The 141,007-nt window shown below is 46.3% G+C and overlaps 4 protein-coding genes across 8 annotated transcripts in view; 3 read left to right on the forward strand and 1 right to left on the reverse strand.

Moving 5' to 3' along the window:
* Nucleotides 1–616: 616 nt before the first annotated feature.
* On the forward strand, nt 617–4,114 carry LOC122891025. Its single transcript, XM_044226415.1, has 6 exons — nt 617–715; nt 1,048–1,170; nt 2,073–2,232; nt 3,294–3,386; nt 3,826–3,993; nt 4,110–4,114. Exons 1-6 carry the CDS (start codon nt 617–619, stop codon nt 4,112–4,114), a joined length of 648 nt encoding a protein of 215 aa, XP_044082350.1.
* Nucleotides 4,115–13,099: 8,985 nt separating this feature from the next.
* On the forward strand, nt 13,100–48,546 carry LOC122891026 (maestro heat-like repeat-containing protein family member 1). The gene is made up of 20 exons (XM_044226416.1): nt 13,100–13,165; nt 13,717–13,795; nt 14,309–14,419; nt 15,376–15,449; nt 16,534–16,650; nt 16,858–16,902; nt 17,722–17,866; nt 19,772–19,815; nt 20,504–20,663; nt 21,178–21,230; nt 28,082–28,198; nt 30,541–30,663; nt 31,022–31,174; nt 31,734–31,856; nt 32,677–32,871; nt 33,988–34,077; nt 46,759–46,863; nt 47,556–47,691; nt 48,154–48,251; nt 48,377–48,546. The coding sequence occupies exons 1-20, from the start codon at nt 13,151–13,153 to the stop codon at nt 48,386–48,388; spliced, it is 1,995 nt and encodes a 664-aa protein (XP_044082351.1). The 5' UTR covers nt 13,100–13,150; the 3' UTR covers nt 48,389–48,546.
* A 43,876-nt stretch (nt 48,547–92,422) lies between these two features.
* Nucleotides 92,423–128,541, forward strand: DDX11 (DEAD/H-box helicase 11). Of its 3 annotated transcripts, none has more exons than XM_044228825.1 (29): nt 92,423–92,534; nt 92,906–92,985; nt 97,239–97,424; nt 97,668–97,815; nt 104,564–104,812; nt 105,270–105,356; nt 105,640–105,797; nt 112,470–112,515; nt 113,380–113,487; nt 113,716–113,803; nt 114,194–114,399; nt 115,889–116,041; nt 117,178–117,224; nt 117,560–117,639; nt 118,516–118,560; nt 118,680–118,747; nt 120,234–120,272; nt 120,531–120,642; nt 120,802–120,933; nt 121,408–121,520; nt 124,369–124,441; nt 124,799–124,902; nt 125,565–125,714; nt 125,991–126,059; nt 126,159–126,259; nt 126,665–126,749; nt 127,074–127,152; nt 127,286–127,440; nt 127,521–128,541. In XM_044228825.1, exons 2-29 carry the CDS (start codon nt 92,906–92,908, stop codon nt 127,548–127,550), a joined length of 2,991 nt encoding a protein of 996 aa, XP_044084760.1. In that variant the 5' UTR covers nt 92,423–92,534; the 3' UTR covers nt 127,551–128,541. The 3 variants fall into 3 exon arrangements, with proteins under 3 accessions (XP_044084760.1, XP_044084762.1, XP_044084761.1); XM_044228827.1 differs by having other exon boundaries at nt 127,079–127,152; XM_044228826.1 differs by having other exon boundaries at nt 115,889–116,026.
* The window catches only part of WASHC1 (WASH complex subunit 1), a 14,874-nt gene continuing 2,404 nt past the window's right edge, over nt 128,538–141,007 (reverse strand). The window contains exons 2-12 of one of the 3 annotated variants that reach the window (XM_044228831.1): nt 139,701–139,854; nt 134,439–134,555; nt 132,706–132,817; nt 132,372–132,518; nt 132,077–132,213; nt 131,740–131,875; nt 131,343–131,544; nt 131,092–131,259; nt 130,182–130,340; nt 129,125–129,193; nt 128,538–128,965 (exon numbers count right to left, since the gene is read on the reverse strand). In XM_044228831.1, coding sequence (XP_044084766.1) covers nt 128,826–128,965; nt 129,125–129,193; nt 130,182–130,340; nt 131,092–131,259; nt 131,343–131,544; nt 131,740–131,875; nt 132,077–132,213; nt 132,372–132,518; nt 132,706–132,817; nt 134,439–134,555; nt 139,701–139,849 — 1,536 coding nt within the window. In that variant the 5' untranslated portion in view covers nt 139,850–139,854 and the 3' untranslated portion in view covers nt 128,538–128,825. Of the gene's footprint in view, nt 128,966–129,124; nt 129,194–130,181; nt 130,341–131,091; nt 131,260–131,342; nt 131,545–131,739; nt 131,876–132,076; nt 132,214–132,371; nt 132,519–132,705; nt 132,818–134,438; nt 134,556–139,700; nt 139,855–141,007 lie in introns of those variants that run through there. The other 2 variants (XM_044228829.1, XM_044228828.1) reach the window with 2 other exon arrangements.

Raw genomic sequence — 141,007 nt, forward strand, 5'->3', positions numbered from 1 at the left:
CCATTCCACATATATTATTTCATATAATGTGCCTAACAACTCTATGAGTTGGATATTCGTACAACTGCTACTCCTGCTATCACTACCACAGCGATGACCATTTTACAAATGAGTGAAGTAAATAAAGCCTGTTAAATAATGTCTGTAGTAAAGACAAATCTAAACTTTTATAGTTTTTATAATGTTTATAATAAATTATATTATAATAAATATGTATTATTATATATTATGTAACATAATATATAATAATATATAATATAATATAATAAAACTTTAACTTTTATAGTTTTTAAAATGTTTTTAAAAATTTTTTTCTTTTTTAAGATTTTATTTATTCATTTGACAGAAACGACAAGTAGGCAGAGAGGCAGGCAGAGAGAGAGGGGGAAGCAGGCTCCCTGCTGAGCAGAGAGCCCAATGCGGGGCTCCATCCCAGGACCCTGAGATCATGACCTGAGCTGAAGGCAGAGGCTTAACCCACTGAGCCACCCCACTGCCCCTTGTATGTTTTTGTTTGTAGCATGGTATCCCCCTCTGATGAAATACCCACCTGTAGCAAGAGAGAAACAACTCCCCCAGTTCATGCTCTTTACTTCTTACAGAGATGTTTATAGCTATGATACATTCCTCAGAGAGCACTGAGAGTAACCAGGAATGGGATACTTCAGGAAAGAACATTGAGGACATTATGGAGGTACTCCAAGCTGCTGATCAGGTGAGAACATCTCAGACATTTTACTGGCTCCAACCAGCACAGGACCATCTCCATCCAGGAAGCTGGTTGGGTACATACCCGTTGTGCCAGGAGAGTAAGAGAAATCTCCAGTTAGCAGAGCACTACTTGGTCCAGGCCATCATAGCTCCAGGTCTGATTCCCGTGTCCCTAGTCTGACCCATATTCCCTCCATCCCCTCAGTCCCTGATCCAGCTTTAACCCTCTTCCTGGATTCACTCCTCCTCTTCCTTTCTCTACTAGGGGCCCTTTATTCTCTTTATTATCTTTACCCTTCAAACTTCCTTTCTTCCTGAGTCCCCTCTCTCCTGTAGTTGTCAACAGATAATGTCTTTAAAACTCTCAAGTCGCTGAAAGTTAAAATCCTAAACAACAAGATGGTACCTCCACTATGCCAGAAGGTGACCGATATCTTCGTTGACTACCTGAGGACCATGGTGAGGAGCCTGTGCCTCTGGGCTGGGGACTTTGGGGGAAGAAAACAGCAGGTCTGAGCCCAGGAGTTCTTTCTGGTGGATGATGACACTTGGAAACCAACTGGGATCTGGGATGTGAGTGTCTCATTTCTAAACAGTTTGCTGGAGTCCGTATCTAATACTCTGAGCATATCTCAAGGACCATGACCTAGACAGAATTGCAAGCTACAGCAGTGAAGCAAAGTGGTGAGGCAGGAGAAGGGAGATGGAAAGGGGGGAAGGATTTGGGCTGTTGGGCTCCAAGTCTGACCTGGTTTTCAGACTGTGTCCTGGTATACCTTAGTCAGCTTTGTTACTGCAATTCAACTTATCATCTCACTGTCTTTCAAATCCACTTACCCGTGTACCAGCCCACCTCTAGACTGAACGTTCATAATGTCTACCTGTCCATCTACCCACATACTTTACATGCACGTTCGTGACACTGGTTAATCTCGTTTCTTATTTTCTTGGTTACCTATGAATTATTTTTCTTCTGGTTTACCTGCCTTCCTTGGCATGCCTGTCTTCTGATCAAGATTCTTGACCTGCAAGAGATTTCCAAAGTTGCTTCCATAATCTACCCACCTTCCTGATGATTCCCTAGGTGATGTAGGGGAATTTCTCTGCTCTAAAATCTTCAATCCCCACAACCTTCCTGCCCCCAACACAGAGACTTTGCAGATTTTTTTGTCTACCTGTTCTTTGCATGCTCTAGGAAGGTCTTGCCCTCCATCACTGGGAAGGCATTTGTTGGATGGGGTGATAGTGGAGTTCTTGCCTTCTAGATGGAAGAGAATCACTTATTGACCAAAGCTGATTCTTAGAAGTTACAGGACTCATCTTGGGGATTAGCTTTTGAATAGTTAATCTTTCTTTTCCAGAAGCCGGAGGGAGAACTGGAGGAGTTGTGTACTACAGTCCTAATGGCTCTGGGGTTCCAGTCTCCAGGAATAGTCATCTTCAAGCTGTGGGACAGATGGCACAACACCTTGCCCCCAAACTGCCTCCTGACTGCAGTGGGGAGACTCATCCACCGCCAGGGTAAGCCTGAGTTAGTCTGAGAAGAGAACAGGGCAGCAGGGGGTGGAGACATTGTATATGCTCTAGATCAGCTTTATACTCCTGATTTCTCTCATTGGACATCTCCACTTATTTCAGTCATGGGTGTGTCTGTGTAGGTGGGAGAACAAACTAGGATCCCTACTGGGCTCCTGGGACTCAGGAGGGAGTGTCTGGAGACCAAGAATGGCATGATAGGATGTATTAGGGCATGGGAGACCCACAGAGCTGGAAAGAAGACTCCAGGTGAAGAGAGAAGGCAGAATAGAAAGCCCCCATTCAGCAGTGGTGGGTAGGAGCAAGGAGAAAGCAAGGAGGGCTTTACTTAAGGGAACCTGCAGTGTTGAATCTGGTTAGAAGCTTGGAAGTTAATAGAGGAGGCAGAGACTCACCATTCAGTCTCTGCCCTAGTGGTCCTGGTGATGGGGGTGGCTCGCTTACCCATTCTGCTCCCCTCTCTCTATCGCAAAGTGTGAAAAGGCAATCAAGTCACAGGACTAGTGACCTTTTCTCTACCACTTGGAACTGGGGGAAAGAGAGTCTGGGGGGAGTAAATTTGCCTTCTGAGCATTAGGCTCAAAATGACAAGGCATGACCCAGCGAGCACAGGGGACACAGCAACAGAAGCTGGAAACATGTTGCTTGATCTAATCAGGGCAAATGTCTTCACATCCATCTCAGACAGCATAGCTCTCTATTTCCTAAGGCTTTTTGTAAAGGAGTGTTCATGTGTAGCCTGTCCTAATAATCTGCATTTCTGTGCTATGCTAATATCCATTATCGAGCTTGATCCTCCCAGCATCCCTGTGTAGTGGTCACGTCAGGAACTGTACTCCTATTTAACAGTTAAAGAAGCCGAAACTCAGATAAATTAAGTAACTGGTTCAGGGTTGCCCAGACTCTGGAGGTAGAACTAGGATCAGAACCTGGGTATCCTGGCCTCCAGTCTATAAAGTTGGCCTTAGTGAAGGATGTTCCTGGCCTTAGTGAAGGATGTTCCCCTCCCTGGGATAGGGATGTCTTTCTTGTACTTTCCCTCTTAGATGCAGCTTCATATGTTGGGGTCACATGGGAATATATCCTGCGCCTTCTGAGGATGGCCCAAACAGAGGATGATATGTTGGCATTATGTCATGGTAAGGGTCAGGAGGGTCTGGGGAAGACTCTGTTTGAATCAGGGAGGGAGGAAAGAAGGGCAAATAAAGAGGCTGGTCCCTCTAAGTAGGGATCCAGGAAGGCTGGAGGGGGCCAGGAAATGACTGAGAGCAGACCAGGTGTGAACAGCTGCTCTTCTGCATCTGACTTCTTGGCCTGGATTGGGTCAAGGACCAAGCTTGATAAGGATGCTATGGGCGTTGATACCCTCAACCACTTTTCCTTCCCCTGCTTGGGTGTTTCAGGTGTGGTAACAAAGGAAAAATATTTGGGGTGGTGATGAATGGGTTGGTGTTTCCCAGTATAGGACCCTAGAAACACTTTTAGGGTTGGAGATGAGAAAACTGTGCCCACCTGTGTGTCTGTTTCCCAGGGGAAGGGAAGGTGATGGGCAGCTCATACTCCCTGCATTCCTCACAGTGCTCAAAGGACTGGTCATCAGTGCCCGGAAACATGTGGATTTGTCCACTACAGATGATGAAATAATGGACATCACAAAAGAGGCCGCGTCCTTCAAGGCTTATCTCACCCTCAGGCTTCTCTTCAATCGTTGGTCCCTAAAGACCAACAACAAGGTGGGATTTGGAGGTAGTGGGGTTGAGTGGATGGCTGCAGGAGTAAGTCTTGAGCCAAAGATGGGGCAGGGCCATGTCTGTCTATTTAATGGTGGAAGGATAACTTAAATGGCTCTTCCAAAAGAGCAGGGTGACTTTCCTTGGGCTCTGCTTCCCATTCTCCAGAAGAGTATGTCAGAAAATGCCACTGTCCAGCTCCGTATTTGTTAAATACACAATTAAGCAACTTAAATTTACTGATTACTGTTATTAGCCAGGTACTGTGCTAGGCCCTCGGGATAAAAAGATGAATAAGGAAAAGCCCCTAAGGGATTATCTTGTCTTCATCCCTGAGCTGAGGCAAGTTTGTTGTGTCTCCTTGGGCACAGGTGACAGAGCAAGCTATGGTGATAATTGGTCACCTCTTCTTCCTCATGCCATCCTCCAAACTCAAGAACGAAGTGAACCGGTTAACCCGATGGCTTATGACTTTGGTATCTGCAAAAGTGACACCTTTCTACATTTCCCAGGTGATTGGAATAGGGTGAGAAGAGAAGACAATTAGTTTTTGCTTTCCACATTTATTGAGTAATTAATGCTAGGCTTGGCAAAGCATGGCCCACAGGCCAAATCCAGCCTGAAGCTTGTTTTTGTAAAATAAGGTTTTGTTGGAATTCCACTCTGCACATTTGTTGAATTTGTTGAATAGCCCTTTGAATCTCTCTGACTTTCCCGTCTCTGACCTCTAGATTCAGACTTAAATGGCTCACGAGAGAGACCAAGCCCACATGGAAAATCTGTTTTAAGGTCAACTAATGTGGGACCTTAGTTACATCTGTGAAAATCCCTTCATATCAACATCTAGATTACTGCTTGATTCAATAACTGGGAAAGAGGGCCTGAAATTTGGGAGCCATCACAGAATTCTGCCTACCTAAGAATTGTTATATTAATGTTAAGTATTTTTAGGAGCAAAGGAGGCAGTACTGGAACCAAAAATTTCTGATTGTTGTTTTAGTCCTTCCATTTCAGTGGCATTCCTCCAACCAAGTTCCATCCAACTCTTAATGGGTATTTCACAAAAATAACCTGTGTTATTTGGCAAAATGGGTGGGAAATACTGAGTTAAAATTAGTATCTTAAATGTAGAATTTCCTTAGAGCCTTCAATACATAGGTTACTCTTGTCCTCCAAAAAGCAAACACCAACATGGTGTTAGAGTTGCAGGAGATTTATTGGAGGAACATCGGTGAGGGAAAATAGGGAGGGAGCCAGAGGAGGCTGGGAGCACTCAGATGGCGATGTATGTCTGAACCTTGGCAAGGAGAAGGGAAAGGAGGGAGGGAAGGGAAGGAGGGATAACGTGAGGAAGGCCTTAGATGACAGTGTGGTTCTAAAAAAGTTTCAGTAAGGCCAACAGGGAGTCCCTGAACCAAAGCCACCCATCAGAAAAGTCCCATATCTTGAAGCAGTAGGCCTGCCTTAGCAGACTTGCCATATTCAGTCACTGGCTGGAAGAAACCTGTGGGAATCTGGTTTCAGTTTTAACACAATGATGGATTTTAGAGCATGACAGCTGGAGATAATGGTTAAATATGCACCTCAGAAGAGGCATCTGAGAGGTCTCTTTTTCAGGGTTGCTAAATATGCTAATGTACATTTGTGAATTTCCAAGATGAGAATTTTTTTTTTTTTTTTTTTTTTTGTGCAACACTCATTAGCATCGAGTTTCCAGGGACTACGATTTCCAGTCTACCATTACACCACCACCTCAAATGCACTTCCCTTGTTATAGAAAGAGATGAACTTTCTCACATAGCTACTCTGAGTTTTGCTGATTAGTGGACCACCCACACAATCTCTTGTTTGATCTCCCTCCTGGCATGTGACTGCATGTTGCCTAGGGTAGGGTCTGTGAATTTGGAACAAAGGTTTGCTCTATGTAGTCAATTAGTCAGTTGGAGGACGAGATTTTTTCCCCAACTACTAGTCCACAGATTGTTCATGTGTCACACAGTGGAAATGTTTTCACTACTCCCTTTTCCCTTCTCCTCCTTCCTCCTCTCTCACTCCAGGGCATGGTGATTGAGAATCAAGATATTTATCAGCCTATAATATAATTTTGGTTGGACATCAACCAGCACTAACCAGCCCTAGTTAAGCAAACTGGCCCTAATGGGAATCCATCAGGTAGGGGAAGGAAAAGAGGAAATGTTGAATATCCAAAATCCAGTGGAGGGATTTCTGCTTCTGGTGAAGATGGAGTAACTGGGGCAGATTTACTCTCTTGCCTGAAACAACTAAAAGCTAGACAAAGTATATGAGGTAATGGTTTTTAAGACATTGGGTAGGAGGCAACAAAGAACAGTGATTCCTGATAGTCAGGAAAAAAATGAGGTGAGCCCTCTTATTGTCCCAGCTAATTTTCTTAAGAGAGTTTCCAGGTTGTGGCATAGGGAAAGAAAACCCAGGAAGAGTCTAGTGGACTTCCTGAGGTGACAAAATGGTGGTGAGAATCCAGGGAGACCAATGCAGCTAGAGTTTACAGAGCAGAATATTAAACAGTCTGTGAATATGAGGAAACTGTTTCAGGTGAGGAAAAGAACAAAGAATTGAGAGAACAGTAGCCAGAGTTCACATGGTGCCAGGAATAGTACCTGTTCACACCAACCAGCTTGAAAACTTCATAACTCACAGGCATTGGGTAGAGCACTGAGAAGGTGGGGCAAAATTAAGAGCAGGCTGAATGCTGTTTTGGTCTAACACATTTTAAAAGCAAGACCCTCCCCCCACAATCAAACCATTTCCAAGTAACTGCATCCCAGAAGAAATTCAAGAATATAAGAATACAAAAATACCCAGCACTTAATAAGGTTAATTTACAATGAGTGGCGTTAAATAAAAAATCACCAGACACACAAAGATGCAAGAAATTATGATGTATAATAGGGAGAAAAATCAATCAAAACTGACCCAGAACTCACACAGAAATGGTAGACAAGGACACTAAAACAGGTATTAAAACTGTATTCTGTAGGTTTGAAAGCTAGATTGGAAAAGATTGATTACCTTGAAGACATAGCAATAAAAACTATACAGGATGAAACACAAAGATAAAAAGAAGTAGGAGGAGGAGGAGGAGGAGGGAGAAAAGGAGGAGGAGGAGGAGAAAGAGGAAGCTTTGTGAGATATGGACAAATTCAAGCAGCCTCATTTATGTTCAGTTGGAGTTTCACCAAAAAGGGGAAAGACAGAAAAATATTTGAAGAAATTGTGGTTGAGAATTTTCTAAATCTGAAGAAATTGATAAATTCACAGTTCCAAGGCACTAAGTGAACCCCAAACACAAGAAACATAAAACTACACCAAACCATATTATATTCAAATTTCTCAAAACCAGTGGAAAAGAGAAAATCTTAAATGCAGAAAGTAAAAACAAAAAATGAAACAATAAAAACAACACGTTTCAAAGGGAGGAATAAAGATTCTAATTGGAAACAATGCAAGTGAAAACATAGTAGAATTCAAGGTACTGAAAGAGAAACACTATATCCTAGAATTCTGTGCTTAGTGGTAATATCTTTCAGACTAAGAGAAAAAAAACATTTTCACACATTAAAAAAAGCTGAAAGAATTCATCACCAGTAGACCCATATTATAAGAAACGTTAAAGTCCTTCAGGCAGAAGGAAAATGATACCAGATGGAAATATGGATTTATACAAAAGAATGAAGAAAACCATTAGAAATGGTAATTATGTGAGCGAATTTTTTTTATTTAAAAAATCTCTTTATAAGGTAACTATTTTAACAAACATAACAATGTAGTGTGGAATTTGTTGTATGTAGAAGTAAAATTTATGACAATAGCACAAAGTGTAGTATTAGTATACCTATACTTAGTGTACGTAAAGTAGTATAATATCACTTGAAGATTGACTGGGATAAATTAAAAATGTGTGCTATAGGGACACCTGGGTGGCTCAGTCCTTTGAGTGCCAGCCTTTAGCTCAGGTCATGATCCCAGAGTCCTGGGATTGAGTTGTGCATAGGCTCCTTGCTCAGTGGGGAGACTGCTTTTCTCTCTTCCTGCTGCTCCCTTTGCTTGTACACACTGTCTCTTTCTCTGATGAATAAATAAATAAAATATTTTTTTAAAATGTGTGCTACAAACCCTGTATAGCAACCACTAAAATAATAAAGAGTTATGGCTAATAGGCCAACAAAGGATATCAAATGGAATTATAAAAAATATTCAATTAATTTGAAGGCAGAGATAGAGGGACAGGAGAACAAAGAATTAGGACTAGTAGGAAACAAATAGCAAGATGATAGATTTTAGCCTAACCATAATTAATAAATAAGTAAATAAATAAATAGATAATCATATTATATATAAGTGGTCTAAATACCCCAATTAAAGGCAGAGATTGTCAGATGGATTAAAAAAACAATACCCACCTATATCCTATATTTCCTATAGGAAATGCACTTCAAAGATAAAGATACAAATAGATTAAGAATAAAAGGATAAATAAAAATATTTAGGCATATCTTGGAGATATTACAGGTTTGGTTCTAGACTACTGCAATAAAATGAATATTGCAGTAAAGCAAGTAAAATGAATTTTTTGGTTTCCCAGTGCATATAAAACCTATATTTACACTACACTGTAGTATAGTGTACAATAACATTTATCTAAAATACAATATAAGTGCTTTAAAAATACTTTATTGCTAAAAGATAGCATCATTGGAGACCTTAGTGAGTATAATCAGTGATTACATATCACCATTGCAAAAATAATAAGAGTGAAAAAGTTTCAAATATTATAAGAACTACCAAAATGTGACACAGAAACATAAAGTCAACAAATGCTGTTGGGAAAATGGTGCAGACAGACTTGCTTGATATAGGGTCGCTACAAACCTTGAATTTATAAAACAAAAACAAAAACAAAAACACCTTCCAAAGCATAATAAAGTGAAGCAATAAAACAAGGTATGGCTGTACCATGTTAACATTTATGGAAAAAAGCTGTTTCTGCAGTATTAATATCAGATAAAGTAGATTTCAGAGCAAAGAATATCATAAAGTATTAAAAAATGTCATTTCATAATGATGAAAGGGTCAATTATCAACAGCACCTAACAATTCTAAATGTTTATGTACCTGCTATTATGTGTCTGTTATTATAACAGAGCTTTATAAAGCAAAAACTAATAGAACTGCAAGGAGAAACAGAAAAACCCATAATTACAATCAGATTTCAACATCCTTTCAACAATTGATAGAACAAGTAGATGATCAGAAAGTGTACAGAAGATCTGAGGACTATCAGACAACTTTACCCTATTAGCACACAGATTGGAAAGGAAGTACATTTGTCTTTATTCATAGGCAACATGATTATTTGTATAAAAATATGAAATACTCATGAAAAAATCTGAAAAAAAGGTAATACTTGTACACTGGAAACTACTAATCATTGCTAGAGGAAATTAAAGAAGACTTGAGTAAACAGAAACATGTGCAGTATTCAGGGGCCTGAAGATTCAATATTAATAAGTTATCAGTTCTTCCCAAGTTGATCTAGATTCATTGCAATCCTCTTTTTTAAAAATCTCATTTTTAAAAACATTTTCTCCTGTTTTCATCTAGAACTTTGATCATTTTAGGGTTTACATTTAAGTATGAGCCATTTTTTAAAAGATATTATTAATTTATTTGACAGAGATCACAAGCAGGCAGAGAGGCAGGCAGAGAGAGAGGAGGAAGCAGGCTCCCTACTGAGCAGAGAGTCCGATGCGGGGCTCAATCCCAGAACCCTGAGATCATGAGCTGATCTCAGGTCTCTATTTTTTTTCTAGGACCCTGAGATCAGGTCACCATCTCAGGGTCCTAGGGTCGAACCACACGTCAGACTCTCTGCTCAGCAGGGAGCCGGCTTACCCCTCTCTTTCTCTGCCTGCCTCTCTGCCTACTTGTGATCTCTCTCTCTCTGTCAAATAAAATAAAAATAAATTCTTAAAAAAAAAATTCTCTACACCCAACATAATGCTTGCTTGTACTTACAACCCTGGGATCAAGAGTCTCACCTGTTCCACTGATTGATCCAGGTGGGTGCCCCAGATTCATTGCAAGCCTAACCAAAATCCTAGCAGTCTTGTGGTGCCTGGGTTGGTCAGTCAGTTCAGAGTCCCCGTATCAATCTCCACACTAGGTGTGGAGCCTACTTTTTAAAAAAAAAAAAAAGAAGAAAAAAAGAACCTAGCAGTCTTGCTTGTTTTCTTTCTGGTTTTATTTATTTATTTATTTATTTATTTATTTGAGAGAGAAAGAATGAGAAAGGGAGAGTCAGAGGGAGAAGCAGACTCCCCACTGAGCAGGGAGCCCGATGTGGGACTTGATCCTGTGACTCCCGGATCATGACCTGAGCCGAAGGCAGTCACCCAACCAAGTGAGCTACCCAGGCCCCCCCCCCACAGGCTTTATTTAATAGGAATTGACAACCTGATTCTAAAACTCACACGGAAATGAAAAAGACCCAATAAAGCCAAAACAGTTTAGAGAAAGAATGACAACTTCTAAAACTACAGCAATGGAGACTGTAGTATTGGTATTAAGACAGATGAATGGATAAATGGAACTGAATAGAGATTCTGGAAATAGGCCTACATATTTACTGCCAAGTGATTTTTTTGGCAAAGGTGAAAAGGCAGTTCTTTGGAGAAAAGATAGTCTCTTCAACAAATGGCGCTAGAACATTTGTATATCTATACACAAAAAGATAAACTTCAATCCATACCTCATATCATGTATAAAAATTAACTCAAAATGGCTCATACTTGGGGCACCTGGGTTGCTCAGTGGGTTAAACCTTTGCCTTTGGCTCAGGTCATGATCTCAGGGTTCTGGGATCGAGTCCCACATTGGGCTCTCTGCTCAGCAGGGAGCCTGCTTCCTCCTCTCTCTCTGCCTGCCTCTCTGCCTGCTTGTGATCTCTGTCTGTCAAATAAATAAATAAAGTCTTTTTTTTTTAAATGGCTCATACTTAGAGCGCCTGGGTGGCTCAGTGGGTTAAGCCGCTGCCTCCGGCTCAGGTCATGATCTCAGGGTCCTGGGATCGAGTCCCGCATCGGGCTCTCTGCTCAGCAGGGAGCCAGCTTCCTCCTCTCTCTCTCTTTCTGCCTGCCTCTCTGTCTACTTGTGATCTCTGTCTGTCAAATAAACAAATAAAATCTTTTTTTAAAAAATGGCTCATACTTAAATGTAAACCCTAAAATTATCAAAGTTCTAGATGAGAACAGGAGAAATTCGTGTGCAGTTGGGGTAGGCAAAGATGTCTTAGCTACAAACCAGAAACATGATCCATTAAAGAACACAAAACGAATAAAGTGGACTTCATCAAAGTGAGTAACTTCTGTTCTGTTAGAATGAAAAGACGGGCGTCAGATTGGAAGAAAATATTTGCAAATCACACACATACCCAGAATATATGAAAAACACAAAACCCATTAAAAAATTTAAAAAGCAGACCAAAAAATTGAACAGCTGCTTTACCAAAGAAAATATGAGGATGACAAGACAGCCACCACGGGAATAGTTGCTCAACATTGCATAGACGTGAGGGACTTTAAAATCACCACGAGATGCCACTACACATCTGTCAGAATGTAAACTAGCAAACCACCTTGGAAAACGGTTTGGCGGTTTCTTAAAAAGGAAGTGAAGGTCTGTAATGACAGAAAGCAGATCAATGTTTGCCTGGGGAAAGGAAAGATGCTGGAAGGGGAGGGAAGGAGAAATTACAAAGACCTAAGAGGAAACTTCAGGTGTAGTGGGTATGTTCCTTACGTTAATAGTGGTGGTTTCCTGAGTGTATACATTTATCAAAACTTAATAAATTGAACACTTTATTTTAAAAAAATATTTTATTTATTTATTTGACAGAGAGAGAGAGAGAGAGAGATCACAAGTAGGCAGAGAGGCAGGCAGAGGGGGAGGGGGAAGTAGGCTCCCTGTTGAGCCGGCAGGCTGATGAGGGGGCTCTATCCCAGGACCCTGAGACCATGACCTGAGCTGAAGGCAGAGGCTTAACCCACTGAGCCACCCAGACACCCCAGGACACCTTAGATATATATCATTTTTGGTATCAGATGTTAATAAACCTATTTTAAGGGCGCCTGGGTGGCTCACTGGGTTAAGCCGCTGCCTTCGGCTCGGGTCATGATCTCAGGGTCCTGGGATCGAGTTCCGCATCGGGCTCTCTGCTCAGCAGGGAGCCTGCTTCCCTCTCTCTCTCTGCCTGCCTCTCCATCTACTTGTGATTTCTCTCTGTCCAATAAATAAATAAAATCTTTAAAAAAAATAAATAAATAAACCTGTTTTAAGAAAATCAAATGGCATGTTTACACATGTGAAAACTAAGGTTATCTGTAGAACTCTTGTATACCAGTGATAAGAAGAACCCACAAAATAATAAGAAACCACCAGATAGGGGCACCTGGGTAGCTCAGTGGGTTAAGCCTCTGCCTTCAGCTTAGGTCATGATCTCAGGATCCTAGGATCAAACCCCACATCGGACGCTCTGCCCAGCGGGGAGCCTGCTTCCCTCTCCCTCTCTCTGCCTGCCTCTCTGCCTACTTGTGATCTCTCTCTCTCTGTCAAATAAAATAAAAATAAAATCTTAAAAAAAGAAACCACCAGGCAGAGAGTAGAAATGTAGTCTTTTAGACTCAGTTTTCAGAATTTTGAAAGTCATAGAACCATGGAATCAGTTCTTGCTTTGGCTCTGATTAATTTACCCTGCTCCCTTGAAGTCAGCCAATACTCGAAATGTTGACCTTCCCTGAAGTTTTCTGTGGAGTAATGAGATTATTTGGAAGTAAGTGTAGTTTACTGGGTCAGGGGGAAGGGCAGGTCATGGCTGTATTTGGCTATGAAAGAATTAGACCCTGAGCCTTTTTTGGAAGGATCCAAGAGGGCAGTGTGAAACCATGATGACTTGGCCCATCCTTGAAGAGAATATGTGAGGATAGAGGATTTCTGCAGAGGCTGTGGCAAGTCTGGGCTACCTTATGCTTACTCTGTCTTTATGCACACAGTGTATTTACCAACTTGTGGATGCTCTGGCTCTTAGTGGCTGTGGAGGTATAAACTTGGAATCCCAGCTGGAAAATATTACAGACATGCTGTTCAATCAGGTGAGTGCTGTGGGGCTAGAAGCATCCTGGGCTTGCTTTTTCTCTCTTCTTTGGAGGCGATGGCTCCCACAGCCCAGGTCACAACCTCCGTAAAGGCAGGTGTCTTTCACATGGTAACCTTAACCATACACATCTCAGGTTTCCCTGGAATAGATAAATGTCTGGATTCTGGGCATAGACTCGAATATTCTCCATGAGATAAATTGGGTACGTTCTGTGTGTTCCTTGAACGTCACAGAACTTTGTTGCTCCCCCTGATCTCTAGCTAAATGGCAAGAGGGTCAAAGCACCCCATCATGTCTGTGAGAAATGTCAGGGCCTCTCTGTTGCAGCCTAGAGTAAGAAGGTAATTGAACATTTTGCAAATAGGTGTTACCTTTTGCTTGCCACTGTCTTCTCTTTGGGGCTGGGAATGTGGATTCCTGGGTCTGTTTTCCTATTCCCCTTTATGGCTAAGCTCCACAATTTCCATGGTGCCTTGGTTCCTCCATCCACACCCATGGCCCCTAATTTCAGTCCTCCTGGGTCTGATGGCCTTGGTCTCCCCACAGCTGAGTGAAACAGTCCAGGAGTCAGAGCCTCACTCTGCACGGAACCATGTCTTTGCCCTGAAGGCTTTCTACACCCTATGTAAGTTAACACAGTTCCCTAACCCTAGGTATTTGTGTGGGTGGGCACTTAGAGTAACCTTCGTGTCTCCCTGGACCAGAGCAGGGACCTAGGTTCCCATAAGGGGCTTCCATCCTTCTAGAAAAGATGCAAAATAATCTGTGTGAGCTTTGCTTGAAATTCAAGGAATCTTAAGGGGCAAAGATGTAGCTCCACTCCCTTCACCTGAAGTTGGCTTCCCTTTCTCCTTCAATGAATACCAGCTTAGAAGGGTGATCTCGTCATTACAACACTAATGATCATGTGAGGCATGCTGACCTATGGGAGGGCACATGGTGGGGCAGGGGAGGGACAGAGCCCAGCTCAAGGAAAGCATCTAGCTAGATGCCAATCCTCTTCCTTTTCTCCAGCCTAAAAGACCCTAATTTATCTGGTTCATGACATCATGGTTTGCTGTAAGCATGATTTACTTCTACTTACCACTCGCTAGTTAAACATACTCTTGATTCCCTTGTATTTGCCCCCTTCTGATAGCCAAGTTATACAATGATCAGGTGGTATTCTTAATACAAAAGACCATGAAAACCAGTGATCCAGCCAAGATAGTATCAGCCCTTCAAGTTTTCATGGATGTGTTCCCGGAAGGTGAGTGACCATTGGCCTAATCTTGGGGATCTTCTTTCCTATGAGAGTTCTTTTATCAGGGAAACAGTCCCACGTATAGTTCAAGTCACAGTTTTAAACTTAATGTAAACTCAAAGTAAATTCAGTAGGTTTAAATCTTGGCTTCACTTCTTATTAGCATTGTAAACAGGGGCAGATTTCTTTTAGTCTGTGCCTCTATTTCCTCACCTGAAAATGAAGGTAATGCTTCCTTTAGGGTTTTTTAGTGAAGGTTAGATGAGAAAATGGATGTGAGGTACTTAGACTATTCCCCAATATGCAGTGAGTTTTGTAGTGGTTTAGTCTGTGATTATGATCTTGGGGAACAAGCATCAACTCCAATCCAGTGTTTGCTAGACCTTTGCTCTGTGTCTAGCAGAATGCAAGGCACTGAAAACAGACACTCAAATAAGAGATAGTCCCTGCTCTCAAAGTGTTCACTATTGCGTTCGGAGTGTGAAACAATGCAAGGTAATACGTGAAAAGTTGTTAAAATGTGACCGTGGTTATTTGCAATAGGAATATGGAGAAGGGGTCAGTCAGGAGATGGGATGGGCTCTGGAGCAGGGAAGGAGATTGTAACGGTGAGTTAGGAGAGGGAATTTACATAAAGAAGAACAGTTGTCATAGTTTTAAAGGTTGTGGTGTATGGGGCAGTGGGGGTTGCGGGAACAGCTTGACTGGGGTCGTGGGCATTTGTAGGAGACTGGAAAGAGCTGGGGCTCCAAAGCCAGCTTGATGAAAATCCCGTTTTTTGTGACTCTTCAGTCTGGTTTGAAGCAGAAGGATGGTGGAGATAATCTTTGGGCGCTCTATCTGGTCCTCGAAGACCAGGACAGTACCTGGAATTCCTCTCACCTGTCTGTCTTGTGCATCCCAGTACGACAGAGGAGGCGGAAGGAGACTGATCCCCAGCTGCGTGTGTGTCTTTTCTCTAGTGCCCCAGACAGAGCAACTGAAGAACGAAGTGATGCATTCCGTCATCATCGTGATTCAGGACGATCTCAAACCAGTGAGCAGAAAGGTGGAATATTTGGGCCGGGAGGGCAGTTGCTTTCTTGAGACCTTGAAGTTGTATAAAATGGAGAGGGGAGGCTGTTCATGGATGAGAGAGGTAAGGCATCCCCTTACCAAGCCCGCCCTGGCCTCAGACTCTGCCCATGGGTTACATGTGAGCTCTTCGGATCCTGAGAAGGATTTGAGAAGTGGACAGGTGGTTCCTACCTATTTTCTGAGCCTTGTCAGTGGGGACACAGAGCTCTAAAGAATACTAATTCTTTTTTTTTTTAAGATTTTATTTATTTATTTGACAGAGATCACAAGTAGGCAGAGAGGTGGGCAGAGTGGGAGAGAGGAGGAAGCAGGTTCCCCACGGAGCAGAGTCTGATGCGGGGCTCAATCCCAGGACCCTGGGATCATGACCCGAGCTGAAGGCAGAGGCTTTAACCCACGGAGCCACCCAGGCACCCCACATACTAATTCTTCCCCCTAAATATTCCGTTTTCTTGGGGAAAGAAGACCTCAAACATCATATCTAGCATGGGGTCCGTGGCACCATATTTTTAGCAACCTCTGCCCAGATTGGAGGCAGCAAATACTGCTCCCAGCTCTGAATTGGGACCAGGTGGACAGTTATGGCACCATCCCTAAAAACCAAGTCCTAAATCTTCAGAAGGTTGATGGAGAGACTTGGATCTTGAGGGCTGGGCCCTCGGACTTGTGGGATTCATTTCTGGCTTTCCCTATGAAGGCCAGAACATGGGACTTCTCCTGGACTCTGATTTCTCCCTATCCAACTCTTCTGTCCATTACTTATGTAAGGCGTGGGCAAGCTCAGTGCTTACAGTTCTTCAGGAGAATGGTAAGAACTGAAATAGGCTAGAACTTCAGGGTCGAGTAGGTTTGTCTGTCCTCACCTAGAGACCAGTGAAGAGTCACATTGGGCTTGAAGTTGGGAGATCTGAGTCCCTTGAAGACTCCTGTCACAGGCTCTTGTCCTCTGTGTTCTCATCTGGAACATGAAGGGTCCTACTGATGTGCCTTCCTATCTTGTCACATGATAGGTGACGCTCCCCCCTCAAAACTACCCCCCGCAGGTACGGAAGGCCCTCCTGCACTTCATCGAGATGCTGGGCCGGCATGACTACTTGGCCATGCCCCAGGGGAATATCATCATCGACTATGTCATCAAGCTCAGCGAGTCTGCCTGCTCTGTGAGCAGGGGCCAGGCAGGGAGGGGACAGAGGGTGGCAGCAAGAGAAGGGCAGGTTCGGGAGCAGGAGGGAAAGAAGAAGAGGGCATCGTTGGCACAGTGGGAAGGGGCTTTGGTGTCTAAAACTCTGAGCAGTGAGCCAGGGGAGGCCTTGAATCAGAAGACTCAGCTAGCATTGGTTTCAGATTTAAATCTTTTCCTATTCCAGAATGAAGAGGACATCCAACGAATGTGTTCCGAAATCCTACAGATGGTACAAGTAGCTAGGGTCAAAGAGGCTCCTTCATCTCCTCCTCTCCTGGCTGCCCAGATACCCTGACCCCCAGATTGCATTCTCTCTGTCTCCCCCCTTCCCCCCACTCCACCTAACCCCCTGTACTGTCCCTTCTACCCTCCCCACCTCTGTCTGTTCCCACTCGAGTGTCTGGGGCTCCTCTGAGGAGTGGCTCAGTGGAGCAGAGGGTCACTGGGTGGTAAACCTGGAGGCCTGAGCCTGGGTCTTGCTCAGCCGGTTTCTGGCTATAAAATCTCGAGTAAATTGCTCTCCAGGCTATAGTTTCTCCCATAAAAAAAGACGGGCAATTATCCACCCTGCCCGCTCTTAGCAGCCTCTAAGGATTCTTGGAGACTCTACGAATTGTTGTGTGGGTCAGAGCTGAGTCAGGGGCCATGAGAAGCAAAGGACAGCTGTGATTTACACTCCTTCCCAGACACCCCCCTCTCCCTCCCAGCAAGCTGTCTCCCGACGGCTAGCATGTCTTTTGCCCCCGGAATGCCCCCCTGTGAAGGCGATGACAAGTCACACAAGTCCACATTTCAAGAAGCCCCTCTATTTAATCAAGTCCATCCTGTTGTAATTTTCATCAGGACCTTGGTTGTGTTTTACCAACATGTAGGGGGAAGGAGGAGAAGGGGAGAGGGAAGGGGAATTATCAGTGAGATGGAGGGGGCTGTGTATACAGGTCTCAAATGCCCCTCCAAGAAAGGAGGACAAAGCCATAGGGTTAGAGAACTTATGATTGGGACTGATTTGGAGCTTGACATCGAATCCCCTTGCCACCTCTTCTGCCAGGTGTCCTTGCCCAAACTGATCACCTTGGCATGCCAGCCCAGCCACACCTTGGCCTTCATGCTGCTGAGTAAGATAGCCACAAACATGGCTCTGAAGGCCCGGTCCCTGGGCCAGGTTCCCTATCTAAGCAGCTTCCACCTCAGCCGTAAGTACACAGGTCGAGGAGACCGTGGAGAGGGGGCAGTTGTGAAACAGGATGCCACAGGCAGGAGGGGAGGGTGGGAGAGGGACTGGGACTCTGGAGGGGTCCTGGGTGTGGGGAGAGGGCGCAGATCTGCTGGGAGGGCCACGAGAGCACAGCTGTGAGCCTGGGCCTGGACGGAGGAGGAAGGCAAAGGGTTAGGGCAGCAGCTTGATTCCATTTGGCTCTTCACATGGATGAAAAGGGGATTCTTCTGGAAGAGAGGCAAGAGCCCCCCCCCCGCCCCCACCCCAACAGATCCTTTTTCCTCTATTCCTCGTCTTGAAACACTGGAGTAGAGATGCACAAACTTTGTTGTTAATTACAAAGTAATGCATACACAGACATTCCTGACCCTTAGTTCTTTGCCCCGACTCTGAGCCTCACTCTTTGCTCACCCAATCCCTGACCGCTACTTCCAGGGAGAGTCAGAGTCGGGGTGAGGCTATCTGTTTGGCACATTACTTGGGGTGTGTGGGAGTTTGTGTGTTTGGAAAATAAGCATTCTCTGTTAGGGTTTAAAAGGTGGAGAGGTAGCAAATGACTTTCCCAGTGTTGAGAGTCCTGATTATAATCAGTGTAAACAATAGATATTTAGAAGGTCGACCTAGGATTTTCAAATATGAAAGGCATGAAAATGTGTGCCTGGATAAGAACTTCTCAGGATAGTGGGAGATCCTTTCAAGGTATAAACTAATAGGACACACTCATGAGTGGTGACTGTTTACCATGCTTCCGCTGGACAATGCCTTTCTTCCCTAGTCTGTCTCTCTATTTAAATCATTTTATTGTGGTATAAGTGACATACAGTGTTCTGTATGGGGGCTCCTGGGTGGCTCAGTCAGTTAAGTGTCTGCCTTTGTCACAGGTCATGATCTCAGGGTCCGGGAATCAAGCCCCGTGTCAGGTTCTTGGCTCAACAAGGAGGTTGCCTCTCCCTTTTCTTCTCTCTCTCTACTCTCCCCCACTCAAATAAATAAATAAATAATAAAATCTTTTTAAAAAATCTTTAAAAATATTAGTGATCTGACAATCTATACATTACTGTATGCTCACCATGATAAGTGTTGTCACCCTCTGTCACCACAAGTGTCATCACAAGATTATTCATTACATTCCCTATTCTGTACTTCTCATCCCCATGACATTTATTGTATAATTGGGAGTTTGTATCTCTTACTCCCCTCTACCTGTCTTGCCCATCCCTCCCCTCTGACCACCATCTGTCTGTTCTCCATATTTATGGTTCTCTTTCTGTTTCTATTTTTGTTTGTTCATGTGTTTAGTTTTGTAGATTCTGCACAAAAGTGAAATCATACGATATTTATCTTTCTTTGTCAAACTTCTACCTAGCATAACATTTTAGAGTTCCATCCAAGTTGTCATAAATGGCAAGATATTCTTTTTATAGCCAAGTAATATTCCTTGTATGTGTTTGTCTGTGTGTACAGACCACCTCTTCTGGATCCATTCATCTATTGACGGACACTTGGGCTGCTTCCATGTCTTGGCTCTTGCAGTAAATAGACAACAGTAAACAGAAGGGAACCTGTACCTTTCCAAATCAGTGTTTTTGCCAATACTTTTTATTTTTGTCTTTGATGATAGCCATTCTGACAGGTAGAAGGGGTGTGTGTGTGTGTGTGTGTGTGTGTGTGTATGTTTAATACTGAAAATGGTCTGTTTTTAGGGTAAGTCAGAATGTCACAATCCCCAGAGCAATGGCACCAATAATCACTCTCCACTTTGCTTTTTCTCCTGCCCTGAAGAATGGGTGGTGGGCTGTTGGGTGGGAGAAGGGGCTGAAGGTTGGGCATCCTGGAGCTGATACTGACTCTGTCCTCTTCTTTTATTCTCTCTTTAATTTAGCTACCCAGTTCATCTCCCCACAGAAACTTCTGACCCATCTTGTGGTAAGTGATAAATGTAGAGGATGAATACTGTCCATCCATCCATCCATCTCTTCATTCCACAAATAGTTGAGTACTAGGTTATTCCAGGCATTGAGCTGGGCATATAATAAGGGGTAGGGTCAAAGGCTTGGGGGGGAGATGATCAAACAGCTTGGAGCAGGGAATTGGGACCATAGTGCTGAGACCTGAAGTGAGGATATGGTGAGGCTGGGGAAGGCCTGACCTGTGTCCTACGTGGCCTTATAGTGAGCTGTTCTCTGCTGATCTTGGGCAAGTCTGCATGCCTTTCCGGATCTCATTTTCGCAGCAAGAATGCTGTGAGAATGTTCTAGACATTATGAACACTTGGAAAGACAAGGTATAGAACTTCCCTTGAAGTGTTCACAGAGTTAGTGGGAAAGACAAGCCCGGGAATAACCACCCAGAATGCAGTGTGATAGATGCTAGTAGAGGAACATGTAAGTTACGACGGGATCTTAGTAGAGCAAGGGGCAGACTTGGTCTCCAGGATTCAGAGAGGAGGCAACGTTTTGAGAGCACCATGCAGAACATGTAGGAGTTCACAGGTGGAAAAGAATAGGAAGGGTCTAAGCCTCAGCTCTACCATTCTATGGGTTTGTTCTGATTTTCTTCCTTCTATTCCCTTCAATCCTTTCTCTGCCTCCTGCTTGCTTCTCTCACTTCCCAGGTGTTTGCCCTGAAGTCCTATAGTGAAAGGGAGCTTGGGATAAGCTCTCTAAGGCTACTACATGCCCTGCATCCTATCACCTCCTTGCACCCTGTTATCAACTCAAATGTGGGCCAGCTGTGGATGAAGGAGATCCCCCAGATGTTGCAGATTCTGGATGGTGAGGGGTTGGCTGCGAGGTGGGAAGAATGAAGCTGGGCTTTGGGGCAGAATCCGGAAGAGATGAAGTCCTAAGGTGCAGGATGGATCTTCCCTGGGGTGAGGAGCACCAGGACCAGTCTCTCTGTCTTTCTGAGATGCCGTTTGGGTAGGTCTGTTTGTTTGGACCATGTTCTGCACTGAACAGATATGCAGCCCAGAGTTCTGTGCCTCCAGATTTCCCAGAACGCTCTTTCTTGTGCTCAGAGGATCGGGAAAGAGTGTGGGCTTTGGAACCAGAGACCCAGGTTCCTATCCTTGTTCTAACGTTTGCCAGCGGGGTATGTTTGACCTTTGAAAAGTCATACATTTCCTGGAACCTCTGTAAAGAAGGGGAAACATATCTTATAGGATCGCGATCCAAATTAAATGAGATGATGGGCAAAAACCCCTTGGAATGGTGTTCCAATGTTGGTTCTTTTTCCCTGGCTGGGGCCTTCTGGTCGGCAGGTCCCTATAACTCTCTTCTTTCCTAGATCACACTAAGAAGAATCTGGATCAGGAGGAGTGGGAGGACAGGCTGCTCCAGGTACGCACTCTAAGAGACATACCATTCTCCACACTTGCCTTCCTTCCCCTCTTTAGGATCCTTATGGAGAAGAGGCCCCAGACCCCCTGAGCTAGAGACATGACCAAGGGACCTCCCTACTCAAGAGAACCTCTTTCTGAGGTTCTGAGAGGACTCCCGGCCTCTACATTGGAATCTTTGACTATATCCTAGACCTTATCTTACATTCCACACCCTCAAAATTGTACTGTCAAGAGAGAGTATGGGAATGGGGCCCTAGCTTTGTGTCCTTGGGCAAGTAATTTAGCCTTTGCCGGCCTCAGCTCCTTCATCTGCAAAATGGAAATAACTTCCATCTCCCAGAATTAAATAGGATAATACAGGAAAAGGAGAGCCTTGCAAACTGTAAAGGGTTTCACACACAGAGTTGGTTATTACCATCATTGTCCCTATATTGTTATTCTCCAGCCCTGACTAACCCCCCTATGTATTTCAGCTCTTCCCCATTTCTTGAGCTCTTTTTTCATATTCACAGACCATGCCCCCTTGTCTCTTGCTTCTTTCTGACCCACTTCCATGAGGCAGAAAAGCCCAGCCACTGCTATGTGTGGTCCTCTTCTCCCTTCCTCTTAGTTTTCAAGTCAGTCGTTAGTGGCCATCAATGATGACAGCTGGCTGGAGCAACTCATCAAGGTTGTCTTGGAGAGGATAAATTATTTCAGCGATGGTGAGGAGAAGGTGTGTGACTGCGTGCGCGCGCGCAGGTGGGCACATCAGGCAGCTGGTGGTAGTTGCAAGGAGGGAAGTGGGGGTGGAGGCTGGTGTGGAGGAGTTTGGTGGGGAAGGAATACAGAAATGTACACGAAGGACAGGCCTTGTGGGAAAAGCCAGCCCATGTTTCTGGGCCCCAGGGAATGGAAGGATGGAGCGTACCAGGAGCTGGCGGTCACACAGAAACAGCAAAAATATCAATATCTTAACATTTGCTTAGTGTTTAAGGTGTCTCATTTTGTTTTTGTTTTTTTTAAGATTTTATTTATTTGTCAGAGAGAGAGAATGAGCACAGGCAGACAGAATGGCAGCAGAGGCAGAGGGAGAAGCAGGCTCCCTGCTGAGCAAGGAGTCCGATGTAGGACTCGATCCCAGGCCGCCGGGATCATGACCTGAGCCGAAGGCAGCTGCCCAACCAACTGAGCCACCCAGGCATCCCCTGTTTAAGGTTTATCAAGAACTTTGCCATCTGTTGTCTTAACTGAACCTCCCAGTCATTCAGAGGTCAAAGAACAGAGCTGGTACTTTGGTGCAGTGGAAAGATCATTGACCTAAGGGTCAGATTGAAGCAAGTTTGTTCAAGTAATATTTGAGGTGATACTATGGATTCAGGAGTGTATGTGATGTTGGGGTTGCAGAGCTGACTAGGGAAGGGGCTCCTTTGCTCACAGACCTCAAGGTCTGTTCTGGTGAAGGCCTCGTTCCTGTCCTGGCTTTTCCTGCACTCCTGGTGCAGTCTGGGTCAACTGTCTTAGCCTTTGTGAGATTTTAGTCACCTCACTTGGGCAGTGGCAGAAATGACTTCTGATCACAGGAGAGTGGGTGGGGATAGACAAAGACACCTGTGCAGTTGCTTTGTAAAAGTCAAAAGACCAAGTAACAGACAACTCATTATCCCGACTCCCAGATGGAGAAACATAATCTAGAGGGATTTAGAGCCTTAAGCAATTTATTGGTAAAATTGGCACCTGAATCCAGGTTTCTTCATTTTTAATCTTGTTTTCCTGTTGCCAAGCAACATTTTATTTGGGCTTTGAGGGATCTCCAGGGAAGAGGCCTTATTTCCAAGACTGAATATTAGCTCTCTAATTATTAACAAATATTTATGAAGCACCTGCTATGTGCAAAGCTTTGTGGATGGAAGAATGAAGCAAGCAGGGATCCTGATCTTATTAATTTAGTTATTAAAAATATGTACAAATGCTTATGGCATAGCAGGCATGGACTAGGCACAGGGTACTCACATAAAAGGCACAGACTCTGCCTTCAGGAAATCACCGCTTGAGTGAACAGAGGAGAGAGTGGATTATTATAAGTGCGGTAATTGTCGAGATTGGAATGTGCACTGTATGCTTGGGAGCAGAGGGGAGAGCTATTTTCTTGGCCTGATGGGGCTGGCCAGAAAAACTTTCTCAAAGATGGTCTACCATCTCAGTTCACTTAGGACTGTCCTGGTTTTAGCTTTAAAAGTCCAGCATACTGGGGCACCTGGGTGGCTCAGTGGGTTAAAGCATCTGCCTTCAACTCAGATCATGATCTCAGGGTCCTGGGATCGAGTCCCACATTGGGCTGTCTGCTCATCAGGGAACCTGCTTCCACTGTGCCCCCCGTCTGCCTCTCTGCCTACTTGTGATCTCTGTCTGTCAAATAAATAAAATCTTAAAAAAAAAAAAAAAAGAGGAAGAAGAAGCAGAAGAAGTCCAGCATACTAGGAAATGCCTCAGTACTGGCAAACTGGGAAGATTTGTCACTCTACAGACAAATGATTAAGTCTGGGAAGATGAGTAATGTGCCAGCTAAGCAGAGAGTCAGGTGCCTCAGGTCAGGTTTCATAGAAGCAGAGCCCAAGGTGAGGGTCCTTGTCAAGTGATTTGGCAAGAAAGTACTCTCAGGAGAAGCTGTGGTCAGGTAAAGGACGCAGGATAGAAGAGGAGAGGCCAAGAAAGGACGTGGGGAGATCTGGATGGAAACTACACTGTTGAGTCTATCCTGCTTAGAGACAAGTGAGGGGGGGTGGCTTTTGTACCTCCCCACCCCTCCACCTCTCTGTCACCGGTGCCAGGCTTCTATGGTTGTTAAGGGGCAGGGATGGGAGAGAAAAGGATATAACTCTCAGGCGTCTCCAGGCAAAGGGACCCAAAAAGACTGCCAGTGGGAACTGCTCGCAATGGTGCCACAGCCAGGGAAGGGAAGGAAACTTCGGCTCTGGATAAGGCTTGAAGAGCATCTGCTAGAGGAAGAAAAAGTGCCCGTCGAGAGGGGGTTCTAGGGGGAGAGCTGAAACGTTCCTTGAACATGCGGTATACCCTGTTTATCTACTGTGTCAGGCACTCTGTAAGTACTGGAGTAGAGCAAAGAACAAAACGTACACTGCTCCTGAGCTTTATTTATCACTGGAGATGAGAGGTTGGAGCGGGTTAAGAATTAACCAAACAAATGCATAAACAAGATGACTAGTGATTGTGATGAAGCCTTGAATGAAAGTATCAGGATGGTGAGCTTAGAGAGGAATTTAGGAGGTCAAGGAAGGTTCACTGAGCCAGGATCAGAAAGATGAGAGTGAGACAGCATTTTGAAGAACCCAGGGAAGATTCCAGACAGGGGAAATGGGAACTATGGAAATCTTGAGGCAGGAAAGTGTTTGAGTGCGTAAATATGGATATTACAAGGTAGACAGGGCAATGCACAGTAAGCAAGGATCAAGGCTGCTAAAATTCAGAAGAGGGAGACAGAAAGACTACATAAAAATACTTTTTTTGATTATGCTATTTTGATTTTTAAATTATGCAAATTTAAGGAACTTTTTTTAAAAAAGATTTTATTTATTTATTTGACAGAGATCACAAGTAGGCAGAGAGGCAGGAAGAAAGAGAGAGGAAGAAGTAGGCTCCCTGCCAATCAGAGCAGCTGATGAGGGACTTGATCCCAAGACCTTGAGATCATGACCTGAGCCAAAGGCAGAGGCTTAACCCATTGAGCCACCCAGGCGCCCGGAACTTTTTATTTTTAATTTTTTCAAGTGAAATCTTTGCTATTAAAATTTATTTATTTATTTGTTTGGTTTTTTTAACTTATTTTTTCATTCAAGTATAACCAACAATGTTATATTAGTTTCAGATGTACAATATGGTAACTCAACAATTTTATACATTTCTTGGTACTCATCAAAGTAAGTGTACTCTCTTAAGTCCCCGTACCCACCTTCCCTCTGGCAACCACCAATTTATTCTCTGTGTTTAAGACTTTTTGTTGTTGTTGGCCTCTTTTTTTCTCTGTTTGTTTGTTTCATATCTGAAATTCCACATTTGAGTGAAATCGTGTCGTATGTCTTTTTCTATTTCACTTAGCATTATACCCTCTAGATTGACCCATGTAGTTGCAAACAGCAAGACTTCATTCTTTTCATGGCTGATAATATTCCATTCCACATCTTTATCCAGTCCTCTGTCAATGGACTGGGTTGGTTCCATTTCTTGGCTATTGTAAATAAATAATTCTGCAATAAACATCGGGGGCATATATCTTTTTGAATTAGTGTGTTCATTTTCTTTGGGTGAATACCCAGTAGTGACATTGCTGGACTATGTGGTTAGTCTATCTTTAGTTTTTCGAGGAATATCTGTACTATTTTCCACAGTGGCTGTACCAGCTTGCATTCCCACCAACAGGACACAGGTTTCCTTTTTCTCTCCATCTCCACAAACTCTTGTTATTTCTTGCGTTTTTTATCTTTAGCCATTTTGACAGGTGTAAAATGATATGTCATTGTGGTTTTGATTTGCATTTTCCTGATAATTAATGATGTTGGGGATCTTTTCATGTGTCTACTAGCCATCTATACGTCCCCTTTGGAAAGATGTCTATTCAGGTACTTTGACCATTTTTTAATTGGATTATTTGCTTTTTTGGTGTCAAGTTGTACAAGTTTTTTTTTAAAAATATATTTTGGATATTAGCTCCATATCAATATAACATTTGCAAATATCTTCTCCCATTCAATAGGTTATATTTTTGTTTTGTTGGAGGTTTCCTTCACTGTGCAGAAGCTTTTTATTTTGGTGTAGTCCCAACAGTTTAATTTTGCTTTTGTTTCCCTTGCCTGAGAAGAAATACCTAAAAAAAAAAAAAAAAAAAAGTTCCTATGGCTGAAGTCAAAGAAATTACTGCCTCTGTTTTCTTTTAAGAATTTATGGTTCCAGGGGCACCTGGGTGGGTTAAGGCCTCTGCCTTCGTCTCTGGTCATGATCCCAGGGTGCTGGGATGGAGCCCTGTATTGAGCTCTCTGCTCAGCGGGGAGCCTGCTTCCTCCTCTCTCTCTGCCTGCCTCTCTGACTACTTGTGATCTGTCAAATAAATAAAAATCTTGAAAAAAAAAGAATTTATGGATCAAATGGAGACATTTATGTCTTCAATCCACTTTGAGTTTAGTTTCGTGTATGGTGTAAGAAAGTGGTTTAGTTTCTTTTCTTTTTTTGCATGTGGCTATCCAGATTTTACAACACAATTTGTTGAAAAGACTGTCTTTTTCCCATTATATATTCTTGCCTCCTTTGTCATAGATTAATTGACCCACCATAAAAAGCATGGGTTTGCTTATGGACTTTCTATTCTGTTACATTGATTTATGTGTCTGTTTTTGGCCAGTACCATACTGTTTTTATTACTACAGCTTTGTAATAAAGTTTGAAATCTGGGACTGTGATACCTCTAGCCTTGTTCTTCTTATTCAAGACTGCTTTGGCTATTTGGATTTTTTGTTTGTTTACTTTTTTGTTTTTTTATTTGTCTGTTTTTTGTATTCCAGACAAATTTTAGGATTATTCTAGTTCTGTGAAAAATGTTGTTGGTATTTTGATGGGAGTTGCCTTAGTTTGTAGGTTACTTTGGGTAATATGGACATTTTAACAATATTGATTGTTCCAATCCATGAGCATGGACTATCTTTCCATTTTTTAGTGTCATTTTTTAGTGTCATTTTTAGTATCTGACCCTAATCAAAGTCAGGTAAAGGCATTATAAAAAAAGAAAACCATAGGCCAAGATCTCTGATCTGATGAACATAGATGCAAAGATGCTCAGCAAAATATTAACAAACAGAATCCAAAATCATTCTCCATAAACAGGTGGGATTTAACCCAGGGATGTGAGGGTGGTTCAGTATTCACAAATTCATCAACATGATAGATCACATTAACAAGAGAAAGGATAAAAACCATATGATCATCTCAATAGATGCAGACAAAGCATTTGACAAAGTACAATATCCATTCATGATAAAAACTCTCAGCTGAGTAAGTTTAGAGAGAACATACTTCAACATAAGAAAAGCCATACATGAAAAACCCAGAGCTAACACCATACTCAATAGTGAAAAACTGAGAGCTTTCCCCCTAAGATCAAAAAACAACGTAAGGGGGTCCATTCTCACCACTTTTATTCAACATAGTAGAGGTAATCCTAGCCATAGCACTTAGACAAGAAAAAGAAAGGAAAGTCATTCAAGTTGGCAAGGAAGAAATAAAACTTCCACTATTTGCAGATGACTTGATGTTATATACAGAATATCCTAAAAACTCCATGAAACTGATAAATGAATTCATTGAAGGATACAACAGTAATATACAGAAATCTGTTACATTTCTTTACACTTAATGAAGCATCAGAGAGAGAAATTAAGAAAATAATCTCATCTACAATTGCACCAAAAATTGTAAAATACGTATAAATAAACTTCACCAAGAAGGTGAAAGATCTGTACTCTGAAAATGGTTAAACATTGATGTAAGGAATGTTTTATTTCCTAGCTGGAAATAGGAATCATATGGATCAGGGAAAGTTCCTAAAGGGATGATCTGTACCCTAAGATGCTGAGAAATTAGAAATAAAGCCTTCTCTTATCTCTAGCTTTAGCCCCTGCTATCTAGGGTTACTGTCTTATCCAGATGACCCCCAGAGAACAGGAGGGCCAGTGTGGAGGATAGGGCAGTGGGGAAGATGCTGGTTGACCATTTCAAAACCAGTTTGGGTAATGGCTATTCCCCAAGCTACCCTAACTTCATTCCTAACTTCATTGCATGACCCTGCCCTTTCACCCCTCCTAGGATTTTCTATATAAATTCTTTGGATTTACCTTGCGGACCTCAAGGAATATGAAACTGGTGAAGACTATGCTTTCCTCTATCCTACAAAGTGTCCATGAAGACCTGCAGGAGAGGGAGGTGAGGTGGAGGAACTGACAAAGGGGAAAGAAACATTTTTCCTTTAAAAGGCAGGATGACGAAGTAGTTAAAAGCTGAGATCTGGCAAGCTCGAAAACCTGTTGGAATCCTAGGTCTGCCACTTTCCCACTGTGTGCCCTTGGGCAAGCTATTTACTATTATTATTTTATTTTCTGAATCATTTCAGGAAGTTGCAGTTATGCGCATTTACCCATTTTCAGGGTGTACTACCTAAAAATAATGATATTCTCTTGCATAATCAAAGCACAGTGATCAAAATTAAGAAGTTAACATTGCTACAGTACTATTATCTAATTTATAGACCTGATCTGAAAATGGCCAATTATCCTGCCCATGTTTATTTAGAGCAAAAGAAAGACATTTTTTTCCCTCTGGTCTGGGATCCAATTTAGAATCAATTTATCATTTAGCTTTAATATTTTTCAATTAGCAATAATCACGCCTCGGATAAACCTCATTGGCTAGCTTTAATATTTTTAATCTGGAACCACTCCTCAACATTTACTTTTCATGATCTTGACATTTAAAAATGTATGGACCATTTGTTTTGAAGAATGTAGCTCATTTTTTGTTTGTCTCCTATTGCTTCATGATTAGGTTTAGATTATCTATTTCGTGTGGGAATACTATGGAATCTGTGTGTCATGGGGTGTTTTTCAGTATTAAAAATGTACAAGCTCCGAGAACAATGGCTGGGACACAAGCCCTCTCTAAGTGTTGCTTACTGGTAGAATTGGTGGCCGTCCTCTCAAGCATCCCCTCTCCAAAGCCCCTTCCCTGCCAGATTCTCACAGAATTCTCACAGAAGCACCCATCACCATCATGACTATCATCAGGTATATTCCAAGCCCAAGGTAGGAACAGGATCACTGAGGAGACAGAGTTATATAGGAAGAAGAGAGCTGGCTACACAGAATAGCCTTACTAAAGGCAACATGAGTGGTAACAGAGACATATAATGGCTGATGTATGGGAGGGTGAGGACGTGGGCTAGTTGGGTCTAGATTAGGAGAAGGGAAGTGGGTATTTCTACTTGACATAATATTCCAAGACAAGAACTTTGGGGAGCATGTCTACAGAATAATCAGTGATATAATGGGACTATACCAGGGAAGTACAAACGACATCTCTGCCAACACCTGGGGACAGATTGGATACAGAGGGTAATGATTAAGAGGGCAGAGGATGTTCAGGATAGTTCCCTGGTTTCTGGCATGCTCAGCTGGGAGGTGGTGTCCTTCACTGAGATCAGGAAAGGAAGACATAATGGGGAGGAAGATGACGCATTCAGATTTTGATGGGGAGACGTCAGGGTGCCCCTGGTAGGGAGCCAGGTGGAGATGCTCAGTATCCACCTACAGTATTTTTCACTTAGTTGTCCTTCCACTATGTCCCACAAGACACATGCAGGAACTCCCTTCTTCCTCTCTCCCCAGCACTGGACAGGTACCCTTTCCACCTGCCCCTTTTGGTCAGTTACTGCTATTTCTTGTTCTCCTGAGTTAGAAATATTGGCATTATCTGTATGTCTTCTCTCTTTTCCATTTCCTCTGATTATCCATCCAATCCTGTCGGTAACGTGCCTTGGTTTTGTTCTTCCCTTCTCTCCCCTTCTCAAAAGCCTTCTCTGAATAACTAGTGCATATAAATCTTCTTTATTCTGCAGTGTTTGATTTGATCCTCCTAAGGTTTTGCAAATCTGTGACTCTAATTTTTCACAGTCTGGGATAATTTGCTTCTTCCCGCCCCCAGGCATTAAGTACCAAACAAATCTCTACTGAATTCACAGATGAATTCATATACATGAGGACCCACTGTTCACAAACGTTATGCAGGGCATGGTTCTCCTCTGGTCCATGATACTCAGGAAAGGCTTTTCTGGATGTTGTCAGTTAGTATGAAAAATTAAAAAAATCAGACTCTTTAATTTTGACATACCCTGTACCTCTTTATCTGTCTGTCTATCTACCTATCTAATCATCTATTTTCTGGAGGTTTTTTTAAAAAATTGTAAGTCTGATCTTTAATCCCCATCTCCTATTTCCCCCATTGCCTCACCAACCTCTGCTCTGGTAGTCATCAGTTTGTTCTCTGTATTTAAGAGTCTGTTTCTTGTAATTTGCTTCTTGAATTATTTCTTGAAAGGATGTTTGGTTCTCCATCTGGATTTTAAGTAGTTCAAGTCAGGGGAACCAATTTTCCTTCTATTTCTTTTCTTTCCCCTCTCTCTCCCTTCCTCTCTCTAAATCCCTTGGGAGAGCATAAAGGGTGCCTGGCTAACTCTTAGCTGTGGCACGAGGTTGAAGCTATCCCCATTACAGGGCATTGCTACGGCACTGAGTATCGTGTCCATGAAGTATCTGAAGATAGTCCTGGACCAACTTCAAGAGTACAGTGCTATCCTCACGGACAAGGGCTCGTCATTCATCCTCAAACTAATGAAGGTGATGGCATTCCTGGAAACTCTGCCAGCCTCCCACACAGAGCCTTCTGAAGCATCCCCATCACTCCAGACTTCCCACTTCTCTGAGGCCTGTGACTCACCTATAAATGCTTGTATTTCCCTCTGATCAACCGTGGGGAAGTTTCATCTTCTTCTCCCTTTCCTGTGCTCCCTTATGCCCATGCTTCAGGCCCTGGTATCACCAGAGGCACCACCTTCCTCCCAGCTGTTCACCATTCCACAACCCCATCTTCCCTTCTGGACCATCTAGCCAATCCATTCCTCTCTGAACCTCCATTTCCCCATCAGGCAAGGAGGTTAAGAGGAAGAGAAGGCAAGTTTCCCCCTTCCTCCTACAGGAACATCAGCAAAGGGAATGGGGGTTGGTCTGTAACATCATCTACTTAAGCTATAGCAAGATTATTTTCAAGAGCAAGGGAGGCATTGTCACGCATTTGGACAACATCCTGACTTTGGCGCTCCAACACTACCGCAACTGCATTGTTGAAAAGGTACTTCCTGTTTACTCTACTTCTCCAGTGTCCCCTCCCTGCCTTCTTTACCCTTCCCCTCCGAGAAAATGCCTGGCCTTGGATGGCAAGGGGGGGTAAGGGGGGTGGGACTATTGCAGTTCCTTTAGGGGAGGTAAGAAGGTGTCCCTAAAGAATTTTCCTACCTCTTTCATTTGTCCAGAGAATGTGCCCCTAGGGTAGGAGAAGAAGCCTCTCCCAACTCCTGTTCATTTACCATCCAACTAGACATCCTTCAGGAGAACTTACTTGGTAAAAAGACAATAACTTGAGTGATAAGAAATCTAGCTAGGTCAGTCCTAACTTAAGAGTAAGTATGAAGTTCTAGAAAGAGGTTGGTAAGAGGGGTGGCCTCTTCCTCCATAAAGAGGCCACAGGCTTTGCTTTCCTAAGCGGTCCTCAGAGGGAAGAGTCAAGATCTCTGCCTAGAGAAAGCTATGGAAGTCTTAGCTTCTTGTCTCCCAGATTTTGTGTAGGTAGTATTCCCTTAACCCAAGATCATTCCTACCTTGGAAACCCCTGAGCATACCGATTGATTCAGGATGAGAACCTGAAGCTGGAGTACCTGGGCGCCTTGAGCAAGCTAACAAACATCATTAGCAGCCACCCTATGGCCTTTCAGTTCAAGTTCGTTCAGAAACTAGAAATTGTAACCTTCATGGTGGTAAGTACAACTCAGGAGGATGATGGTGGAAATGCACAGAGGAGGGAGGGTGGGTCCTCAGGGAAACCATGGGCAGTGCTCCTGGGCTTGGCCTGGAGGAGAAAAGTCCAGATTTTCTAGTGTCCTTTTCCTACTTTATTGTTGCCTTTCCTATCCTCAGGGTGGGTGTGAGTACTGTGGGTAAGGTATGCTTGGGAGTAGGAGAGAAGGGCTATCCTTCTGAGTTTTTGGAAGTCCCTGAAAATTCTAGGTTCTAGTTTCTTGTGAATACAGTGTGGGGTGAGAGGAGGGGGAAGAAGGCAAGAAAAATATGTTCATATCCTCTCGGTCTCTGGGGTGGGGGGTTGGGTGGGTGTATTACAGGAGTTAATCAGGGAGGAGCCATTGAATTCCATCTCCAGCTCCATTAGGCTGAGGGCGATGAATATCATCACTGACTTCAGGTAATGGGTGTTCCAGCCACTCTGTCTTCCTGCGGTTGAGTGGATTTCAGTCCTTTATTCCCTAGTCTGTCCCCAGCTCATTTTCTGCTTCTGCTTCTAGTCACAGGGGGCCCCAGGCAGTAGTATACATCCACCGTACAATATCTGCCACCTCCTTTCACCAAGATTTTTTTAGATGGGATTTTGGAGCTCCTGGCAGAGACCACCTCTCTCATCTTCACAGGCATTTGCTGTTGCTTCTGGTTCAGGCTTTCTTCTGCTTTCAGGGCTGTTCCTGGCATTGATAAACTTTGTTTACTGTTTCCTTTTTCTTCTTTTGTTTCTTTTTCTTCCGGTAACTTCTTACTGCCACCTGTCCCTCTCTGAACCTTCCTCAGCTGTTATTCCTGGGCATTACTGTTTCATTACATTTTTACTACTTCCTCCTGGATTGTAGAAATCTCAGTCCCCTCACAGAGGTGGAAGAAAGAACAGATCTTCTCCGAACATGCTGTAAGAGTGTGCTCTGCCTGCCACCCACAGAAGTTTTGCTGAAGGAGGCATCCAGTTCCCAGGAGGCCAAAGACACTGTGGTAATGAACTCTTTGATGTTTGTCTCTTTGTAGGTTGTGTGGGTTTTTTGTTGTTGTTGTTGTTGTTGTTTTATTGAGAGGATGAGAAATTTAGGTTTGGCAGTTACACATAAGGCTCTTCTACCTTCTTTGATAAAAATGCGATCATCTGAAGAGGTTACCAGGTCATATAGTCTGAATGTTCCTCATGATATGTACTTCTTTCTTGAGAGCACTCATTGATTACTGCTGTCATACTTTAAAATTCTGACCCAGAAGTGGACACTCAAATCTAATTTTTAACTATTATACAATTGAAACCAGTTTGAAAGATTCAGACATGATTTTACTAAAGGCGCATGGATAAATAAGTTTAGAGAATCCCAGGTGCAAGAGAGCTGAATCCATTTCCCACAGAGCCTCTAGTGTTTCCTTGAGGGAAGGAAGAGCAATTCACTTTACTAATTTGCATTTGTATGTTTAATTCTTAGGAATTCTTTCATGTTCTCTGATTACTCCTTTATCTTGATTGGTTGTACTTGTTTTATTGATGCCACAAACTCTTGATTTTTTTGAGGGTATTAGTAAGAATCTTTAAAAATAAAAGTTTCTATTTACTGAATTAGGTTAGCTTTTTTGAGGGTCAGTTGGTCTGTTTGGGCCTCTTCTTCAGCTGTCTGGTGATCCTTCTTTGTCAGTTCATATTTATTTATATTATGAAGTTCATATTTATTTATATTATATTATTTATATTATGTACCATTCTCTGTATGGTACATACAGAGAAGGCTGAGGTGGGTTTCCTCTGGTTGTATTCCCATGAGGCCTTCCTCAGTGTAGGTATAGTTAGAGAGAGAAGGTATTTTGACAGGATTTGCCCATGTTTGGGGTAAGCTGGGAACTCCCAGTCCACTAGGACAAACTGCACATCAGGCCGACATTTGTGCTCTGCTGAAAACAACAGAAGAATTGGTTCAAGTTAATAGGAAGCAAATGGCACTTTAAATTTTAGGGGAAACTGTGGAGGAATTTCTCAAGGAAAAGCTTCCTGGGAGAGCTAGAGCACTGAGCTAAGTTTAGAAGGAGGGGTGGGGCTGACATCTCCGCTATTCTTTGAGTTCTCTTTTCTCCCCTCAGGATTTGTACAGGGAGACCCTGCAATCCCTTCTAAAGCTAATGGAGACACTTATTTTTGAGATGCCTTCTCGGATCCAGAACTCCTTGGAGGTCAGTGAGAAGAAGCCCTTGAAATCGGTATATTGGTTTCCTAGGGCTGCCATAACAAAGTATCACAACTGAGTGGCTTCAAACAACAGAAATCTATTCTCTAACAGCTGTAAAGGATGGAAGTCCAAAATCAAGGTAACAGCAGGGTTGCTTCCTACTGGAAGCTGTGAAGGAGCTTCTCTCCTAGACTCTGGTGATTCCTGGCAGCCCCTGGTGTCCCTTGGTTTATAGACATACCATTCTACATGTGAGTGAAATCATGTGGTATTTGTCTTTGGCTGACTTATTTTCCTTAGTGTTATATGCCCTAGATCCTTCCATGTTGTTACAAATAGCAAATAGCCAATAGCAAAATTTCATTCTCTTTTATAGCTAAATAATATTTCACTGTGCATGTGTGCATGTGTTTGTATGTGTGTATCTCACATTTTCTTTATCCATTCATTTATCAGTGGACACTTGGGCTGCTTCCATAATTTGGCTAGTATAAATAATGCTGCAATAAATATAGGGTGCATATAACCTTTCCAACTATGTTTTTGTATTTGGGGGGTATATACCCAGTGTATATACCAGATCATAAGGTAGTTCTATTTTTAATTCTTTTGAGGAACCTTCATACTGTTTTCCAAGTGACTGTACCAGTCTGCATTCCCACCAACTGTCCTTGAGGGTTCCTTTTGCTCTACATCCTCACAAACACTTTGTTGTGTCTTATCTTTTTATTTTAGTTATTCTGACAGGTGTGAGGTGATATCTTATTATTGTTTTAATTTACATTTCCCTGATGATGAGTGATTTTAGCATCTTTTCGTAATTCTTTTGGTCATATGCATGTTTTCTTTGGAGAAATGTCTGTTCATGTCTTCTCCTTTTTTTTTTTTTTAAAGATTTTATTTATTTATTTGACAGAGAGAGCCAGCCAGAGAAGGGAACACAGCAGGAGGAGCAGCAGGCAGAGGGAGAAGCAGGCTCCCCACCAAGCAGAGACTCTGATGTGGGGTTCGATCCCAGGACCCTGGGATCATAACCTGAGCATCATGACCTAAAGCAGATGCTTAATGACTGAGCCACCCAGGCGCCCCTCTTCTGCCCATTTTTAATTGAATTATTTGTTTTGTGTATGTCAAGTTGTATAGGTTCTTTATAAAATTTGGATACTAATCCTTTATGGAATATGTCATTTACATGTATCTTCTCCCATTCACAGGTTGCCTTTTCCTTTTGTTGTATCCTTTGCTGTGTGGAAGCTTGTTTTTTTGTTCTGTTTTGTTGATGTCACTCCAATATTTTCATTCTGCTTTTGCTTCCCTTGCCTCAGGAGATATATCTAGAAAAATATTGTTATGGGTAATGTAAGAGACATTACTGCTTGTGTTCTCTTCTAGGATTTTTATGGTTTCAGGTCTCACATTAGGTCCTTAATCCATTTTGAGTGTATTTTTCTATGTGGTGTAAGACAGTGGTCCAGTTTCATTCTTTCGCTTGTAGCTGTCCAGTTTTCCCAATATCATTTGTTGAAGAGGCTATCTTTTCCCCATTCGTATTCTTGCTTCCTTTGTAGAAGATTAACTGACTGTATGCTCATGGACTTATTTTCGGGCTTTCTATTCTGTTCTATTGATCTGTGTGTCTGTTTTTGTGCCGGAACCATACTGTTTTGATAACTAAAGCTCTGCAGTATAACTTGAAATCTGGTATTATAATACTTCAATCTTTTTCTTTTTAAAATTTGCTTTGGGTATTCATGGTCTTTCGTGGTTCCATACAAATTTTAGGATCTTTCGTTTTAGTTCTGTGAAAAATACTTGCATAAAATCTATAGATTGCTTTGGGTAGTATGGACATTTTAACAATATTGGTTTTTCCAATCCATGAGTATGGACTATCTTTCCATTTTTTTGTGTTATTTCAATTTCTTTCATCAGTGTTTTATAGTTTTCAGAGTACAGATCTTTCACCTCCTTGGTTGAGTTTATTTCTATTTTTTTATTATTTTTTGGTACAATTATCAATTAAGTTGTTTTCTTAATTTCTCTTTCAGATGTTTCATTGTTAGTGTATAGAAATGCAACAGATTTCTGTACATTGATTTTGTATCCTGCAATCATACTGAATCAGTTCTAGTAGGTTTTTTTTTGTTTTGTTTTGTTTTTTGGTAGAGTCTTTTGGTTTTTCTATATATAGTATCATATCATCTGCAAATAGCGAAAGCTTTACTTCTTCCTTACCTTTTTGGATGCTTTTTATTCTCTTTTCTAATCTGATTGCAGTGATTATGACTTCCAGTGGTATGTTGAATAAAAGTGGTGAGTGCAAACATGCTTGTCTTATTCCTGACCTTAGGGGAAAAGCTCTCAGTTTTTCACTATTAAGTATGATGTGAGCTATGGGTTTTTCATATATGGTCTTTATTATATTGATGTATGTTCTCTCTAAACCTGCTTTGTGAAGGGTTTTTATCATGAATCGATGTTGTACTTTGTCAGATGCTTTGTCTGCATCTGTTGAAATGATCATATGGTTTTTATCCTTCTTCTTATTGATGTGATGTATCATGTTGATTAATTTGCAAATATTGAACCACTTTTGCATCCCCAAAATAAATCCCACTTGATCATGGTGAATTATTTTTCTTAAGGTATTGTTCCATTTGCTAATATTTGTTGAGGATCTTTACATCTATGTTCAGTGACTCTGGCCTGTAATTCTCTGTATTTGTAATGTCCTTCTTGGTTTTGGTATCAGGGTAATGCTGACCTCAGGGAATCAATTTGGAAGTTTTCCTTCCTCTTCTATTTTTTAAAATAGTTTCTTTAAATATTTGGTAGGATTCACCTATGAAGCCATTTGGTCATGGACTTTCATTTGTTGGGAATTTTTTTTGTTGTTTTTGTTTTTGTTTGTTTGTTTGTTTGTTTTTTCACAGATTCAATATCATTGCTGGCGTTCAGTCTGTCCAAATTTTCTATTTCTTCCTGATTCAGTTTTGGGAGGTTATATGTTTCTAGGAATTTACCTTTTTCTCCTAGGTTGTCCCAATTTGTTGGCATATAATTTTTCATAATGTTCTTTTACAGTCCTTTGTATTTCTGTGGTGTTGGTTGGTATTTCTCCTCTTTCATTTCTGATTTTGTTTATTTGAGTCCTCTCACTTAAAAATTTTTTGATGAGTCTGGTTAAAGGTTTATCAATTTTATTAATCTTGTCAAAAGCTGGCGCCTGGTTTCATTGATCTGTTCTACTATCTCTTATTTCTATTTCATTTATTTCTGCTCTAGTCTTTATTATTTCCTTCCCTCTACTGGTTTGGGGTTTTTTTGTTCTTCTTTTTCAAACTTCTTTAGGTATGAGTTTACGTTGTTTGTTTATTTTAGATTTTTCTTGCTTCTTGGGGTAGGTCTGTATTGCTATAAATTTCCCTCTTAAAATAGCTTTTGCTGCATCCCAAAGATTTTGGACCATTGTGTTTTCATTTTCATTTGTTCCCCTGTGTTTTCTGATTTCTTCTTTGATTTGTTGGTTGACCCTTTCATTGGGTCATACATAGTAGCATGTTATTTTTTTTTTAAGATTTTATTTGTTTATTTATTTGAGAGAGAGAGAGCAAGCACACAAGCAAGGCAGAAAGGAAGAAATAGGTTCCCTGCTGAGCAGTGAGCCCAAGGTGGGGCTCAATCCCAGCACCCTGGGATCATGACCTGAGCAGAAGGCAGATGCTTAACAGACTGAGCCAGCTAGGTGCCCCAGTAGCATGTTATTTAACCTCCATGTATTTGTGTTCTTTTTAGATTTTTTTTTTGTAACTGATTTCTAGTTTCACAGCGTTGTGGTCAGAAACGATACATGGGGGATGCCTGGGTGGCTCAGTTGGGTATCTGCCTTATCCCAGGGTTCTGGGATCAAGCCCCATGTCAGGCTCCCTGCTCAGCAGAGAGTCTGCTTCTCCTTTTCCCTCTGCCCCTGCTACTGCTTGTGCACCCTCTCTCTGTCTTTCTCTTTCAGATAAATAAATAAAATCTTTAAGAGAAAAAAAATAAAGATGCATGGTACGACTTCAGTCTTTTTTAATTTGTTGATTCTTGTTCTGTGGCCTAATGTTATCTATTCTAGGGAATGTTCCATGTGCACTTAAAAAGAGTGCATATTGTGCTTTATTAGGATGGAATGTTCTGAATAGATCTATTAAATCCATCTGGTCCAATATGTCATTCAAAGCCATTGTTCCCTGTTGATTTGGGGTTTGGATGATCTGTTCATTGATATAAGTGGGGTGTTAAAGTTCCCTACTATTATTGTATCTCTAGTGATTACTTCCTTTATATTTGTTATTGTTTTATGTATGTGGGTGCTGCCATGTTGGGTGCATAAATGTTTATAATTGTTATATCCTCTTGTTGGATTATCCTCTTTATGATTATAAAGGGTCCTTCTTGGCCTCTTGTTACAGTCTTTGTTTTAAAGTCCGTTTGTACAATGTCAGTATTGCTAGTCTAGCTTTCTTCTCACATCCATTTGCATGATAAATGTTTCTCCATCTCTTCACTTAAAATCTGCATGTGTCTTCAGGTCTGAAATGAGTCTCTTGTGGACAGCCTATAGGTGGGTCTTATTTTTTAACTGTTCTATCACCCTATGTCTTTGATTGGAGCATTTAGTTTATTTACATACAAAGTAATTATTGACTGTTACTTACTTACTATATTTTTATCACTTTTTAATGGTTGTTTTTGTAGTTCTTCTCTGTTCCTTTCTTCTCTCATAATAAGTTGGGTTTCTTTCATGATATACTTGTATTCTTCTCTCCTTATTTTTGCATGTCTATTATTGGTTTTTTATTTGTGTTTACCATTAGGTTTGTATATAAAATCTTCTGCATATAACAGTCTATATTAAGTTGATGGTCGCTTAAGTTTGAACTCCTCCATCCTTTTACTTTATGAGACCCTTGACTGAGTTTTACAGATATACTTTTTTTCATATATACTTTTTTAAAAAAGATTTTATTTATTTATTTGACAGACAGAGATCACAAGTAGGCAGAGAGGCAGGCAGAGAGAGAGAGGAGGAAGCAGGCTCCCTGCTGAGTAGAGAGCCTGATGTGGGATTTGATCCCAGGACCCTGAGATCATGACCTGAGCTGAAGGCAGAGGCTTTAACCCACTGAGCCACCCAGGCACCCCTACTTATTTTTACTGCTTTTGTGTATCCTACTTTTCTTGCTCTTATTTATGGTTTTTCCTTTCTACTCAAAAAGTTTCCTTTAACATTTCTCATAGAACTGATTTAGGGGCCATGAATTCCTTTAACACTTATTTGTCTGGGAAATTATCTCTTTTTCTAATCTGGATGGTAGCATTGCTAGATAGAGTCTTCTTATTGGCTGCAGATTTTTTCCTTTCAGCATTTTTAAGTCTATCATGCCACTCACTCTCTTCTGGCCTGCAATGTTTCAGCTAAAAAGTTTGCTGAGAACCGTAAGGGATTTCCCTTGTATATAACTTTTCTATTGTTGTGTTTAAAATTCTCTCTTTATCACTACTTTTGCCATTTTAATTACTATGTTTCTTGGTGTGGACCTCCTTGGATTGATTTTGATTTTGTGCCTCCTAGATCTGGATTTCTGTTTCCTTCCTCAAATTGGTAAGTTTTCAGTTATTATTTATTTAGACAAATTTTCTGCCCCCTTTTCTCTCTCTTCTTCTGAGATCAGTATAATTCAAATGTTATTATACTAGGTATTGTCACTGAGTTCCCTTAGTCTACTTTCATTTTGTATAATTTTTTTTTCTTTCACCTGTTTATCTTGATTGCTTTTCAGTAGTCTGTCCTCCAGGTCACTGATTTGTTCTTCTGCTTCCTCTAGTCTGCTATTAATTCCATCTAGTGTATTTTTAATTTCATCTATTGTATTGTTCATCTCTAATTCATTCTTTTTTATTTCTTTGTTAAGAGTCTCACTGATGTCCTCCACTCTTTCATCAAGTCTATCCTTAGGAACATTACTTTATTTTTATTAGTATCATTTTTTGAAAGATTTTATTTGTTTTTTGACAGAGAGAGAAACAGTGAGAGAAGGAACACAAGCAGAGGGAGTGGGAGAGGGAGAAGCAGGCCTCCTACTGAGCAGGGAGCCCAATGTGGGGCTCAATCCCAGGACCCTAGGATCATGACCTGAGCCAAAGGCAGATGCCCCATGACTGAAACACCCAGGCAGGTGCTCCATGAGCATTACTTTAAATTCTCTATCAGACATATTACTTATCACCATTTCACTTTGGTCTCTTGCTGTGATTGTTCCTGTTCTTTCATTTGGGACATATTTCTCTGTCCCCTCCTTTTGTGTAACTTGCTATGTCTGTTTCTGTGAGTTAGGAAAGTCAGCTATGTCCCCTACTCTTGAAAGTAGTGGTCTTATGAATAGAAGGTCCTGCAGTGTTTTGCAGTGCCCTGTAGTCCCCTGTTCATCAGAATCTGGTGATAAATGTTTGGCACACATCACACATAGGCATCTCCTATGTGTGATGTGTGTACCTGATTGTCATGGCTGAGTTGCTTTTGCCTTCAATCCAGTCCTCTGCAATGGCAGATAGGTGTTTGCCTGTTGTGGGTGGGGTTTGGCCCCTGTGTGGTTAGTACACCAGTCTGGCGCCACCTTGGCCTTGAACTGAATCAGACCAGGCATTTTTCAGACATGCAATAGCATCAAACTTCAAGGTACATTCCCTGTGTTGTCCCTAAGAAGTTTTTGTTGATGGGTAGGGCCTGTAGTCCCACCAGCTGCCCGTCTGCCACCCACAGCTGGGGCAACAGTTTGACTGGGGTGTGTGCTGATCTTTCCCTCTTCCCAGGGCTGAAGTCACTTTGGAGTGGTGCTGGCCCCTGTCATAGCTGCTTGTACACTGCCAAGCTTGTGTCACAACTTTGGATGGGGTCAGGCCAAGAGTACATTTGAGGAGGTGGGTCTGAAATGTGCTCAGGGCAGGAAGTGCAGTGTTCACAGATTTTGTGAACTGGTCCTCTGGGGGAGGGGGACCCACAGCACTGGGACTGGGGCAGGCCTAGCTGGAGAAAATGGATCTGCAGACCCATTGGGGAGGGGGCAGAATGTATGACTTTAGCCAGTGAGGTAGGTAGTGGTGCCTTACTGGTTTTCACAGATGGCTGTGTGTTTATTGGGGTGGGGGGAGGCAGGGGAGAGAAATGGCACCTGTCCACTCCTTTGTTCCTGGAGAAATTTCCCAACAATCTCTGTCCCTCTAGGACCCACTCTGAGATTAGTAAATGCTCCCTCCCAAGTGCCCCAGGAATTTTTCAAACTGCTGCTTCTAGCTCCATCTCTGCAGGACTGTTTTTTGTGCTGTCCCTTTAAGAGCACCCTTCTAGCTCTCCCACAGGCAAGTCCTGCTGATGCTTAAAATTCCAGGTCTTAGGTCTGCTGGTTGTAAGAACTGAGGATATTTGGCCTCTCTGGTTTTCAAACCCAAATGTTATGCCATTTGCCTTCTCTGTGTGGGCTTCCTGGTGTGATAGTCTATTCCTTTCCCTCCTCTGTCCAGGAATCCCTTCCTCCAGTAGGCAGTCCCCCAGGTCTGTTTAGCTCCCCACCATATGTCTCCTGTTCCTATCCTCTTTGATCTGGCTGTTCTTTACAGGTAGTTGTGGAGTAGTTCTGCCAGCCTTTGGGTCATTTTCAGGGTTATTTACAATGAAGTCAGTGTTATCTGATTGTATCTGTGAGATATAATCCAAGGATATTCACTTTCACCACATGTATTCAACATATTATTGGAAGTCCTAGCCACAGCAACCAGACAATAAAAATAAATAAAAGACATCCAAATTGGTAAGGAAGAAGTAAAGCTTTCACTATTTGTAGATGACACAATACTATATATAGAAAACCCTGAAGATTTTATTAAAAAAAAAAAACCTACAGAACAGATAAATGAATTCAGTAAAGTCTTAGGATGCACTAATATACAGAAATCTGTTGCATTATTATATACTAATAATGAAGTAGCAGGAAGAGAAATTAAGAAAACAATCTCATTTACAATTGCGCCAAAAAATGATAAAAAACTAGGAATCAACAAATGAAGTAAAAAGACTTGTACTCTGAAAACTATAAAACATGGAAGAAAGAAACTAATTTCATTTCTTAATGTCATTAAATATTCAAACATTCCAGTTGATTGGTTTTTCTCTTAATTCTCTTAATTTATAGATCATCCTTCTATCATTTTTTCCTTGAAATTTATTTGTTGAAGAAACCTAGACATTTGTTCTCTGAATTTCCCACATTCTGGAATGTGCTGATTACATTCTTTAGGGGCCACATAACAAATTCCTCTGCCCAAATCTTTCCTATAAATTGCTAAATCTAGGATATGTTAGATTCTGATTCTGATTATCAGACCTAGATCATGAATCTGACAAATTTTTGGCAAGATTACTTCAGAAGTAGTCTTGTCTTCTTTTAAGAGGCACATAATGTCTAGTTGTCTTCTGGTGTATTCAGACTTTTTAAAAAGAATTAACATGTAATGTATTATTTGTTTCAGGGGTACAGGTCTGTGTTTCATCTGTCTTATACAATTCACAGCGCTCACCATAGCACATACCCTCTCCAATGTCCATCACCCAGTCACCCCATCCCTCCCACCCCCCTCCCTTCCAGTAACCCTCAGTTTGTTTGCTGAGATTAAAAGTCTTATGGTTTGTCTCCCTCTCTGGTTTCATCTTGATTCAGTTTTTTTCCTCTCTTCCCCTATGATCCTCTGCCTTGTTTCTCAAATTCCACATATCAGTGACATCATAAGATAATTGTCTTTCCCTGATTGACTTATTTCGCTTAGCATAATACCCTCTAGTTCCATCCACATCTTTGCAAATGGCAAGATTTCGATTTTTTATGGCTGCATAATATTCCATTGTATATATACACCACATCTTCTTCATCCGTTCATCTGTCAGTAGACATCTGGGCTCTTTCCATAGTTTGGCTATTGTGAACATTATTGCTATAAACATTTGGGTGCAGGTACCCCTTCAAATTACTGCATTTGTATCTTTAGGTAAATATTCAGTAGGTCATAGGATAGCTCCATTTTCAACTTTTTGAGGAACTGTTTTCCAGAGTGGCTGCACCAGCTTGCGTTCCCACCAACAGTGTAGGAGGGTTCCCCTTTCCCCTCATCCTCACAACATCTGTCATTTCCTGACTTGTTCATTTTAGCCATTCTGGCTGGTATGATGTGGTATCTCATTTTGGTCCTGATTTGTGTTTCCCTGATACTGAGTAGTGTTGAGCACTTTTTCATGTGTCTGTTGGTCATTTGGATGTCTTCCTTGTGGAAATGTCTATTCATGTCTCTGCCCATTTCTTTTAAAAAAAATATTTATAATTAATATTAATTTTCTTTTTTAAAATATTTTATTTATTTATTTGACAGACAGAGATCACAAGTAGGCAGAAAGACAGGCAGAGAGGGAGGCGGAAGCAGGCTCCCTGCTGAGCAGAGAGGCCGATGCGGGGCTCGATCCCAGGACTCTAAGATCATGACCTGAGCTAAAAGCAGAGGTTTTAACCCACTGAACCACCCAGGCACCCCCCCCTGCCCATTTATTGATCGGATTATTTGCTCTTTGAACATTGAGTTTGCTAAGTTCTTTATAGATTTTGGACACTAGCCCTTTATCTGATATGTCATTTGCAAGTATCTTCTCCCATTCTATTGATTATCTATTGGTTATCTTTTGTCGACTGTTTCCTTTGCTGTGCAAAAGCTTTTATACTGAAGAAGTCGCAATAGTTCACTTTTGCGCTTGCCTCCCTTGCCTTTGGTGATGTGTCTAGGAAGAAGTTGCTGCCGCTGAGGTCAAAGAGGTTGCTGCCTGTGTTCTCCTGAAGGATTTTGTTGGATTCCTGTCTCACATTTAGGTCTTTCATCCATGTTGAGTCTATTTTTGTATATGGTATAAGGAAAAGGTCCGGTTTCATTCTTCTGCACATGGCTATCCAATTTTCCCAACACCATTTGTTTAAGAGACTGTCTTTTCTCCATTGGATATTCTTTCATGCTTTGTTGAAGATGAGTTGACCATAGAGTTGAGGGTCCACTTCTGGGCTTTCTGTTCTGTTCCATTGATCTATTTGTCTGTTTTTGAAGCAGCACCATACTGTCTTGATGATAACAGCTTTCTAACAGAGCTTGAAGTCCAGGATTGTGATCCCACCAGCTTTGGTTTTCTTATTCAACATTCCTTTGGCTATTCGGGATCTTTTCTGGTTTTATATAAATTTTAAGATTATTTGTTCCATTCCTGTGAAAAAAAAAGTTGATGGTATTTTGATAGGGATTTCATTGAATGTGTAAATTGCTCTAGGTAGCATAGACATTTTAACAATATTGGTTCTTCCAATCCATGAACATGGAATGTTTTTCCATTTCTTTGTGTCTTCTTCAATTTCTTTCATGAGTATTCTGTAGTTTTCTGAGTACAGATCCTTTTCCTCTTCGGTTAGATTTATTCCTAGGTATCTTATGGTTTGGGGTGCAACTGTAAATGGCATTGACTCCTTAATTTCTCTTTTTTCTGTCCTGATGGTGTTGTATAGAAATGCAGCTAATTTCTGTGCATTGATTTTATATCCTGCCACTTTACTGAATTCCTGTATGAATTTTAACAGTTTTGGGACTGAGTCTTTTGTTTTTTGTTTTTTAAAGATTTTGTTTATTTATTTGACAGACAGAGATCACAAGTAGGCAGAGAGGCAGGCAGAGAGAGAGAGGAGGAAGCAGGGGCTCGATCCCAGGACCCCGGGATCATGACCTGAGCCAAAGGCAGAGGCTTTAACCCACTGAGCCACCCAGGCACCCCAAAGATTTTATTAATTTATTAATTTATTTAACAGATAGATCAGAAGTAGGCAGAGAGGATCCGGGGGGGGGGGTCTTTTGGGTTTTCCACATAAAGTATCGCATCATTACTGTTCATTACTTTTGGTGATCACTGCTTTGGTCCTGATTCATTAGTGGCTGAAAATTGGGGATATTCTTTTTAAAGAAAGACCTTGTTATTGAGATGTCACTTGCTACAGTAAAGTGTAAAAATCTTGTGTGTATACTTAGATACATTTTTACATATGTATAAATATCAGATCAGGATATAGGACATTTCCAATACCTCAAAAGATTCCTCTTCCACTGAATAACCACTGATAACCAGTATTCTGACTTCTATCACATAGATTAATTTAGCTTGTTCTTAAACTTCACATACATAGAATTTTATAATATGTACTTTCTTGTGCCTATATTATTTCCCTTTAATATTTTATCTGTGAGACTCACCCATGTTGTTACATGTAGCATCAGATCATTTTTTATTTCTATGTAGTATTCTGTTGAATGAACATACCTCTACTTATTTTTGCAAAATGATGACTTTGTAGTTCTTTCACTCCTTACTCATTGTTATCGGGAATTCTTCTATAAAGAGAAATTGCCTTTATAAGTTATTTGTTTAGTTTGAGGTATAGCTCATCTAAGAAAGACAAGATAAATGCTGGATCATTTTTCTTTATCATTTGTCAAAGTAATGAGGTAATTCCCAATATTCTCCAAGGATGACTACCAAGGGTTGTTTCTCTAGTATCATTTGAATTTAAAATGAATTTTGAAATGCTTCATATATTTTGATCAGTTACAACTATTATTCTTAATGATCCCATCTTTGGTCAATGAGAGCCTCTTCAGGTTGGCTCCTGAATCCCTTTAACATGACTTCCATAGTCTTCCATAGACTTGCTCTCCAGTTTAATATCTTGTATATTTCCTGTCTCAGTCCTGTAATGAACTGTTACTCCAAGGAGCAATGATTGCTCTTAGAGAAAAATGGCATTTAGAGATCACAATCTTGGCGCTGGGACATTTCGTCAGAGTCTGGCTATGAGGAAGACTTGCAGCCCTCCCACTAGAATTGCTTATATCTTCAGGAAGAATGTGTTTTCTTATCAATGCAGCATTAGTCTTCTCTTCCATTTGTTGTAGACTTTTCATCTGCTACTCTTCTTTTTCAATTATGAATTGCTCTTTGGTTAGACGCGTCATTGCCAGATGGATTGCTGTAAGTGGACATATTAGTGCATCTTTGGATCAGTGGTATTTAGGGCCCATAATTTACCAATGGTGAGACACTTACAGATTGTGTTCCAAATAGAAATCATCCATAATTATATTTCTTAAACATATTTATACATAATTCAGCCAGAAGTCTGTGAATACAGTGATTCTTTTTTGTTATTTGTTATTTTTGTAATTTGTTATTACCAAGTTCCCTTTCTACTGAAGAATGGGAAAACATTAGTAGGGGAGGCATTGGGGTATGTTGACCTATTAAAATGAATTACAGTCAATATAATTTCAGAGCCACTGCCTTCATTTGAAAGGAGATACTAATTGAAGATGTTTCTAGCACCTCAATAAGGCAAAATTGGGGGCTAGAAGAATGAAGCTTCTGGTGTCAAAGCCATTTATAACCAGCCTATAAGCAAAAGAAATCCTATTCTCAGAAGTGTTGTCCTGATCCTTTGCAGAAGTTCAGGTTACATTTCTACCCTCTGGAACACAGCTGAACAGACCCCTCACCCCTCATTTCATTCTCTTCTTCCTTTAGGTTCTGGACACATGGCTGAATTCCCAAAAGGACAATGAGAGGGAACGGGCCATGTGGTGTGCTGCCCGTATTCTTGGCTTCACTGCAAAAATGAATAACGTTGGAGTAAGTGTGAGCCTGCCCTGGAGTCTAGGCCTCATTTCTACCCTTACCTCAAACTTCATCACATATTACCTAGCTTCAATTACTCATCCTACCCTCCATTTCCTTGGCCCCATCCTGTATTTTCTTTTGTGCATCCTATTGTCTCTTTTCTCCCTTGGATTTTCTCCCTACTCACCAATTTGGTTCCATTCCACTGGGTTCAGTTTGATTCCATTCGTCTGAGCAAGCAGTTATGAATACTCACCTTGTGCCAGGCACCATGCCAGGTGTTACAGTGGATGCATAGATGACCGAGACGTCTGTGCATCGTGGAGCTTTATGGTCCAACTGGGGAGAGAGGCATGCATAGGACAAGCTTAAATAGAAGGCGATAATGATTGTAAAAACTCCAAATACAGTAGGAATAAAAGATCACAACACAAATGAAGTACAAGTGAAAGGAAATCTTCCTAGAGGAGGGGACATTTGAGCTAGGCTCCAAGAACGAGTGCCGTGCCAAAAGGCAAAGAAGAGGGACAGTGTAAGGTCATTCCAAAACTATGACCCAACACACCTCTCTAAGTCCATTTCCATTAACCTCACCTAGTCTCACCTCTCCTATCTCTCATGCGTCCCCTCCTCCTCTCTTCTTGCTTTGACTTGGCCAGAGAGAGTGGCTGGGGTAACCTGTGACTTCCAGCTCTCCTCCCCAGATGGACATCGAGTTCACTCGGCTGGGGCGTTTGGTAAGGCTGCTGGCCATGCGCTGCCAGGACCCAGTGGACAACATCTGCTTCCTGTCTGCACAGGCTGTCTACAACCTCTACTGTATCCTCCTGCTGCAAAAGCGTAGGGAGAATCTCCTCTTTTCACTTCTGCTCCGGCCTCCCACCTCCGTTTGGTCATTCTCTCACACGCTGTCCTAGAAGAGTGAGAGCTAAGCAGTTCCCTGAGCATCTTCCTTCCAACGAGGAACCTGCCCCTAGACCCCAGCATATTCCCTCCTGGGACAAAAATAGCTACTAAGCAAACAGTTCTTTTGAATTAGTTTGTCCTCCTCTGGCTGAGCCCTGTACCCTGACCCCACTCTGTCTCTGCCCTGAGGCAGGCAACACGGGGGCTCCTTTGACACTGACTCTCACTGTTCCTTGTGATCTTGCTGCCCATTTCTCTACTCCCTTCCCCACGGGCTGCACGTTACGCCAAGCTGACTCAGTTCAGTGGGTGTTTTGGATTGGGCAGATGGGAAAGCGGGCAACCCGAGACACCTTCTGAGTGTCTGAGGGGTGGGGTCGGGTGTCTTTGTTTCAGAGATGGGAAGGAAAAAACAGGGCTTGTGGGAAGAAGAGGGCACGAGTGAAGTCTATAGCCCCAACGTGTTCTATAACAACACCTTTGAGATTGCCAAGGTGAGAGGCGGTGCCAGAGACTAAGTGGGAAGAGACTCGGCCTCTCATGTGCATCGGGTTCTAGACCCGGAGGTGGGGAGGGGGGTGGTCCTTTCCAGCCCAACTTCCTTTCTGTTCTTTTGCAGCCTGGCCTGTGAACTCTTGCCTTGGGGGATGTTTTCCGCTTGTTCCCACCACCCTCCCCCTAAGCATCCTGGGCCCTAATGCGCCTTTCTTACCCGTTCTCCCCCAGAAGCATCTGCTTCATGCTAACAATGCTTTGTGAGTGATGTGTAGGTTCAGCCCCTGCCTCAAAGATCCCATCACCCCGGATCCTGGTCTCAGCCCTTCTCTCCCAGCACTCTGCCCCTGGGGCCTCTGATCTGTGAGCCCCTCAGAGCAGCTAAGGTCAGTGTTCTCTCCCTCCCAGCCCCAAAGACTCTGTTCCCAGGAAAAGGGTCTTGTAGGTGCTAGGCAGATGGCACAGGCCTGGGACAAAGCACTCCAGGTTCCCAGGAGAGGCTCTGTCCACCGGCGCTAACAGGAAGGTGGGGCAGGCTATCTCCGGCAGGAGGCCCCAGGGCAGGCAGCCTGACGCCACCCTGTTGCAGGCCTTTGCAGAGTACTTCACGCAGGTGCAGCTCACCAACCTGGTGCTGACGGCCATGGAATGCCTGACCGACAGCAAGGCCAAGGTGTCTCTGGCGGCGGCCCAGCTGATGAGCGCGGTCATGAAAGAGCGGGGCCGAGACATGATTAAGGTAGCGTGGGGCTATGGTGGGAGCTCTGACCAGCACACCCGTCTGGGCTCTCCCCTGGCTCTGTCCCTAGCCAGCCAAAGAGTCCTGGGCAGTCCCTCTCCCCTGGAGGCCTTGATTCACTCTCTTTTAAAATGTAGACTTGGGGGGCGCCTGGGGAGCTCAGTCAGCTAAGTGTCTGCCTTTGGCTCAAGTCATGGTTCCGGGAGTTCTGGGATCGAGCCCTGTCAGGCTCGCTGCTCAGCAGGGAGTCTGCTCTCCTTCTGCCTCTGCCGCTCCATTGCTTGTACTCTCTCTTTCTCTCTCAAATAAACAAATAAAATCTTAAAAAAAAAAAGAAAAGAAAACATAGGGTTGGGCTAGATTTTCTCTGGGGTCCTCTGAGCTCTGACAGCTGCACTCCTGAGTACTTGGAACAGCTCTGCCTTCCATCTGGAGGGCTGGCTCATCAATTAACTACCACCACATGTGGGGGTATGAGCCCCGTGAGGCCTAGTGCCAGAGCACAAGAAAACGTTGTGGGGGGATTCACCCTGATTGCCTAGGGGTGTCAGGGGGCTTCAATTTCTGGGAAGGGTAAGGCTGCGGATTACAAACCAGTAAGCTCATGGAATGACTGAGTGCTGAGTAAAATTTCTTTCAGAATAACATATAGAAGTCCACATTTCCCACTCCACTGAAAAAATTTTTTAAATGAGGCCACATAGGGCAACTCTATGGGCAGCCAAGGTCCCTTTTATATGTGGCATGGGCTCTCCAGGCTTTCCTCTCTCTGAATCTCCTGACACCCATTGCCTTCACTCATTTATATGACTTGCCTGGTCTAGGTACCAGAAATGGAGGTGTGTCCTTGAAGTAGTAGAATAAAATGGACTTCCTGGAGACCCATATATCAGGAATCTGAGGGCCAAGTCAGAGTCCTGTGGTACACCCACCTCCAGTGCTAACTGCCCCTGCAGTTTCATGGGTTGAAACCTGATCTCAGTGGGGAGACAAAGACCTGAAGTGTCCCCAGGGATTTTGCCTTCCTTCCTGGAGTCTCCTGTGTCTCCCAAGTAAGCTTGGAGCGACTCTCTGAACTCTGGGCTGTGGGCAGGCCTTTATCATAGCGGGCCTCCATGAGCTTCTGGAGTTCTGGCCTCTGGCACCCTAGAACTCAGCCTTAAGAAGAGTATCACTGGCAGGATTACAAGGATGCCTTGAGTCTGGGAGTTGGTAGATAGGGAGGAGGCGGGTAGGCTCACTGAGACTCCTGTGGCTCCTCCCTATAGATCGAGGAAATCGTGGAGGGGATCCTGGACCGGCTCAACTCCCAGCTGGAGCCCAGCACAAAGGAGGAGGTTGTGCGGGGCATGTGCTTGCTGGCCGGCAACAACACCCAGAGTGTTGTGCCTTTGCTTCTCAGCAAGTCCCTGCCTTGGGATAGGTACCTCTCCCAGGGCTTGGGAATACATTCTCCAGCCCAGCAAACCCTCCCCTCCCTTACCCGAGCTCCACACAAAAATGACTTTTCCTCTGGGATGCTTTCCCTCTGACACCAATTGATCTTCATCTCTGTGTTCTCTGGCCAAGTCTAGACCCTGAGAACCAGTCCTTCATGGGCCCGAGACCAGACTAGCCCCAGGAGGTTGGTCACCAGGGCCCATGACATAGCTGTCCCCGGGTCCTGCAGAATCAATCTGGCCCTATGGAAGGCATTTGGCACTCAGCGAGAGACCACGATCAGCGTCCTGCAGCTGCTCATAGGCATCCTGGAAAAACTCCACTCCAGAGAGGAGACTGAGGAGATGGCCTTCCAGCCTGTGGCGGTCAGCATGAGGGAAGGGGGGACCCAACGACTTACTGTTCTGGGACTCAGGGGCAGAGCTGAAGGTCAAGGGCCGCAGGGTGGGAGCAGGTCTTAGAGGAGCATTCACTAATACTGTACATTCGAGGGGCACCTGGGTGGCTCAGTCGGTTGAGCATCCCACTCTTGATTTCAGCTCAGGTCCTGGTTTCAGGGCTGTGGTATCCAGCTCCCTGTTGGGCTGCGTGTCCTGCGGGGAATCTGCTTTAGATTCTCTCTCTTCCGCTCCCTCTGGCCCTCCTCCTGCTCATGCTTTCTCTCTGTCTCTAAAATAAATAGATAAACCTTTAAGGAAGTGCTATACTTTCGATTTGCACTTTACTTCCTTTTTCCGCCTGTATATCTAAGAACTGAGTGATGTAGAGAGAACGAGGATTGATCCCATTTTTGGACAAGGAAACTGATGTTTAGAGCTAAGCAGCTTTCTCTGTCTCCTGATTCTGGGGCTGGCACTCCTTTTTCCAGGGCCTGGGGGGTAGCACGAGGGTTGGAAACAAAAGAGGTTTGGTTGCCGGGAGTAGACAAAGTAGTCCCCACATCATTTTCGGCTAAAAAGTTCGAGTTGCTTCCCATTCTCTCTTTGATGTCGGGGGAGTGAAGAGAAAGCAGGCTGCCTGTGTGCAATCTCATTTCCCTAAGGAAGTGTGGTGGGCTTTCAGTCTCTGAGGGCTTCTTACAAGCCTGAGTCAGAGTGACTGTGCCATTTGGGCAGTGATGGGGAGGGCAGGGTGGGACTCAGTGTATGGGGCCATGGTACCATCTTACGTCTTCCTCTGCTATCTCCCAGGTGACATGTGCCCTGTGTGAGATGCTCTCAGGGTCCCTGTGCCAGGAGGCCGTCCAGGAGCTCTACCCCCGGCTCTTGATGGCTATATTATGTCATCTCTGCTGGGTGATTGAGCAAAATGTCCCCCAGAAGATGGTGGTCTATAGCAAGGAGGGGGGCCCAGGCAGCAAGAGCAAGCCCTTTGACCCCACGAGGTAAGCCTAACCCCCTTGTGATGGATGGCTGGGACTAGCCAGTTCCAGAGGGCCCTGGGCAACCCGTGTGCTAGAATATTCTCACATATATTCAAGCTTCTCATTTCTCTTGTTGTATGCACACTTCAGCTGACTCACTGGACATATCATGTCCCTGTTTGTAACTGCACAGGAAGAGAGTCAACTAGATGGTGGGCGGCAGGGCAAGCCCATATCTAGGTCATTTTCTCCATGTGGTTGGGGCCACTCGAATCTCATTGACCTCTGGCTTGACTTTGTCACTAGTTCTGCTGTCTTGCACAAGTCAACGAGCGGGATTCCATTTTCTCATCTCGAAAATGGGGGTTGACTCTTAAATGTGTGGTTGTCACACTTTTTTTTTAATTTTTATTAAACCTCAGGATATTCTACCCAAATGGAATCTTACGTCAAATGAAAACAAATAGACCCAATAAGCAGAGATTTTCTGATGAGATGGGTGTGGAGGTAAATCTATATCCTAACCCCATTGTGTGCCCTTGGAGAGCAGAAGTGGAAAACCAAAGCACTGAGATCTCTCTATAGTTTTTTTTGTAGGACTCTGTGGTTGGATGAGGGCCAAAGCTGAAGGAGTGGATGGGCAGTCAGAGATGGGTTTCACAAGAACCATGGATTTTTGTCAGCAGGAGAGCAGAATACAGCAACCAGAACGGAAGCTGCCTCCTGACTTCCCAGCACAGGATACAAATGAGGGCATAATGCCTTGTCCACCCTTTTGTCCCTTTCTTTTCTTCACCAATGGTCGTGACCTTCAGTTGTGCCCTGGAAGTCGTGAAGTTGGTGTTTGTGGCTGCTGCATATGATGGAGTGGTGATCTATGCAAATCAGCATCACTGCTGGGACCTTCTGTCCTGCCCCAGGTTTTACTACATAGGGATCATGGACCTGACAAGGTGAGGCTATTTCCCCAGTGACCCTGGCACCACTCTAGTCTCCTGACCCCAAGATCCCGAGTCCCAGCCTTCAGCTGTCCCTTCCCCACCTCCCAGCCCTCTGGTCTCCTGATTCCTCAGCCCTCACGTCTTCCCTATTCATGCACACTGGTCCCTTGCTACCTCCCTGCCCCCCAGCAACTGCTGGCTTCCTGTGTCCCACCCCAGCGGCATTGTGAAGACCTGTGAGCCTGCCGTCCTGCACCGGGTCCTCAACCTTGTCAGGAACTACCTCTATAGCTCCAGCTACCATCGGAAGATCCTGGCCAGGACTTTCTATGCACAGGTGAAGCCTGGGGAAGGGCCCACAGCCTGGGCCATTCATTTCCTGGGCTGAGGAGTACTTAACAGAAATGTTAAATAAGGGGCGCCTGGGTGGCTCAGTGGGTTAAGCCGCTGCCTTCGGCTCAGGTCATGATCTCAGGGTCCTGGGATCGAGTCCCGCATCGGGCTCTCTGCTCGGCAGGGAGCCTGCTTCCTCCTCTCTCTCTCTGCCTGCCTCTCTGCCTACTTGTAATCTCTCTCTGTCAAATAAATAAATAAAATCTTAAAAAAAAAAAAAAAAAGAAATGTTAAATAAGTAGTCCCCGAAAGAGGACAGAATAAGACTGAGCCATTTAAAGTGAGATTTCCTTCTCTGGCACTTCGGGTGCCTGGTTAAAGGAGGCAAGAAAGCCTGAGGAGGGAGCCAGTAGCTCAGCCTCCAGAATGATCTGTGGATCCTAGCATCTGACTCAAGATTCAAACTTGACTAGCATTATCCTCCCTCCTTATCTTCGTCTCCAGCCCATTTGTACAGATCTGCCATTGCTCTCAACTGGACATACTCCTTACCTGAGTGGGGGACCGAGGGAGGGCTGAGGTGGGTGCTGGGTGTCATGAATCTCTCGCCATCCATAGCAGTCATCTCCTCATACCCACAGCTCCTCTGGCACCGGTCAGTGGCTCAGACTCTGGGACAAGACTTTCTGAGCAATCTGATCAAGTGGGTCAAAGACCCCAACCTCATTATGAAAGAAGTCGGGCTTCGTGGAATCAGTAACCTGGCACTGCACCCAGGACAAGTAAGAGTGGGGAGGACCAAATGGGAGTCAAGTTTGAGTCCTTGAAGCACTTAATTTACCTCCCTGGGGTCTCTTAGTGACCTTGGGCTTAGCATGTTCCCCAACCTCTCATCCTAGGGCAGCACAACATCTGGCCTGTAGACTTACATAGACTGGTCATTGGGCCTCCCAAACCCCGTGAGCACTGGCCTCCTACTTCCTGGGCACATCCAACCCCCGGATTGCCCATGTCTGTTTCTCTTCAACACCCATCTGTTTTCTCAAAACCCTGTTCCCAGAGGGTTGCATGATCCCCAGGGTGAGTGATCTCTGCCTTCTTCCAAACAGTCAGAATCGCTGAAGAGCCAGGTTCCATTTTTGCGAGACTTGCTGAAGAACGAAGCACGAGTAACAGTGCAGGCAGTCAAGAGCCTACGGAACATCATCTGTCATGGGAAGGGAGAGGACACAAAGGTGGTTTTTTGCAGCATCTCCAAGCAACTTCGTCCACTCATCAATGACGTATGGGCCTAAATCCCTAGGATCACTTGGGAACGTATGGGCTGGGGCTGAAGAGGAATCCTGGAAAGTGAGCCAAGGGCACTGGGCAGGGCTCCACAGTGGTGGAAGGCTGAGGTCATGGAAGGGCAGCCAGAAGGAGACTTGGCTACTGGAAGCCGTGTATAAGATTGTCCCCGGTGCATTCCCTATTACAGACCCAGACACACTCATCTACCTATTCTCCCACCAGGAACCACTGGAGGAAAAAAAATGACATGCTGCCTGGAAACTGGTTCTGGAGTAAAGAGTGGGGAGACAACTCACAGCTCTACCCTCTTTCCAGACAACACAGGAGCCCCAGAAGGCTAGCAGCCTTGTGGGAAGGACCCAAAGGTTCAGGAATCTGAACTGCCCAGAGCAATACCACCTTGTGTCTTGGTCTCCCTACAGATGGTAGAATTTTAGAGCCAAAATAGACTTGACAACAGACATGCATGCTTTCAATGCCCCTATTCTGGCATCTTCCATTTTTGAATTTGGGATCTGAATTAGTTTTGTATGGGTCTCTTATCTTCTGTGAGCCTGGACATTCCATGATGGCAGGGTCGATGTCTGATTCATCTAGTTTTTTTCTTTTTTTAAAAAGATTTTATATATTTATTTGAGGTGGGGGGAGGGTCAGAGGGAGAGAGAAAGAATCTCAAGCAGACACCCCTCTGAGAGTGGAGCCGGATGCCAGAGTCGATCTCACAGCCCTGAGATCATGACCTGGGCGGAAACCAAGAGTCAGATGCTTACCTGACTGAGCTGCCCAGGCAACACCTGATTCATCCATTTTTACATGTTTCAAAGTTCACCATGTATACTTAACAAAGCCTGAAGATAATATCTTTATCTTCCACCCAAACAATTAAAGGACCTTAGAATGATTTAACTCTGGGGTGCCTGGGTGGCTTCATCCACTAAGTGTCCAGCTCTTGTCTTCAGCTCCAGTCATGATCTCAGCACTGTGGGATCATGCCCTGTGTCAGGCTCCCTGCTCAATGGGTGTCTGCTTGAGATTCTCTCTCTCCCTCTCCCCTGACTCTTCTCCCCATTTCACATGCTCTCTCTAGCTCTTTAAAATAAATAAATGATTCTTTTTTAAATTTTTTTAATTTTTATTATTTTAATTTATTTATTTCACAGAGAGAGAGAGAGAGAAGTCACAAGTAGGCAGAGAGGCAGGCAGAGAGAGAGGGGGAAGCAGGCTCCTCACTGAGCAGAGAGCCCGATTTGGGCCTTGATCCCAGGACCCTGAGATCATGATCCAAGCTGAAGGCAGAGTCTTAACCCACTGAACCAACCAGACCCCCCTGATTTTTTTTTAAAAAGAATGATTTAGGGGCGCCTGGGTGGCTCAGTGGGTTAAACCGCTGCCTTCGGCTCAGGTCATGATCTCAGGGTCCTGGGATCGAGTCCCGCATCGGGCTCTCTGCTCAGCGGGGAGCCTGCTTCCTCCTCTCTCTCTGCCTGCCTCTCTGCCTGCTTGTGATCTCCGTCTGTCAAATAAATAAATAAAATCTTAAAAAAAAAAAAGAATGATTTAACTCTAATGATACCCTCCCATATCATAGACTAACATTGTCTAGGATTTTAGTTCCACAGTCTTTTTTTTTTAAGTTTGTTTATTTATTTGACAGAGATCATAAGTAGGCAGAGAGCAGGGTGGGGGGGCAGGCTCCCTGGTGAGCAGAGAAGCCGATGTGGGGCTCAATCCCAGGACCCTGGGATCATGACCTGAACCAAAGGCAGAGGCTTTAACCCACTGAGCCACCCAGGCACCCCATTTCCACAGTCTTTTAAAATCCCCAGATTTGGGCTTTATCTCATTACCAGCATCATCATTATTGTCTTATACAGTCAATATTTATTTTGATTTATAAACATGGACAAACGTCTTTGCCGTCCTTTTCTTCTCCCAGCTCTTTCTTCCCTTCTGGATGCATTTTTTCCTTCTTCCTTTGTATTTTCTTTCTCAAGGCTCTGTTAATAGGAAACACTCTCAGTCTTTGTCTGGAAATGTCTTTATTTTGCCTCACAAGTGTCTTTAGCTTTAAGTAGTTTAGTAGGTGCTGGCATGGACTACTTTGGGTTTACCCTGGTTGGGGTTCTCTGAGTTTCTTGACATCTCTGTTTATGTTTTTCACCAAACTTGGAAGGTTTTCAGCCATTATTTCTTCCAAGTTTTTTTCAGCACTATACTTTTTCTTCTCCTTTTAGAAATCTGATAGCACAGATGTTTAGGCTTTTTGTTACTCACCCATAGGTCCCAAGGTTTTATGCATTTTCAATCACTTTTTCTTTTTTTGTTCAGACTGGATACTTTTTATTGCTCTGTCTTCAAGTTCACTGATTCTTTCCTGTGACATCTGTTTTGCCAATGAATGTACCAAGTCTTGTATTTCTCAGTTCTCAAGTTTCTTTTTGATATATTCTGTTTCTTTTCTGAAAATTTTTATTTCTGTATTTATTTCATTGTTGCTTTTTTGGAGTATTTTGTACAGTAACTGCTTTTGGTCTTTGCATGCTGAGTAATTTTGGATTGTATCATGGACACTATGAGTATTGACTCCGGGTGTCACCTAAATCCTATGAAGAATGTTGATATAAATAGCATTAGTAACAATTGACCTGTTTAACTTCAGGCTGCAAGTCCTGACTAGCCTTCTCTGTGTGTGGACTGTGTTTCAATGTCAGTCTTGAATTCTTAGCCTTTGCCATTCTGAGTTTGAGCCACCCACTGGCCAGTCTGAGATCTGAACCATTGTCTCTGCTGTAGTTCAGTTTTCAGAGTCAGTGGTATGTGGTTTAGGGTCAGATATGCATGGAGTGAGCACAGGAGTTCATAAACAACTTTAGAGGGTCACTTTCCCTGGCTTCTCCCTCTCTGTTGCTTTCCTGGTTTTACTGTTCTCTGGGGTTCCCTTTTTCCAGTTGTCTTGCAAAAAAGCTGGTGCTTTAGTTACTCTGCAATGTCAGGCACTTCTGTGACTGTGCCCACAACTGGGCCAAGTGGCATGAGGGCAGAGGAAATAGAGCAATGGGGTTTGTGCATCCTCTTGGGACCTCAGCTCCTTGAAATGGAGAGTAAGAGTTTTGGCTTCTGTAGACTCCCCAGGGTCTTCTTTTGGAACTGTGATATGAGAGAATAGAGGGAAGAAAAAAGAAATGAGGTATTTCTCCACTTTCTTTCTTTCTTTTTTTGAAGACTTTATTTGAGAGAGAGCGAGCATATGAGTGTGTGCACAAATTGGGGGAGGGGCAGATGGAGACTCAGTCTCTCCACTGAGCAGGGAGCCCAATAAGACTTCTCTTGGAGCTGTCTGTCTGTCCATGGTGCTTGCTTCTCAGCTTCTGGTTGCCTTGTAAGACAAGCAGGGGAGATCCGTGTGATCCGGGTTACTGAGACCAGTGGCGTCTGCCTGCCCCCACAGTAGCTGAAGGTCAGCAACCTCTTTGTCTTTGGCCTCTGAGGATCTTACTTTCTTAAAACTCGCCTATGCATTAAAAAGGGATTTTGTATATTTTATCTAGCATTCAAAGTTATTTATAGTGGGAAAGTTGTCAGGTTATCTTTTCTTCCATACTGCTAGAATGGATAGTCAATTTATAGTCTAATCAAGAAATAGTAAAATGTCATCTACACAATGCTAACCAGGTAAAATGTCATCTACACAATGCTAACCTGGTTGAATGAAAGGAAGATATTGGTCTTCTGGGTTCCTGGTTCTGCTTTACCACTCACCTACTCATAGGAACTTACTTAAGCAAATCATAGTAGTTTTATCATTTGTAAAATTTTCTTCTACTATTTTCTTAGTGTATCCTCTTTTCTCTCTTCTTTCTGTTCTATTCTTTGGAATGCCTTTAGATTTATTCCCTGTATTTCTTAATTTTTATTTTCTATCTCCCATTCTTTGTCTACCTTGGAACAATTTCTGGGCTGATTCTCCTCTTACTTTAGCTGTGGCTATTCTGCTACTCAACACACCTATTGAATTTTTAGGGGATTTTTTTTTGCTGTTGCTTGTTTGTGGGTTTTTGTTTTCTGTTTTTTTTAATGACACAGGTTCTCTTTTTTTTCTTCTGGTTGATGGTGTGATATCTGAATAGCTATTACATTATTCTATAGGGACAGTGCCTTACCTCTACCTGTACTTATTTATTTACTTATTTATCTATAATTTCAAAGTTTGGATTTTCAACCATTTTAAAAAGTGTCCTCAGTAACTTTTTTTTAATTAATTAATTAATTATATTAGCGTATAATGTATTATTTTCCCCAGGGGTGCAAGTCTGTGAATTATCAGGTTTACACACTTCACAGCATTCACCATAGCACATAACCTCCCCAATGTCCATAACCCCACCACCCTCTCCACGCGCCCCCCCACCCCCCAGCAACCCTCAGTTTGTTTTGTGAGATTGAGAGTCTGTTATGGTTTCTCTCCCTCCCTGGTCACTTCTTGTTTCATCTTTTCCCTCCCTACCTCCCACGACCCTCTGCCCTGCCTGTCAAATTCCTCATATCAGAGAGATTATATGATAATTATCTTTCTCTGATTGACTTATTTCACTCAGCATAATACCCTCTAGTTCCATCCACGTCATTGCAAATGGCAAGAATTCTGGGGGTTTTGATGGCTGCATAGTATTCCATTGTGTGTGTGTGTGTATACATATGTATACATAATATATGTATACTATATTATATATATACACTGTATATACACACTATATATACACACACACACACTATATATATATATATATATATATATATATATATATATATATATTTATATATCACACCTTCTTTATTCATTCATCTGTTGATGGGCATCTAGGTTCTTTCCACAGTCTGGCTACTGTGTGAACATTGCTGCTATAAACATTGGGTGCATGTGCCCATTCGGATCATTACACTTGTATCTTTAGGGTAAATACCCAGTAGTGCAATTGCCAGGTCGTAGGGTAGCTCTATTTTCAACTTTCTAACTCGGTAACTTTTTTTTACATAATCTTCCCGAGGGTTCAATTATACTTTCTCTAAAGTCTTGTTTGGATTATATTACTAATTGCTCCCTTGGATGTTGTGGGGTGGGGGTGGGGGTTTTTCATTTCTCTCATGGTGCTGAATTTCCTAAACATTTGGTGAGTCTTGGTAGAGTTCTGGAAATTTTGCACTACTGACTCTTGGCCAGCCCTCTGTGAAAGTAATGCCTATTACTGCAGTCTGACATCAGTAACTGTGGGGAAGCGGCCAGAGCTATGTGGACAGCTGGATGTGCCAATAGCCAATATTTTGACTATAGGGCTCCCTGCTCTTTCTGGGTATTGCCAGACACCCAGGGCACCATCCAATCTCTCTGGTCTAGAGAGCATGCTCCCTGCTGTGTTGGGGGGATACCTTCCTCTGCTGCTTGCTATTCAGTAAGGAGGACCCTGGGAGGGCGAGTGCACGGAGAAGGTGGAAGGAGAGTGCATGCGGAACTACGGCACTCCGAGTGACCACCCTGTCAGTTGCCCAGCCTCTCCTTCTGCTCCCGGTGTTCACAGCTGTTAGGCTTGGAACATTCCCAGAACACACCCGCCTCCTCCAGCCGTCTGTTCTTGCCCACACTTCAGGCTGTGGTTTCAACTTTAATTCCAATCCTGTCTGCTGTTTGTCTTTCAGGGATATTCTAGTTCTCTGTAGGGGTATCCCTTCTACTATTTCAGATCCATAACAGATTAAAAAAAAAAAAACTATATCTCTACTATTTCTTTCAGGGATTTGGAGCAGGGAGGGATAACTGAAGTGATAATTGTTGATCTTGAGCTGATCTGCCTATTGATACTTTTTAGTTAATGTACTAACTTTGAATCATCTCTCTGTTTGGCTGTTATGTTCACTGGGCAAAAAATGTGTGCCTCCAGTTTGTTAAAATGTCCGCTTCCCAAATCCTACAATTTCAGCGACTATTTGTCCCACCATGTCTCTGTTATTTGACACTATGCCTAGCTCATGACAGCTACTCAGTAAACGTTTGTTCAATTAGTGTATAATACACTCTGGTTTCTTAAAGATTTTATTTATTTATTTGATAGAGAGAGAGACAGAGAGAGGAAACACGAGCAGGGGGAGTGGGAGAGGGAGAAGCAGGCTTCCCGCTGAGCAGGGAGTCTGATGAGGGGCTTGATCCCAGGACGCTGGGATCATGACCTGACCCAAAGGCAGCTGTTATCACCTGAGCCACCCAGGTGCCCCTATATAATACACTCTTGAAAGCGTCTAATTTAGCTGTTCATGATCATTGATAATTAATACAAACCAATATAGATTCAGCAAGTTTATTCATAGCATAACTAGGATAACTGTATGTATTTTTAAAATACATAGATTGTAAAGCTAAATCCCTAGGAACAGATTAAGTTACAAGCTGTAGATATGGTCCAGGGCAGAGCTGAAACGACGGTCTTGGTTTCCCTAGCTCTGGGCCTTAACAGAGGGACCTGTAGCTCTGCGGCTCTAATGAGATACACAAACCATGATGCCTTTACATTACGTAACGCAATGCCATCCATGTAGTTTGGACGTAGGAGTGTGATGTGGAAGTATGGAAACCAACCAGGCGGGGCTAGAGGGAAACCAAGCCGTCTTGGCTCCATGTCACTCTGTATGGCAGGAGAGGCACCAGGTGAAGATCTCCGCCACCTCTGCCCTGGGCTACATGTTGCGTCACATTTACAAATTCAAGCCTGGACTCTCCACCAGAAGAGAGATCTACAGTTTCCTAGTCCCGCTGCTGCTTAGCTTTCAGGATAACAACCCTGAGGTAGTCAAGGTATTGATGACCTCGGTCCCGCAAATCAGCCTGATTCATTTCTCTTTCTGGTAGAGCATCGCCTTGGGCTCTTTTCATGAGCCCAGCCTTGGCTGTACATTATACACTCAGCTTTGGTGTCATCCTCCAGGCTAGTTCTGAGCACTTTCCCCCTCACCGTATCCTGATACGGTTCTCCTCCCTGAAATTGTTTATGTCCCATGTCATGCCCAAGGTCCCGTGTCTCACCTGATCCCAGCTTCAAACCCTCACCCAAGCCCTTGGGGGCTAGCTTCATGGTCTTCCCCTTAGCCTCACGGCCTGGCTCTCTACAGCCATAGGAAGGAGGCTTCGGGAATTCTGTTCCCTCCATCCTGTAGGCCTGCGGAGGGGCCCTGACTGAGTGGACCACTGTGATCGGCTGGTCATCACTCACCCAGATATTCAAGCATGCCACCCTCAGTGATCACATCCAGGTGTTGGAAGAGATGTGCAAGTACCTGGTGAGTGTCTCTGAGCAGCCAGTCCCACCGTACTCATGTTAGGGGCTCAAAGGCAGGCTGAGAGGCTAAATATGGGAGGGCTGACAGAAGATACATTCTTTCTGTTCCTTGATTCTCATTCTTTATCATCAGCAAACTCTTGGAATGCACATGGATGGGGCCAGTCCCTCGTTCTTCATATCCGATTCTCTTAGCAGTAGCCCAGTCTCTGCCTTCAGCGGTGAGGAAGGTCAAGGGAGGAGAGCAGAATGCAATGGAACAGAAGTTTTCTGGTTACAGCTGGTAGGAAAAGATGGTGGCAGGAGTCACTGAGGCATTACATCGGTCATGGCATTAAGGGTCTGTGGCTCCTATGATGCTGAGGATAGGGCAGGATCAGGAATCCTGGTGGAAAAGTAAATATTTAAGGGCTAAGCAAGTAGGTTAGGAACCACCATTAATAATTTTTATTAATATTACCTTCCACAGGTAGAGCACTTTAGAGTTCACAAAGTAGTTCTATATCCATTATCCCACGGGAGCCTTACAATTATGTGAAAGAGGTTGGACAGGTTTTATTTCAGAAAACTGAAGCCAGTGTCAGGGCTAGGATTCAATCCTGGGTCTCCTGGTTCCACATCTGTCGTTTCTTCCCTTACCATGTAGGTATGAAGGAGCAAAATTCTCTCTGTGACCTTCCTGCTAAGTCTGCCTTGTTGCTGGGGTGTGGGTGTCTGAGGTTATAGGTTCAAGCACCTTCCACTGGGTGAAGACAGAACAGTGGGGACTGTGGACAGGGTGAGAGGATTAGGAGTGTTCCCAGGGCTCCCCACCCCCAGCTCCTGGTCAGCACCACCCCCTCTTTGGCCTCACAGGTGAGCACAAGCAAAACCCAGCTGGTGGGGGACTTACTGTCCCAGAGCTTTGACTTCCTGAAGAGCCCTCAGTCCTTCCTAAGGGCAGCTGCCATCAACTTAATAGGTAAGATGCTTCCTCCTGGCAACCCTTCCCTCTTCAACAGGGGAGCCCTCCTTAACCTTCTTCAAGGACTGAGCCAAAAACATGGTACTGTGAACTGGGTCACCTCCTTCCTTAGCTCTGATGTAATTAGAGAGGTTGTCCTGGGGCCAGGCTCAAGAGTCCCTGTTAGGCCAGAAGAAGAAGAGAAGGCTATGTGCCTTTGCCCCACTCTGGGAAAGTCCACCCCAGCTGTCTGCACTTTGCAGCATTCAGAAGGGAACCGTATTCATTTGAAAGGGGAAAAACTATTGCTTCCATGGGAATCCCGTGCATTTTAAAACAAAACAAAAATTTTTAAATTTTAAAACAAAAATATTTTTCTTTTAAACTAGGGTAGTAGTACAGTATGTGTTGATGTGTTGATGTTAGATGTTGATGTAAAAGATTCAGGTTGGCAAAAAAGATGAAATTAAATAATGCCAGAAATTCTAAGCATTTGGATTTAACCACTGTTAACATTCTAGAATTTCTACACACATGTACACTCACACACACACAGCCATTTTAAAAACATGAAGTTTGGTATACTGTTGCTTTCCTTTGCTAGGTCACAAATACATGCCCTTACGTGCCCTCCAGCATTGCTTTTCACCACTGTGTAATATTAATTCCACTATGGGTGGATTTTGGAATTATTTAACCTGTGTTTATTTTTGAATATTGAGACTGTGTCATTTTTTTTTTTAAAGTAGGCCACCACATCTTTTGTTTTTATAAACAAGGATAAAATCTCTACCTGCCATCATGATTATTTTAAGATAAATTTCTTAACTAGAATTGCTGGGGCCAAAGGATATGTAAAATTTTAAGGATTTTGGTGCTTCAGCTGCCCTCTAAAAAGTTTGAGTCATGGGACCCCTGGGTGGCAAAGTTGGTTGAGGATCCAACTCTTGGTTTCAGCTCAGATCTGATCTCTGGGTTGTGAGATCGAGCCCCACGTCGGGCTCTCTGCTCAGCAGGGAGCCTTCCTCCTTCTCTCTCTCTCTGCCTGCCTCTCTGCCTGCTTGTGATCTCTGTCAAATAAATAAATAAAATATTTAAAAAAAAATTAAAAAAATAAAAATCATTACCGATTTGATAGGCAAAAAGAGTTGTTGTTTGGATTAATATATTTTTTTTTATCAGAAGTGAGGTGAAATATTTTTTTCCTATGTTTATTGGCAAAGCATATTTTATTTTTGCAAATTAATTGCCTCATGCCTTTTGTCCATTTTTCTGTTGGTGTGAGAACCCTATGGAGTTTGACGTCCTGGGTTCATGCCCTACTTGTCACCTGCCAACAACAGTTTTCTGGGTCACCGCTGCTCTGAGGGTTATTCAACTAGAACACTGACATGTAGGCTACAAGGCATCTCATAGAAACGTTTTTTTGCTAGAACTGGTTTACAAGCTTCCGTGTTTGGGACCAAGGGGTAAGGGTGGCCCAAAGATCCAGGAATTCTGGAATGACTTTGCATCTGTCCTATCTTTAGGATTAACAACTAAGAAGCTAAACATGACTCAAATAGATGATGATGATGTGGAGGTCATACAGAATGGTGAGTCTGAGCCTTGTCCCTGAGATCTGGGTGACATGAGGCAAAAGGGCAAGACAAGCGGGGGAAAGAATTCCTTAAGGACTTATTTTGTTACTTCAAATAAAGTATATTTTTACTATTATAAATGTTATATATAAAAGTAAAAAATCGGGCACCTTCCTTGCTCATTTGGAGGAACGTGTGACTCTTGATCTTGGGGTTTTGAGTTCAACCCCCATGTTGGGTGTAGAGATCACTTAAAAAAACAAAATCTTGAAGGATGCCTGAGTGGCTCAGTGGGTTAAGCCTCTGCCTTTGGCTCAGGTCATGATCTCAGGATCCTGGGATTGAGCCCCACAATGGGCTCTCTGCTCAGCGGGGAGCCTGCCTCCCTCCACCCCTCTCTCTGCCTGCATTTCTGCCTCCTTGTGATCTCTGCCTGTCAAATAAATAAATAAATAAGTAATCTTTTAAAAAATAAATAAAATAAAACCTTGAAAGACTAAATTTTAAAAAGTAGAAAATGGGACTAAGTCAGAGGAAGAAAATGAGTTATCTATTATCATGCTAGTTAGAGAAAAACACAGCTTACAAAAATGTTCTAGTCACTCAACATTTATCATGTGTTGTCAGCTGCTACCTATAATGGTATTCATGTCCCCTGAAGAACTTGCAGTTTTGTGTTCTCTTTTATTGCAGTAAAATACTTTAAAATTTGTTTATATTTATAGAAAAAGTACATGAATATAGTCTATGCAAAAAAAGTAGAAACATTATTGATAAAGTTTTTGTTTTTAGAGTAAAGTTCTATTCACCCCCAAGTCTGGTTCCTCTCCCCAATTCCCCCTGTCTGTTTGCTCTAGTCTTGTATTCTTTTGCAGTACACATAGAATATATGTTATGTAATAGATAATTTGTGATATTTATCATATGGATAGATATATAGATATAGATACACGGTTTTTGCAACTTGCTTTTTTCCTTACTCCGTATGTCGGTACATACAGATCTGCTACAATCTTGGTAGATAATTATTTAAATCATCTCCAATTTTTTGCTATTCAAAAACTGCTACGTGAGCATTCTTATGTATGTCTCTTTGTATGTAAGAATATAAGTGTAAGTATTTCTTCAGGCGAGTTAGCCAGAAAGTAGACTTTTAAAAAACATTTTAAAATTTAAATTCAATTTAATTAATGCATGGTGCATTATTAGTTTCAGGGGTAGAATTTAGTGATTCGTCAGTTGTACCTGGTACTCATTCCATCAAGGGGCCTCCTTAATGCCCATAGCCTAGTTACCCCATTCCCCACCCCGCACCCCTCCAGCAACCCTCGGTTTGTTTCCCAGAGTTAAGAGTCTTTTCTGGTTTGTTTCCCTCTTTGTTTTTGTCTTATTTTATTTTTCCTTCCCTTCCCCTCTGTTCATCTGTTTTGTTTCTTCAATCCCACACAGGAGTGAAATCATATGGTATCTGTCCAGAAAGTAGACTCCTCATCATGCACTTTGAGCTTAACAGGGTTTAAAGTGAAACATTTTAACTTTCCCTCCAGTACTGACATGAATTCTGATGCCCACCCCTCTCACTTTACAGGCTTTTGTTAGTAAATGTTTCAATTCTCTTTTTTAAACCCACAATTTAGATACTATGATTATTGTTGTTACTTTATACAAACAATGTAGATTTACCTGCCATGTCATATGCTCCCCATTCCTTGTTGTATCTCTGACCATCCTTCTTTTTTTTTTTTCACCCTGAAGTACACTTTTTGAAAGTCTCTTTAGTGTGGGTATCTTCCTGTTATGCTCTCTTGGTTTTTATTCCTTTGTAATGACTTTTTCTTAAGCCCATTCTTGCAAGGTAGCTTTATTAGTCACACAATTCTTTTTTTTTTTTTTTTTTTTTAGATCTTATATGTATTTTTAGAGTAATCTGTACACCCAAGGTAGGACTCAAACCCACAACCCCGAGATCAAGAGTCGCATGTTCCCCTGACTGAGCCAGCAGGGGCCCATCCTAGAGACATAATTCTAGACCACAATTTCTTTCTGAGCACTTTGAAGATACCATACTACTGTCTTCTGGTTCTCTTTGTTGCTAAAAAGAAGCCTGCTGTCATTCTAATTTTTGTTTCATTGCAGGTAATCTAGCCCTTTTTGCTGGCTGTTTTAAGATTTTTCATTTGTAGCATTCGTTAGAAGTCTAAAATATCGGGCGCCTGGGTGGGTCAGTTGGTTAAGCACTGTCTTTGGCTCATGTCAGGGTTGGAGCCCCGATTGGGTCGGGGTCTCTGCTCGGCGGGAAGTCTGCTTCTCCCTCTTCTGCTCCCCCTGCTTGTGTTCCCTCTCGCTGTGTCTCTCTGTCAAATAAAGAAATAAAATCTTTAAAAAAATAAATAAAAATAAAAGTCTAGAAAATTGTATAATAACCCCTCCCCCCACCCCCCAGATTGAACAAGGATCAACTAATGGTTACCTTATTTTCTCTATTTCTTTACCTGCACCCCTCCCTGCCAGATTATTCTGAACCAAACTTCAGACTTCATATTATTCATCTATAAAAATTTAGTATGCATTTCTAAATGCTACTCCTTTTAATATTAAAACATAAAATATTAAAACTCCTTTAATATTAAAACTGAGCCTGCACCTGGCTGGCTCAGTCAGTAGAGCATGAACTCTTGATCTCAGGATTGTGAGTTCCAGCCCCACAGTGGATGGCGAGACTACTTTCAAAAAATAAAATTTAAAAAAATTAAATTAAAACATTAAAAGTGTTTTAATAATAGACATGTTTTGGAGTACAAGGCAAATGATGCATGAATTTTTAAGATAAAAGAGAGCCTAAGGAAAAAAAAAATCTGAAAATAAATAAATTGGGAAAAAAAAAAAAAAAAGAGAGCCTAAGGATTTGTAGACTATATGGCACTTGAGGTAACTCATCTAGACCCCTGAGGTTGTCCATTCACTCTCTTCTGCCTCTGAAGTTAGGTGTCCCTCAGAGAAGCATTTCCTCCTCCTGAACTATAACCCTTCTCATTTCCGAGGCTGAGTCATTTGTCCAAGGTCACAGAAGTGAATTACTGGGCGAGCCAGAGCTAGACTTGCCACTTCAGGGGTCTTTGCACTAACTCATGCTCACTCCATTGTCCTTTAATTTGACCAAAGTCCTGACAAAAAGGGAATGGGAATCGGGGGTGTGGCAGAAGAAGAGCTGGTGTTCCCAGTGTATATCAGAAGAGAAATTTTGCTTCCCCTTCAGAACCCTTTGGTCCCTCAAAGAGCCGAACAGCCACACCTATGTTTGTTATTCTTGTTAATTCTGCTCTTGCTCTCGATTAACTGAGTTTCTTAATTATTGAAAACCTACTGTATACCAGGCACTCTCCTAAGCACGGGGATACCACAGCAAACAAAACTGATGTTGTCCGTTCCCACCACCCCCACCCCTTCCAGCGGGGGAGGGAAAGGGCCCTAACCAAGTACATATATGTAAGCAGGCACTATGGAGAAAGTAAGGCACGGCCAATGGTTGGGGGTCGGAGGGCAGGGCAGGGGTGCCCCTCTGAGAAGGGGTGCGGGAGCAGAGACCTGGATGCAGTGAGGGCTTGAACCAGCTGATTATCTGAGACAAGAGCACTCAGCAGTTCAAGGAAGAACAAGAAGTCAATGTGATTGGCATGGAGTGAACCAAAGGAAGAGGAGGATAATGCCTCAGAGGATCACAGTGGGGCCAGGATCCTACTGGGCTTTTCAGCTGTGGTGAAGATTGAGGATATTGCTGTGGGTGGTAGGGATATTTGGTGAAACAGAGCTCATCACTTCTCTAAAGGGCGGTGGCAGGAAGGGTTCGGGGTGTCTGAGATAGGTGTTGGATAGGTGACTCATTCCAGTGCCCAACAGAAATGATGATTGAGTTATTTGTTGTTTACCATCTCCACAGTTTGCTTCCTTTGATAGAGAGATACGATGGAGAGAATGTTGGCTTTTATCGCCCTGCCGGTGGGTGCCTGTGCTTTTGGGCAAAAGAGAGGGCGTGTATGTCAGAATGCCCATGCTCCAGCTTCGCCGTTGGGGCCGTTCTGGTCCTGCACGTGCTTGTCCTCAGGCACTTACCCTCTGGTTGGAGCCCACGTCATTTCCTGGCGCCTGCTTCAAGCTAAAAAGCTGGATACGCTGCCTTTGGAGGAATGGTGGCGTCATACTTCAGAGGAAATGCCCAGCAGACCCCTGGAGATGGACACGTTCTTGTTTCCTTTATGCTTTGTTACAGCTTTTTATCTTGAAAAGAAAAAGAGGTGAATGACTTTTTTTTTTTTTTTAAAGATTTTATTTATTTATTTGACAGAGAGAGATCACAAGTAGGCAGAGAGGCAGGCAGAGAAGAGAGGAGGAAGCAGGCTCCCTGCCGAGCAGAGAGCCTGATGCGGGACTCGATCCCAGGACCCTGAGATCATGACCTGAGCCGAAGGCAGCGGCTTAACCCACTGAGCCACCCAGGCGCCCCAAGAGGTGAATGACTTTAAAGGGTCCTTTCTTCCAAGTCAGTGTGTAATGACGAGCACGGGCTCCAGGGTCAGCTGGCCCAGTCTGAAATACTAGCTCTCTCCGCAGTGAGCTGTGTGAACTTGGGCACGTCACTGCCTCTGCGCTTCAGTTTCTTTGTCTGTAAAATGGGCATCACAGTGCTGACCTTAAACATTGTTTAAGTATCGAATACAAATGGGTGTGTCCCACCAACCCTTTGTGTTGAGTTGACCCAGCTTTGGGGCCAAGATGGGGCAAGGTGCTGGCAGTGGCAGGTAGGGAGGGCACCTGGCGCTCTGGTCAAGGAAGAATGAATTTGTTAGCCACTGCTGACTGTAGTGTGCTCTCTCCAGTCCTCTAGTGACTAGGTAGTAGCCTCTGTCCCTTTGGGGTTCTAATCCTGGCTTCTGACCCTGACATTTTGTACCTGTGCTGCCTTCTCCTCATTTTTTCCAACTGAAGTCTCTACAGGGTAAGGAACCCCTGTTCCCAGCAACCAGAGAATTTCAGCAAAAGTATTCTAGAATGAAAACCCTAGGCTCCTCAGAGTATCAGAGAATTCACCTTGCCTTCCTCATCCCACCCAGCCTCCAAGAAAGACTGCCTACCTTACCTAGACGGGAGGGACTTTTTCCCAAGGAAGGTAATTCTAGTTACGTTTATATCCGTATCCAGTGCCTAACAAGCCTTGTGGTCAAGAAATTGTTCTTCGTGGGATTTCCATATTCACTGAGTAGCCAAAGCCAGGTGCTTTCTCCTGTTATCAGTATAAATGAGATCAGCATGGAACTGTAGACTTTGTTGAGCTTGAAGGCCCTTTTGAGCCAAGGTTCTTCCTTTTCTCTTCATCCTTTGGATGTCAAGCAATTTAGCAGCCTCTGTTCCCACCGGAATCTCAGCCCCTGCCTGCCATTCCCTAATCCGATGGCTTTAACAACCCCTACACACCCTGCTTCTCTATACTTTTCTACATAGCAACCAGATTCTCTTTGAAATGTGTACACTGAATCAGGTCACCCCTGGGCTTAAATCCCTTCAGTAGCTTTCCACTGCTCTTTGGGTCAAAGTCTGGTCCCTTATGCTTGGCCTCAAGGCCCTGATTGAGCCGGCTTCTGACTCTCTCTCCACCCTGAGCCTGTAACACCTCCCCTCTCATGAGAAGCTGTAGCCCCACTGGTTACTTTTTACACTGTGAGTAGGTGACCCCCTCCCTGACCTTTGGGAATGCTTCTGCCCAAGCTCTTCTCGTGGCTTCTTACCTCTTAGCTCACATGTCTCCTTCTCAGAGAGCAATTCCCTGACCAGCCTAAGGAGGTCCTTCCTGGTTGTTCATTCTCATTACTCTGTTAAATGTCCTTCTTTGTACTTCACTTGTGTTTCCTTGTTTGTTTGTTTTCTTAAAGATTTTATTTATTTATTTGACAGAGAGAAAGAGATCACAAGTAGGCAGAGAGGCAGGCAGAGGGAGAGGGGGAAGCAGGCTCTCCTCTGAGCAGAGAACCAGATGCGTGGCTTGGTCCCAGGACCCTGAGATCGTGACCTGAACTGAAGGCAGAGCCTTAACCCACTGAGCCACCCAGTGCCCCTCCTTGTTTGTTTTGTCTTTCCTCCACTGGAAAGTCAAGTTCTCGAGGGTGGGGAAACTTTCTTGGTCACCACTGCAACCCCAGCACCTAGCAAGTACTCCATAACCACAGCTGAATGAATGGTTATGGTTTCTAACAGTGAAAAACTGCAAACAACCTCATTATTCACTAATAGAGGGTTCATCACAGAGATTATGATAGGATCACGTGACTGGATAGCACCTTCTATAGAGGAATATTTTATGGGACGAAAAAATGGAAATCTTATTTTTGTAAAAAGAAGTATCCATATTTGGTATTTTAAAAAAAAAAAACCTACCACAGGTGCATCTGGCTGGCTCAGTCAGTAGAGCATAAGACTCTTGATCTCGGGGCTGTGAGTTCAAGCCCCATGTTGGGCACAGAGATGACTTAAAAATATATACTGCAGGGATTGGTATGAAAATATTAATAGTATTATCTCAGGGGGACAGCTAAGTGATTTTTCTCTCATTCCTTTTGGAATGATTTCTTTTTTTTTTTTTTTTTAAGATTTTATTTATTTATTTGTGAGAGAGAGAGAGGGAGAGAGAGCGAGCACAGGCAGACAGAGGCAGAGGGAGAAGCAGGCTCTCTGCTGAGCAAGGAGCCCGATGTGGGACTCGATCCCAGGACGCTGGGATCATGACCTGAGCTGAAGGCAGCTGCTTAACCAACTGAGCCACCCAGGCGTCCCTGGAATGATTTCTATGTAAACAGTTTTCTAGAGTAAAACAAGTATTACTTTAACGGTGACAAAAGTTATTCTAAATGAAGTTATATAAGAATATCCTGGTATGTGGGGTGGAAAATAATGGGGTTTGGATAGGTAGTCCTTGGAGATCAAGAGTCTGAGTTGACCTCCTTTCTGGTTTCAGCTGTGGGAAGTCTGAGGAATGATCCTGTGGATTCTGTGCAGTCTTTGGTCAATACAACTCTGAAAAAAATTGATGAATATGTTAACCCCGGGTTTGTCGCTACTTCCAGGTTGAGCCAGCTGAGTAATAACATCTTCAAAGTCACAGGCATGAAAACCCCAAAAAGAAAGAAGCGGCTGTTTAAGAGTGTCAAACGGGAAAGAGATGACAATCAGAAAATCTGGAAGCAGCTTCAAAGCCCTCTGAATCCACTGCGCAAGCGGTCCAATAGGAGGGTGAAAAATAGTCCAGTCATAATAGGCAATTCAGAGAAATAGTCAGTATGGTCACAGGTCCTGACATCTGGAAGTCCACCTGCAGAGCCCGGGGCCGCCTAAACTAAGTTGCTCCAACTGCTCTGGGACTAAAGCCTTTTCCATTTGTTCGTCCAGATGTCAGGACTTTGCCTCCCAGTAGCTCTCCAACCGTAGTCCCACCGGATGGGCTACTTTAGGATTACACCCAAGGAGGCACTTTTGATCTTAGAAGACACAGTGTGTTTCTGGTCCTTTGTCTCCCTTGGGGATTTCTGGCCACCAGCATATTCATTTGTCAATAAAACTTATTTTCTCATCCTAAGACAAGATGATGTTCATCTTGGTTTTGGGGGGCTGAGAAGAAACTCAAGTGACAGGGACGGCTCTGGAACTATCTCCTTCAACCTTCAGGTAAAGTTTTGAATGATAAGAGGGAGGCAGAATTGGGTGCCAGAACAGTGAGGCCCCTAGTGTCCAATCTCTTTTTTTCTCCCCCCACACACACACTGGATGAAATTCCCAGGCCTGACACATTACGTTCAGATTTCAGGTTGGAGCAGAAAAAGGCAGACTGTGGGTATGAACACTGGAGTAGCAATAACTCCAGCCTGATCTCTCTCACTGAAGAAAGTGCATTTGGATTGTGATGGATGACATTCTTGGTGGGATAACTTTGAGTCCATTCTAATTTTAAAAAAAAAATGTTTAAATATTCATTTATTTATTTGAGAGAGGGAGGGGGAGAAGGAGAGGGAGAGAGAATCCTGAAGTAGACTCTCTTCTGAGCAAGGAACCTGGTGCAGGACTCAATCCCATGTCCCAGGGATGTGACCCAAGTGGAAATCAAGAGTCAGGCGCTCAACGGACTGAGCTACTCAGGTGCCTTGAGGGCAATAATTTTTTTTTCCCCCCAAGGGCCCTGACATTTAGGCTATGGGAACTTAATTCTGAAAAGTTTGAAAGATATGGAAAGAGGGGGATGTGGGTGGCTCAGTTGGTTAAGACTCTGACTCTTGATCTTAGCCCAGGTCTTGATCTCAGGGTCATGAGTTCAGGCCCCACCCTGGGTTCCACACTGGGCATGGAGCCTACTTAAAAACATAATAGGTTTGGGGTGGGGGGAAAGGTATGGAAAGACCAAAGAACTAGTTCCCACTTTGGTCAAACTGATTAATTTGACTTTGAAGTTAACTTTGAAGTTAACCATGATCAGGATGGTTTTGATTGCTTCTAAATTTTATGAACTTTTATATAAAATCCTTCTGAAACTGTTTTCCTCATATTTAAAAATGAGAATGTTTGAACTCACTTTATAGGCTTTATGGAATGAAATGAGATAGCCATGTATTTGGTACATGGCTTAATAAATGGCTCTCATTATTACCTGGGTATGACAGTTAATTTTGTGTCATGGTGGATGGGCCACAGTGCCCACATAGTTGGTTAAACTTTATTCTGGATGTTTCTATGGGGATGCCTTTGGATGAGATTAACATTGCAATTATAAATAAGTAGATCAGACTGCCCTCTATAATGTGGGTGGGCCTCATTCAATCAGCTGAAGACATGAATGGAATGAAAAAACTGACCTCCTGAGAGCAAGAAGAATTCTGCCAGCAGATGACCTTTGGACTTAAACTGCAACATGAGCTCTTCCCTGTGTCTCCAGTCTGATGGTCCAACCTACAGATTTTGGACTTGTTGACCTCCATAATTGGCAATTCCTTAAATCAATCTCTTTCTTCCTTACCCTTTCTACACACACACACACACAATTGGTTCTGTTTCTCTGGAGAATCTTGACTAATACAGTAGGTATAAGGCTGCTTCCTCTGAGTCAACAGAGAAGTGTCATTTCTTTGGGATGACAATGGGGGGAGTTGGTGGGCATTGGTAGGAAAGCTGAACTTTAAAGGAGAAACACTACTGTGACCCAGCTTCCAAACCAAAGCACTGAGACTTCCAGTGCTTTGTATATTGACATTTGCTCCACTGGCCTTCAGCCTAGCTGTACGCTCCATCTTTGACTTTCTGACTTTCTCTTCAATTTCCTTCAAACGTGGACTTCTCAGGATACCCCCAACCTTGTCATGACCTCTAATTCTTGTCACTGCTCCCTGGCTGTACATTCTGTATGAAGATAGCTGCCCTCTCCAGATCCAGGTTTTCATAGGGCCCCTAGGGGAGGGCCTTGACCAAATCAGGCTACCCAGCTGAAGAAGTGGTCAACGGAAGGGGGAGAAGTTGCATGCTCACTTGGTCCGATGTCAGCACCCTGTCTTCCTTTGCACAGTTCCCCTCCTCCTGCCTTCTAGCATGCATCCCTCCCTTGTTCCCCTTCTCCTCTCCAGCTCCTTGAAATGGACACAGTACTTCTGCTCCTCCAACCTCTTCATCATTCAGGCTCTTCTTAAACCATGCTAAGTGATTTTGTTCCAACTACTGTACCAACTCTCCTGCCTTAAGTTACCAGGGGAATTTTTTTCTAGTTATTGTTCTCCCTGACCTTGCCATATGCAGTATTTTTTAAATTTTTTTTTAAGATTTTATTTATTTATTTGTCAGAGAGAGAGAGAGCGAGCACAGGCAGGCAGAGTCAGAGGGAGAAGCAGGCTCCCTGCGGAGCAAGGAGCCTGATGTGGAACTCGATCCCAGGACGCTGGGATCATGACCTGAGCCGAAGGCAGCGGCTCAACCAACTGAGCCACCCAGGCGTCCCCATATGCAGTATTTTTGTATAATTTTCTCTTTTGCTCTCATGAGGACCCTAATTTGCCCTCTGCTGCTCTAATTAATCAATTCCTCACTTCCTTTCCCTGGTTGGGGTCATTTCTTGAAGGTCATTCTTTGCTTTTATCCTCTTTTTTTTTTTTAATTGTGTTAAAATATACATGATGTAAGATTAACTCTATTAACCATTTTTAAGCGTACAGCTTAGTGTTAACTGCGTTTACTTTGTTGTGCAACTGAAGTCCAGAATCCCTTCCTCTCACAACACTGAAATACCCTGCCCATTAAACAACAGTTCCCAATTTCCCATTCAACTCAGCCCTTAGTAACTTCCATTCTACTTTCTGTCTCTATGAATTTGACTACTCTGGGTACCTCATGTAAGTAGAATCCCACAGTATTTGTCTTTTTGTGACTGGCTTATTTTGCTTATCACAATGTGATGGTTAATTTTTCGTGTCAATTGGAGTGGGCTATGGTGTCCAAATATTTGGTCAAACATTTTCTGGATGTTTCTATGAAGATTTTTTAAAAATAGATTTTATTTATTTAATTTGTTGAGAGAGAGCATGTGCAAGAGGAGAGAGGAGTCGAGGGGGAAGAAGAAGGAGGGGAAAAGACTCTTAAGCAAACTCCACACAGAGCCTGACTTAGGGTTCGATCTCACAACCTTGAGATCATTAGCTGAGCTGAAACCAAGAGTCGGATGTTTAACTGACTGAGCCACCTAGGTGCACCATGAAGGTGGTTTTTAGATGTGATTGACATTGCAATGCGTGGACTCTGAGTAGAACAGATTATGCTCCCTAACGTGGGTCAGCGGCATTTAATCAGGTGAAGGTCCTTTAACAGAACAAGGGGAGATTCCTCAGAGCAAGAAGAGATTGTACCAGCCCACAGCCTTTGAACTTGAAATGCTCCCCTTCCCTGATTCTCCAGCCTACCTGCTGGCTTACCTCATCAGATTTTGGCCTTGCCAAACCTCCACTATGTGAGCCAATTCCTTAAAATAAATCTCTCTCTATATACATCGTATTGAACCTGTCTCTCTGGATAACCCTGTCATGTCCTCGTTCACCCATGTTATGTCACAATATCCTTTCATTCAAAGGCTGGAAAATATTTTGTATGTAAATATCCCATTTTGTTCATTCATTCATCTGTTGATGGACACTTGGGTCCCTTCCACCTTTCGGCTATTGTGAGTAACGTGCCCACAAACGTGTGTACAAACACCTACTCAGGTCCCTGTGTTCACTGCTTTTGGGTGGATACCCCGAAGTGGAATTGCTGGATCATATGGTAATTCTGTATCTAATTGTCTCAGAAACCATCATACTGTTCCGTAGTAGCTACACCATTTTCTTTCCCACCAGCAGTGTATAAGGTTCCAATCTCTCCACGTCCTTACTAACCCTCATTATTTTCTTTTTCTTTTTTTTTTTTTAAAGATTTTATTTATTTGACAGAGATCACAAGTAGGTAGAGAGGCAGGCAGAGAGAGAGGAAGGGAAGCAGGCTCCCTGCTGAGCAGAGAGCCCGATGCGGGACTCGATCCCAGGACCCTGAGATCATGACCTGAGCCGAAGGCAGCGGCTTAACCCACTGAGCCACCCAGGCGCCCACCCTCATTATTTTCTGTATGTCCTCACAGTAGCCATCCTAGTGGGTATAAGGTGGTATCTCATTGCAGTTTTGGCTGCATTTCCCTAGTGATGAGTGATGTCAGTGACGCTGAGCAACTTTTCATGGGCTTGTTGGCTATTTGGGCCATGCGAATAGCTTTGTTCAGAGAAATGTCTATTCAGACACTTGGCCCATTCTTTAATTGGGCTGGTTTTGTTGTTGCTGCTGTTGAGTCGTAGGAGACCTTTACATATTCTAAATATTAGTCTTTTATCAGATGTAGGATTTGCCAGTATTTTCTCCCATTCATTAAGAGGCTTTTTCACTGTTGATTGTGTCTTTTGATGCAGAGAAGTTTTAAAGTTTATTGTTGTCCAATTTATCCATTTTACCTTTGTTACATTTATGTGTTTGGAATCCTATCCAAGAAATCATTGCCAAATCCAAATCCCCTATGTTTTCTTCTAAGAGTTTTATACTTTTAGTTTTTACATTTAAATCATTTTAGATTAATCTTCTTTATTTTTTTTTTTTAAGTGGGCTCCAACGCCACCATGGAGCCCAATGTGGGGCTTGAACTCATGACCCTGAGATCAAGACCTGAGCTGAGATAAATAACTCAACTGACTGAGCCACCCAGGTGCCCCAGGTTATTTTTTTATTTGGTATAAGGTAAGGGTCTGACTTCGTCTTTTGCATGTCTCCCTCTTTTAAAAAATTGTTCACATCTTCAGAAATTTTATCACTCATCATGGCTTTAATTCTTTTACCCAGAGGTGATCAAATTCATATACCCAGCCTCTGCCTTTTTCCTGAACTCTAGTCCTCCATTTTCAAATACCACTGAAGACCTCATAGAAACATTGGGGAGGGGGGCAGCCTGTAAATTCAGTCTGACAAATGAGATTGACCTATTTTGTTTTTAAAAATATTTCATTTATGGGTGCCTGGGTAGCTCAGTGGGTTAAAGCCTCTGTCTTCAGCTCAGGTCATGATCTCAGGGTCCTGGGATCGAGCCCCACATTGGGCTCCTTGCTCAGTGGGGAGCCTGCTTCCCCACCCCTCTCTGCCTACTTCTCTGCCTACTTGTGATCTCTGTCAAATAAATAAAATCTTTAAAAAAATAAATAAAAATATTTCATTTATTTGTCAGAAAGAGAGCGAGTGAGCACACATGGCAGGGAGAGCGGCAGGCAGAGGGAGAAGCAGGCTCCCCACTGAGCAAGGAGCCCGATGTGGGCCTCAGTCTCAGGACCCTGGGATCATGGCCTGAGCTGAAAGCAGATGGCCTGAGACCAACCTATTATATGAGGAAATAGAATGTATCCTATGCTCACTAGAGTGTGGCTTAGTGAGGAAAAGTTATATACCTAGATATATACCAGACCTAGTACTCAAAGACACCAGGGCTCGGAGAAGTATTACTAGAGTGCATCCTGGCACTTTATATGGAGTCGGGGGGATGGGACCAATCTGCTCTCTGGAGGTCCTCTCTCTCCCTTTTTTGTAAGTAGCCTCCACACCCGCTATGGAGCCCTGCGTGGGGCTTGAACTCGCAACCCTGAGGTCAATACCTGAGCTGAAATCAAGACTCAGTGACTTCATGGACTGAGCCACCACGGTGCCCCTGGAGGTTTTCTCTTATATGACAGGTGCATTTCATGGAGCTTCCTAGTGCCTAGGTGGTGATGTTTCACTCAGATTCCTATGATTTCCTTGTTCTGATTCTATGCTTACCAAGCAATCTTCCAGTTCACATTGGCTTCCCAAATAGGAAGACATGAATTTTTTTTTTCCCTCACTGGAAGTGGCTCCTTTATAAATGAATCCAATGACAGAGATGTAAATTTAGTGATTGTGTATTTGTATGATATGAACTTTCTGAGTTTACTAAGAGAATTCAGCTTCTGGACTGAGGCTCCGTTGGTATCCATTGAATGAATTGATGAGGGAGCTCGGGGCTGGCTGAAGACCAAGTAAAAACTGGCCCCCTCTGTCATATGTGTAGCATTCCTCAGGCAGCCCTGACTGCCATGAACAATCAACAAATAGTTAACTTGCAGAGCTCACAATCCTGCTAGATAGGAGTCTCCCTTGGCTTACAAATGTCCTAAATCTCACTAACAAAGGTGATTGATAGCAGGATTGTGACACCCCACCAAAAAGTCTCCCAACTATCTTAATGTTAATGGCTGGCCTAAGGACAATATTGATCCAGTCGCTTGGGCAAGGCCTCCGGTAGGCCTGGGACATCCTGCCACCTTGTAGGCCCTCTTTAGCATATGAAAACTCTGCTGAAACCTCCCTTCCCCTCACCTTCCCCCAACCGCAGGGTACAGAACCCGCCATCCCTCACAACCCGGGGCAGCAGCTCTTCCTGCCCACGGGGCCTGTCCGGGTGCTTTAATAAACCACCATTTTGCACCAAAGAGGTCTCAAGAATTCTTTCTTGGTCGTCGGCTCCGGAACTCAGCCCACTGAACCTCACCTAGGTTCTAGAACTTCATCAGAATGAATAGGACAACCAGGCTTTACCTTGGAAAAAGTTGCCTTTGAGACACCCTGGTCCTGCTTGTAACACGGCATGTAACTCATGTGTACCCCATCAAGCTGCATAACTTCAGATATCTCAGAGGTAGAATATCCCTATCCCCCTTCAAAATGCATTATTCCTCCTGACCTCATTTCTGCTCTTGCAATGGCTAAAGGCCTAAATCTCAAAATTTGACTCACAGCTAGAACCCAGCTTTACTTATTATTAGATTTTATTTATTTTTGTTAGATTTATGTTACAGCTCTATCTAAAGGGGATCTAAGAAAACTTATAATAAAAGCATTTTATATTTTATAAATAAAAACTTATAATAAAGCCAAACCCAATTCATATTAGTGTTAATCTTTGTTGAGCTTTTATAACATGGGATGCCTGGAGCTAAGCCCTCAATGTTACCAGGATGATCTCATTTACCTCAGAAGACTCCTGGAAGGTTGGTCTTGCTATTATCTCCATTATATAACCAAGAAAACTGAGGCCCAGAGGCCTTAAACAGCTTGCCAGAGTCACCGAGATTGTTAACTGTGGATCTGAACCCAGATGGTCTGACTACTACAGCGTGTACTTAAAATGATCAAGAAGTAATAAGGAAAAAAAATAAGTATCAAAAAACACTGGCTAATAGGGTGACAGCTGGGTGGCTCAGTCAGTTGTCTCTGATTTTGTGTTTCAGCTCAGGTCATGATTTCAGGAGTCCTGAGATCAAGCTTGCATCAGGCTGGGTGCTCAGCAGGGAGTCTGCTTGAGATTCTGTCTCCCTTTGCCCCTCCCCCTACTTGGATGGGTGGGCACGTGAGCTTGTGCTCTCTCTCTCTCTCTCTCTCTCATCAATAAATCATAAAAAAAAAAACCACTGGCCAATGAAAAACTAAAACAACACACATTTAGTTTTGAGATTATTAGCAAAGTCAAAGAGGAACATATAATGGGCTTAAGGAGCTCTTGATGCAGAGAACATAGGCAAAAGGAAATATAGATACAATTAAATTTCCTTCTAACTTGCTGCCCATTGACAAATATTTGAGACAGGCAGAAATTAACACTCCTGCAGCAACCCCCAACTCCTAATGTTAATGCCTTGCTAGAGAGGAAAGCTACCTTAGCTTGACAATAGCCAGGCCTCCAGGATCCTAAATCTTCATTAATCTTTAACATAATGAAAATCCTTTTAGAGACTTCCTTTGTCTCTACCCCTTCCCCCCAACCCCAATTTAAAAGTATACAATCCATCACTCCTCACAACCCCAGTGCAGCTTTTCTCCGCACCAGTCCTGGTCCCTGTGCTTTAAAAAACCCACCTTTTTTTGCACCAAAACCATCTCAAGAATTTTTCCGTGACCGTTTGCTCCCGGACCCCATCAAATCACAATAGCTCTCACTGTTGAGTTATAGAAAGCACATTTGTACATATTTTTTTTTTTTCTCCCTGGCCTTGAGTTTAGGGAGGAGTTTGTTAAGAAGGTCTTTGAGCTAATTCAATGAATGACATTATCTGAAGCTGTTGAATAAGAAATGCAGAGGTGGACCACATAGGTCTAACAGTCCTGATTTTACCCTCAGAACAAAGCTCAAGGTCTAATGTTAGGGGTGTCTATTTTATAGATGATCCATGGGGTGGGGATGAGGGGAGGATAGAGGGTGACCTGCAGGTTTATTGCCTCATAGTAACTGCCTCCATCCTCTCATTTCTATTGCTGCCACCCTTGGAAGTCCAGATCCCTATTGCATGGTCAGGTTTATTGCACAACCTGGCTTGTGTGCTTGCTTCTGGTCTCTTTCCCTTCCAAAACACCATCTGAGATAGGGAAACTGAAGGACTTGATTAAAAAATCTACTTTTTGCGTCTTCTCTGGCTTTTATCTTTGCTAGGACCAGCACCCAAGTAGGGTAAAGGCCTAAAGTATAAGGTAAAGTATACCCTCACCTCATAGTGCAAATAATGTAGGTCCTCCTTTGGAAGAGACAGGGAGTTTATGACTTCTTTAGAGTAATTAACATCCAAGGAAGGAGCAGGTGCACATGACCGGAAGAAGTCATCCTATGTGTGTTCCAGACCATGGGCGCTAGACATCTTGACACCAAGATCCCCTGCCTCCAAGGAAAAACAACTGGGCCCTCATCTTTGTTTTAACTGGTTCCTGGATGCCTGAGAGAATACTTACCCCAGAACCCAAACATAGACAAGACCCTCTCTTTTCCTTTCTGAGTCTCCCAGACACTCTGTATCTGCACTCTTTTAATATCTCCAATAAACTTGGCTTTCACCTCCTCCTGGGCACACATTTGATTACTATCCTATGCGCAGCCAGGGGCCCTCCTGGCTGGTCCAGCAGGATCCCCCTCTGAGTCCCGGGATCTAGTCTGTTGGCATCACTTCCACATTGCTTCCGGCTTAATATTTCCAAGACATTGCTTTTTCAATTTTGTCCCTCCATTCAAAAATATTTCAGTGATTTGCAAATTGCTTACAGTATGTTAAAAAGGAGAAGACAGGTCCAAAATGTTGTCACTTAGGCCAAATCAATAAACCGAGAATCAATATCTTATCTAGCTGCAGTTTGAACCCCTAAGAATTTAACCTTTAACCAATCAGCCAACAGGGAATTTGCTGGTCAATGACCAGGAAATTTACTGATACATCCCTTCCACTCCCTTTGAGGTTGGGGTAGGGGTCAACCTTGCCTAAACAATTCATTCCTCCCTAACAAATTCCTTTCTTCCTTTTAAATGCCTTCTTTTTCTTTAAAAACCTTACTTTTGTTTAAATTAGTGGAGCTCCTCTTGGCTTCCTAGATGGGATGAGTGAATTGTTTAAAAAAGCCAATTAGATCTTCAAATTTACTTATTTGAATTTTGTTTTGTTTTTACAAGTATGAAGTCTAAATGTATCACCTTGCTATTTAAAGTCTTCTGCAACCAGACCCTGACTTACCTTCATGAGTCTTATCCTCTCCAATTCCTTCAATGGTGCTTTTTAAATCAGAGGCTTCAATTCCCTAGGAGTGTGTGTGTGTGGCTAGAGACAGAGGGAGCTTTGAAGCAATAGGGCCAAAATCTAGTGAGCATTATCTCTAAGAGTCAAGTTTACCAGATGACAGTTACTCTAAAAAAAAATTCTTTTTTCTAAAACATGCTATAGAGTACAATATTACACCAACTTTAAAGCTAAAAGCAGGACATCAGAGACCTTTTTGGGATTTTGGTGGGCCACATCTCAATACCCCATTACTTTCTTAGTAACTTCGAACTACCTCCAGTCACTAGTAGTCAGAAGTACTAAAAAATAACTGACACGGGAATTGATGTGGGAAATGAAGGAAAATTATTAAGTTTCCTTACTACCTATGGCCCATTGAGAAGTCCTTGAAACAGGAAGAGTGACATTTCTCTAGGGACTCAACTATCTCCATATTGACACTTTGCTAAGGGAAAAAGACAATCCTAGCTGTCCCCCACCCCCAAATACTGTAAGCCTTCTTTAACATATAAAAACTTCTTTGGAAACTTCCTTTATCTCTAACCCCCTCAAGATACATGTTGGCCAACATCCCCCAAGCATATGGCCCACCGATATGCAACTAAAGGGGTTCAGGATTAAGGGTTTTTTTTTTTTTAAGGTTTTATTTATTTATTTGACAGACAGATCACAAGTAGGCAGAGAGGCAGGCAGAGAAAGAGGGGAAGCAGGCTCCCCGCCAAGCAGAGAGCCCAATGTGGGGCTCGATCCCAGGACCCTGGTGATGAAGTTCTAGAACCTAGGTCGGGTTCGGTGGGGTGAGATTCGGAGCCGACGGCTAAAGAAAGAATTCTTAAGACGTCTCTGGTGCAAAAAGGTGGTTTATTAGAGCACGGGGACAGGACCCGTGGGCAGGCAGAGATGCGGCCGCCCCGGTTGTTAGGGTAGGCGTGTTATATACCTTGTTGTTGGGGGGAGATGGTGAAGGGATGGGAGATTTCGACAGAGCTCTCACGTGCTAAGGTGGGCCTACAAGGTGCCGGGGGGGGGGGGGGGGGGGGGGAGGTCCTTGCCCTTGTGGCTTGATCAATGTCGTTTTTAGGTCAGGCATTAACATCAAGATAGTTGGGAGATTCTTAGTGGGGTATTATGACCCTGCTGTCATTCACATTCCCTTCCACCTCAGTCTCCTCCAGTTTATGGTGGGGAGGGGGACATTAGGGCTTCAGGAAATGAGAGTTATTTGCCTCTGGAAATTTGTGCTATTGATAAGGTAACCTCCCTGTTTAGATCTCTAGGATACCTGTAGAGCAAGGGAGATTCCTGTTCTGCAGGATTGCGATCCCTGCAAGTTAACTATTTATCGTTTTATGGCAGTGAGGGGTGCCTGAGGAATGCTACACATATGGAGGGGAGCGGGTGAAGAGGGGGTGCAAGGCGCCAGCTTCTACTCTGTCCTCAGCCAGCCTCCTGCTCCCTCATCATTCCCCCCTGAACAATTTTGACCCTTAAATCTTTAAGGTGGTTGAAGGTGGAAGGTCTCATCTTCTGTAACTTCTTCCTGCTGAATAGGGGTGTAGAGCTGTCCCTACCTGCTCGGGTCAATATTGATCAGGATAGGAACGTATAAGGGATTTACGAAAGGTGGAGGCAGCTGAATATCCAGTGCTGACAGTGAAGAAGTATCTTTGCGCGTGGTAAGGATCATCTGCCGTGGTGAAGTCATTGCAGCAATGGAGTCTCGGCACCAAGTAGAGAAACATTGAACAAAGCAACATATTAGGATTAATAAGGCGATAAGAATGAGAACCCCAAGAAAGAGATTTTTAATTGTTGGCCATAGTCCTCCTCCAAACCAGGAACTTATCATTCACTGAGAGAGAGAAAGATCTTGAAGAGCCTTAATCTGGGCATTCATATCTTTTATTAGTCCGGTGACATTTTGTGATAGTCTGGGATGTACACGCAACATTCTGTCTTGATAATTGCGCATGTGCCTCCCTGGGCTGCTGTCAGGACATCTAGGGCCATCCTATTCTGTAGGACTGCCTTGCGTATTTGTGAAACTTCAGTATTAATTAGGGAGATGCTGTTTAGTGAATCATTGAGTGCCTTTGTAGTATATTTGTTAAGGGCTTCTACATGCCACATGACATCCTCTAGTCCTGCAGATGGAACAAAAATGGATGCTAAGTGATCATACCATTTAAAAACAGAGCGCGTCCATCTTTGTTTCAAGTTGGGGAGATTAGCTAGAGTTGTAATGGTTTTAGTAACGCGCCCATGAATCCAGGCAAATCCTAAAGTACAGCGACCTATCCATCCTGGAGAAAGCCAGGGCCACAGGTTGGTTCCACATATCCAGTGGGTTCCGTTTGGAGCTGGCCACCTAATGCCAGGTGGCCTTGCCCAGTCAGTAGCAAACAAGTCAGTAGCCTGGAGTATATTATTACTTGGGAACACATCTCTAGTGATAGCCACCCCAGATATCGTGTGTTATTTGCCCAAGTACCGCTCGTATGATTCCTTTGTTCCCAGCATAAAACTGTCTTTTGACTGAGCCGTCCAATCGTGGGTGTAAGCCACAGATATGCATCCCAGATTTGATATATACCATCCTTAGTATAGCGATAAGGAGGGTTCCGTAACTTAGGCCCATATTTGATTGGGGAGTTATGGCTTGACAGCAATCCCCTTTCCTTCCAAATAGCTCCATGGGCATGTAGTACCAGGAAGGCATATTTAGAGTCAGTATAAGTGTTAATTCTTAGGCTTTGGCAATTGCAAAGTGCTAGTGAGCACTGCAGTATACCTAGCTTTTCTTATTCTTTCTATGAAAACTACTGTTATCAGAAAACCAAGTGTCATTCCTATTTTTAACAGGGGCATCTTAAATCTGGCCAAATAGAGTAAGCAAGATCAATAACCTCTGAACATTTTTGCTCTTCAGAGAAAGAAGTACAGTAGTCAGATTCAGGCATACAGGTAACTAGGTTTAAAGTCTGACAAATTTTAAGTATTATTTTTGGCATATCTGTTAGTGTAGCCCAGTATTTAATAAGTCGGCCTCTGCCATACATTGGTGGCCTTTGGCTTCTAAGACAAATCTGGACCTGATGTGAAGTCATTACAGTCAGGGACTGTCCCATAGTGAGCTTTAAGGCTCTGTTTATGAGAAGGGCTGTTCTAGGTTTCGCTACAGCATCCGTTTGCAATTGTACCTCAACAGAGGTGGCCTCTAGGATAAATATGACTAAGGGATGAAACCAATAAGAAGACCTTTGAATGGTCCAGGCTTAACAATATCCTGACTACAGAGGATCACTGGCAAGTGAGAAAACTTGTCAAGAGATAAGGGGAGGCCCCCATGCATCATCCAATCCACTCATAATGAAAGTGGGGTCATCCATTATCTCCATAAGTCCATAGTTAATCCTATGGAGTGCGATAGGCTGGCTTTTAGGCAATTTCATTATTCCAGCCACACACAAGGTGTTAGTTAAGTTATACAATTGTAGGGGAATCAATCCCATTTTCCAGTTGTTTAATCATGTGCCACGGGGTTCTGCTAATATCCCCACAAAATAATAAAAGATCAACTAAAGAAGCTATTGTGTAACTTCTCTGAAGTTTACCTCAAATTGTTTAGCTTAGGTAAACAAACTTTTAAAGACAATCAAATCTAGAATTTAACATCCATAAAGGTGTGTTACTAAAACATAATTTTTCTCTCTAAAATAACCTTCATTTACAGAGATAGCCAAATCAGGCCTAATTCACTTGTGAAACAAGTCCAGTTTTAACAGACTTGGCCTAATTATTTACATAAGCTCAGCAAGAACAGTGAGTGTGATCAATAGATCTTTTAGAATCTGCTTTGCTGGAACTTCTTATAAGGAATCTCTAGGTTGAACTTTTAGTAGCCTCTCCGGGCCAGAAGCCAAGCCCTGTACTTGCCATCAGGTGTGCCTGCAATACCTGTCGATTTGGGCGAATTCCTCTTCTGAGACTGCACCTACCAAGGAGTGACATTCTTTACTCACCTGGTGAGGCTGCTGGGAACTCTGTAAGCAAGGTATCAGGCCAACAGTCCCAAGGGGCTTTATGGCTCCAGGTTTCATAAAGTCAACCTTAGTTCCTTTAAACTGTCTGGTCATATCTGAGTCTTTTCAAATATGACATCCCAGTCAAAGCCTTGGTAAAATAACCAGTTTCCAATAGTGTCCTGTTACAAGGAGAACAGATTCTTATTGAACTTATGCAAATGACTGATTGCCATGGAAGAAAGAATACTTAACTGAGACCTTTTGGTTTCAGAGGGTTCAGATAGAGAGAAAAGTTGAATGCTTTGACTCATTTACAAAGGAGCACTTTTACATCTCTATGAGTTACTGATAACTAGGAGGAAGTATCCCTAGTCTGGAAGAGCAAACATTAGAAAGAACCAGCAATGTTTAAAGTAAGACAAAACATTAAGAGACACAACACTATGATCTTTTAGTTCATTTAGTCCCATGTTACTAAATCTGGTGAATGCAGCTTTAGTTAGTTTTGGAAATTCTTACCCATTTCAGTTTTAAGATTTTCAAGTATATCAAATACCTGTATTTGTCCTGGAAGTCCTTTATATGAATCTCCTTGAAGATAAAACTCATTAAAAATAAGATAATTAAAACAATTATAAATGACAAAAACTCGGAATGCATATGGTTAGAGCTGAAGAGACGGGAGTTTACAATTTAGCTGCAAGGAAATCAGGTTACTTCTGTGACACGTAACATTTCCATAATTATAATATCAAGCGATGATCTCTCAAAACATTAAAACTTTAGAAGTGCGTAGAATCTCTAGAAGAGTTACAGCATTTTCCCAATTGTAAGCCAAGGTTTATCATTGGTTCAGTAGTACTTCATGAGCAACTTCGCATACCAAGGAAAAGCCTGAGTTAAAGAGATTTACAACTTAAATCTTGTCAACATTTGCTAAAATCTTATAAAGTTTTAAAGCACCTGCCTAAATATAATTAGGGATGTTAAACACCTGATAAAACAAAACATAGGAACTGAATTTTCTGCGCAGGCAAAGAGAAAACCATTTACATTTTCTTAACAGCAGATCAATTAATCTAAGAAAAACTTTGTCCTTTGAACAGAGAATTTCAGTCTTGTACCAATGTACCTTTAAAACCCATCCATTTCAATCTTAGTCCATTCTTGACCATAGCTAAAATTCCTTTTCTGAAGATTTCCCTTCACAAACCTTCTACAACTTTCCTTTGCATTCAGGTTTTGTCCCAAGCCATTTCCTTCCAAACAACCATCTCATTTAGGACAAAATTACCTTCCCTTACCTTCAACAAAATGTATTCCCATTCCTTAAATCTTTCTTACATATCTCCTACTTTCCTACATACAGAGTTTCCCTTATTTCCATCAGTCTTAGTTACACTAAGCAGAACTTTGTATTGTTAGAAACACCTTTAGTTATTAGCCATTTGTGAACTGTTACAACAGAATTCTTCAGGTGGCAAATTTATGAATCAGTTAAGTGGAAAACAAGTTTACCAGCAGATTTAAATACTCTTAGTTTCTTTGCAGTTAAGAAGTCAAAAGCACAAACCTACATCCAGTAATTAATGACTTAGCCTTTTATCCTGTTTGGTTAAGATATAGATGTCCACAATTCAATTCCGTTTGTCATCCAAGCAAAACTTTAAAACTTTCAGGTTACCAAAGACTTTGAAAGCTACTTCAGCAATTACCCATTAGAACTTTGGGACAGACAATTAACCATCAGTTTAGTCATTTCTTTGCTAACAAATTTTAATAAATAACACAAGCTTATTTGACCTTCAGTAAACTTTGATAGAATAAAAGCTTCACATTTACTGCTGTTAACTTCAAAGACGCATCTTATCTTAATTAAACCAACAAACTTAACTTAGTTCCAATAGTGATTTACGTTCCACCTGGGCCCACTCCACTTTGAATGTTTACCTGAGACATGCGTGGGAAGATCTGGAGTGGGGGGGTGTTAGGTCCAGGGGGTGCTCTTCTTGCTCCTTCACAGTGGAGAGAGAAGGAGCCGTGGTACATGATCTAGAGGCTAGTCATGCAGGCTGCACGCACGTTGGTGCAGAAACACGGTAAGGGGGAAACAGAGGAAACAAAGTGCTGCGAGGAGGCAGAGAAAGGATTCCCGGTTTTAGAGCTCATAAGCCCCAACAGAGGAGCAGATGCCATGCTTGCCCACCAGCAAGGGGGGGGAGGGGTTAAGCACTCCAAGTCAGGCCAGAGAACACAGGGAAACTTCCCCGAAACAAAGAGAGTTTCGGCAGCTGCTTGGGAATATTCCTTACGGTCTCTGTCTCGAGTTAGACTAACCCCAGTTGGCTCCAGTTACAGCCATTAACACGGGAAGTGAGTGAGGGAGAAACCCCCACATCTATTAGGAGAAACAGAGAGAAATAAAGCCAGAGTCCCCTTTGCTAGGGATGGCCCAGCAACCTGGGTTTACTAGAAGAAGGCTTATTTACGTAATTATCATCAAATATGTCAGGAGAAAGTTTACTAGCTGACTCATTTGGGCAAACACATTCCGCAAAAGCCCCTTATTTGGGGTCCTGGTGCAGAGCAATGAAGGCCTCGGTATGAGCGGTGAAGGTATCCTAGGTCCATTTGCCCTGTTTCCTGCAGAGGAGATCTAACTGATAGATCTTACTGAGGCCATGCAGTGTTACAGGAGCTCAGTCCTTTCCCAAGTTTTGCAATCCAAATTATTTCCAGTGGGTTAAAAGGCACCCCAAGGTAGAGTCCTTGGGAACTAAAGAAACCTACTGAGGCCATCCTCCCAGAAATGTCCATTACCAAATCCCCCCTGACTCCTGGGTGGCGTCCCACGCAGGATATGTCAGAGGTTCCTGTGTGTCAAAAGCGACCAGAGGCGTCCCTCAAGATATCGCTATTGATCACCATCCTGCCTTCCCCGGGAAGGAATCCCTGCCATAAAAGGCCCTGGAGGGGTGCCGGCGTCCCTCCACTTCCCCATCGCATCCTAGGCTACAGATGGGTGCCTGGTGAATGGACTAGGAAACTGTGCTATGCCATGACATTGTCTGTCCTGAAGATTGCATACTGTTTTGCCATTTTAACCCATGGAAATACTAGAAAAGTTTGGCAAGGGGAAATTACCCAATTTCATAACTTTAGGCAGTTTGTAGAAGACACTGACAAGAAGCAGTAAAGACTGAAATCCATCATGGTCTATGCGACATTCCAACACATGTGGTCTTTACAGCCAACTTCCCTAGGAAACGGTCCCCGGTTGCGTTTTAATTCAATCGGGTACTGGTTTCGGCCGGCTCCCAGTGGAGGTCTCGCGGCCAGAAGTGGCTAGACCAGGGATGTGGAGGGGATCACATTAGATCAATCAGGAGGAAACCTCACACGGGAGTCCTAAGATTGGCAGCCGTCCTGGTGACTTAGGTGGCTGTCCCGTGCCCAAGAGAGACAACTTTCTATAAGAACAGGAATAAAGAGAGGCCATCAAGTTTCTGGGTCTTACTGCCATTCCGGCCAGGGTACTAACTTACAGCCAAAAGGCAGCCGCTCTCCTCCCCGTAGAGTAGCCACGGGCTAGAGGATTACAGCCTGAGCAATTGACATGCAAGTGTTCCAATAAGACCATACTCCTTGAAAGGCCCTGGAATGAGAGTAAAGGAAAAGAAGAGAAAGTACTCACCAATTTGCACCGAAGCTCAGAGTCCAAATGTAAAGACTCACAAACCTCCTGGCTGGCTCGCCAAAAATGATGAAGTTCTAGAACCTAGGTCGGGTTCGGTGGGGTGAGATTCGGAGCCGACGGCTAAAGAAAGAATTCTTAAGACGTCTCTGGTGCAAAAAGGTGGTTTATTAGAGCACGGGGACAGGACCCGTGGGCAGGCAGAGATGCGGCCGCCCCGGTTGTTAGGGTAGGCGTGTTATATACCTTGCTGTTGGGGGGAGATGGTGAAGGGATGGGAGATTTCGACAGAGCTCTCACGTGCTAAGGTGGGCCTACAAGGTGCCGGGGGGGGGGGGGGGGGGGAGGTCCTTGCCCTTGTGGCTTGATCAATGTCGTTTTTAGGTCAGGCATTAACATCAAGATAGTTGGGAGATTCTTAGTGGGGTATTATGACCCTGCTGTCATTCACATTCCCTTCCACCTCAGTCTCCTCCAGTTTATGGTGGGGAGGGGGACATTAGGGCTTCAGGAAATGAGAGTTATTTGCCTCTGGAAATTTGTGCTATTGATAAGGTAACCTCCCTGTTTAGATCTCTAGGATACCTGTAGAGCAAGGGAGATTCCTGTTCTGCAGGATTGCGATCCCTGCAAGTTAACTATTTATCGTTTTATGGCAGTGAGGGGTGCCTGAGGAATGCTACACATATGGAGGGGAGCGGGTGAAGAGGGGGTGCAAGGCGCCAGCTTCTACTCTGTCCTCAGCCAGCCTCCTGCTCCCTCATCACTGGGATCATGACCTGAGCCGAAGGCAGATGCTTTAACCCACTGAGCCACCCAGGTGACCCCTAAGGTTTTGTTAGACAGTAATAAATGACTTTTTCCCAACAATAGCCAGCTCCCTGAAGGTCCTGGAAACCTCGCTTTCAAAATTCCTTAGAGACATTATCCCCAGTCACCTTCCAGCTTAAAAGAATATAATGGGCCACTCCTCATAACTCCATTGACGCTCTTTCTGCCCCCAGGTCCTGTCCCCATGCTTTAATAAAATCACCTTTTTGCACCAAAGATGTCTCAATAATTCTTTCTTGGCGTGGGCTTCGAACCCGAATGTTCTTTCCGACATCAGAATCACTTTTTATAAACTTCCACTTTTATGCAGTTTTTAACATTTATGATTTTATGCAGTTTTTAACACTTGTTCCTCTTCCTGAAAGCCTTGCCTTCAAATTTTAGCAAACTATCCCTAACATCCCTTGATCCTGCTGGGAAATCACACCAATTACCTATGTCATTCCACAGAAGCACTTAGTATAAAATGTCTCCTTTATCATTTCTTAGGATCATTCTGTGATATTGTGGTAATAAATATGTATTTGGTATTTGTCCCCATTCCTAGCACAGAACTAAGATCCTTGGAATTTACTGAGATAGATGGAGGTGTGTTATGTTAATGTAGTGATTTTTGGAAGGCCCCTAGGTAACCAAAGGATGGAGCTTGGTTGCCAGGGGAACCAACCAAGAGATTAAAAGGTTGGAACTTGAGTCCCACCCTCAGACCTCCTGGGAAGGGAGAAGGCCTGGAGATAAAAATATTCAATCACCAATGGCTAATGATTTAATCAATCATGCCTGCATAATGAAACTTCAGTAAAACCCCAGAAGTAGTGGGTTCAGAGATCTTCTGTTAGTGAATGCATGCAGGTCCTGGTAGAGTGGTACTGATGAGGGAGCAGGAGGCTGGCTGAAGACAAAGCAAAAGCTGGCACCTTGCATCCCCTCTCCACCCGCTCCCCTGGGTAACGTGTGTGACATTCCTCAGGCACCTCTGACTGCCATAAGCGAGAAACAAATAGTTAACTTGCACAGATCACAATCCTGCAAGACAAGCGTCTCCCTTGGTTTACAAATGTCCTAGAGATCTACAAACAAAGAAGTTACCTTATCAATAGCACAATTTCCAGAGGCAAATAATTCAGTTCCTCAAGCCCTAAATAAAGTTAAATTTCTTTTAAACCCCAATCTCACTAACAAAGACACTTGATAGCAGAAATGTGAATGGATTGCCAAAAGACAACATTGATCAAGCTGGGAGGCCTCGGGTTTCACCGCACCTTTTAGGCCCTCTTTAACATATGAAAGTTCCGTTGAAACCTCCCCTCCCCTCACCTTCCCACAATAGCAAAGTACATAACCTGCCATCTCTCACAATCCGGGGCAGCAGCTGTTCCTGCCCACGGGTCCTGTCCCCGTGCTTTAATAAACCACCATTTTGCACCAAAGACGTCTCAAGAGTTCTTTCTTGGTCATCGGCTCCGGACTTCAGCCCACCGAACCTCACCTACGTTCTAGAACTTCATCAGTACTACTAGATAAGGCATCGAAGATTCCCACATAACCTTGCCCTATGTGTCTTTTAAATCTGGATTTTATAATAAACTGGTGACCTAGTACACAAATGTTTCCCTGACTCTCTACAGCAAATCAATCTGACTGGGGGTAGGGTGGGGTCCTGGGAACCTCCTATCATCTATAGCCCAGTGGGTCAGAGGCATAGGTAACAACCCAGACCTGTAATTGGTGTCTGAAATGGGGGCAGGAGCAGTCTTGTAGGACTGAGCCCTTAACCCATAGGATCTAATGCTATCTCCAGATAGTATCACTGGACATACTTTCAGAAAGTTGATAGGGATCAGGTATAGTTTTATTTCCCAGACTAAACAAAGGAGAACCCAATTCCAGAGATGTGAAGGTGACATGTTTGTTTTCCTACCTAGAAGCTCCTGATAGCCGGTCTGGTGCTTTACTAGATTTCCTTGTTTCCTTCCCTTCACGGTAGTGCCTGGCACTCGGTGGGAACAATAACCTAAACTCTCCTAGAGTGCTTTAATCTACACGATTTCAGGATAGCCAAGACCATGCACAATCCTGTCTAGGTGACCAAGGCAGATGCCGTCCATTTTAGAGGTAAAATAACTTGAGGTTCATTTGTAAGGCCTGACAAGAGCTGGGACCAGAATACGGGTTTTCTGATTCTTGGTTACAGCACGTCGTCCTTTGGGTGTTTGATCAATACTGGCCAATTTTATCGAGTCAAGCAACTTTTGAGCTCGGTACATTTAGTGCCAGTCAGTGGAAGATCACTAAAACATCCTGCATCTGGCAGGAGGGCAAAGGGAGAAAGCCCCGAATCCTGACCCCAGCGGAAAAAAAAAAATTCCCGCTGAATCCGCTGTGCAGGTGCCTAGGTACAAAAGGCGAGTCAGCCCACCCGCCCTTCCGAGTTTCGGACTGCGCAGGCGCACTGGCGTGGGGGCGTGGCGACGCAGCACGCTCCTCCCGGGGACCCACGCTGACGGAGGTGCGCCGGGATTTGAAATTCCGGGACCTTCTGCTCCAGCTCGTCGTCCGCCAGGCTTCAGTGAAGCAGTCCTGCCGGCGAAGAAGGTGAGCGCGGTGCCGCGTGAGGTTGAGGCGAAGTGAGAGGATAGACGGTAGAGACCAGTGGAAGCGCAGACACGGTGGGCGGTTGTGCAGAGGGGCAGGGTGAGCCGGGAGCGGGAAAATTCGGTTCTTGAGCCGAAGGGGCGGGACCAAAATGTGATTGGCAGGTTAGGAACCAGTGCGAAGGGAAAGGGCGGACTAATGAGGGCGGGACCTGCAGTGGCTGTGGAGCTGCGCTTGGGCGTGAGAACAGCTACCGCGCGTGGGGGGCTTCAGTTTAGCCCGGCTGTGCTAAGGCACTTGTCATCAGTTGCGTTATTTAGTGATCACTACAACGCTATAAGTGAGTGTTGTTACCTGTTTCTCTTTTACAGATGAGCAGACTGAGGCTTAGGGATATTAACATGAGCTGGGATCCCGGACTTGGCCCCTGGAGCCCAGTTCCTATACTGTTGTAAGCTGTGCTTTACTGCCCGTCAGGGAATCGAGCTGAAGTAGGGGGTCAGTCTAGAGGACTGGGATGAATGGATTGACCAGAATGTTGGAGGAGGTGCCCTAAATGTGGAAATAAATGTTAATATGTAGCAGGTTCTTCTTAGATATTGTGAGAGCCTCGAGGGTGGAGCTGGGAGGGGGACAGAAGGCTCCAGCAAGGTGGCCCAGGTTGTAGCCCGGTCTTGGAGCGCTGCTGTTGTGCTCTGAGTTGGCAGCAGGTGTGGAGAAGCTTTTCTTCTTCTGGGCTGTGTTGTCTCCCAGGCGTGTGAACTTAAAGTGTTTTAGGAACATAACCGTACAATCGTCGCTGGCTTCAAGTTCTCTTGGGCTACCATAACAAAGTAGCTTAGACTGGGGGCTTAACAGAGATTGGTTTTCTCACGGTTGCAGAGTCTGGGAAGTCTGAGGTGCTGGCGTATTTGGTTCCTTGTGAGAGCTGTGTTCTGACTTGCATGCAGACAGCCCGCTTCTTCCTCATCCTCACATGGTGTGGAAAGAGTCCTCTTTCCCCTTCTTCTAAGGCCACCCGTCCTTATAAGGATTAGGACCCCACTCTTAATGATTTTGTTTCACCTCAGTTTCCTACTAAAAGCCCTATCTTCAAATACAGTCTGTACTGTGCTGCTAACTCAGAGCACAACAGCAGTCCTCCAGGACCTGGCCTACAACCTGCTCATTCTCACTTGCTGGAGCCTTGTGTCTCCCTCCCAGCTCCATCCTTGGGACTCTCACAATATATACAGTATATACATGAATACACATGAATTTGGGGGGACACAATTCAGTCTGTAGCAATAGTTTATACGCAAATAATGAGTGATGATTGAGAACTGAAGAAAATGAGCTTTCAGAACTAACATATACCTGAGATGCTTTCATGTATTTTATCTGCTTTAATAAGTATCTGGCGTATGCCTTAGCACTCTTGGGGAATTCTCAGGAGAACTTGTGCCTGGGGTCGTGGTTGTCCACCACACAACCAACCTGAAGAGGTGAGAAAAAGTCCCATCAAATCTCCTTAATAGCACTCAGTCAATCCATTATTCAAGCATTTATGCAAACGCTTCTTTAACTTGTGATTTAGCCTGTGCTGCTTCTGGAATAATGAGATCCATAATTACCACCCACAGGGAAGTGAAATAATAATTGCTTTTCCTCTGTATTGTTTCATGTTGTCATTCTGATGTTTAGTAACCAAGTCTTTCTTTTTAGTCAGCTTGCCCTGGTGGGAGGAAGAGGGATGAACTGCGAATCCCAGGGGCTTGGAGGTCTGGCAGATGGGGGTTCAAGTCTTGGGTTCAAGCACTTGCTGAGTGACTGGGCAGGTCTCAACCTATCTGAGTCTCTGTTTTCATCTATAAAATAGAGTTATGAAAATATCACACAGGGTTGTTGTGAAGTTCTATGAAAGCAGTTTGAAACCATTAAAGAACGGGCCCTTGGACTAGATATTTTAGTTGTGGAACCTCTTCTGCCCACACCTCTGAAGAACAGAAACCTCTACTTAACAGCCACCATGTCAAGCTGGCTGTTCATTCCATCAGAATTTATTTGACTGCCTGCTAGGTGCCACAGTACCTATTCTGGTGCTGGGGGGCAGGGAAGAACCAGACCGACAGGGTTCCTCCTTTTATGCCACGTTTATTCTGGTAGGAAAGGATTATAAATAAAAGAAGTGCAGCTAGTGCTAAGAGCTATGAAGAAATTAAATAGAGGGTAATGAGACAAAAGCGGGACTTCAAGCAGGGTGGTGTATGTGTGTTTGGATAGGGAGTGGTATTTGAGCCGGATTGGGTGGCCAAATAGAGGGGGAGGCTTCTCAGAGAAGGCAGAGTCCTAAACGTCTATCATTTCCCAGACAGTGGTGAAAGGGGGTGGGAAGCAGCAAGTACGATTAGATCAAGCTGGGTACCTCACCAGTCTGTAGGCTGACCAGTGATCTAGTTTAAAAGGACAGGCAATGCTGATGAGATTTTTCCCTTGGGATTTTAGAACTGAAAAAAGAGTGAAAAGAATATCCCCTTCTGAAGCTCAAAGGTAGGGGGTGCTGAAGAGGCCCTGTGCCAGCCCAAGTCTAGGGTAGGCAGAAGCTATGAGTAAGCGGAGGAGGTCAGTGAGTGGCTCCATCTGGCGTGTGACTGAGCCGCAGAAGGGCAGTCTGGGTATTTACTTGCTAGTGAGGTTCTTGGAGCTCTCTTAGGATCTGGATTACTTTGTAATTCTAGTCTGCAAGAAATCCCACTCTGCAGTGGCTTCTTTTGTAGGTTTTTGCAGGTTTTGCATAATTTCTCAATATGTGTATTTTTATTAGATCTCCCTTCTGCCTCTGCTGGTTATCTCTTTCCAGGTGAATGTGACTAAAAGAGACCCATATGGACTTTGGTGTGGATTCCTGGGTTTTCTCTTAACTCTGCCTTTGAGAATTACTTAGTGTCTGGAAGCACGAGTACCTGACAACTGTGTCCTTACAGCGTCGTACAAGTTAACCAGGGTAATAAGAGTAAAAAGGCCTGTGCAGTGTTTAATGCATATTAGGTGATCAAAATTTGTTAGATACCTTCCTCTTTTCTTCCTTTTTTTTTTTCTTCTTTTTTTAATTATATGCCTCCCTCTCAGTATTAAGTGGTCTTAGTTTGTAAGAGTCACCCTTGTAGTTCTTTGACCTCTGTCCTGTTAGGTGCTCCTAAACTATAACCAGAAGAGTGTCATGGCTATTACCTTTCCCTTCATAAATGTACTGACACTCACTGGTCTTAATTGAAGCCAGTCATGTAGCCAATTGTAGGTGGATTTCAGACCGATTAGTACTTGTACTTAGAAGAGACAGGCCTTCCAAATAGTTTGGAGTAGTGGCTTCTAAAGAGAGTGTGAGAACCAGAATGGAAGGGTCAGTCCTCCACATGGTGATGAAAGGAAGAAAGGGTTGTGGTAGCTTGCTGGCTCAGTGGGTAGAGCATGTGGTCATGAATTCAAGCCCCATGTTGCATGGAGCCTACTTAAAATAAAGACTTAAAAAAAAAATCGAAAGGAAGAAGAGGTATGCAGAAGCTATCTTGGAGAAATTTGGTTCAGAAGAGGGGAATAAAGATCAAACATGGAGCTGAGAAGTTCTTAGAACTTGGCCTGGCAAGGAAAGAGAAATGCTATGGTCTTGAGGTAGGAAAGATGACATTAGGGTTTGAAGCTGATGGCCAAGAAAGAATTCTTGAGACATCTTTGGTGCAGAAAGTGATTTTATTAAAGCACGGGGACAGGATCTGTGGGCAGAAAGAGCTGCAGTGGGGTCATGAGGAGTGGCCCACTATATACTTTCAAGCTGGGAGGGGACTAGTGATAATGTAAGTCTCTAAGGAATTTTGGAAGCAAGGTTTCCAGGATCTTGAGAGGGCTAACTGTTGTTGGGAAAGGTCATTTATTACTGTCTAATAAAACCTTAGTCATGAGCTCCTTGAGATGTATATCAGTGGGCCATATGCTTGGGGGATGATTGCCAACACATATCTTGGGGTGTTTAGAGATAAAAGAAGTTTCCAAAGGAATTTTTTTTTTTTAAAGATTTATTTGTCAGAGAGAGAGAGAGAGAGAGAGAGAGCGCGCGCACACAAGCCGCAGAGTGTCAGGCAGAGGTGAAGAGGGAAGCAGGCTCCCTGCCAAGCCAGAAGCCGGATGTGGGACTCGATCCCAAAACCCTGGGATCATGACCTGAGCCGAAGGCAGCGGCTTAACCGACTGAGCCACTCAGGCGTCCCTCCAGAGGAATTCTTATATGTTGAAGTGGAATAACATGGGAGAGGCAGTGGGGTAGTCAGGCTAGGATCACCTTTTGCCCTTAGCAAAGTATGAACATTGAGGCAGTGAGTCCCTAGAGAATGTCACTCTCCGTGTTTCAGGGACTTGTCAGTGGGCTGTAGGTAGTAAGGAAATTTAGTAAGTTTTCTTTTGCCTTTGTTTTACACATCAGTCTCAGTGTTGGGGAGCTCTGGAATTCCAGCCAGGACTTGGTCCCTGTCAGCAGAGCTCTCCCGGTCTGCAGCCAGACAGGAAGCGCTTATTTATTGAGGCTGGGAAGGCTTTAGGAGGCAGCTCTGATGTATTCTGGAAATGGAGGCAGGGCAAACTGAAGACTCCTTTGAGATATGGATGTATGCATGTACCTGTGCCACATAAAGAACCATACTAGTGATCCTCTCCCCGTGTGTCATAATTTTACAGATCTTGGCAGCAGGAGTACGTGCGACAGCTTTGCCCGGCGAAGGCTGTGCTGCGGACATGTGCACAACCGTGCTGCACTGGTAGTCGGGAGCAACATCCCCGACCTCCAGGGCACAGGTCCTCGAGACCAGGTCTCTGCGCCTCTCCTGGAGGCATTAGGGTGTCCAAGAAGCATAGGAATCCCAGGTAAGATGGCAGGGCGGTTTCTGTTTCGGGGCTCTGCTGGGCTGTGTTCTGCATAGCCATTCTTGACAAATGTCACTCGATGGGTTGCCCGAGCTGGGTATGACTTCATGAGGACATGCACCAAGGGGAGAACATGGTCTCTGTTTGCAAAAAAGCCTACAGCCCTAGGAGAGATTCCGTAACTAGTACTGAGACTGCTCTTAGGAACTGCTCTAGATTTCCAGCCTTTTTTCCCCCCCTTAGGACCATGGCTAATAAAACCCAGGAGGTTGGTGGCATCCATTTCCCTTTTCCCTTCACACCGTATTCCATCCAGAAAGACTTCATGGCAGAGCTGTATCGGGTGTTGGAGGCTGGCAAGATTGGAATATTTGAGAGTCCGACCGGCACTGTGAGTATGAATCATCAGGAAGGTTCTGAGAGACCCTGATGATGACGCTGTAGAAGCCGCCTAGCATGCTTGTTAACCTAGGCAGACATTTTCATGGTTTGAAGTTGGGCAAAGTTGTTCCCTTGGTTTACCTTTCTGAGTAACAGTCACTTCCACTATTAAAGATTAAATGCAGCCCCAGGGTTTGGGAACAATTAGGCTGAAGACAAAGGAGAATGTGAATGACTATAGGAACCAAGACCTATAGCCCCCAAGCTTTCCAAATTGTTCTGGGCACTCAAGTGCTTTGATGTTGAGAAACGGATTACCTTGGCTTTTTCAAAGGTTAAACTTACTGGTTTAGTCTTCAGGAACTAGGTTACCCAGTGCTGGAGAGATCCAGTCAAAGGCCGTGAGCTTTTCCTTCCAGGAATGGAATGACAGAGGGATTTATCTGAGGGTGGCCAGGAAGAGCATTAGAGCTATAGCGAGCAGTCCCTGCCTCTCCTTTAGAAAGTACTATGTGATAGTGAGCGTTGATACGAAGGTCCCCCAGCCAGGCTGCAACCTCCTGGAGGTCCTCCATGTCCCTGTCATCCCGTGGAGCTTGGCAAGTTCCGTCCACAGGAGGCTCTCAGGCTGGTGCAGCAGGCCTGCTTCCCCACCAGTCCCCTGAGATGGCTTTTAGTATCAGCAGTGACTTCCTCATTAGTAGATTTGGGTGTTTTGAGTCCTTATTTGATCTCTCTTGCAATAGTTAGTGTCATTGAACATATCCCTCTCCTTTGTTTAAAGTCATATGAAAAATCTAATAAAGAATAATGCAGGCGCCTGGATGGCTCAGTGGGTTAAGCCGCTGCCTTCAGCTCAGGTCATGATCTCAGGGTCCTGGGATCAAGTCCCGCATCGGGCTCTCTGCTCAGCAGGGAGCCTGCTTCCTCCTCTCTCTCTCTCTGCCTGACTCTCTGCCTACTTGTAATCTCTCTCTGTCAAATAAATAAATAAAATCTTAAAAAAAAAAAAAAAAAGAATAATGCATGCATGTCATTTAAAAAGTTAAATTTATCAAACTTGGTTCTTTGGGCAGGTACTTTGAATTCTTTGAACTGGTTCCTAAGAAATATACTTGCATAGCCTATCTGAAATTGTAAGCTTGGTGCTGTTTCTTGATTTATTCTAGTCATTGTGCCTTCCTCTTGTGATAGCTAAGATGTAGCTCTGTAACTGTTTCCTTTCCCCCCTGTGCCCCATCTTCCCGATGTAGCTTGGAAAATTTTAGCCTCTGCTAAGTCAGGATGCTCTGATTATGGGTTTTCTTCTGGAATAATTTTTGTTTTCCCAGAGTTGATAATTGCCTTTTAAAATTTGTCTAGTTTTTAGTATACCTGCATCACTTTCTCACACCATCCTGGGGCTTCTCCATATGCTAGTCCATCCTTAAAATTATGGCTTACTCAGGCTGTTCAGGTGCCATAACAAAAGACCACAGACTGGGCGCTAAGAGGACAGAAATTTATTTCGCAGTTTGGGAGGCTGGCAAGTGCAAGGTTTGGGCAGCTTCTGGCTTCTGGTGGGGACTCCTCCTTCTTGTAGGGGTCTCCCTTCCTTACTGTATCTTCACATGGGAGAGAGATCTTTGGTGTTTCTCCTCCTTTTATTGGGACATCAGTTTTATTAGATCAGGGCTCTGTCCTTAGGACCTCATTTAACTGTAATCCCCTCCCTGAAGGCCCTTTCTCCAGTACAGTCCCATGGGGGTTAGGGTTTCAACATACGAATTTGTGGGGGGACACAGTTCAGTCTGTAGTAGTTATGCCATTCTACCCTGGAGACTTTCTTCTCTATGTTCTTCTAAGATCTACTTCACAACTATTATACTAGGAATTTCCTTTCTCTCCTTGAAAAAAAGAAAAACCAACTTTATATTGACATAAAATGAAACATGCCTCTTTTAAATCCCCAAGTCAGTGAGTATTGACAGATGTAAACCCCCATATACAACCGCAGTGAAGATGGAAAACGTTTCCATCAGCCCAGGGTTTGTTGTACCCTTGGCTGCTGTTCTTCCCCTCGCACATCCGCTTCGCCGCCAGTGATCACCTCCCATCTCTGCAGACGCATTCTGTCTTTGTAAAGTTTCACGGGAATGGAATCCTACAGTAAGTCCTGTCTGGTGACTGGCTTCTTATACTGGCTTAGTGTATATTTTGGGGATTCATCCCTGTTGTGTGTATTCTTTTCTGGGTTGGATTTTCTGTTTTCTGGATTCCGTGTCTTCTTGGTTCACTTTTGTTTTGGAAGAGAACGTTCCTGAAGGGTCGCATGGAGGGGTAAGATTTTGAGACTTTGCTGGTCTGCAAATGTGTCAGTGTGCCTTTTCACTTGCTTGATAGCGATTGGTTGGTTGGGTGTATAATTCTAGCGGCAGAGTGCTTTTCCCTCCCAGTTGCTCCCTCCACCCTCTGGTTTCCATTGTTGCTCCTGGGAAGTCCAGTGGGGCCTGCACCTCAGTCCTTGGTGTCCTGGTCCACCCACCCCGCCCTCCAGAGTTTCAGGATATCCTGTGTCCTTTGTATTCTGAAACGTCGTGGTGGTGGTTTGGAAGAGTGCGGTCAGTTCTTTGTGTTGGCCTCTTGATGGGCACTTTGCAACAGGAAGCTTCTCTTTTTCCATCCTGAGATGTTTTTACACATTGATAAGCTTCCTGGTACTCCCATGCTTTGAGTTTGGACCTTCTGGTTAACCTGTTACTATGTTGTCTTCTAATTGCCTATCTCTTTGGGCATATTGGTTTGTTTTTGTTTTGTTTTGCTTTGAATTCCGCTTCTTCAAGATTCCTTTGACTTTGTTGTCCAGTCTTTCTCTTCAGTTTATTTCTGTTATTCTCTTTAATATTTAGGACCTTGTTCTTATTCGCTCCTTCTTAAAAATAGCATCCTGTTCTAGTCTCCCTGAAATAGTAATATCTTTCTGAGGATATCAATTAAAGTAGCATTTTTGAGTTTTTTCCACCCTGTATCACCCCATTGTCCGTCCTCCTCCTTCCTGCGGTTTGGGTTCTGTGCTTTGTTGAGAGGCTTTCCTCAAACGTCTGGTGACCCTTGGCTGTCTCCTGTTGGTGTTCAAGAAAAAGCCGCCGCAGGGCTGGCTGGCAGGCTGCCTGTGAGCTGATGGGCTAGCCTCTCTGTTGGGGCGTCTAGTGATTAGCGTCTGTGTGATGTCACTCAAGCCATCCAGTTTTTCCGGAGTAGGCTCCTTTAAACCCTTGCCTTCTGGTCCCAGCCTGATGGCCAGTATTCTTTCTTTTTTTAAGATTTTTATTTATTTATTTTTTATTTATTTGACAGAGAGAAATCACAAGTAGATGGAGAGGCAGGCAGAGAGAGAGAGGGAAGCAGGCTCCCTGCTGAGCAGAGAGCCCAATGCGGGACTCGATCCCAGGACCCTGAGATCATGACCTGAGCCGAAGGCAGCGGCTTAACCCACTGAGCCACCCAGGCGCCCCGATGGCCAGTATTCTTGAGGGTGTCTTGGGGAAGTGGCTTTAGGTGCATGGTCTTTCACTGTGTGTCGCGATTTGGTTCTGGCCCTCTTCCCCACCCTTCACGCAACCCACCATCTCCAGAGCCCTCCTGGCTCAGCCCCTCCAGAGGGTACATGTCTTGTCTCCTGCAGGGTGGGGACGTCCCTGGCAGTTTTGGGGCTTCTGAGCATGAATATCAGGGAATCTCTGCAGGCACTCAGGCTTAGCATCCTTTCCTCCTCTCAGTTCCGGTTGTCTGCTTTCCATCTCTCCTAAAACCTGTTACTTTCCCTTCTTCCGCTTTCTTTGTTTTGGTGGGTTTTAAGCCTCTTTTATTCCTTTGGTGTAATTTTAGCATGTTCCAGAAAAGAACACAGAAGAGCATGTGTTCATTCTGTCCTGTCTAACCTGAAGGCTCAGTTCCCCATCTCAGTGCTCTGCCAGTTCCATGTAACCTTTTCCTCTGCTCAGCCCTTTCTTGTCGATGTTCTTGGTTCCAGGGCCTCCTGTCCTTGTGACTTCAGTTACTGTCCCATTCTGACACTGTCTAAATCACGCCTGTAGTAAGCTCTTCTCCCCATCATTGGCGCCCCACTGCCCACCGGCGTGCCATACCATGAACACGCGGTGCCTCACCTCTGCCTCAGTGGCTGAGCTCCCTGCTTAGCTCTAGATGCTGCTGCTTCCCTTGTCCGTGTCCCCTTTATAGCTTTTCATCAGTCCCCCACATTGTGCTGACCTCTACACCTGGATGGAGCCCATGCTTCACAGGGAAATGTGACGCCCTATGGCCATGGTACGTGTGTTAAGTTTGTGCCTGTGGGCATTTTCTAGAGAACTCTTTCCCAGCATCAAGCCCAGTGCTCGCTACAGTGTGGGTGTTTAGAATGCATGAATGTACTTGGTGTAAACTTCAGAACTGTGATATTTTGGATGGTACCCCATGAAATAACATTGTTCAAAGCTAGGTATGTTGTGGGTACTTTATTAAATTTATTTCCTAACATGAGCATTTGGTCATATATCCTTTTAGGATTTTCCAATTTAAATTTTTGTTGTCTTACTAGAGGATATAGAATTGCAGGCCTCAGTTCTCCTTTCTCTTTGTGATAGAGTGTGCCCGCCGTGGTTGTGGGAAGGTAACTCTGACATTCCTTTAAAGAAGGTCCTCAGCTCCCTTTTTAGGGGAGGGTGCTGGCTCTCTGACCAGCTGTCTGACCCTGGGCCACTGTTATAGGGGGTGGCTCTCGTGACCCTAGCTTGCTGATGGCTAAAGCCAGTGGCTCTCCATTTTACTGGCAATACAGAATGGCTGTTCTCCAGCGGCTGCTGGGGAGGGCTGTTTAGAAGGCTTTGCCATTCTGTATTCATCAAAAGCTGAGAGAAATGGTATATATGGGCTTTTCCAAAGATACGTCATCCATTCATTCTTCAGAAGTGCTGTTCTATCATAGGGCCTTTTAAGAATTTCATGAAATAGGGGACGCCTGGGTGACTCAGTCGGTTAAGTGCTTGCCTTTGGCTCAGGTCATGATCCTGGGGTCCTGGGATCGAGTCCTGCATCTGGCTGCCTGCTCAGCGGGGAGCCTGCTTCTCCCTCTCCTGCTCCCCCTGCCTGTGTGCGTTCTCTCTCTCCCTCTCTCTCTCTGACAAATAAATAAAATCTTCATGGGATTTTATTTCAAGTTCCCTTCAAGGGAACTTCATGAAATGGGTTCTTATTCAAGGTCATAATAATTTATTACTTAACAAAAGCAAAAAAAAAAAAAAAAAAGTCAGCTCCTATTGCTCACTTATGTACCAGGTGTTGTTCTAGTCCTGGTGTAGGTATTAGCTGTTATGAGTATGAACGTAATGCTTACGGCAATTCTGAGAAGGTACTATCTCTCTCTCTCTCTGTCACATACACACACATATACATCGCCTCCTTTTTAATCTTATTTCTTTAACTGTTCCCATTTTTGCCTCTGTGGAGCACACAAACCTAGGGAGGTTAGCCTTAGGTCACAGAGCTGGTGAGTGGAAGAGCCAGTGTTCGGCCAGGCAGCCTGAAGTCTGAAGCCGTAGCTACTGTGCTCCACTCTATCCCCAACCCTACACACTGCATTTTACCTACAGTTCGTTCAAGCCCATATTAGGTTCAGGACCCCTCTGGATGCTCTGAGACTCCCTTGGGTTAAGCAGGCTCGGATAGTTGACTGCCTGACCAGAGCGTGTTGGCTCCTGCAGAGGCTCCCCCCCACCCCCCGAACTGAACTGCCCTTTGGACCCCAGAAGCAGCAGCTTTAAGGGAAGGAGCCCGTGCAGCAGCCTCCCAGAAGTTAGTGCTCCCACTGCCCTGACAGCTCCACAGGTTGGGGGCTTAACCCACAGAAGCATACTCTCCCACAGCTCCAGAGGCCAGAAGTGCAGATGCAGGAGTCAGCAGGGAGCGCTTTGAGAGCTGTTCCGGCCCTCTCCTCTCCTCCTCAGTATGTCGGAGGCCAGCCTTCCCTGTGTCTCACCTTGTTGCCTTCCCTCTGGGCTTCTCGCCCTCTGGGCTTGCCACAGTGGCCCAATTTCCCCATTGTGCTAAGGACACCAGTCTTCGTGGATCAGGGCCCTCCTCTTTCTTAACTACTTGCATGTGCGGTAACCCTTTTTCCAAATAAGGTCACGTTCTGAGACATACGGTTAGGACTTAACATGTGAATTTGTGGGGGACACAATTCAACCCACAGGGAGGACCCATAGGGAATATTCTAGTCTTTAAATTAAGAATTGTGTTCTCCAGAGCAATTAGTTTGCTTTAAAAATTTTTTGAAGACTGGATCTCATGGGACTGATCCTGTTCTGTCTGCACATGGCTGTATTAAAGCATAGAGCCAAATGTGGCTCCCCGTTGTGAGTATATAGGATTTCAAGCTATGTGTTTTTGGCCTTAATTCTTTTTTGGGACTTTATCTAATTCCTCAGCTTCTAATTATGTTAACTTGCAGTACTTATATGTAACCTGATAAGCCACATTAAATTATCTTAGGAATAGTGAGCTATATAATTAAGCCAGGAACTTTATTTATTTATTTTTTATTCTTATCTTTTCTGGCTGTCCTTTTGCTAAATCCCTTCCTGTCCTTTCTCAGGTTGGTCTTAGAGTGCTTTCTAATATTTAAAGTTAGATCTTGAAGGCTTTATTAAAATGAGAAATGTTATTTGGAAAACTTTGGTTTTTGTTCTTAATTTTGAAGACTTTTTTTCTTCTTGTAGGGAAAATCTTTAAGTCTTATTTGTGGGGCTCTTTCCTGGCTCCGTGACTTTGAGCAGAGAAAACATCAGGAAGAGGCACGTCTCCTTGAAACTGGAACTGTCCCCTTGAGTGACGGGAAGGAGCAGCCCCTGTCTCTCTCATCCTCCTGCAGAGAGACCCCAGACACCCCAAGGCCTGCAGGAGAGCCTGACTGGGTGACTCAGTTTGTGCAGAAGAAAGAAGAAAGGGACCTGGTGGACCGTCTGAAGGTGAGCTGGGGGGTGACAGGAGCTGGGAGCCTTCCAGGAAACAGGGCTTGGCTGGTGATTTGGGGTTGATTCTGGGGGTTAGCATGTCCTTTACCTTTGCAGTGCCTCCTTGAGTCAGTGGTGCTGCACCTGTGCTGTCTTTTCAAAGCTGATGTCAACAGGCCTTTTCTAGACGGGGTAGACGGTTCCCTTCATTACCCAACCAGGGAAGGCGCCTCACCGTTGCCCTTGGCAATGTGGTTCTGCGGCTGCAGATTCCATTAAGGGAATGAATTTGATTGAGAGGCTGTGGCTTTGGGACGAAGTGTGTGGACTTCCCACACTGAGGGTCAGGGATGCTGCTGCCCCCCTGGACTGTTGCCCACGGAAGGGAGAACCGCTCTGTCCCGGACTCTTTAAGAAGGGTATGGTTGGGGACTTCGGCAGGGGTTTTCTTTCTGGCTGTTTCACCCTCTAGGAGGAACAGGTCAGGAGGAAGAAGCGCGAGGAGCGCCTGAGGCAGATTCGGCACAATGCGCAGCTCAAGTATGCAGCCAAGCGCGTGGTGAGCGCCCTCTGCGGGGGTGGCGGGGACAGTGCGTGGGTGCTGTTGCTCCCCTGGGTGAGTGGCCAGGGCCGACCCCCCACCCCCCAAGCTTCTCATCCCCCAGTAGCTGCAGCTTGAGCTGAGGTGTTGATACCTTAGACACCAGGAGGAGAGCGAGGCCTGTGGTAGTGGCGTGTGTGTCATCCTCAGTGGTAGCTGCTCAGAGGCCGCTCGGTCCGGGGGGCCGGGGTCCAGTCCTGAGATTTGTTTCTCTTTCCCGCTTGGCGATCCTCCTCGCCAGAGACAAGAGGAAGAAGAGATGGAGCGTCTCCTCTGCCTCAGCAGGGAGATGCTAGCGGCGGGAGCAGAGGCCGAGCCTCGGGAGCCGCTGGCGTCTGGGGAGGAGGAGCTGGTCCTCGCCGAGTATGAGAGTGATGAGGAGAAGGGAGCAGCTCGCGGGTGAGCCGACGCTTCTTCTTCACCCACTGCCCCTGCCCAGGTTGCCATGGGGGCTCCTACCGGGGCGGCTCCTGTGCCCAAAGAGAGACAGGTTGCTTTGCCCCTCACAAGGCGTCCGAAGGGATGGCGTGCCAGCCCCTTGCCCCAGCTCTCAGCCGGGCTCCTCTGGAGCATTCAGAAGGCTGGAGACGGTGCCCTTCCATCTGCCGGCGCTGGCTCTGTGGGTCTGAGCTCCATTGCCCCCACCAGGTTTGCGTCTCCCTGTCACACCCAGCGGGGGCTGTGCCCTAGCCGAAGCCACAGGGCTGGGGACAGAGCAGCTGGGCCTTGAAACCAGCTGGGCCGGCTCTAGTCGTGTGCTCCTTGCTCCCAGACGACACCGTGGGAGCTTTAGGATGTAAACCATCAACGTATCCTTAGCCCAAGCTGTTGTCTCCACCATCCGGTTTCTGTCTGGGTTTCTGATTTATGAGCAGTAAGCTGCTGAGTGGAGTAGAAGACCCTGAAGATGACAGCTGCCCCTTGTCGGGGCCTCCTCTTTCATTTACGCTTCAGTTGCACAGTTGCCCTTTGAGGGCCAGCTCTGGGTGCAGCATGGTCCCTGATGCCAGGTCCGCCGGATGCGCCCCCTACCCTGGGCGAGCTTGCATGTGGTTGGAGCTGGGGGGGTGGGTCAAACATACAGATGGTAACTGCACGGAATGAGCGCATTTGCCCAGGAGGGAAATGGAAACCGGGGGCAGTAGGTGGAGTGTGGGGTTGTTCCTCTGGGTGAAGCCAGGAGAGGCCTCCGAGGAGGTGAGGAAGGGTGAGAAGGAGCCGTGGAAGACCTGGAGGACAGGGCTAGTCAGAGGTCTGCTGGTGCCCTGGTCTGGAAAGGGGAGCAGGTTTGGTGGGTTGAGGGACACACACAAGGTCCAGGGGCTAAAAGCAAATGAGGTAGAGAAGAGGCAGCTATCAGTTTGTGTGGGCCTCGGAGTTCCACCGAGGACACTGGGTGTCTTTCTCCATGTTGCAGGGCTGTGGGCCATTACAAGTGGAGGAGCGACCTGATCGGGTTTGGGCGTTAGGAAGGGCATTGAGGTCATTTTCACATCAGGGGCTCTGCCCCCAAGGCATGAGTGCCCCTAGAGGTCATTCCTCTTGGGCTCCCAGCTTGGAAGGGAGGTTTCCTGCTCCTCTAAAGGTGACACCAGGTCCCATGTGTCCTACGTTATCATTGATGCTGTGGTGACCGAGTCTGTGTAGAGTGTAAGTCCAGTGTCTGAAACCTTCTGTTGACGAGTGATGGAGAAAACCTTCACAGCTGGGCTGCAGTGCACCATCTGACTTGACCCAAGGACGCTCCTCGTCCCGGCTGCCCTGACTTCCTTCTTTCCCCCTCAGCTTTATTGAGCTACAGTCAGGATAGAACTCTGTGTGAGTTGAAGTTGTGTACCATGAGGGTTTGATAGGCGTCTGTATTGCAAAGGCACCACTGTGATGAGGTCACTTAATTAATTACATCACATACGTAATATTTCTTTAAAAATGTGCTGTTTTGGAACCTCTCAAATAATACGGTGTTGTTAACATGGTCACTTATTAATTAATAAAACTAACTAATTAAAAATAATTTTATTACTTATTAATCACTTATTAATGATCATACCCTTTGGCTACCTTCACCCACTCCTGAGCCCCTAGCAATCTACTTTCTACTTCTAGGATGGGTGTTTTTTTTTTTTTTTATTCCGCACATGAGATGACCCAGAATTTGTCCTTCTCGGACTTACATCACTTAACCACAATGCCCTCAGGGTTCATCTGGATTGTCACAGCTGGCAGAATTGCCCACCTTTTTATGGCTGTTTTACTGTGTGTGCGACGTGTTCTTCATGCATTCATCGGTCCGAGTATGCTTCGGTGGTTTTCATTAGTTGCTGCTGTGAACAGGGAGGTGCAGGGATCTTGAGATACGGATTTTGTTTCCTTCGGGTATATACCTGGAAGTGGACTTGCCTAATCATATGCTACTTAATATTTTTAATTTGGGGGGAACATCCCTGCTGTTTTCCAGAGTGGCAGTTTACGTTCCTGCCCACAGGACACAGGGTTCCCTTTTCTCCACGTTCTTGGCAACACTACCTTTTCTTCTTTTCTTTTTTAAAGATTTATTTATTTGAGAGTACACACGTGCACTTTTGTGCACCTGTGTGCACCAGCATGGTGTGGGGAAGGGAGAAGCAGGCTCCCTGTGCCTGCTGAACAGGGAGCCCAGCATGGGGCTCCATCCCAGCATCCTGAGATCGCAACCTGAGTGGAAGGACCTGAGCGGAAGGTAGCTGCTTAGCTGGCTGAGCCACCCAGGCACCCTTGCCAACACTTAATCTTTTTGAGCATAGCCATTCTAACAGGTGTGAGGTGATAGCTCATTGTGGTTGTTTTTTTTAATAAAGATTTTATTTATTTATTTGACAGAGAGCACAAGTAGGCAGAGCGAGAGGGGGAAGCAGGCTTCCTGCTGAGCAGGGAGCCCGATGCAGAACTCCAACCCAGGACCGGGAGATCGTGACCTAAGCCGAAAGCAGAGGCTTAACCCACTGAGCCACCCAGGCGCCCCACTCATTGTGGTTTTGATTTGCATTTCCTTGGGGGATCAGCATCTTTTCACAGACCGGTTGACCATTTGTATGACTTTGAAAAAATGTCTGTTCCGTTCCTCTGCTTGTTCTTCGTCAGATCATTTCTTTTTTGCTCTTGAGTTTTAGGAGTTCCTTATATATTTTGGTTATAAGCCCCTTATCATCAGATAGGTGGTTCGCAAATATTTTCTCCCATTTTTTGGGTTCCTGTTCTATTTTGTTGATTGTTTCTTTTGCCGTAGCAAAAGCTTTTTATTTTGACATAGTCCCACTTGTTTATTCTTGCTTTGTTTATACTTTTGATGTCATAGCGAAAGAAATCACTGTGAAGACCAATGTCATAAAGCTTTTTTCTGTGTGTTTTCTTCTAGGAGTTTTAGGCCTCACATTTAAGTCTTTAATCCCTTTTGAGTTTTAAGTGGTGTAGGATAGGGATTGCGTTTCATTCTTTTGCATGTGACTCTTCCGTTTCTTCAGCACATACTGAAGAGAAGGTCTTTTCCTCATTGAGTATTCTTGGCTCCCTTGGCAAATACTACTTTACTGTATATACATGGGTTTATTTCTGGGTTCTGTTCCACGAGTCTTATGTGTTCGTTTTTATGCCAGTACCTTCCTGCCTTGATTATTCTACTGTTTTGTTTTGTTTTGTTTTGTTTTGACAGAGAGAGATCACAAGTGGGCAGAGAGGCAGGCAGGGAGAGAGGAAGGGAAGCAGGCCCCCTGCTGAGCAGAGAGCCTGATGTGGGACTCGATCCCAGGACCCTGAGATCATGACCTGAGCGGCCTAACCCACTGAGCCACCCAGGCGTCCCTATTCTACTGTTTTTGTGCCAGTACAGTACTCTTGATAATCATACTGTTGAAAATCAGAACATGTGATGCTTCTAGCTTTTTTGTTCTTTCTCAAGATTGCTTTGGCTATTTGGGGTCTTTGTGGTTGCATATGATTTTTAGGATCTTTGTTTTCCTATGTCTGTTAAAAATATTTTTGGACTCTTGATATAGGATGGTGCTGAATCTATAAATGGATTTCAGTAGTGTGGACATTTCAGCAGCATGAATTCTTCTGACTTGAAAACATGGGACAGTCTGTCGTTCGTGTCTTCTTCGGGTTCTTTCACCGAAGTCTTGTAGCTGTGAGTGTGTAAGTGTTTACCTCCTGAGTATTTTATTGTCTTTGATGGCCATCGTAAACTAGACTGTTTTCTTTATTTCTGTCTCAGATAGTTTATTGTTAGCATGCAGAAATGAAATTGATTTTTGTGTGTTGATTTTGTACCTTGCAACTTCACTGAATTTGCTAATTAGTTCTAACAGTTTTTTGGCGCTGTCTTCAGGCTTTTCCTGTGTATGATCATGTCATTTGCTAACAGGTAGTTTTACTTCTTCCTTCCCAGTTTGGATGCTTTTTCTTCCTTTTTCTTGACTGATGGGTCTGGCTAGGACTTCCACTGTATTGCAGAGAAGAGGTAAAAGTAAGCACCTTCGTCTTAGTCTTGTCTTAGTGGGAAAGCTTTCACTGCTGAGTAGTGTTAGCTGTGGGCTTGTCACAGATAGCCTTTGTCGAGGGACGTTCCCTCTGTACCTCATACGGCAAAGTTTTTATCATGACTGGGTGTTGGATTTTGTCATTTGTTTTTTCTGTGTTACTGAGATGATCATGTGACTTTTGTCTATCATTCTGTTGACTGATGTGTCACATTTACTGATTTGCATATGTTGAGCCATTCTTGTCTTTCAGGCAGGAGCCCCGCTTGATCATGAGGCATGATTGTTTTTGTGTGCTATTTAACTCAGTTTGCTAACGTTTTGTTGGGAGTGTTTGCCTCTGTCTTTATCGGAGATAATAGTGGCTTGTATATCTTACGTAGTGTCATTATCTGGCTTTGGTGTTGGGGTAATACTGGCCCCATAAAATGAGTTTGGGGGTGTTCCTTCTCTTCTGTGTTTTAGAAGAGTTGGAGAAGGGTTAGCATCATTTCTTTAAATATTGAAATCATCATCAGTCTGGCCAGTTAAATTATCTGGCCCTGGGCTTTTCTTTGTTGGTGCTAGAGGCCTGCCCTTATGCACAGATTTCAGGACTTGGATTAGAACCAAAACTTCTGACCCTGCCCAGGGCTGAGATGGTCAGACCTCTTTAGGCATTTCACCTCGGGGAGGTAGGAAGTGCTCTGCAAACCCTTTGCCACCTGCCTCCGAGATTACTTGCCTGCTCCTGGACTTCTCCTGGAGAGCCGCCCCCGGGGACAAGAGAAAGGACTTGAGTGGAGTTTGTGAATATTAGAGTAACAAAGTGCAACTACCCAAGGCTTTGGCCTGAGCCATTAATCCTGCAGATTAACTCCTGCAGCTTCCATGCCTTGGTATTTGGAGAGGGAGGAGGAGCCTCTCTGAGAACACAACCAGTGTTTTGTTTTGTTTTGTTTTGTTTAAGATTTTATTTATTGGGGCACCTGGGTGGCTCAGGTCCCGATCCCAGGGTCCTGGGTTGGAGTTCTGGTTGGGCTCCCTGCTCAGCAGGAAGCCTGCTTCTCCCTCTCCCACTCCCCCTGTGTTCCCTCTCTCGCTGTGTTTCCCTCTGTCAAATAAATAAAATCTTAAAAAAAAAAAGATTTTATTTATTTATTTGACAGAGTGAGTGAGAGTGAGAGCACAGGCAGGGGGAGCAACAGAGGGATAGGGAAAAGCAGACTCCCCACCGAGCAAGGAGCCTGAGGTGGGGCTCAGTTCCAAGATCCGGGAATCATGACCCAAGCCAAAGGCAGACATTTAACTGACTGAGCCATCCAGGTGCCCCAGCCAGTTTTGAACATAAAATTTCTGCTCTTCCTTTCTTCACACATCCTGCTTCTTACCTAGATCCTGTTGAGTTTGCTTACCTTGTGCTACATGATTTAAATCAAGGCCTGTCAGACAAAGCGTTCTGAACAATTATTTATTGACTGGAAAGGCAACCCTATAAATAACTCCTTTTCTAATTGCCCATGGGAATTAGCATTTCTGCTTAAGAAAAAAAAAAAATTTCCCAGGTGAACAAAAAGAATCCCAGTGATGGCCCTGTAGGGGGATTGTGTCTGTAAAAGATTTTGTTTGGGGGGGAGCCTAGACTAATAATGTCAGCTAACCATTCCACCTCGTAATGCAGACTTGACCTCCCTCCCAATCCCTCAGTGCATGTGGGCTCTTCCGTCATTGCTGGGAGGGGTGAGGTGCCAAGGAGAGAAGAGGTTTGTCAGGTTCTGGGCGACAGCATCTTTTTTCAGTCAGTTGTGGCTTCCCTCAGGAAATGTGCTTGGAGTTCCTGCCATGTGCCATGGCCGGGATGAGTCCCCTGGCCCTCTCAGAAGCAAGACACCCCAGAGTCTTGCCTGTGGACATGAGTCTAGAGAGGCGGACAGACCCAGAATAAGTGCTTTGGAAGGAGATGGGTGTTGCAAAGAACAGGTGCAGGGGGCCACAGCAGTGTGGCGAGGGGCTGGCCAAACCTCTCGGGGAGGTGGAGGAAGGCAGCCGTGTTTATGTGGGCAGCTCCAGGTTGACACAGTTGGCTAGGTAAAAGGGGAAGTGAGGGGCGAGCGCCTACTAGGCGGAGAGAACAGCATGTCCGAGGCCGCGAGGGGGTGAAGAGCACAGTTCTGTGGGGACTGAGAGAACTCCAGGTCGCTGGAGGCGTGGACAGTAAGGACGGAGTAGCCTTTGATGACAGACAGAGTCGGACAGTGAATGGAGGTTTTGGGAATACTGTGCCCCTTTCTTCTTTCCCTCATGAGTGCCGGTGGGGAGGATCGGGCTGGTATTAGCTCGGTGCATCTCTCTGACCTAGTGGGCAAGCAAGCAGGCACTTGCTTTGGTGGAACTTTGTTGCTGGGATGTGTCTTGTCTGTCTCTGGCTCAGAGCTCAGCCTCAGCTCTGCTGGCCTCCGACGACAGGGACCGAATCTGGCTTAGGTCCAGGGCTCATTGTGGGCACGCAGTAGGTGCTCACTCAAGTGTGTCTTCAGGTGGCCTGAGTACTCTGAGTTTCTGTGTTCTTTTCTCTCAGAGTGGACACGGATGAGGATGACCCAGAGGAAGAACATGTAACTAAGGTAAGACATTGTATCGTGGGTATTTTGGGATTGGTCCTGAGTCCAGGGCTCTGTGTCTGCCCCCCTTGGCTGCTTCTCGCTCTGTCATCAACAAAGAGCCTCCAGTCTCCTGACTCTGGGGCTCCCCAGATTCAGACCTCAGTGTTGAGGTGCTCACTTGGCAGGCCCATGGACCGGTGGTGTCTGTCTGGAGGTGCTAGGGGGTGAGGGCAGGCCTGAGCAAGAACGCCCTGCCCTTTGGCTCCCTCTTCTCTTGTCTGTGTTTCCGTTGGCACGGAGCGCTGGGAGGTATGTAGGGTTCGGACATCTGTCATGTTTAAAAACATTTGGTTTCGTTTGTGTGAGACTTTGGTTTTCTCTGTTAAAAGTAGATATTTTCTCCCTGTTTCTCTTCTCTTCTCGCTCTTAATCTTGGAGGAGCATAGAGCACAGCTCAGCTCCCCTTGTCCTACTGCGAGCCTGGCCCCCCAGCCTTTAGGGAGGAGTGTGTGGACAGCCCACCCCTGACACGCTCACCAGAATCTGTTCTTTCCCACTGGGGAACCACAGCTCAGGGAGGCAGCCTGTCCTGAGATGACCAAGCCCCGTGAAGTGGCCGGATTCATGGCTGAGCAGGACTGATGGGAGGAGCTCCATGTTGTGGGTGTTCTTGTAAACTTCTGGAGCTGAGTGGGGGAGGTGGGGACTGCCTGGGCCCCGCGTTAGCGAGATCTGCTGTGGGACAGAGTCCTGTCGCTTTAGGTTTGTGTGTGTGTGGCCACTATCCCCAGTCCCTCAGCCTACTGGGCCGTGCATTCCTTGATGTGCAGAGAATGGAGTTCTTGTAGTCTCGTTTCTGAAATCCCCTGCTCCTCCTCGGAGCAGATTTACTACTGCAGTCGGACACACTCCCAGCTGGCTCAGTTTGTGCACGAGGTACAGAGGAGCCCCTTTGGCAAGGACACCCGGCTTGTCTCCCTCGGCTCTCGGCAGGTACATGGAGGCATTGCATCTTGGCCTGGGTGCCATCCCGCTCCCTTTCCTGGGCCTTCATCTTCCTCTTCCAGGCATGGAAGGATGGTGGGCCCAGGCCCAGGGCATGCCGTGCGGTGGGAGGATCGGCCTCTTCTGGTTCCTGGCAGGGTGTTGGGCAGGCCCCAGAGGGTTGCTGTATATCATGTCGTGACTGCTGTGGCTCTCTTTTTGCCCTCTGTCTTCTAGAATCTTTGTATAAACGATGATGTGAAGACCCTGGGTTCTGCGCAGCTCATCAATGACCGCTGCGTGGAGATGCAGAGAAGCAAACACGGTAGCCCCCAGCACTAGAGCCGTGCATGGACGCTGGGGTGGTCGTGTAGCCTGGGGTAATACTTAGAAGTGGTGGGGAGCAGGCTGGAAGTGGACCCGGGACGCGGGAGATAGTGTCTTAAGTGGCAGTGACAGTGGAGCTTGCAGCTGCGTCCTTCCTTAAGGCCATCTCCTTGGGAAAGGCATTTTGCTTTTTGGGTCAGTGTCTAGTCCAGAACCCTGGCTCTGAGATGATTTTATTGGCTTTTTCTAGAGAACATAAAATTAAATGCCCAAATGGTGAGACCTTCCTAAATGGTAGTGGGAAGGGTCATGGACTTGGGTCTTGACATTTTAGACCCAGTGCTGGCCCCGTGGACTGGTGTCATTCCTTGTGCCTCTGCCCCCTTAGAGAGGAACAGAGCTGAGGAAGAGAAGCCCAAGAGGAGAAGGCAGGAGCACCGGGCCGCATGCCCCTTCTATGGCTACGAGCAGCTGCAGCTCCTCCGAGACCAGGTCCTGGTGGGGGTCAAGGACATTGAGCAGTTGGTGGCACTGGGGAAGGAGGCTCGGGCCTGTCCCTATTATGGGAGCCGGTTTGCCATTCCAGCAGCCCAGGTAAAGACCTTGGAGGGTTGGACAGTAACTCTTCGCTCCATCTGTGGCCTCTGCCACAAGGGATTTCCTCATTCCTCTTAATTTGGGAGGATGTTCCTGGCTGTGGGTGGATGACCACACAGCACCCAGGTGCCAGTGCGTGGGAGTGGGGGTGTCCTTTGGCTCTGGGTTGCAGGAAAAGATGGCCTTACTGGGGACAGCAGATAAGAACTGAGAAGGGTGTGCATTCCTAAAGAAACTAGAGTCCGGCGGCACAGGGCAGCAGGAAGCTGAGAAGATTGAGTCAGGGCGCTGCAGAACTGAAATGTGTTTCCAGACAGCCTTTCAGACCAATTATCCTGACGTAGGCACCTGCCTGTCGGTGTGGGAGAACGCTGTCTTCTTTCGACTTGCCATGTTGAGGCTCATCTTTACACTGCCCATTTGGATGGGCATTTGGATCTTCCCATTTGACAGATCCAAAATATTGTTATTTGGTATGGTTTTACTGTCTTCTTGCCACTGTTTCATTCGAGTGACTTTTGGAAATAGAGTTTCATTTGTGGAGAATTCCATACAAGCAAAAAAAGATTAGGTAGCTTTTCAGAGATACAGGGAACAACGTTAGTAATGATTTTACAGCAGCTAAATGCTCATTAGTATACTACTCTGAACTGTGTTCCATAGGTGCTCAGAGGGAAATTCTAGAACCTTCCCAGCCCCCACCATTGTTGCATGCTTTCCTGGGGTCTGTCTGCTGTGTCACAAGATCAGTGCCATAGATACGTGTGCGCAAATATAAGGTGCCCTGAGATTTTCATGATCTTGACTTTTTGAGATAACTGTCACCTCATTTTTGCTTTGTAGTATCCCACAGAAAAAGCTAAGGCAGGTATTATCCATATGTACACATGAGGACACAGGCCCAGAAAGGCTAAGTGATTTACCTGTTTTCTCACAGGAGGTGGGTAATGGTGCCAGATTAAAGCTGGGCCTTAAGTTACCAGTTTCCTAGAGTTTCACTTTATCAATATTCTTTTAACTGGGAAATCGGTCTCATGAGTAGCACCGAAAAATTTACAGAGTTCTTATTTTTGTTGCCCCGACCTCTGGCCCTTGGCCCTCATTTGAGATAGAGCTTATTAAGTCCATTTTTCCCATGAAGAAACTGAGGCTCAGAAAGTTTAAGTGACTTTTGCAAGTCACGCAGCTAAGAAGTCACAGCCCTGGAACCAGAGCGCAGGGCTACCTTCTAGTACACCAGGGGTGTTCACTGTGTTTTGAGGAACCTCGGGTGCCTCAGGGGTATGGATAAGGCTCGGCAGGGGTTCCACACTCCTCTCTGCTCCCCCTCTCCCCACCCCCACTCTTGGTTCAGTCAGAATCAGACTGGCTAAAACCATTTGCATCAGACACTTAGAGTAGGCGGGGAACACTTGCCAAAGCAAGGAGTACCCCCCCAACCCCGACCTCCCCCCAACACTGCTCAGGCGGCTGCCCCTCCCCCCAGCTCGTGGTGCTGCCCTACCAGATGCTGCTGCACGCGGCCACCCGCCAGGCTGCGGGCATCCGGCTACAGGGCCAGGTGGTGGTCATCGACGAGGCGCACAACCTGATCGACACCATCACGGGCATCCACAGTGCAGAGGTCAGCGGTTCCCAGGTGGGTCACCCTCTCCTGTCTTGGGCCAGGGCCTGCCATGGGGCAGAGGGATGTGGAGGGACGTGGATCATTTTTCTAAGCCCTGGAATTGGTCTGGAGGTGGCTTGGGAGAGGGTGCCTTGAGTCGGGGCAGTGGACTCGTCAGGAGCTAACTGGCTTTCCAGCAGATAGTAGAACTATGGGGACCCAGCTGAGGGGAAGTAGCTCATGTCCTTGCTCTTCACTGTCCTAGGTCAGTCATCCTGAGTCCCTCCAGCCCAGATGCTAGTATCCAGTTCTCTGTAAGCCAGGATGATAAGGCGAAGGAAGCAGGGGTCCTCACGTAGTTCTGCATTGTTAGCCTTGCTTTGAGGGATGCTCAGGGTTTCCGAGGGCCACTGTTGATTACCTCTTCTCTGCCATGGCCTGTGTGCAGTATCATGAATTTTCACACTGCCTCCGCATGGGCTGTTGTTTCCTGTTAACACTGAGAACTCAGATTCGGGGGGCTTTAAGCAGTGTGCCGAAAATCACACAGCTCAGGAGTGTGGAGTTGGGACTTGACCACTGGTTTCTGACCCTGAAACTCATGTGGTATTCCTACCCCCCCTTTTCTTATTATTATTTTATTAGCACATGTGCATGAGGGGGGGTGGGGATGGGGTAGGAGGAGCAGAGGGAGTGAGAGAAGCAGGCTCCCTGCTGAGCGGGGAGCCTGATGCCGGACTCTATCCCAGGACCCTGAAATTGTGACCTGAGTGAAGTTAAACACTTAACTGAGTGAGTCACCCACGTGCCTCCCACCACTTCTACTGACCTTAGGCCAGGGTTGACCTCAGGCCAGAGTGTAATGGCTACCTCGAACCACTTCTCTGCTTAGTGGAAAATACATCTTTGCCCAACGTAGTAAAAACTAACAGGGAGATTCATTACCTGAAAGAGTTAGTCAGCCTCTTGCTGTTTTCACTGACCTAAAGTGGATACTGCAGCAGAACTTCCCCTTCCTTCACCTCTCAGCTCCCAGCAGCCTCAAGGCCTTTGGTCTCTACTCAGGTCCACTCCCTTTACTGCTTCCCATGTGGCATGGCTGGCATTTTCTAGGCATAATCTAAGATAGAGCCTGGCCTGCCCTCACGCCCATTCTCTGTTCTCTCCAGCTCTGCCAGGCCCATTCCCAGTTGCTCCAGTATATGGAACGATATGGGTAAGACACTGCCTCCTGAAGGGAAGGGAAAGTCCTGCTCAGTCTCAGAGAAAGCACTGGGGTCTCCACCTCTGGCCTGGGCCCAGCGCCAGGGAGACCAGCACACTGGTCCCCTCCTGTTCACGACGGTGTGTATCGCACACAGGCTGAGCATGCTCAGGATGCCACAGCTGGCTACAAGGCCTTGAGCCACGGCAAGCCTTCTTTTCTGGGGGTGTATTTGTCGCTCGTGGCCTGCTTTTGGAAGACACTAGACAGAGGCCTGAGTTTGAGGCACTTGGAAGGGAAGTTGCTTGTGGAGTACTACCACTTGATGGCCATTCATGTCTCCTCAGGAAGCGTCTGAAGGCCAAGAACTTGATGTACATCAAACAGATCCTGTATCTGTTGGAGAAGTTTGTGACTGTGTTGGGTGGTAAGGAGCCCTGTGCCCTCCCTGACCCCTGGCCTACTAAGCTTGTGTGGTCCGTTCCCTGGATGCCAGTCAGGACACCTGGGTTTTCTGCATCCCCAAGAATTATCTTCGCCATTGGTGGAGAAGATTCTTCTCTTTTACAGCTTAGTTGAATTGTCTAGCCTTAGATCCTTTTTTAGATTCCTAGTTTATTTCCCCCTGTTCTGAGTCCTTTTTATTTTGCCAGACTCTACTCCCCAGGTAGTAATAACAGCGTAGTATAATGGGACCGTGTGAAGTCACTTTGGAGCACACCTTTGAGGAAAGCACAGAACACAGGCGAGCTCACCCTTGTGGACAGCTGAGTAAACTAGAGCTCAGAGCAGGGGTGTGACCTGTCTCTGCTTCGTGAACCTAATGGCGGGACTCTTGTGGCTCCAGGTCCATGTGGCTCTCACGATTCTGTGTCACCTGCCTTTTCTTTGTTGCATGGCTCTCCACCTGAAGGCTTACATACAAGCTGAGTTCTTGGAAGCCAGAGGACCATTTTGCTGGAGGGATTTTGCCTAGCACCGGTGCTCTTCCCTTCCATCTCTACTTTGCCCCGGGCAGCTCCTTGAGTCTGCCTAAAGTAGGGTGGTCACTTGGTCCCAACCTCCGTGGAAGAGGTGTGAAAAGAATGAAACCCACAAGACTTTGGGCTCCATGTGCAAACACGGGTCAGATTCTGAGGCTACCTTGAACCTCCTGTCCTCTTAGCAGGTTTTTTGGGTGTTTATACATGGCAGAAAAATCTGTTCAATTATGAATGCTCTTATTTAAGGAGTCCAGTGTTCAGTGTGAGAAGCTGGGGGTTAGAGAGTCACCATCCTGACCAGCTTGAATTCTCTATTTTAGGGAACATTAAGCAAAATCCCAACACACAGAGCCTTTCACAGACAGGTAAGAGGACTGCCTTCAGAGGCTCAGAGCTGCTCTGAGCCGGTTCTGAGCTCACGTCTGGGACCTCGGTCTTCCCATCTTCCAAGGAAGGATTCCAAGGCCCTTTGTTTACCCCTAAGGGACAGAGCTGAAGACCATCAATGACTTCCTCTTTGAGAGCCAGATCGACAACATCAACCTGTTCAAGGTAGAGATTTTCATCCTTTTGTGTCCAATGTGCTTATATTTATTACTATCTGTGAGCAGAACGCTGTGTGAAGACGAAGGAATAAAAAGTAAATTCCTAATGTCCTCAAGCAGTCTAGAAGTCTGAGGATCTACAGCATAGGTGTTTGTAATCACTTACCCCTGAAGGCATTGCATCAGCAAGAAAAAAGTAATCTCTAACCCAGGGTTGAAGGGTCCTAGGGACTAGGGAGAAAAGGTGCCTTTCATTGTCCCAAATAAGCACAAACAGAAATTCCCAGGTCCTTTGCCTTGTGCCATCTTTCTTCGGGCACAGTCTCTGCCCTGGGCCTTTAGTCCGAGCAGGAGGTTAACTTCGGGAGCATGATCCTGCTGTTGTGCTGAGGTGGCTGTGAACTGCCTCCCCTCCGCCCCCTGAGGCCTTGGACTTGTGTGCAGCCTCTGGTGGGAGCTTGCTGCAGGCCTGCTGTGCAGGATCCCACCAGCATCGCTCGACTCGGGGATTCTAAGTTACTGACGATACAGAGCACTTACTGCGTTTACGGCAGGGCACCAGGTTTTGTGACTCCAGGGTAGGATGTACCATCACTGCTCAGAAGCAGAGGGACCCGAGGCTGGGAGAGGTCACCCCAAGAGGGACAGGCATAGGTCACACACAAGTGAGCACATGGTACTTGGCGTGTTAGCCCCCCTGCCTGGACTCCAGACCCTTTGCTCTCCCTCCGGCCTTCCCATTTGTCTTCGCACACCCCCAACTTACCCGTTTCGGTCCTCGTCACTGCCATGACCCCATCAGACAGGCTGTCAGTCTAGCCCTTTTTGACTCCTTTCTTCTCCCTTTGGGTCCTGCATCTAAATGGTCACCGGCTCCCAGAGCCAGAAATAGCTCTTGAACTTCTGGAGCCTTTCCATTCCCATGGCTGCCACATCAGGAGAGGCTCTTTCCCTCTTGCCTTCTCCCTGCTCTCCCTGCTTGCATTCCCTCTCCCTTCTGCTCTTTCCCACACTACGGTCTAGTGGAACTCCGCTGAAAGATAGCACCCTTTTTAGAAATCTTCAAAGGCTTCAACTCGCTGTCTTCCTTGCCAGGCTACACATAGTGTAGGCACCAGACACGCCTGAACAAACCCAAGCTTTACCTCCTTCGTGCCTTTGCTCCTGTAGGTTATTTAAAACTTAATCTTTCAAGGTTCAGCTTAGGTGCTGTCACACTGAAGGAGATCAGGGGACCTTTCTAGAGGGTTGGAGCCGTGCACACACATGTGTGAGGGGACTGCCTGCACGAGGCTTCCACCATGCCGCGTAGGGGCGGCAGGAGAGGCATGACCTCAGAGGAGGGTGACCCGCTTGGCCAACAAGGAGGCTGTGGGCTTCTGGGGCGGGGGGAGGGCAAGCAGGGAGTCCTGCTTCCCTGGGGTTTGGGAAGTAGTGGTTTCTTTTTTCCAGCAAATGGTGGCCAGATACCTGCAGTAGGCTTGCTTTCACAGGTGCGGCGCTACTGTGAGAGGAGCATGATCAGCAGAAAGGTGTGCCCTCCCCTTCCCAGGTCTGGCCAGGGTCTGCAGCACCCCAGTGCTGCCCCCTGCCTTTCAGACGCTCGAGTCACTTTTGCTCCCTTCCTGTAGCACGGCTCGCTGGGTGGGGGTGGGGATGCTAGAGGCCTCGTGGCAGGTGGGGGTAGAGGGCAAGTTGTGGGCTGTCTGGGGTACGGCAGAACCTTCCTCCATCCAGGGCTCCCACTGCTGCACCCTCATTCCTCCCTGTGCTCTCTTACTCCGTCCCAGCTCTTCGGCTTCACAGAAAGGTATGGCACAGTCCTCACACCCTCCAGGGAGCAGCCCAGACTGGCTGGGTTCCAGCACTTCCTGCAGACCCTGCAGCCCACAGCGGCCGAGAGTGAGTTAGGAGGCGGGAGATTGGGCTGCACGCGGGGGACAGGAACGTCCATCCCTCATGCCTGGACTCCACTCTTGTGGAGAATGGCTTTAGGCTTGCCGCAGGGGGCCCTCCCACCACCTCTGTGGTCACAGACCCTCTTCCTTCTGCTCTGTACAGCTCCTGTGAGCCCTGTGGAGGAGGGCGAGGCCAGGCTGCCACGGCCAGCTTCCCCGCTGATGCACATCGAATCCTTCCTAGCAGCCCTCACCACTGCCAACCAGGATGGCAGGGTCATCCTGAGCCGCCAAGGTAATCCCAAGGAGGAGCCGGCATGGGCCGCCAAGCCAGAGCATGGAGAGACTCGTGGCGCCTCCTGGGCAAGGATCAGGAAGCAGGGTGCTGGTGACTGGTCTGCTGGCCTGTGGTGAGGGGGGTGCGAGGCACTAGGACAGTAGGGCACCTTGGGCCAGGCTGCGAGCGAGGCCGTGTGGCCTAGTGGTTGTGGTTATGTGGGTTGAGTCTGGATTCCCTCATCTCCAAGCTTTGTTTCATTGTCTTTCTGAAGATCAACGTACAAGGGTAGATGATCGAGCTCTCTACCACAGGGTTGTCCTGGAGATTAAATGGGACCTCATCGAAGAAGAAAGTGGTATCCCTGGGGTTCCTGCATAGACATGACCGTAGACACGTCCGCGCTCCCTTCTGCCTCAGACTCACGGAAGTCTTTGTTGGGCCTGCAGCCCACCGCCCCCTGCCCCACAGAGCTGTCTGTCTTTTTTTCAGGAAGTCTTTGTCAGAGTAGCCTCAAATTCTTGCTCCTGAATCCAGCCGTACACTTTGCCCAGGTGGTGAAGGAATGCCGGGCCGTGGTCATCGCGGGGGGCACTATGCAGCCGGTAAGGGAACCAGAGCCCGCCTCTTGTGCCCCGGTGTGGGATGGGACAGCTGCACTGTCAGGCCTCTTCCTGTCCAGTGAGCCCCTAAACCAGAAGGCGGTCAGCTTGAGCAGGCTGAGCAGTGCCCACCAGGTGGCATTGCTGTACTGTCTCAGGCCTGGGCCTTTAGCCAGGGGCCATGGGTGGGCGAAGGTGTAAGGGCACTGCTGCGCATTTGGTGCTTATGGAGCCACAGGACCACATTTCTCCCAGAGACAGCTGTTGTGGAATTGCAGGCCCCCATCCAGTGCCTAAGTGCCGTGCCTTTCTTGGACCCACCAGGGATACCACCTTCCCTCTCTTACAAATTCACACACACACACACACACACACACGCGCGCACGCTCGCAAAAGTATTTTGCTTTCATTGTAGAAAGCAGAGACCAGCAAAAGCAGGGGGAAAAAAAAGATTATAATTCCAACACCAAAAGATTTGTTTTAGTGTATATCGTTATAGTAGTCTGTGTGTAATTTTTACAAATATACATACATGTTTTTTTTTTAAGATTTTATTTATTTATTTGACAGAGATCACAAGTAGGCAGAGAGGCAGGCAGAGAGAGAGAGAGAAGGAAGCAGGCTCCCTGCCGAGCAGAGAGCCCGATGCGGGACTCGATCCCAGGACCCTGAGATCATGACCTGAGCCGAAGGCAGCGGATTAACCCACTGAGCCACCCAGGCGCCCCTACATACATGTTTTAAAAACAAAAATCTCCATCTCTACATGCTGTTGCTATGATTTGGATTTTTCAGCCAGCAACAGAATGTCATAAACATTTTTCCTGGTCAGTAGTGTGCATTTATCCCACCACGCTCCGGCTCTGCTCTGTTATGTGAATGTGTTATATTTTGTGGAACCGCTCTTCTTTTGTTAGGTATTTGGGTGGTTTCCAGTTTTTCTCTGTTTTAAGCAACATGGAGGCACATGGAACCACATCTCTGCACAGCGGTTCTGTCCCCAGGGTATGCGTGGCACGGGACTGAGCCAGTGGAAGGCTCCTCAGTGCCCGCACACTCTGGTCCCTCTCTTCTGCCACTGGAACCACTCCTGCCACTTTGTTAGTTTTCCATTTTTCTTGTGTAAGACTCAGATTTTTGTTCACAAATTAAAATCATCTCTAGTCCTTGCTGCTTTTGATGCTCAGGTGCTTCAGGCTCGGCCCCTCAGAGCCCCCACATGCTGCCCTTGGTCCTTGACGAGGCCCTTTATTGGCCTTGGGATGCTTTCTTGCTTTTTGGCACGACAGAATGCAGAATGTCCCGGGCCACCTTTCTTTGCCCCAGATCTGGAATCCTTCATTTCTCCAAGTAACCTGGCTTCCTTATTTGGGGATTGGTATGTGGAAACCAGCAACCGGGTGCCAGGGATGTTGGTCATGCTCCTGGATTGTAATTGCTTTTCTGTAGACAGACTGGGGAAGATGGCTTTAAAAAATCATGACTATTTCTAAATGAAAATCCTTGAATTTGTTTGACCTTACACTGCATATCTTTTTTCTTGAGCTGAACATTTGGTTTCTTATTATGTTTGTTCTATCTTATTACTTACTTGCACTCTCCACAGGAGACCTCAAATACTTTCCTATACTACCGATAGTCTAACAGTAAACTAGTGATTGAAATTTAATTTCTTTGCGTTTATTTTTGCTCTGCGAGTGTGCCCACTAAGGCTGTCTGCTCACTAAGGGTTTGAAGTCACTGGAATTCAGGCTCCTTGTGTGCTTCTGTTGTGACTGTGACAAAGGGTCCTCTTTACTGCCGTCTGTTTTCAGTTTTAGCGTTTGCTTTTTAATTTTTTTATTTTTGATTTAATATGTTTGTAAAATATGTAAACACCTATATGGTTCAGAAGTCGAAACTGTCTGGAAGGTGCCTTCAGAAAGTCCCACTTTTGCCCGTCTGCAGGCTGCTGTCTGTGCCCAGGGGCAGTTACTTTTACGACTACGGGTCTGTCCTTGCCTGCTTTCATTGCATTTCTCTGCAGAACTGAGCAAATACATGTACTCACTTCTCTTTCTCCCTGTTCTGTCAGTGGCTGCGGCGCCAGTGTTATGGCGCTCACGCCGTTCATTGGCCGTTGCAGGTGTGTGTCCTGCCTGCTGGCGGGCTCTCTACCCTGCAAGGGTGTGGTGAGCGCTTGCGCTGGGCTCTCCCGAAGGGCAGTTGTGCGCTCAGAGATCACATGCAGGAGTATCCCTGCGCAGGTGTTGGTTTGCGGAGCTGTACCTTCAGGGGGCACCCCTAGGTGGGGGGCACTGCCAGTCTAAAAAGTAAAAATACATCCAGCTTACAAAATACTGTCCAGGAAACACAGAGGGGTCACGCCTTAGGATTCTTGCCAATTCAGTAGGTGAAAATCCCAGAGTGCTTTAAAATTACAAACGCGTATGTCTGCCCCACCCCTCCATCCCCCCAGAGGTCCTTCTCTGGTAGTTGAGGCTGGGACCTGGACGTCTGGATCTCTCGACCAGGTGGCTGGACCAGGTGCTCTCGGTTGCCTAGTCAGGGGTGAGAAGCACTGTGCCCAGGTCACCAGATTTCCCGTGCTGTTCCCACAGGCTCACTGAGACTATCCAACACTGGGTTATTGTTATTTATTTATTTATTTTTGCCAATTTATTATCTGCCTTACCTTTTACCTCTTTTTCCCTGTTCTTATGTACATACTATGCCAGGCCAGACTTTCGTCTTCCCCAAAGTGCGGCTCTCTCCCTCCCCCTCCCCGCCAGGGCCCCCTCCCTGCTCAGGCCTGTGGTGTCTGGCCCTTTCGGCCCTTTCGGGGATCACAGAGCCCTGCTGTTTTCTGCAGATGTCTGACTTCCGGGAGCAGCTGCTGGCCTGTGCTGGGGTGGAAGCTGAGCGAGTGGTGGAGTTTTCCTGCGGTGAGAATCCCTGTCCAGGGTGGAATGGGCTGCGTGTCTGTCACTCTCCGGCCCCTTGTCGTTAAGGTTTGACCCTGTGCTCTCATCCGGCCCCAGGGGCTGAGGAGCCTGTGGGATGGGAGCTCAGTCCTTTGCCAGCTCTCACGTGGGCTCACATCTCTCTGCTCCCACACGGTGGCCTCCACCACCGTGGGGAGGTCTGAGTACCACCCACTTGTGCTGCGGGAGCAGGCGCGTGGGCGAGTGTGGGAACTGCTCTTCCTGGCATGGAGACAGGGATGGTGAACGCCCTTCCCAGGCCCTGCCTTACGGACTCGTCAGCCCCTCGTTTTCAGCCCCTCCCTGGGGTCTCTGCAGGTCATGTGATCCCACCAGACAATATCTTGCCCCTGGTCATCTGCAGTGGCCCCTCCAGCCAGCAGCTGGAGTTCACATACCAGAAGAGAGAGCTGCCGCAGATGGTTAGTACCCGCCCGCTCACCTTACCACCACCTTCGTCGGGGCAGGAGAGAGGCTTCTGGGGTGCTGGGCACCCTGGCCTGCGCTTTTAGTGTTCAGGTGTTAGGGAAATTAGTGCTGGGGTCTTCCACACAGAGGCGGCCCAGGCTGGATAGTGTCCCATCTGCATGCTCCTTGGGAGGTCTGAGCTCCCCCGTCCCCTCACCGCTTCGACCATTTTAATAATGTTTTCTTAGAACCTTGGGCCATTCCTTCAGGATGAACCTGAGGAAAATCTGCTTGTTTCCCTTGGTTCTTTTGCCATTTGGTTTTATCGCTCACTGCCCTGTGCAAGAACATGGGGCTTGCGGCCTGTCGTGAGAGGCACACATGGGGTTTTCAGTGTCCGATTTGTTTTAGTGGAACTTGTCCCCAGTTGCCCGTAGGCATCGGGAGTTGAGCAGGGAGGCTTCGCATGCTAGCCGGTTTTAGCTCCGGTGCGCTAGCATCGTGATGTGTGTGGGAGGGAGGCGGGGGAGGGGGTGCTTCCGGCCACAGGTCTCCCCCATGACTGCAGTCACACTTGGATCTCTGTATGTGGTTTTGAGTCTCAAAGTCAGGAAGTGCTGTTTGGATATGGCCTCAGGAATGACTCCAGGGAGGGCTGTCTGTCTTCCTTCCTTAGATGGAGGAGACTGGTCGCATTCTCTGTAACCTGTGCACTGTGGTCCCTGGAGGGGTGGTCTGTTTCTTCCCCTCCTATGAGTACCAACGCCAGGTCTATGCCCACTGGGATAAGAGTGGGCTGCTGGCCCGCCTGGCTGTCAGGAAAAAGGTGAGTGACTTCTCAGCTGGAACTCCCACTTATTAGGACAGTGGCACCCAGAGTTCCTGCTAGAATTTCTTATGCATGTCAGAGAACTGTCTGGACTTCGGCTGGCTCCTTACTCCCCCCCACTTGGAACCCCTGATCACCTCTGGAGGATTTCCCTAGAACCCTTTGACTCTGGGGGCCTCTCCAGTTCCCAGTCTGGAAAACGTAAAGGCCACGAGCAGACCTGGGGCCCACGCATTCTGAAACCCTTTCCTGGGAGACATTGTTTTCCTTCAGATATTTCAGGAACCCAAGAAAGCAAACCAGGTGGAACAGGTGCTGGCGGAGTATTCCAGGTGCATTAAGGTAAGAAGTGTAACTCCGAGGCCTTGGGTCCAAATGCTGGCAGCATTTTGGGTGGCCTTCAAGCTTTGGCTCTACAACCTGGACTGGTATTTCCTGCAGTGTTGTGGCCAGGCGGGAGGCACGGTGACAGGTGCTCTGCTCCTCTCTGTGGTTGGAGGAAAGATGAGTGAAGGTATTAACTTCTCTGACAACCTTGGCCGGTAAGTTATGGGCCTCTCATCTCTGGGCTCTGCTGTGATCACCCTTCACTCCACGAATGGCCGGGCCCCTGCCTGCAAGCTGATGCCAGCAGGAGTCTGCATCCCGGGCTGGCTGCTTAGGTCACTCAGCTCTGTGGGGAGGTAGCTTTGGCCCTTTAGCTCCAGGTGGAAATTAGGCAGAGCATAGTTTTGTGGGGACTCCATTCATGTGGCCTGCACTGGGTCTCTCGGCCAAGCACACCTGCTCCCGGTGTGGAGGGAGGTAGAGGCAGCAAGCACAACTTGAGGGGGGTGACAGAGCGCTGGATGTAGCAGTTGATGACAGGAGGGTGAGGCCTGGCCCTTGGCAAACACACCGGGGGCCTGACTGCCCCCGCGCCATGGCCTCGTGTTCCTCGGCCCTAGGTGTGTGGTTATGGTAGGCATGCCCTACCCAAACATCAGGTCACCAGAGCTGCAGGAGAAGATGGCCTACCTGGACCAGACCCTAGTGAGTATCTCCAGTGTCCCGAGGCTGGGAGGAGGTGCTATTGCCTCTGGGGCTGCGATATCGGGACTGCAGTGTTGTGCCTTCCCCACTGCCCCTCGGTGTGTGCCCATGTCACCCGTCCGCTCCAGGGCATGGATGCACCCCTTTACCCTCTGGAGCCACTCTGCCATCTCCTCTGTCGCAGCTGCTGTTGGCCTCGTGCCCGTGATGCCTGCTGCTCTTTCTCCCACGCTGAGCGGTGTCATTTTCTCAGAACACTGAGCGGGGGGGTGGTGGGGGGAAGGCAAGAAAATGCTGACAGGTGCTGTCCTCTGCCCTCCCCAGCCCAGAGGCCCAGGTCAGCCACCACCAGGCAAGGCTTTGGTGGAGAATCTGTGTATGAAGGCTGTCAACCAATCTATAGGTAGGCCTGGGACTGTTCCTGGCTCTTGGGATGCCTGGCAGGAGAATGGGGTGACAGGAAGGAGGGAACACGATAGAAATACACTGTGGGGGAGACTGGTTTAGCTGAGCGCCCAACCTCTGTCCCCACCTAGGCAGGGCCATCAGGCACCAGAAGGATTTTGCCAGCATAGTGCTTCTGGATCAGCGGTATGCCCGCCCACCTATCCTGGGAAAGCTGCCAGCCTGGATCCGAGACCGTGTAGAGGTCAAAGCCACCTTTGGTCCTGCTTTTGCTGCTATGAGGAAGGTCAGTCCGGCCTTTCCCTCTTCCTGAGAGCCCCCCACCCCTGAGATCTCGTGCCTCACTGCTTTTCCCTGTCTCCCCAGTTTCATCGTGAGAAGTCTGTCCCTTCCTGATGGATGGCCCACCACTGCCCAGATGCCAGCCTCTTCCTTCCAGCTGCTCACGTGAAATGTTTGCCTCATGCCTGCTTTGTGGGGATTCGGGCTAAGAAGGTGAAGCCCAGCTGGAGACCAGACCAGCCCCTTTCTGGAATCAGTGGGCTGCCAAGACTAGGCACAGGTGGAAAAGCCAGTAAGAGAACATCAGGTCGATCCTGAAGAAACCGTGGGTCCTGGCCATCCTGGGACCCATCCCAGGGCAGTCTGGCTCCCTGGAATTGAATGCCCATTCACCACGGTCCAGAGTCCAGCTCTCTGCCCAGCTTTGCGGCCAGTCTTCCACTGCGGCATCTCTGTCCTCCCTTTGGTGTCCATTCTCTCACAGGTGAGGCGGAACATGCCCTCTAGCCTTTCCCTTTTCTGGCTACAATTTGTTGTTCTAGACCTTCACCTTCTTTTCAAAACCAAGAACATTCCCTATTTCCAGCCCCAGGTCCCTGGAGTCTATAGGGCTCCTTCTGCCCAGGGCCCTCTGACCACCTCAATCCTAGCACCTTTCTCGGTGTTAAGAAGAACTGGGAAGAACCGTGTGCCGACTCCCCCACCTGCTGGTCTCTCTCTTCCCCAACCAGTGCTGGCCCCTAACCTGTCCCACCGCATGTCTAGCTCCCTTGGCCTGGCTCCACGTCCTCCTCCGTCAGTGGCACCTCCTTTCCACTCAGCCACTGGAGCAAACTCTAAGACACCTCCTCCCCTGACTTCAGCCATTATGCCAAGGGCCATTAGGCTCCCAGCAGGACTATTTTTAGAGACCCCGTGTCTGTCACAGAGACATTTTTCCCTGTGTGAAAATCTCCTTCCCTCCATCTGCAACAGCCAGCCCTGTTGACAGCACCTCTCTGCTGTCCCTGACCCAGAGGAAGGGCCCTCAGTTCACCTAGTGCTCTGCCCACACTCGCCCCCTGCACGGCTAGGGTTCCTTAAGTAAAAGCACACTCTTGCTTTATGCTCGGTTCCCGCGTGACACTGCTTTATTGATGCACGTACTCACTTCAGTCTGTGGCTGGAGGAGAGCACAAGGGCTCCCCGCTCCCAGCCACTTGGCCTCAGAAGCTGGCTACCTCACTCCTTGAAGAAGGTCCAGGTGCAGGTCTGGGACAGTCCTCCATGGTCCCCGTTCCTCCATGGGCAGCAGGGGTCGAGAGACCCACAGGCCAGGCATCTCATCCTGGTTGTGTCCATGTGAGGGTGAGACCTAAATCTGGGTCTCGGTGGGGAGGGAGTGAGCCTCTAGGATTCCCAGTCGTCCTCATCCTCTTCTCCAGGTGGCTGCTGTGGGGGAGGCAGAGGTGGGATGGAGTCTGACATTCGGGCAAAGGCTCCTCCTGGCCCCTCGCTGGCCCCTGTTGCGGGTCCTTTCCCAGAGATACCTGGTAGGACAGAGATGGAGGTTGAGGGGGTTAATTTGGGACACCGGTTCACCCAGCCGCTGGAGACTTAAAAACCGGAAGAAAAAAGCAGAATGTGCAGGATACAGAACATCCTGAGATTCGCAGCCCAGAGAAGGCAGCCAGGCTCCCATGTCCTACCTTTACGCCGCATGACCAGCTTGTTAAAGAGATCCGACATCAGGTCCCCACCTTGGCTTGTGGCTCTCACTGTAGCAGGAAGAAGTCCCAGGTCAAGAAGGATGAGGGGACCAAGGAAAAATCTGCCCCTGGGGTGATCTTCTCAGGGCTGGTCCTCTTTTCTGCTCACTCTCCACACCTGCCAGCCCCGCCCCCCAGCCACAGCATCACTGCCAGGTCCCAGAGCTGCAGGCGGTCACTGGAGCCAGCACCGGGGCACTATTAAACTGGCAGAGCTGCCCTGTGAGAAAAAGTGGGCAAGGAGGAGGGGCCCCCACTGTATGGGCAAGGAAACTGGCCCAGAGAGGTTGTTGGGCAGTTTGCCTGAAGTCACAGCACAAATCTCAGAAATCTAGCTCGAACTCAAGCTCGGGACTCAAAGGCACTGCGGCTTTGGCCCCGGGTGTTGTTTTTTTTTTTTCAATTTTATTTATGTGACAGCCAGAGAGCACAAGCAGAGGGAATGGCAGAGGGAGAGGGAAAAGCAAGCTCTGCACTAGGCAGAGAGCCTGGTGTGGGGCTTGATTCCATCATCCTGGATCATGACCTGAGCCGAGGGCAGATGCTTAATCTGAGCCCCCCAGGCGCCTCAGGGCCTGAATGTTCTGTTCGTGCTACACTCAGGATGCAGGGCACGGAACCTGCGGCCTCAAGAGGCTTAGAGAAGCAGGACTGCGCCAACCCTCCAGGTCCACAGTCCCTACAGCAACTCAGATTCCCAACCATGTCCTAAGACAGCTCCTGGCAGAATCTGAGCTGGGGGAGGCTTTGTCTCCTGAGTTTAGAGAGGAAGTTCTAAGCAGGCTCCAAAACCAGGAAGGAACCCACAGCTTAGGTAGGAAGGGTGGGAATGTTAGGGACGGCTGCCCAGGGCTTCCCACAGACTGCCTGGGGAAAGCATGGGGCGGGTGGGCTGGGTGCTGCTCCTCTGACCTCTTGGGAGTCTGGTGGGGGCTACGAGAGAAGGTGGCCCTTTCCTGAGAGCCCCCCTACTAGAGCGGGCTGAGGATCCTCTCACCTTGCTCCTGCTCCTTCTGTTTCTTCTTCTCCAGCTTGCGCTCCTTGACACTGCGGAGCTTGGCCTTGCCGATGCCCCCAGCCTGGCGGATGGACTCCAGCAGAGTGGCCCGGCCACTGGAGGGGTCCACCACTTCCTTGGGAGCTCCCTGGACTGTAGCTGGGGGGGGGGGGCAGGGTGTGAGGAAGAGGGCTCCTCAGGCAGGCCATGCTGCAGGACAGCCTTGCCCAGCCTGAGGTTCTGGGGGTCCAGGGGCTTCCCCTTGAGCCTGGCTGTGGGTCTTTTCCTTTTGAAAGAGGAAGCCAGTGAGTGAGTCTGAGCTCTGGGAGACGGTGTGCAGTCTGGATGCTGTTTGCATCTGCCTGAGCTCAGCCAGTCCTATGTCCAGGCACCCCTGGTCCCTCTCCTAATGCCACCTAGTTTAGGGGCGAATGCAGAGGTGGACTGTGGGAATCTACTGATGGAGACAGTGTCTGAACTTGACACATGAGCCAACATGGGGTTTCTTTGCCACCTTTGGGTGCTGGAGATAAGCGGGGAGATGTCCTGCTAAAACTGAAATCCTGCCATTTACGGATATGAGTACTTCCTTGCTGAAGCCTTCTACTGTTTCCAGTAGCTGCCCCTTTCCCACTGGTATAATTGGAAATGGGGGACAACAGCTCTACCTGTCCATGTCCAGGCTCCCTCTACTCTGGAGATAAGAATTCTGGGGGGCTACAGAGTTTGAAAGCCACTATTTCATGAACCCAGGGGAACAAGATTTTGAAAACAGCTATTCTGAAGGTCTAGAATTTATGGTCCTATAAACCTACAGGAAATCCTTCCGGGATCCAGAAATTCGAGGCATCCTCAAAGAGCACACGCCCCCTCGCCCTGACCCCCCCACATACCCCAGTGCTGCTCTTACCTGAAGGAGACACGCCACCACTGCTGTCCTCCTCCCTGGCACCTTGGACCGGGGAGGCCATGGGCTGGGGTGGGGGTGGGGGAGCGCTGACCAGCACAGCCGGAGCTGGGGGAGGCGGGGGTGGCGGTGGCGGTGGGGGGGGTGCTATTAGCACCCCATCTTCTGGGTCTGAAAGAGAAGTGTGGGAAAGTGTGAGGTAAATGCAAGTGGCCAAGTAAGGGGTTCTTGCCCAACTGCTGCTCTCTGCTCACCCGGCTTGAAAGTCTCGGCCACCTCTGTGTGGAAGGTGGGCAGCTCTGGCATGGTGCCAGGGGCGGAGGGGGCGATGCCGGGGCCCAGGTCAGCGCTGTACATGAGGTCATCGGCGATGCCTGGCAGGTCGGGCAGGTAGGACGGCACGTCGATCTCAGGCACTTGGCCCAGGTCAGGCACATAGAAGTAGTTCTCTGGAACCTGCAGGATTAGGTGGGGGCACGAGCGGGGGCTGAAGGGGGCTTGGGCCCTGCATTTAGACCCTGGGGCAGTCAGCAGGGCCTAGTGCATACCCATGGACAGCAGGGTGGGAGCAGGGGCTCCACAGACCGCTCACCTAGAGGACGCCGCCAGGCTTTCTTGTCCCCCCTCCCCAGCAGGCAGCATGGGCTCTACCTGCTGCTCCAGCTGCTCCCTCTTGCTGATGGACAAAGGGGCATCGAACAGCTTCTCCTCGGTCTCTGCCCCCAACATCACATTGGTCTTTGTTACAGCACCAGCCAGGGGGTCCAGAAAGACATACTTTTTGTACCTACAGAGGTGGAAGGAATGTCGGGCTGCCTATCATCAGCTGGAGGCCCAGGGTCCTGACCCAGCTTTCCTATTTCATCCAGGCCAGTTAGTCTATATTGTGGACGCTGACACCTCAAAAGGGCAATCAGACTGCTGGGGACCCCACAAAGCCAGGCCAGGCCACCCAGCCACCCTCCCAGGGCCCCGCTGTGTGCCGTACAGGTTCTCAGTAGTGTTGAATAGCAGCAAGGAGCTGACGGAGCTGATGTTACTGGGAAGGCCCCCGAGCCCCTCCTCGGCCTCATCCTCAGGCTCAGGCTTGGTGTTCACACACACAGGGAAGTATTTCAGCTTCTCCTGGCAGGGGCAGTAGTGCAAGGATGGTGGGCTTCAGGACTGGGCCAAAGTGACCACCCATCCCAGTCCTAGTCCTCTCGGGGAACAGAGCCCTCAGTTCCTCCCCAACACCCAGGACCACCTCTGATCACCCCCTGTAAGGTGTGAGCCCCCCAGACCTGCAGGGCCCACTCGTCCAGGGGGCGGTGCTTGCTCTGGATCCTGTGGCGGGGGCGTCTCTGCAGGCCAGGGTCCTGGGCACCTGTGAAGATGGACCCGTACTCCTGCAGGCGCTCTGGAGCTGGGTACTTGGCACTGGAGAACACCTGGGGATACAGGGAGTCCGAGATGCTCCAGAGAGTCTGGGGGGTGGCAATTTGTACTAGAAAGCTTGAGGTGTGGCTGGGCAAGGCGGGCAGAGACCTAGGCAACTTCAGGAGCATAGGGAGAGAACAGGGATGGGATTTCTGGGACGGCCTGCCAGCCACGGGGACTCACGGTCACATGGTCTACCTTGATTGCCTTCTTGCTGCCCTTGATCTTCTCAATCTTGGCCTGGGCCAAGGAGACCCTCTCCCCAATGGCCTGCAGCTGCCTCCGGCTGAGCTCTACTCGCTGAGAGATTCTGCCATGGGGGGAGAAAAAAAAACTCAGCGGCTGAGGGCTGCTCCCCAAGCCCCTGCAGTCTCCTGCACCCCTGCTTCTATTTGCAGACTGCAAAGCCAAGGGCTTCCACAGGGGCCCTTAAAATACAGTGTAACCTGCTTGTCACGGCTGACCTTTAACTGTCCAGGTGACCTCCACATAGATCTCTACTCTGAAGGGTCTAGATGAACTTGACTGAGTTCTTGGAGCTCTGGGTACGAATGGGCAATCACCCTGGCCCCAGGGTGGTGCCTGGACTTGCCATCTGTCCGGGACAGGGCCCCTGCCTCCAGGAATTTACAGCCTCAAGCAGGGGCAAGTGGAGAGAAAATAGTCATGATTCCTGTACAAAAATGCCTATTTCCAGATGAGACTCGAGCTCCCAAGGAGGAGGGAGGGTGGGCAAAGCTGGGTCTAAATCAAGTCCCAGACCCACTCATGTGGAACTCCCCTGACACACAATAAACGGCTCCTGTGGACAAAGTCTTCACCATGGTTCCCGTGTGTGGTCAGAGGGCTCGCTCAGAGGCTTCCACCCACCATTCCTGGCGCATCGGGCTCCAGGGACTCCAAGGCCCTGAACAGGCCAAACATGTTCCCGTGTGGCCTCTGCACCGAATGGAATGCTGTCCCTGCAGACAGCCCCGGGACTGGCTTCTTTGCTTCACCGAGCACACTCCTCACTGAAGACTTCCTGACCACCGCCTCTATAAATGTGCACCGGTCACTTCCCAACCCCCCCTTTCACGGGGAGCCACTTGACATGCATCTATTGCCTATCTGCTCTCCAAGGGGGAGAGGGCTGGGCTTTGTTCCCTACTGTCTTCCCAGCACCGGCGCCTGGAGAGCTCCGCGAGTGACTAACACCCATGCGCCCTCAACGTAAGTGCACAGGAGCCTCACTTCCGCTGTCCCTGTTATTGAGCAACGGCCAGGTTCTTCTCCCTGCGGAGTGGACTGGGTGAACAGGGGCCAGGGTATCCTCCTCCCAGCTGCTCCCCCACCTGCACAAACACCAGTTCCTGCCCATGACCTCCACGCCTCACGTTCAGAGAGGGTGCGTGTCTGCACCCACCTGGCCAGAGGGAACATGCAGGTGAGAAAGGCAGGACTGCCAGCGCCAGTTTACCGGGAAAGGGCAGAGGCCACAGCGATGGCAGGGGGGCCCCCACGGTCTCTGGGGTCAGGGAACACAAGGATTTCTTTAAAGGTTTCTTTAAAGGTCAAGGCCCTGGACCCATCTTCCTAAATCAAACCTCACCAACTCTAGAAGATTCTGGCCCCCCAGAGAACCTGCCGGATCAGCCAATTTCACAGCCGAGGGGTCTTGGCTCCCTGCAGTCTTCCTGCTTACTCCTGGCCTCTTTATGTACAGGGGCTCACTGAGGCAGGGGGCTGGGGTACAAGCAGGCATGCAAAGCAGCTTAGTCTTCTCTGACAGACTGGGCTGAGTGGGCAGTGAAGGAGACAGAGGACTGAGGGCAGAGCTGCCTTCCTTCCACTGAGAGGACGAAGAACCACCAGACTTGCATGAGCTCCATCTCTTCTGACAGGAAGAAGGGTTTGTGTCCGCTGAGAAAGGGTACTTGTGCGCAAGTTACCTCCTCCAGCTCCCAGGCCAGCCTGGGAGAGGTGGTGCCCGGGGTGCGGAAGCCACCTCAGTGGTTATGTGACAGCTTGGCCTGAAGTCCACATGGAGAGTAGAAGGGACAGCAGAACTGGAGAGGGACAAAGGACATTTTGTTCTCATTCTTCCACCAAGGAGAGAAGGGCTGATCTCTCTTAGTTGTGAACACAGAGCTTAACCATAAACCCTGGCAAACTTCCAGAACGGATTATTAAATCAAGGATCTGTAAGCCCTCCGAAGAGAAAAAGGGAGCTCCCAGGGGTCAGAATTGTTCTAAATTCACAGCCTTTCTTTTTCTTTCTTTTTTTTTTTTTAAAGAGTTTATTTATTTATTTGACAGAGAGAGAGATCACAAGTAGGCAGAGAGGTAGGCAGAGAGAGGTGGGGGAAACGGCTCCCTGCTGAGCTCAATCCCAGGATCCTGGGATCATGACCTGAGCCGAAGGCAGAAGGTTTAACCCACTGAGCCACCCAGGCGCCCCAGCCTTTCTTTTTCTGACAGGGATATTAGACTGGTGTAGCAGGGGAAAACCTTAAACATAGTGCATCCTGAGTCAGCAAGGATTCTGACAGCTTCTCACAAAATCCTGTGGACGAGATGGAGCTATGGGGGTTGGAACACATTTAGAAAAACTCAGAGCCAGATGAGGAACAGCGCCCGAAGTGCACTGCTGAGCAATGGACTGATTTCAGCCTTGCACGAGATTCTCTGGCAGGACCTCGTCCAGCTCATGCAACACTGGGTTAGTAAACTGGGGAGAGCAAATGGAGGAGGGTCAACATGGTCTGCATGGAGAATCAAGACTCACAAATCTCAAGAGTCCAGAAGGATGGACTGTAATCAGCAAGACGAAACTGACAAGGGATGAGGTCCAGTACACAAACGCAGAGGATGGAGGGTTAGCAGCAAGGCCTGACGTTTTGGTTAACTAGAGCTCAGTATGTGTTAAGCAGCTTAAGAAGGAAACAGGATCTTCGCGCACACAGCTCCTTGTCCCTTCTCCCTTCTTTCAGTAAACGGGACATCCAGTCTCTTGGGGCACTAGAGAGGAAACAGACCCCAGATTAGTGAGCTAATCTGTGCTGGGCACCCACCTCTCTATAGCTGTGTCCCCTTTAAACCGGATCCACAATTTAAGAGAACTCTGAATTCCTTCTAGTCTAACTATAGGTCTGTCTTAGTCACTGCTGTGTCCCTAGCACCTGGCACTGTGTCTGACATGTAACAAATACTGGGTGAAAGAAAAGTGACAAGTTCAAGAACGTCCAAAGGAGGGTGATGGTGAGGAGTAAGCTACTCACGTCCTGAGTGTTCTGGCAACAGGTGAGGTGACTTAGACAATACAGTAATTCTCTCCGTATGTCAAAACCGTCACAAGTGCTGGCGGGTGGAAAGCGACTGCACTTACCCTGTTACCCCCAAAGGCAGCATGAGGACCAGCGGGTGGAGTTACAAGGAACCAGCTCTCAGGAGAACAAGGAGAACTTTCTAGTAAACTTTCCTTCTAGGAGAGCTCTGCAAATCAGATTCCCGCGGATGAGCACCCGTCAGAAATGCTCCAAGGGATGCTGCTGTGGGGGGCAGGGGAAAGCAGACAGGACTTCCAGGGTCATCCAAGAGCCCACCAGTCTAAGTAACGGCCCCCAGGCTGTCCAACCTCTCACAGTAGGAGCCGTGGTGCCAAGAGCACAGGCGAAAGGGCTCTCACGAGGGCAGCGGCAGTGCTGCAGGTGGCAACAGGAAGGACCAGCGGGCCACATGCGGCTGGGACGGAAAGCCATGACTGATTAGCAGTGCCCTCCACGAGGGTTTGGGGGAGTAGTGGCAAGAGGGTGATCTGTTTGCCATTCCTAATCTACACTCCCTCACTCGGAGGTCTGCTTCACGGCAGGTCAGTTTCCAAGCATATCGGTAAAGCCAAGTCCCCAAAACCCCAGCGTGGTCTCTGTGGGTGTCAGGAATGAACTGGCTCAGCCAGTTTGCTCAGAGCCCAGGACAGAGATGAACCGGGGAGCAGACATCTCCCAGGGACAGAAGCAGGTATGTTTACCATCTACTTCATGGCAGTGGGACCTTGAGCAATACAATGAACTGGCCTATGCCTTGGGCTTCTTCAGCTGCGACACGGGGCCGGTGCCATGTTCCCGCACTAGCTGGTGAATCAGGTGTTAGTACCACCCACGAGGTTAGGAGGGATGAGGGGCTCCAGGTGCTCAGAGGAAAGCAAGAAGAGGCGGTGCTGAGCAGACATGGGGGAGGACGGTCCAGGCCCAGGAAACAGGCACTTCACAGGGAACACCATGAAGGCGGGGTGACAGGAAGCCACTCCTCCTCCCGGAGCACCACAGGGACCACCACTTGGGCTCCTGGGCCCCACCTCCCATGCTGACCCCCCCCAACCCCCTCACAGATGATTTCCGGCCACAGCCTCCCCACCCCCTGCAATCAGCACACCCTCACGCCTTCCCGCCTGCCCACGGAGGCTGCTGGGGAGGAGGGAGCACCTCTTGCAGGTCCTATCCCTTGGCATTGCGGACACTGAAAAGCTCCTGTGTCACCTCCTCCGCCCCTGGCATGATTGGGAATGATCTGCTAATTATGCAGGCAGCTGACTGAGCTTCCTAACCTTGGGAGTCACCAGGTGCCAATCAGAGCCAGGAGAGGACAGGAGGAGGGGAGGAAGGGGTGAGAAGATGGGAAGGGAGAAAAGGGAGGGAGGGAAACCAGGAAAAGAAGGGAGAAAGGAGGGGTTGGAAAGACAAAGGAGAGGCAAGGGAACGGCTTTGCAGAGAAAAGGAATCCTTCCCCAGGGCTGAAGGGAAAGGCAAGCGATAGCACCCAAACTTCCACACACGGAAGCTGTCCAGCTCCTCTTCCCTCCGCCCCCCAACCCCCTCTGCCTCGTCATCTAAGTCATGCGAAGCAGGTGACAGGTGACGTCTCTGGGCGGCTATTTTGGGGCCTGCCTTTTCCCAGGTGAGGGACAGGCAGATCGCCCGGACAGGGGGAGACACTTGTCATTCTCTTCAGGCTCCATGCGGCTCCCGCTGCGGCAGAGCAGGAGGAAGGCCAGCTCGGAATGCTAATTTCCCATGAGCTCACCTACCTGCGGAACTGCGCACAGGCACCCCTGGGCTGAGGGGCCTGGGCCTGAAATAGGGGAGCGGTGAGGAGGAGACACAGATACCCACATGCCTCTTTACATGAGGTTTCAAGCAGGTGGAGTAAGCTTGAGGGGGAAGATTCCAGCCGGGGTCCCTTCCCTAGGACAAAAGCCCATGAAAAATGAAAACCCCGCGGGGTGTGTGGATTGCTGCAGGCTGGAGGGGAATAAGGCTGGGTCTGGGCCTGCCCCACCCCCACTATCCCTGACCCCTCCCTTTCCTTCATCCTGTTCCCAATCTGTCATGTCCTGTCATTACTTCCTCTGAAATGTCTCTTCTCCAGCCCTCCCTGAGCTCCCCTGGACTGCAGCCTCACCCCTTCCATGCCTTGACTGCAGCCAACAGTTCCTCAAAGCCCCTCCCTCCCCTCCTGGTCACTCTGAGTGCTGCCTGCTCAGCCGTCCCTAAACCCTTCTGTGGCACCCTTCTCTGCTCCAGAGCCTCCCTCCAAGGCCCAAATCAAGCACAAAGCCCTGTCCTGTTAGGGGAAGCCCCCACAGGCCCTAACCCACTCGTTCTAACAGCTCACTTGCCCCATCGTCCATCCCCCTCCCTTGGCCCCGGTACATTCCCACAGCATTGCAGAGCACAGAAAGCAGTGAGAGGCCCTGAGAATCCGGCTCCCAAGGGCATGCAATCAGAGGGGGTAAGCAAGGCCCAGGGAACCAGAGAAAGCGGACTCTTCACACCCTGTTCCACAAGGCAGGAGCTGAATGTGGGGCAAGTAGCAATGTCTGTACCCCCAGTACAAAACAGCCTATTCAGGCCAGCCTCCCCTGGGGAGCCTGGGATACACCATGCTCCCGTTCAGGCCTCTGATCCATTCGCACCCATTTCTAGACCCCAGCAGAGGCCCTGCACACCCATATTCCTACCCCTGCCTAAACACAACCTAGCCCTCCTACGGCCTTCAGGAGGCCTCCCCTGACCACATAGCAGGTATGCAGGTTTCCTCTCCAGCATCCACTTCTTCCTCACTCAAGTGAGGCCTCCTCAAGTAGGGGCCCTCATTTCCTTTGGGGAACCCGCTGCTCCACAGGCTCAGGCCCTGCACTTCAGGTGGGGCTAAAGCCGGGGGAGTAATGCGGGTAACAGGGTCTAAGCCCATCAGTGTGTCATGGCCTCTGCCCCCGCAAGGGGCTCTGGGATAGATATGAGAACCCAGCCAGGCCAGTGTCCCTCTTTCCTATTGGACCTGAACGTTGAGTGCAGGAGCATCAGCCCTGCTGGAGGCCAAGGCCTTTCTGGGAATGGGGCCAACAGAGAAACAGTAAGCTGGGATGGAATGAAAGAAAAATTAGGTACTGACGACATCGATTAAGCCCTACGACTCCATATCCTGCTCCACAGACTGGTTACTATTTGCTTCAGCGGGTTTGGGGAGTTCTGATGCCTATTTATCGTCTCTTCTCTAGATCCCTAGAAGTTGACACGGTTCATGCTGCACAGCGAAGAATCAATCCATCTCAACTTGGTGTTTCCCCCATTCTAGACTACAAGGTCCTCGGGACAGGAACCAGGTTGCACACATCGTCGGGTCCCCTCAGGGTCCAGCAGTTTTGGCCTAGGGTGGGAGGTCAGTGGGGTGACCAGGCACCAGGCTCCCGAAAGGCACCCTAAGCTCCCTGGACCACGCCAAGGCTCCCAGGAGATAGACTTCCTGCCCTCTCCTCATTCCATCCCTGGGCACAGGGACATGAAACTGTCTATAGGTGCCAAATGCCAGGAAAGGAAAGGCCAGTGTGCTAAAACTCCAGTGCCCCCCGTAGAGAAAAGCAAGCATACAATCACAATCCTGGTGAGAAAACACAAATGTTTCTGATGGGTTGCTTTTTGCCTCTATTTTGGTCGCTGGGCAGGGGGTATCTATCATCTGGGACTGATGGCTCTTAAAGGCCCGTGTCCTCTTGCTAATGTGGTCCCTGGGCATAGTTAGCACAGACATAAGCACAGAAAGGGCACATAACTACTGGTAGCAAGTTCACGGAGGAGGAGCAAAAGGGCCGCTCCCGGAGGGCGCATGCTGACTGCCCAGCCCTCAATCAGGTGTGGGTGAGTGGCAGCACCCACCTGCTGAAGATGTCTCCAGAGACCTTCTGAAGGTACTGCAGGGCATCAGCCACCTGCTGGATGGCCTCCTCCCGCCGCAGGTCCGGCTGGATGAGGGGCACGGCGTAGGTCTGCCCTGCCAACGAGTGCTGCGTCCTCGTGGGAGTCATGGTGCCTGTGGGTGGGAACCAGAGCATGAGGGACCAAGTGCCAGGAGGACAGAGCCCAGCCCCCAACCTAAGCACTCCCCCACCCCACCCACCCCCTCCTGCAACTGTTAGCTGTAGAACTGTTTGCTGTAGGTCCCACCTCTGGAGGTGGGGAGTGGGGTACAAAGCAATGGGTGGGAGGCCAGGAGCTCCCTGGAGCTGGTACTCTGTTGATGCTTGTTGCATCAATGAGGGAGGGCAAGTGGTAATGACAACAGAGACCAGAGAGAAGCAGTCAGAAGTGCACTGCTCTGCTAGGCACCCTTTCCATCCATTATGTCATTTCTACCTCCCAAGCCTAGACGAAGAAGAAAGAAACCATGGCTGCAGAGTGAAAAAGAGGTTGGAGCAGAGGGATGGATTGAGGGGTGGGGGGCCGAGAATGTCTGTGTCAACTGCCAAATGATACCCAGGTCTGGAAAAGCAGAGGAAATGCAGACTCCTGGGTTCTTTTCACTCTGGCCCCAAGGAACTCAAGACCTGTTCCTGAGACAGGACAGGTAGTGGCTGGTGACTGGGCTCTGCTCCCCCAGGCTACAGCTAAGGGGGGCCAGGAGGAAGGAGGGGCATGGGAGGGTGGGGGACAAGGAGGAAAAACACTTCTTCCAATTGCAGGATGAGGGCAGAGTCTATTTATACTGGGTTTAATTAACTCCGCTCCCTGGTGCCATTAAAGCAGCAATCATGCTGCACACGGCACTGATTTGATCGGCAAGAGATGTACCAGGCAGAATATTAAGGCTCCGGGCCCCTATAAATAGGCCTAATCACAGCCCCTCAGTAGAAGACGGTGAGGAAGACATTAATCAGAGCTGGCACTGTGCTACAGACCTTTTCTCTCTGGCCCCATGATGGGGCCCCTGAGTGCAACACAGATGGAGGTGGGGCAGGGTAAGTGTAACAGGGAGGGCTGAGGAGGCCTCACGGGAGCTTAAAGAATGGTTTGACTTGGGGTAAGTCGCTTGCCTTCTCTGAATCTCTGATTTTTCCCATTTCGCAGTCTTGAGCATGGCACCACTCTCCAAGTGGTTCTTCCCAACACAGCACACCACCATCTTCTCCAAGCTGGAGCTTACTCCTTTGCTCCCTCTGCTGGCTTCCCCAGCCCTTCCTTCTCCC

The sequence above is a fragment of the Neovison vison genome, chromosome 12 (assembly GCF_020171115.1).
Source record: "Neovison vison isolate M4711 chromosome 12, ASM_NN_V1, whole genome shotgun sequence".
Lineage (NCBI taxonomy): Eukaryota > Metazoa > Chordata > Mammalia > Carnivora > Mustelidae > Neogale > Neogale vison.

Excerpts from the sequence above, each read along its gene's own strand:
- LOC122891025 (XM_044226415.1), top strand. The coding sequence starts at position 617 with ATGATACATTCCTCAGAGAGCACTGAGAGTAACCAGGAATGGGATACT. Across the intron at positions 716-1,047 it reads TACTCCAAGCTGCTGATCAG|TTGTCAACAGATAATGTCTT; the intron begins GTGAGAACATCT and ends TCTCTCCTGTAG. Across the intron at positions 2,233-3,293 it reads GAGACTCATCCACCGCCAGG|ATGCAGCTTCATATGTTGGG; the intron begins GTAAGCCTGAGT and ends TTTCCCTCTTAG.
- LOC122891026 (XM_044226416.1), top strand. Across the intron at positions 32,872-33,987 it reads AGGAGGCCAAAGACACTGTG|GATTTGTACAGGGAGACCCT; the intron begins GTAATGAACTCT and ends TTCTCCCCTCAG. Across the intron at positions 46,864-47,555 it reads CAAAAATGAATAACGTTGGA|ATGGACATCGAGTTCACTCG; the intron begins GTAAGTGTGAGC and ends TCTCCTCCCCAG.
- DDX11 (XM_044228825.1), top strand. The coding sequence starts at position 92,906 with ATGAGCAGACTGAGGCTTAGGGATATTAACATGAGCTGGGATCCCGGA. Across the intron at positions 105,357-105,639 it reads AGTATGCAGCCAAGCGCGTG|AGACAAGAGGAAGAAGAGAT; the intron begins GTGAGCGCCCTC and ends CCTCCTCGCCAG. Across the intron at positions 113,488-113,715 it reads TCTCCCTCGGCTCTCGGCAG|AATCTTTGTATAAACGATGA; the intron begins GTACATGGAGGC and ends TCTGTCTTCTAG.